Source organism: Dipodomys spectabilis, unplaced genomic scaffold (genome assembly GCF_019054845.1).
Source record: "Dipodomys spectabilis isolate Male_0828 unplaced genomic scaffold, ASM1905484v1 ptg000360l, whole genome shotgun sequence".
Lineage (NCBI taxonomy): Eukaryota > Metazoa > Chordata > Mammalia > Rodentia > Heteromyidae > Dipodomys > Dipodomys spectabilis.
Window position 1 is genome coordinate 2,543,666 of NW_024871037.1, and position 121,896 is coordinate 2,665,561.

Genomic DNA, 121,896 nt, shown 5'->3' on the forward strand with positions numbered 1-121,896 from the left:
GCGCAAAAGCCATAGTACTAATTGTTGCAAACAAACAAAAAACCAAAAAACAATCTTTTAAGCCACATTTTAATATATCAGTATAAGGCTCTAGAACGTGCAGTTGGCCAACAATGTACATAAGAATGACTTGAAAGTTAAAACAACAGCAACAACACTACACTCCCTGGACACTATCCCTAGAGACTTTTATTTAATTGGATGGGTGTGGGGAAACAGGCATCAGTAGCAGTATTAGATTCTAAATCTCCCCTAGGTGACTTGCCAGGGAGAGGAAATGCTGTAATTTGCTAGATGCAATAAAACCGACAAGGAAAACATAAGGCTCTTCTAATGGTCCTTATTTTGGAAGAACAGCTTTAAGAAGCAAAATTAGGGTTAATACTATTTATATTTTCTCTGAAGCAATAACTCACTTGATAGACTTGTGGTTAATTCTCCCAACAATTCGGGAACCAGAAAGAAGGTCTGGAACTACTCTTTTGATCCTCTTTGCTGCTCCAACAACACCCAAGACCTTCTTTGCATCTCTCAATCTTACTCTGGAGGTGGTAGAGCTCTGCCATTTGGGCTTTTTCCTCCAAGACTTTGATGGTTGCCACTTGTAGTCTTCTTCCACAACACTGACATATGACTGATATTCTGACATATATGGCCTCTTTTTTAAAAAAACTGGATATGGCTTTTCATGGGAATATCAGTCCTTTGCATATGGTTTAAGGGAAATTTCCCATGTGAGAAAGTGCTCTAATCTTTAGCTATTCTTTCCCATGAAATGGAAAGAGGAGGAGGGAAGAGGAAACACTCCAGGTCATCCTATGTTTTTCCTCACTAGCTCAGGATCCCAGTTTCCTTCCTTTAGGCCTCCTGAGTAGCTAGGCTTACAGCTGTGAGCCACTAGATCCTATGCAGGCCTATGAGTTTAAATACTAGTGACATGCCTCCACAATTTGCATATGTGTCCCTAATCTTTATATTCTGAACTCTAAACTGATAAATGAACCCAACTCCCAACTAACATCTCACCTATTTCTTTGATATAATAAGTTTGAACTAGCCAGGTATAGTAGGTCATAGAATGTGGAAGGATAGAGCCAGAGGACTAAGAGTTTGAGACCTGAGCCTGGAGGCCTGGCTGAGGTAGTAGAATGCCTGCTTTGTAAGCATGAAATCCTAAGTTGAATCCCCAATATAGCAAAAACAAAAACAGAACAACAACAACAAACAACTAGACAAGAACAAAACAAAACAAACGTATAAACAAAAACTCTTGGGGCTAGGGGCTCACATCTGTAATTCTGGCTACTTAGGAGGCTGAGAGCTGAGGATTATGGTTTGAAGCCAGCCCAGGCAGAAAAAGTCCCTGTGAGACTCTTATCTCTAACCACTCAAAACCTCCAAATGGGCTGGGTGCTGGTGGCTCATGCCTGTAATCCTAACTACTCAGGAGGCTGAAGTCTGAGGCTTGTAGTTCAAAGCCAGCCTGGCAGGAAAGGCCGAGAAACCCTTATTTCCAATAAACCTCCAGAAAAGTGGTAGAGCACTAGCCTTGAGCTGAAGACCTGAGGGATAGCACTCAGGCCCAGAGTTCAAGCCCCATGACTGAGAAAAACAAAAACACCGTCCCCCCCCAAAAAAAAAACCCACCCCAAAATGGAGCTGGGTTCAAAGTGCTAGCTTTGAGCAAAAGAGCTCAGGGACAGTGCCCAGGCCCAGAGTTCAAGCACCACAATGGACAAAAACAAAAACCTTCATGTAGCCACAGGTGTCCCACACCTGTAATCCTAGCTAATCAGGAGGCTGAGATCTGAAGATCACGGTTCAAAGCCAACCTGAGCAGTCCAGAAGACTTATCTCCAATAAACCACCAGAAAACCAGAAGTGGGGCTTGTGGCTCAAGTGGTAGAGCACTAGCCTGGAGCTGAAGAGCTGAGTGACAGTGCTCAGGCCCAGAGTTCAAGCCCCATGACTGACAAAAACAAACCAACCTTCATGTTACCCAAAATTGAGCTCTTATTTATACAAAAATTGTTCCTCCTAAACTCTTGCCTCATCCCGCTCCTGATCTTACTATTGCAATACTGGCATGAACACCATCTTCTATGGTTGAACTATTCCAGTAACATCATATCGGGCTGTCCTGCTTCTGCCTTTTCCCATATTCAATGTATTTTAGACACAGCAGCCAGAGAGAGTCTGTTAATATGAAAATCATGCCACAATATTTCTCTATTTAGAGCCCTCAAATAACTTTCTCTCTCATTCCTTACAGAAACAAGACTTTTCTCCAAGGTCTGTAAAACATCGGAGGAGAGACTGCTCTTCTTACTTCTCTTGCTGTAACTCGTTCTGGTTTTTGTATCTCTTGGTTTTTGAAGCTTGGTCTTGAAAATTCCAATCATGTACACTCACCAGGGCCTTTTTCCTTTGCTATTGTTCTACCCAGAACACTCTTTCCCTAGAAATCCCAATGGCTTAGTTCCTAGTTTTCTTTGGATCTGTATTCCAAGAGCTCAGAAAGGCTAACCCTGATAGCTCTATTTAAAGTTACAAACATTTCCAGGATTCTCTGCTTCACTTACAGCATCTACAATTACCACAAAGGTTGTAACTGTATCTTGTTTAGTTTATTCTCTATCTTCAATCACTGCCCCCACTTTCATCTCAATTAGGGCATTCATTTATTACTTTGTTTATTCCTAGATCCTCAGCACCTGACATAGTATATTTGATATAATAACTGTCATACAAAGGCAAGCGCTCTACCGCCGAGCCACCTTCCCAGCCCCTCATTTTTCTTGTTAATTGGAGATAAGAGTCTTAAGGACTTTTCTGCCTGGGCTGGTTTCAAATCATGATACTTTGATCTCAGCCTCCTGAGTATTGAGGATTTTAGGCTTGAACCACTGTCACTAGCTTTTACACAGGTCTTGAATAAAGGAATGATTTAATTGCTGACAATTTATCTAAAAAGTGGAAAGGTAAGCTGGGCGCTGATGCAGCTGGTCTGTAATCCTAGCTACTCAGGAGGCTGAGATCTGAGGATCGAGGATCAAAGCCAGCCTGGGTAGGTAGGAAAGTCTGTGAAACTTTTTTTTTTTGGTGGTGGTGGGGGCTGAACTCTGGGCCTGGGCACTGTCCCTCAGCTCTTCAGCTCAAGGCTAATGCCCTACCACTTGAGCCACAGCGCTACTTCTGGCTTTTTTTCTGCTTATATGGTGCTTAAGGAATCGAACCCAGGGCCTCATGCATGCAAGGCAAGCACTCTACCACTGAGCCAACTTCCCAGCCCCTGTGAGACTCTTAGCTCCAATTAATCACCAGAAAACTGTAAGTGACTGTGGCTCAAGAGATAGACCACTAGCCTTGAGCTGAAGAGCTCAAGGACAGCAACCAGGCCCAGAGTTCAACACACACACACACACACACACACACACACACACACACACACACACAGTGGAAAAGTTTCTTTAAAGACTATTGGGTTCCACAATTTCCTTTTCCACAACAAAGTCTGTTTTGTTTTAGAATGTTTTATGAGTGTTTCTTGAAGCTGGGGCTTGAACTCAGGGCCTAGCTGCTGTCCCTGAGCTCTTTCAATCAAGGCTAGTCCTCTACCACTTTGAGCCATAGTTCTGGTTCCAGTTTTCTAGCTGTTAATTGGAAATGTCTCACAGAGTTTCCTGCCCTAGCTGGCTTTGAACCATGATCCTTCTAGCTCAGTTTCTTGAGTAGCTAAGATTACAGGCGTGATCCAGCAGCACCCCATTAAGCCTTTTTTTTTTTTTTAATCCTATATTTAATTTAGGCTACAAAATCAGGTTACCTTCCCTGAGGGCCTACTGACTTAGAAACCAAATAGCTGAGACCAGTGAACTTTTCAACAGAGTACACAATCTACCTGGAGAACTTGGAGCTGCCTGTTAGAAAACATTATCTGGGATATTCTGATGGGAGCTGTAAACTGAAAACTTTGTTTTCCAATTTTACTGATTTGCAATTTCAGTGACTTTGAAAAAATCAATCTCAGTTTGATTCATTGCACAGAGCTAGTAGGGCTCTGGAAGTTGGGTGGATTTTCCTTTATGGTTTGACTACTGAACCTTTAACATGGATAAATGATTTTCTGGATTTGAGTTGGCATACTTAAAATCTAGAAGGAAAAGGAGACAAATCTGTTTAGTGCTTCTTTTATACCTATCTGGTCTAAGATAGGGCTGTGCTGGGCTAGGAATGTAGCTCTGTATTATATCCCTAGGAAGCTTTTAAAAAAAGGGGGGGAGGGGTATTCTGTGGGTGCACAGCTAACAACCTTAAAGGGTTTAGTCCTGAAAAGCTTTCCATTTTCTTCATACGACCTGAAAATAGCCGGCCTCAGCTAAGCAGGCCGAGCTCCTCGTAGAAAATAAACGTAGACAAAACAAAGCCATCCATAAACTGTGAGCCTGGCTCAATTCCTTGACACAAGTTGACGTAGGGAAGAAGCTAAACTACAACTCCCAGCAGGCCCCACGCGCAGCGCGTCTTCCCATTGGACATCAAGGAGCAGCGTGCTCCAGCGCCCCACCCAGAAGGCAAAGCCTGTCTCTCCCTCTCCACCTCCTCCCCTCCCCTCCCCCCGCGCGGGGCACGGCGGGAGTGGAGTAGGTGAGACCGGCCGCGGCACTTCATCTCCCGGCGGGCCGAGCGCGGTAGGCGGCGGCGCGGCGCCTTTGTGGAAGCAGCAGCCCGCGGGGAGGAAGTTCCGGTCTCCGCGGCCGGGTCGGTGGTAGTGGCTGAGGTAGGAGGAGCAGGCCGCGGAGGCTTCGCGGCTTCGGTAAGGCCCCCAAGGCAAGAGAAGAGGGCGTGCCTGACCCTGTGGGGAAAGCGCCGGCGGACTGGGCCGCTTTGGACTTGGTGGGCCCGCGCGGCCTACAAGTCGCGACCTCGAAGTCGCGGGGCGGCTTGCGGCCTCACTCCGCAGCGGCGGAAGGGTTAGGGAACGCCCGAGAACGGTCGCGGGCCTGAGGCGGGGCCCTGCTCTGTGGTAGGATTACCGGTCCCACGGCGCCAGCGGCCCCTCAGGGAGGCCGGGTCCCGGTGCGTGGCGGCGGCGGCGGCTTGGTGCTCCTAAGTCTGCGGAGCTGTAGGCGGGCTCGGTCTTCCTCTTCACTCTTTCCCTCCCCCTTCATCTCCCCCCCCCCTCGCTTCTTATCCAGTTCTGAGGTATCTCTTAGGGAGTCCTTCGCCTGCAGTCCGGGACGTCCGGCTAGGCGGAACGGAATGGCGCGAGGGCTCCGAACCTGGGCGTCGGGGCGGTAGAACCGGGAGATGGGGGGGGGGGGGGAGTGGCCTGGGGTGGAGTGGGGGGGGGAGGGAAGGCATCTTCGCCCGTTGAGGCGAATGTGGGATGCGAGAGATGTTTTTCTCCTTGGTGCTTCGTATTCTTTGTAGCGTCGTAAACTCGTATTTTTCTCCTAATAAGATGCTGCTGGTATTTCTGGGACTGCGTTTTTTTTCCTAATAAAAAGGGCACATAAGCTGTGAGGGTAATTGTATTATTATGTTTTTGTTATGATTTGCCTCTTCTGGCTGTGCTTGTGATGTATGGAGTGGTTGAATAGTTTTTCTGGTGCTCCTGTCACCCGGTTTTTCTGAATTCTGGATTGTGCTCCAGTTTTGTTAGCTTCCAACTTCCTGTTGAATAATGTCAACGGGAACAACTGATTTAAATATGTCAGAATTACCGCATTTGTGTGAGGGCCTCTTAAGAACTGGTCAGTTTGGCAATGAAGACAGTAATTAATAAATGATAACATTTTTGCTGAAGCACAAAAGTTGAATATTAACCTTGACCTGCATTTATTTAGATAGCTAATGTATAGGATTGTTAACAAGTGTTTGTGGACAACCTTTTTAGAAAATGAATCTAGGGCCTTGCAAGCCTAGGCAAGGTTTTTACCACTGAACTACATACATACAACTCCAGACTTTTTTTGGGGGGGGGGGGGGAGTCGGTCATGGGGCTTGAACTCTGGGCCTAGGCGCTGTCCCTCAGCACTTGAGCTCAAGGCAAGTGCTCAGAGACTTGAGCCACAGTGCCACTTCCGGTTTCCTGGTGTTCTATTGGAGATGAGAGTCTCCTGCCCGGATTGGCTTTGAACTGCGATCTTCAGATCTCAGCCTCCTGAGTAGCTAGGATGACAGATGTGAGCCACAGGTGCCTGGCTCTAGACTTTTTTTCTGATGGTCATAAGCCTTGAATTCAGGGCTGTCCCTGAGCTTTTGCATTCAAAACTAGCCCCCTACCACTTGAGTCACAGCGCCACTTCCGTTTTTTTTTTTTTTGCGGTTAATTGGAGATAATAATCTCATGGACTTTCCAGCCCCTGATTGGCTTCAAAGCTTGATTCTCAGATCTCAGCCTCCTGAGTAGCTAGGGTTACAGGTGTGAGCCACTGGTGCCTCTGTGTGTGTGTGTGTGTGTGTGTGTGTGTGTGTGTGTGTGTGTGTGTGTTAACATGTGTGTTAACGGATTTGGCTTTATTTACTTTAGGATCCTAGGTTCTTGTAGCTTTTGTGTGTGTGTGTGTGTGTGTTGGTTGTGGGGCTTGAACTCTGGGCTTGGGCACTGTCCCTCAGCTTTTCAGCTCAAGGCTAGTGCTCTACCACTTGAGCCACAGCGCCACTTCCGGTTTTCTAGTGGCTTATTGGAGACAAGAGTCTCATGGAGTTTCCTGCCCATGCTGGCTGGCTTTGAACCATGATCCTCAGATCTCAGCCTCCTGAGTAGCTAGGATTACAGGCGTCAGCCACTGGCACTGGCTCTTGTAGCCTTTTACTAAGGAATGATGAGTTGTAAGATGAAGTTACCCAATGGACTCTTCAGACAGAAATTTGAGTAAGATTACACTGTTCTGCCAACATGTTTAGATATGTAAATTAATAATAATGTTTTTGTTGAACTCAAGGTCTTAAAATGTCCCCTTCTCTGCTCATTGTTGGTACTCTACCAGTTCTGGCTTTTTGCTGGTTAGAGTCTCCATGTGGCTTAGTGGTAGAGTGCTTGCCTAGCATGATGAAGCCCTGGGTTCTTCTATTCCTCAGTACCACAGAAACAGGAAAAGCTGGAAGTAGCGCTGTGACTCAAGTGGTAGAGTGCTAGCCATCCGCAAAAGAAGCTCAGAGACAGTGCCCAGGCCCTGAGTTCATGCCCCAGGACTGGCAGAAAAAAAAAAAGTCTGGATTTGTCTTCCCTAGCTGGCTTCATCTACAGGCCTTCTTAGTATAGACTTAAAGGTAGGTGTGAACCACTGGTGCTTGGCTTACTGTTAATCTATTCAGAGTTTTATAGATGTTATAACTGTTGGAAAGTTGTGAAAATTTAAAAATAAGCCATTTTTTGAAGGAATCTCTAGTTTATGTGCCATGTATATAGATTTTTTTTTTAACAGTCTCACAGTTCACATACGGTTGGAACTTACACTTCCTTGAATAACTCATTGATATTGGGCAAATTGCCTAGCTTCTCAGATCTTCAGTTTCCTCATCTGGAATAAAGTTAAAGAAAGAAGTAAAGCCATCTCAGATTTTTTTTTTTTTTTTTTTGGTTGGTTGTGGGACTTGAACTCTGGGCCTTGGCGCTGTCCCTCAGCTCTTCAGTTCAAGTTCTCTACCACTTGAGCCACAGTGCCACTTCCAGTTTTCTGGTGGTTTATTGGAGATAAGAGTCTCATGGGTTTTCTTGCCCTTGCTGGCTTTGAACTGTGATCCTCAGATCTTGACTTCCTGAGTAGGTAGGATTACAAGTATGAGCCACCAGTGCTTGGCTTCTTTGTTTTTTTTTTTTTTTTTTTTGCATGAGATTTATTATGTAACACAGTGTTCACAAGACAGTCCATGGTGCACAGAAAATAACTATTATTACTTAAATAGGGTCTCATGTAACCCAGCTTGGTCTGTGTAGGCCAGGTTGGCTTCAAACTCAATATTACCATTATTGCCTGAGCTCTGAGATTACAGACCTATGCCACCAACTTTCATGTAAATCGTTTTATTTAGCAGTACAGGAGTTTGTACTTAGGGTCTCATGAATTCATGCTAGGTAGGTGCTATATCACTTAAGTCATGTGCCAGCCCTTTTTGCTTTAGTTATTTTTTTTTAGGGTCTTTGAAACTCTACCACTCCAAAAGCCAGGATGACAAGAATGACAAGTTGCTAACATGCTTAGCTTATTGGTTCAGATGAGGGGGAATCTTACTAACATTTTGCCTGTGTTGGACTCTAATCTCAATCCTACAGATCTCTACCTCCCAAGTAGCTAGGTTTACAAGTGTGCACCTAGCCTGAACCATTTCAAAGTATACAGTTCAATAGCATTAGTTATATTAACAATGTAGTGAAACTGACAAGTTCATCTGTTACTAAAGCTTTTCAAGACCCCCAACAGAAACTGTAACCATTAAGTAACTACATTTTTTCTTCTAGCCATTAGTAACCTCTAGTCTACTGTTTTCCTCTGATAATCTTTAATTTACTTTGTCTCCTCTTCCCTCCCTTCCCTTCTACTTCCTTCCTCTTTCTTTTTCACTCAAGGCTGGCACTCTAGCATTTGAGCCTTGGCTCAACTTCTGGCTTTTTGCCTGTTAATTGGAGACAAGAGTATCATGTATTTGTCTGCCCACACTAGCTTTGAACATTGATTTTTCAGATCTCTGACTCCTGAGAAGATAGGACTATAGGTGTGACCAATCAGCAACTGACTTGAGCTGGTTATTTTTTAGATAGTCTCTGCCTAAGTGCATGCCTGGACTGCATCTCTTCTATTTTAGGCTTCCCATCATAGCTGGGATGGTAGTAGTTAGGATTACAAGGATGTTCCATGGGTACCTGGCATTTTATTTTAATTTTTGTGCCACTACTTCAGAGAGCTGTCTGTTTTGCTTGCCCATTTGTTAATTGGATTATTCCTTTCTTTTTTTTAACTTTTTCAGTTCATTGTATATTCTGATATTAATCCTTTATCTGTTGAATAGCAGGTGAAAATTTCTCACATTCAATGGGTTGTGCCTTTTTTTTTTAATTGCTTCTTTTGCTGTGCATAATAAACGTTTTAGTTTTTTTTTTTTTGGTTGGTTGTGGGGCCTGAACTCGGCCTGGGTGCTGTCCCTCAACTCTTCAGCTCAAGGCCAGTGTTCTACCATTTGAGCCATAACACTACTTCCAGCTTTTTTTCTGCTTATGTGGTGCTAAGAAATTGAACCCAGGGCCTCATGCATGCAAGGCAAGCACTGTACCACTGAGCCACCTTCCTAGCCCAACTTTTTAATTTTAATTTTAATTTTTTGTGTTGGTTCTAGGGCTTGAACTCAGGTCCCTGAGCTTTGGTGCTCAAGGATAATGTTTTACCACTTAAACCACAGTTCTTCTTTTGGCTCTTTGATGGTTAATTGGAGATAAGGGTCTCATGGGCTGGCTTTGAACCAGGATCCTCAGATCTCAGCCTCCTGAGTAGTTAGGATTACAGGGATGAGCTTCTGGTACCCAACCACATAAACTTTAATTTGATATAGTGTGTCAGTTTTTATTCTTGCTTTCTGGGGAATTCGAGTTCTATACAGAAAATGATTGCCTATATCTACAACTTCCAGATTTCCCTCTTTTCCCCCCCTGTAGTTAAGTTTAAAGTTTCAGATCTTACTTTGAATGCTGAGATCCATTTAGAATTGATTTTTGTGTAAAATGAAAGATAAGGGTCATGTTTCAGTCTTCTGCAAGTATACAAAACAATTTTGCTGCCAGGTGCTGGTAGCTCACCCCTATAATCCTAGTTACTCAGGAGGCTGAGATCTGAGGATCACAGTTAGAAACCAGCTGGGGCAGAAAAGTGCCCATGAGACTCTTACTTGTAATTAACCACCAGAAAACCAGAAGTGGAGCTGTGGCTCAAAGTGGTAGAATGCTAGCTAGCCTTAAGTAAAAAAGCTTAGGAAAAGTGCCTGGGCCTTGAATTCAAGCCCCATGACTGACCTAAATAAATAAATAAATAAATAAATAAGGTATTAGATGGCCATAGTTGTGTTTTTTCTTAGTGTGATATCTGTTCATCCATCCATCTATTCATCCATCTATCCTAGTTGTGCTTCAGGGTCTTGAACTCAGGACCTGAGTGCTATCCCTGAGCTTTTGTGGTCAAAGCTAGTGCGCTACAACTTGAGCCAAAGCTCTTACTTTTGGCTTTTTTAGTGGTTAACTGGAAATAAGGGTCTCATAGACTTTTGTACTCTGTGGCTTTGAGCTGCAATCCTCATCTCCCAGCCTCCTGTGTAGCTAGGATTACAGGTGTGAGTCAGCAGTGCTCAGCCCAGTAATGTTTTGATTTTTCTCCTTTTATTTTTGTTGATGGCTGGTTCTCTTCATTCAACAATGTGTTGTTCAGTCTCCATGTGTTTTAATATTTTCTGCAGTACCCTGCTGTTAAATTCTAGTTTAATTTCATTATGGTTTGATAGAATAAGTAGAATGATTTCAATTTTCTTGAATTTGCTAAGTCTTGTGATATATTTTGGATAACGTTGCATGGGGTGGTAAGAATATGCATTATGCATTTGCTGGATGAAATACTCTGTAGATGCTTCAGGTTCATTTTGTCTGTGGTGTCATTTCTGAGTTTTCTTTGTGGATTTTTGTGTGTATTGGCATTGGGACTTGAACTCAGGGCCTCATTCTCTTGTTTTCAAAACATTTGCTGTGGTGAGAATAATAAACTATCATGACTAGTCAGGTGGATAGAGTAGGGTTAGCTACATGGGCTGAAAATTGTGCTAACTAGATACTGATCCAAAAGTAAAGGACAAGTTTTATGCTGAAAAAATTAGTAAATAGGAAGTATATAACATTCTTAGTACATTTTAACAGTTTATGATACTCAAAATACACATTTTTATTAAAATTAACTATTTCTTGTTATAAATTAATGTGTAATGGTCTAAAAGTGACCTCTAAATATATTCTTGCTACTGTAGTCCCTAATACCAGGTCACTAGTTTAACTTTTACTTCATATTCTAAAGTACTTTTTGTGCTTTATACTTCATATTCTAAAGTACTTTTTTTTGTGGTTTATTTTATACAGGTTCTGCTCTAAGTAGATTTGGGTCAAAAAAGAATCTACTTATTGAGGCCCTCTTGACAAAGAGATGTGGGGGGATTCTCGATCTGCTAACAGAACAGGACCTTTTCGGTAAGTCCTGAAATTTAAATATTGAAATTGTCAGCATTTTAATAATAAGTATTTAGTATAGCACTTTAGCCTACTATAAAGGCAAATATTTTGTAGAGAAATAATAGCTCTGATTCTTTATATTTAGAAACTGTTATAAAAGTTTGTAGTCTGAATGTGGTAGCATGCTTGTAACCCCAGCACTAGGAAGGCAGAAGCAGGAAGATTTTGAATTTAAGGCTGGCTGCATAGCAAGACCTTGTCTCAAACAACAACAACAACAACAAAGAAGTTTCCAGTCATTTCTAAAGTGATTGTGAGACTGATACCCAGCATGCCAAGTAGTATGGTTTTGTTTTGTTTTGTAGTACTAGGGATTTAACTCTGGGCTCTGAGCTTGCTAGGCAAGCTCTCTACTACTAGTGCTAAATCTTCACCCTTTTTTTTGGGGGGGGGGGGGGGGGATGGGTTCAGTTGTGAGTCTTGAACTCTAGTCCTAGGTACTGTCCCTGAGCTCTTCAGTTCAAGGCTAGTGCTTGACCATTTGAGCCATAGTGCCACTTCTGGTTTTTCTGGGGGTTAACTGAAGTCTCACAGACTTTTCTACCCAAGCTGGCTTTGAACTGTGATCCTCAGATCTCAGCCTCTTGAGTAGCTAGAATTATAAGCATGAGCCACTACCACCAACCTTTTATTTTTTTGCTTGTCGTGGGGCCTGAAATCTGGCCCTGGGTTTTATCCCTCAGCTCTTCAGCTCAAGGCTAATGCTCTACCACTTGAGCCATAGCACCACTTCTGTCTTTTTCTGCTTATGTGATGCTGAGGAATCGAACCCAGAGCCTCATGCATGCAAGGCAAGCACTCTACTATTGAGCCACCTTCCCAGACCCCTCTTCAACCTTTTGATTATACTTTTTTTTTTTTGGGGGGGGGGCAGGTACAGAAAATAAGGAGCCTCATGCCTGCTATGATTCTAGGCAACTTCTCTACTACTTGAGCTAAGCCCCTCCACTAATCTTATGTCTGAGCCATGCTTCCAGTTTTTTTGTATTGGTCCTAGGGCTTGAACTTGGCCTGTCTGTTGTCCCTGAATTAATTAATTAATTAATTTTTTTTACTGTTAGCTAGCACTATCACTTGAGCCACAGCTCCATTTATGACTTTTTTGGTGATTAATTGGAGATAAGAGTTTTATTAATTTTCCTTTCCAGGGTGTCTTCAAACTATGATTCTCAAATCTCAGTCTCCTAAATTGCTAGGATTACAGGTGTGACACTAGGTTCCTGTTCTCTTTTGTGATAGTTGTTTTTTAGATTAGGGTTTTGATTCCTGTCCAGGCAGGAAGTATCTGCCTGTTTTAGGCTTCCTATTGTAGTTGGTTTAATAGGTGTGTACCACTGTGCCCAACTATCAGTTAAGAAGGGGGTTTTGTGAACATTTTACTTTTTAAATTGTATGTATTAGTTCTGCAGATGGATTTCATTGTGATAGATCCATATGTGCATATGAAGTCAACTTTTCTTTCTTCTTTCCCCTTCTTAAAACAACTTCAGTTGGTTTCATTGTTTTCATTTTATACATGTGTATAACGAGCTTTAACCAAGATCACTGCTTATGTCCTCTCCTTTAGTCTTGTCCTTCATACTGCTATCCATCCTCAAACAAACCTGTTTTATATTTCATCCTTCTTTTGTTTTTTGGTGGTACTGGTATCTGGGTCTTGAGATAGTTCTACTTCTGAGTCACAGCTCCACTTTAAACTTTTTGCTGCTTAATTGGAAATGAGAATTTCATTGACTTTTCTACTTAGTCTGGCTTCAAACTGTGATCCTCAGATCTTAGCTTCCTCAGTCATAAGCCACTGGTGCTGGCAGAACTTTTTTCCTTTTGGACCCATTTAAACTTAACATATTCATTCAAGACTGGCATTCTACCACTTAAGCCACTTCTGGATTTTTTTGTTGGCTATTTGGCAATCAATGTCTCTCAGATTTGTCTGCCTGGGCTAGCTTCAAATCTTGATCCTCAGATCTGAGCCTCCTGAGTACCTGAGTGGGTAGGATAACAGGCATGAGCCTTTTCTTCCTTTTTTTTTTTTTTTATGGTATTAGAGGTCAAACCCAGGACCTAGTCCATACTAGATAAACAACTCTATCTTTAAGCTATACACCTAGCTCCTAATTTTTAAGCTCTTTTAACTATAGAACACTTTATTTATTTGTTTGTTTGTTTATTGCCAGTCCTGAATCTTGAACTCAGGGTGTGGGCTCTGTCCTTGAGCCTCTTTGTGCTCAAGGCAAGCGCTGTACCACTTGAGTAACAGCACCACTTCTGGCTTTTTCTGCTTAAGTCCTGTTTAGGGGGAATTCATTTAGACTAAAAATGGTGTCTTGCAAGAAAATAACTTTCTTTCCTTTAAAAAACTTTACTAGTAGGACTGTTTACTGATTAGTTCCCATAAGACACAAATATAAGAATCATAGTACAGGGCTGGGAAGGTGGCTCAGTGGTAGAGTGCTTGCCTTGCATGCCTGAGGCCCTGGGTTCGATTCCTCAGCACCACATAAGCAAAACAAAGAAAAAAGCCGGAAGTGGCGCTGTGGCTCAAGTGGTAGAGTGCTAGCCTTGAGCTGAAGAGCTGAGGGACAGCGCCCAGACCCAGAGTTCAAGCCCCATGACTGGACCCAAAAAAAAAAAAAAAAAAAGAATCATAGTACAGTATAGTATTCTAGGTCTATTTGATCTTAACCTAGAAGGATAAGATAGTAAAGGTTGTGTTGGATGTGTTCTGATCAGAAAATATGTAGATGGGCTGGGAAGGTGGCTCAGTGGTACAGCTCTTGCCTTGCATGCATGAGGTCCTGGGTTCGATTCCTTAGCACCATATAAGCAAAAAAGAAAAAAGCCAGAAGTGGAGCTGTGGCTCAAGTGGTAGAGTGCTAGCCTTGAGCTGAAGAGCTGAGGGACAGCACCTAGGCCCAGAGTTCAGGCCCCATGACTGGACCCCCCCCCCAAAAAAAAAAATATAGATTAATATGCCTCAGCTCTCACCCCATGAATATGGGAGGCTTAAGTCCTCTAGCAAGTGAATGAGTAGAACTTCAATTATTTGTAAATATGAGAGATGCTGTGGTTAATGGTAAGATCATAGTTTTAGTGTTAAATTATATACCTTATGAAGAATATTTAAATTTGTTCCTTTTATGAAGAACCATATAAACATAACTAATGTTATAGGATTTAATAGAAGTCATCATGTTCTGAAAATCCATTAAATGTACATCAGTCATTCAACTGTTTTGGTTAATGTTATTAAGATGTTATAACTTTATGAAAGGGTTTAGTACTAGAACTTTTCTCCTGAATTGAGTGCATTAGTGGGCCTATGAATTTTACTACATTGATGTAGTTTGAACTCAGAAGGGTCTTATAATGGAATTTCTATATTTTGGGAGGCAAGAATTAAGTTGGTCTTAATAAATCTCAATGCTCAGCTAAGTAGCAGATAACCCTTCAAATAATTTTGTTTTCTTTATTCATGTAGCTCCACCCAGGATACCAAGTGCCCAATTGCTTACTTAAAGTCCCTAGTCTTTAATCAAAGCCAAAATATTTTTTTAAGTGTAAACTTCTGATAGATAGATAAAGGGAAAATGTTGGATAATTAAAAAAACTAGGTGAACTCTTGTTTATCTTTTGAGTTCCATAAACAGGGTATAATTCTTTTTTTTTTTTTTTTTTTGTTGGTCGTGGGGCTTGAACTCTGGGCCTGGGCGCTGTCCCTCAGCTCTTCAGCTCAAAGCGAGCGCTCTACCACTTGAGCTACAGCGCCACTTCCTAAGTTAATTCTATATGTATTTAAAAAATATATTTTGGGGGCTGGGAAGGTGGCTTAGTGGCAGAGTGCTTGACTCGCATGCATGAGGCCCTGAGTTGGATTCCTCAGCACCACATAAGCAAAAAAGCCGGGAGTTGCGCTGTGGCTCAAGTGGTAGAGCGCTAGCCTTGACCTGAAGAGCTGAGGGACAGTGCCCAGGCCCAGAGTTCAAGCCCCATGACCGACAAAAAAAAAAAAAAATCTATATCTATATCTATATATATATTTTGTTAGTATAAAAGTTAGTATGAGCTTCTCCATTTTGGATGTGGGAATAATGCTTACAGACCTAATGCTTAGCTGGGCACTGTGGCTCATGCCTGTAATCTTAGCTACTTAGGAAACTGAGATCTGAGCATCATGTTTCAAAGCCAGCCCGGGAAGGAAAGTCTATGAGACTCTTATCTCCAATAAACCACTAGAAGACCAGAAGTGGTGCTGTAGCTCAAGTGGTAGAGTACTCACCTTGAGCTGAAGAGCGCAGGGACAGCGCCCAAGCCCAGAGTTCAAGCCCCACCACTATCACCAACAACAAAAAGACATTAATGCTGTCTGTAGGTCCCTTCAAGCTTCTTGATGCTGTTGCTTGGTTTAGATGACTTATAACACATACTTTGCAGCATTTCCTGTGATAACATTAGGTAAAGTAATAGAATCAATCTGAGAGCATTTCTAGGGGAAGCTGCTGAAAAGCTGGGATTTAGATGCAACTAGAGTAATGCTCAGCTGGCGAACACTGGTATACAGTTAGTTTTCCTTTCTTTTGGGAGTGCATCCATTTTGATTGGGTGGTAAACATGCTACAGATATAATAAATAATTTGGTATATTCCCCTGGAGCAAGACATTTCCTGAAGCTTACTGTAAAAAGTTTATAGTGCATTGATTTATTTTTTTCTTCCTGATATATAGGAATCATCATATTGACTTTGGAATTCTAAGTTCCCTGGCAATAGAAAATGGGAGTTTTTGTAGTATATTACCATTGTTAGCTTATCTGGTATTGCGGATTTTCCCTGTTGCAGGACTGGGTGAAAGCTTTTTCTGCAGCAGTCATGTTGAAAACCTTGTATTGACTTTCCTCGTGTTCTGAAATGGGAGCATAAAAGTTTACTCCGCCACTTCATCTTAAAGTAGCAAAACTATGCTGTTTTCTGCAGATCTAGGACCTTGTTACAGAACTCTGCCAAAAAAAAAAAAATTACAGAAGAATTTGCTGTGATTAGAGAAGAATATGCTGGTGTGTAGTTTTCAAACTCTCTGGACAATATAAGTAACACTGTCTTTGTTTCTACAGCGGGAGCCAAGAAGAAAGGTTTGCTCCCGGGTGGAACAGGGATTATCCTCCTCCTCCCCTTAAGAGTCATGCTCAAGAAAGACACTCTGGCAACTTTCCTGGCAGAGATTCACTTCCCTTTGATTTCCAGGGGCATTCGGGGCCTCCCTTTGCAAATGTAGAGGAGCATTCATTCAGCTATGGAGCTAGAGATGGACTTCATGGTGACTATCGAGGAGGGGAGGGACCTGGACATGACTTCAGGGGAGGAGATTTTTCATCTTCTGATTTCCAGAACAGAGATTCATCACAATTGGACTTCAGGGGTAGGGGCATACATTCTGGGGATTTTCGGGATAGAGAAGGACCACCTATGGACTATAGGGGTGGTGATGGTACTCCTATAGACTATAGAAGTAGAGACACCCCTCATATGAACTACAGAGACAGAGATGCACACACTATCGACTTCCGAGGTAGGGATGCTCCTCCACCTGACTTTAGGGGTCGGGGCACTTATGATTTAGATTTCAGAGGCAGAGATGGATCCCATGCAGATTATAGGGGAAGAGATTTACCAGATTTAGATTTCAGGACTAGAGATCAATCCCGTTCTGATTTTAGGAATAGAGATGTATCTGATTTGGACTTCAGGGATAAAGATGGAACACAGGTGGACTTTAGAGGCCGAGGATCAGGTACTACTGATCTAGACTTTAGGGACAGGGATACACCACATTCAGATTTCAGAGGTAGACATCGGTCCAGGACTGATCAGGACTTTAGGGGAAGAGAAATGGGACCTTGTATGGAATTTAAAGACAGGGAGATGCCTCCTATGGATCCAAAAATCTTGGATTACATTCAGCCCTCTACGCAAGATAGAGAACATTCTGGTATGAATGTGAACAAAAGAGAGGAATCCACACATGACCATACAGTAGAAAGACCTGCTTTTGGCAACCAAAAGGGAGAATTTGAGCATTCAGAAACAAGAGAAGGAGAAACACAAGGTGTAGCCTTTGAACATGAATCTCCAACAGACTTTCAGGACAACCAAAATACAATTCAAGAGAAAGAGAAGTCACAACTTTCTGGAGGTGAACAACAGAGTTCAGATGCTGGTCTGTTTAAAGAAGAAGGTAATCTGGACTTTCTTGGCCGACAAGACACTGATTATAGAAGCATGGAGTATCGTGATGTGGATCACAGGTTGCCAGGAAGCCAGATGTTTAGCTATGGCCAGAGCAAGTCTTTTCCAGAGGGCAAAACTGCCCGAGATGCCCAACAAGACCTTCAGGTATGTTGATAAGGTCTTTTTCATGATTTCTTTCTCTCCCTCTTCCTTCCCCTCTCCCCTTTTCTTTTCTTTTCTTTTCTTTTCTTTTCTTTTCTTTTCTTTTCTTTTCTTTTCTCTCTTGTTCTCTTTTGCTGTCTCTTTTCCTCTTCTCTGCTCTTTTCCCTTTCTTTTTGTTCACAGTCTCACTGTTTAGTGCAGCTGGCCTTTAACTCGTGCTCCACCACGCCTGTCTCCATAAGGCTTTTCTGTAAAATGAACTATAGAATCTAGGATCTTCAATCCTAAATCTTTCCCTATACAGCCATTAAAAAGCAAAATTGAGCCAGACACTGGTGGATTGAAATTCAAAGCTAGCCTGGGCAGACAAATCTGACAAACTCTTATGTTTAACCAGCAAAAAAGCCAGAAGTAGAGCTGTGGCTCAAGTAGTAGAGCATCAGCCATCTTTGAAAAAAAGCTAAACCAGAACATGAGGCCTGAGTTCAAGCTCCAGTACCTATATTTGATCTTGGTTTTCATTTTACATGCAGAAATATATGTACTCATGAAATAATTTTATATTCTGAATTCAAGGATCAAGATTATAGAACTGGCCCAAGTGACGAGAAACCTAGCAAGCTTATTCGATTAAGTGGGGTACCTGAAAATGCTACAGAAGAGGAGGTAAGGAACTTTTTTTTGGTTTGGTTGGTTGGTTTTTGTTTTCTGTTTCTGTCAATTAAAAATATTTTTAAGCCAGGCATAGTGATACAAACCTGTAATCCTACCACTCAGGAGGCTGAGGCAGGAGAATCCTGAGTTTCAGGCTAGCCTGGATTATATTACATTGTGAAACCCTATCCCCACATTTTTTTTTTTAATTACTAGATTGTAGACATCAATAGCTCACACCTGTGGTCCTAAAATGCTCAGGGGGCTGAGATCTGAGGATCTCAGTTCAAAGCCAATTCAGGCTGGAAAGTCTGTGAGATTCTTTTTTTTTTTTTTTTTTTAATTGTGAAAATACTGTACAGAGGAGTTACAATTACATGGGCAAGATAGTGAGTACATTTCTTATCAAGCATTGTAGCCTCCTCCTTTGTTTACCCTTCCCATCCCTTCCCAGCCTCCCCCCACCCCCCACCCAAAAGTCTGTGAAATTCTTATTCCAATTAACCACCAAAAAGCTAGAAGTAGAGGTTTAGTTTACATGGTAAAGTGCCAGCCTTGAGTGAAAAAGCCCAGGCCCTGAGTTCAAGCTCTAGTACTTGCACCAAAAAGTTTTTTGAAAAATTACAGGTTCATAGGAAAAGAAATGTATACAGGCTTATGTATTCTCCAGCCAGCCTCCCTAAATGTTAACATCTAACTATATTCTGTATCTAAACCAGCAAATTGACTTTGAAATAATACATTGAGCATACTCAGGTTGCTAACGTATTCACTTAGATGAGGTTTGTAGAAGATTGTAAGACATTATTTCTGTCCTTAGACCTGGTATTTATCCTTTCAGGAACACGTACACAAATATGTCATTGATTTTACAGCAGTAAAAACTGGGAGTTGCCTAATTGCAGTTTCAAAATATTGTCATTTCAAACTATGGCAGAATTTAAGGAATAATTAGTTGGAAATTGCAACAAAAACTGACAGTCCTGCCTGGCCTCGGTGGCTCATGCCTTATCAGAATTCTTTCTTTTTTTTTTTTTTTGCTTATGTGGTGCTGAGGAATCGAACCCAGGGCCTCAGGCATGCAAGGCAAGCGCTCTACCACTAAGCCACCTTCCCAGCCCCTCCTTATCAGAATTCTTAGGACCAGAATTATTTCAGATTTTGAGGTTTTAGGGGTTTGGAATACTTGCATAAACTTTCCTGGTTGATTATCCCTACTCTGAAAATCCCAAACCAAAGTATTCTAGGTTCTGAAACTTTTTGGACATTGGGATTCTGAGTTTTTGGATAATAGATATTTATATTTCTGTAGGTATTTTACAACACGGTGAGAATCATAAAGTAACTACTTCCATGGATAGTAAAAAATAGTGAAAAATAGAGAACATAATTTGAAGCATTAAGTTTTCTAAAGAAAACTAAAGATCTAGAGAACTAAACATGGAGACATGTTGTAATCAATTACTTGGGAGGTTTTGAGATAGGAGGATTGAGAGTTTTTGTCTAGTCTTGGAGATATAATAAATTCTAGGGTAGTTTAGACTACTTAGCAAGGTCCTGTCTCCAAACAAAACAAAAAATGATTTTGTGTCACTTTGATTGGGCCATTTTAAATTGGATAGTTAGGGGATGCATCATTGAAAAAGTAACATTGAGCCCAAGTCTGGATGCAGAGAATTGTTTCACTTGAAGGTAGAGACAATAAATAGACTGAGTTCAAGTGTCATGGCCCCAAACTAGACTGGAATGAGCTCAGTGTATCATTATATGTTTAACAGATGAGAAACTATATACTAAAATGTTAATATAACAAGGGAGTAAAGACTTCAAATGCAGATAGTTTAATTTTAAAGTTTTAACTCCTGCTTGCATTTTTGGGAATTCAGAATCTTTTTTTTTTTTTTACACAACAAAAAAACCCAGTTTTATTCTGTAGCCCAGACTGGCTGAGAACTCTTTAGCCTTCCAAGTAGCTAGCAACAGCTACTTGGAATCTATGAATATACCACTACTTGGAGTTTTGTTCAGCATTTTTTGAATGCCCGTTGTGTGCATAGCCTAGTTTTTCCTTTATAAAAGAATCATAGATTTGTAACCCCTCTGTACAGCATCTTTACAATAAAATAAAATTAAAAAAAATAAAAGAATCATAGCTTTAAGTTACATAGAATCAAAACCAGTAGGGAAATGCATTCATTGTTGACTATGATTTATATCAGCGTAAATATCACATTTTTGCAGATACTTAACGCATTTCGGAATCCCGATGGCATGCCTGTAAAGGAGTTGCAGTTGAAGGAGTACAATACAGGTGAGTTCTTTTACTTGTATGTGTCATTGGGTTAGCAAAAATCGTTGTCAGATTCTATATCATGTGCTACTCAAAATTTTTCCTTTTTAAGAAACCACAATTAAGTTGGTGCTTTCAAATAATAGCCAACTTTAGTCTTAGCTGTGGTTCTTTTGTGGATATTTATCCACAGATAGGTGATAAGGGTGCATGTTCCTGTTCTGAGTGCCTGTGATAAAGTGAGTGTTGTAGCATTTGTCCTTAAATATGCTTTAAATAATTATTAAGTTTAATATCTATATTTTTCGTGATGTAATGCTTACATTTGAGCCTAAGAGGATTTAATAAGCTTGCTGTATGTAATAATTTATATTTTATTGCTTTAAAATAAAATTTATAATTTTCTAGACAAATCATACAAACTATTGTTTTTTTTTTTAAATATAAATTTTGCTCCAAGAACAGAGTCCTGCAACATTACTTTGTTGAAATTCATAAGTGGATCCAAAAGAGCTTTCACTTTAGTCTCTATTCTGTGATCTGCTCTGTAGATTAAACTGTAGGATATCTTCATTTTGTCAGTTCCTTCAAAAACTTCCTATACAAAAAGTAGTCCAAAGTGAAATGCCAAGCACTCCATATTTTTAGGACTATATAATATGAAATGGTTTAAAAATAAAAGTAATCTTCACATGATCTTTTTTGTAGAATTTTAAATTGAAGAAAATGGAGCATTAACCGTTTCAGAGAACATAAAACTATAGTAACCCAGTTAAAGAAATCTTCAAGTAAAAGTATGCTGTTTTTTAATACATATAATACATAGATCACTTTTATTTTTTAATATTTCATTTTATTTTTTTACAGTGCTGAAGAGTCAACCCAGAGTCTTGGGTGGGCTAGGCAAATGCCATACTTCTGAGTTAAATCCTGGTTTCTATTGTTTATTTTTTTGTTTGCTTCTTTTTGAGATAAAGCCTTGCTATGTAGCCAAGGCTGACCTTAAATTCATAATCGTCCTGCCTAAGCCTCCTGAATGTTGGGATTACAGTTGTACACCACTACATTAACTGGATAGCTCTAAGTTCATATTAATTCTTTTTCTTTGGTTGGTCATGGACCTTGAACTCAGGGCCTGGGTGCTGACTCTGAGCTCTTTTGCTTAAGACCACTTTGAGTCACAGCTTCATTTCCAGTTTTCTGGTGGTTATTTGGGTATGAGAGTCTAATGAACTTTCCTCCTTGGGCTGGCTCTGAACCACAATCCTCAGATCTCAGCCCTTTGAGTAGCTAGGATTATAGTGGTGAGCCACTTGTGCCTGGCTCATATGAATTTTATTTATTTATTTTTTGCTGGTCGTGAGGTTTGAACTCTGGGCTCAAACACAGTCCTTGAGCTACTTTTGCTCAAGGCTAGCACTCTATGACTTGAGCCACAGCAACACTTCTGGTTTTTTCTGAGTAGCTTATTAGAGATAAGAGTCTCATGGACTTTTCCTGCCCAGGCTGGCTTTGAACTGCTATCCTCAGATCTCAGCCTTGTGAGTAGCTAGGATTATAGACATGATCCACTGGTACCCGGCTTTAATGCAAATTCTTGAGGAGAAAATTATCCACAAAAATCATATTTTGTGCTCAAAAGAATATGTCCAAATATATTTTTGTCTTCAATTTGAGAACAAACTCCAAATATTATTTCTCAGAAAGCCAATTATTTCTTTGTATTAAAATATCAACCCAGAGCACAGTGCTAGTGGCTCACACCTATTATCCCAGCTATTCAGGAAGCTGAGATCTTGGGATCATGGTTCTAAGCTAGCCAGGGCAGGAAAGTGTGTGAGACTCTTATCTTCAATTATCTTTTGAAAAAGCTGGAAGTAGAGGTGTGGAAGTAGAGGTAGAACACTAACACTGAGTAAAAAAAAAAGCTCAAGGACATTGAGTTCAAGCCCCAGGATAGGCACCTTCCCCCCCCTCCCCCCCAATCAACTATTAGTTTGTGAAACATGACAGAGTGATTAATGCTGTTCTTGAGTACCTCACTTTTTTGGGGGTACTATTTTTATACTTTTCTCATACATGCTTTTTGTGTGTGTGTCGGTAGTGGGGCTTGAACTCTGGGCCTGGGTGCTGTCCTTTAGCTCAAGGCTAGTGCTCTACCACTTGAGCTATAGTGCCACTTCTGGTTTTCTGGTAGTTTATTGGAGATAAAGAGCCTTTCCTGCCCAGGCTGATTTTAAGCCACGATCCTCAGATCTCAGCCTCCTGAGTAGCTAGGATTACAGGTGCCAGCCACCACCCCTGGCTCTCATGCTTTTTTGAGGAACTAAAGAGAATTTACAGGCTAGATATGCTTTTTAACTTTCTGAGCAGTAGCTTCCAATATTATGAACTATGCTTTTATTAATTATTAATATATTTAGGAATGGTGTTTTAATGTTTAAATGGCAATAGTTTTAAGGAAAGATGTTTTAAAGGAAAGATGACTTAATGTTTAAGTAGCTGTAGATTAAACTCTTTAGTTTCTTTAGTGGTCATTGATACTGTCCTTGAATTGTTATATGTAAAAATGACACTAAAGTATATAGCATCCAAAGAGGGAGTGGGTTTTTCTGTTGTTCCTTTTTTTTTTTCTTCAGGGGAAAGGGGGTCAATACTGGAGCTTGAACTCAGAGCCTCTTACTCTTCCTTAGCATTTTTGCTCATGGCTGGTGCTCTACCACTTGAACTATACCTCTACTTGTGGCTTCTTTTTGGTGCAAATAAATGCTAGAGCTTGAACTAAGAGTAGAGGTTGTCCTTGAGCTAGTCCTCTACCACTTGAGCCAAATCTTCAGCTGTTTTGCTGGTTAATTGAAGATAAGAGTTTCATGGACTTTCCCCGCACAGGCTGACTTTGAACCACATTCCTCAGATCTCATCCTCCTGAGTAGCTAGGATTACTAGAGTGAGCCATCAAGGCCAGCTTATTTGTGGCATTTTGCTGCTTGATTGGAAATAAAAGTCTGAGATTTATCTGTCTGGGTTGGCTTTTTTTTTTTTTTTTTTTGCCAGTCCTGGGGCTTGAACTCAGTGCCTGGGCACTGTCCTCTTGCTGAAGGCTAGCACTCTACCACTTGAGCCACAGCGCCACTTCTGGCTTTTTCTGTTTATGTGATATTGAGGAATTGAACCCAGGGCTTCATGCATGCTAGGTAGGCAAGCATTAGGCAAGCACTAAGTCACATTACCGGCCCTGGGCTGGCTTCTAACTGCAATCCTGAGATCTCAGCTTCCTTAAGTAGCTAGGATTACAGAAGAAAGTCTCCAGTGCCTGTCTCAAGAGGAAGTTTTGTCAGGCCAAAGGCATTGATGTATATATGTAATCATTTAGAGCAGTCGTTTAAATGTTTTTAACATATGTATACATATAAAATGCACAATGATCATATATATATTTAACATATATATATATTTATATCTACGTTTTCTCTTATTTATTTATTTATTTATTTTTGTCGGTCCTGGTGCATGAACTCTGTGCCTGGGTGTTGTCCCTTAGCTTTTCTCAAGGCTAGCACCCTACCACTTGAGCCACAACGCCACTTCTAGCTTTTTTCTGCTTATGTGGTGCTGAGGAATCAAACCCAGGGCATTGTGCATGCAAGGAAGCACTTTACCACTGAACCAACTTTCCAGCCCATAAGTTTTCTTATAAAAGGATTGGATTACCAATTCCATGTTATTGGTATTAATCTGTATGTAACAAGTAGCATACACTTTTTTTTTTTTTTTAATGTGTGCTGGTATTGGAGCCTGAACTCAGGACCAAGGTGCTCAAGTCTGGCTCTCATTACTTGAACTTCACCACCACTTCCAGCTTTTTTCTTGTTAACTAGAAACAAGAATCTCATAGACTTTTTTGCCAAGGCTTCAAATCATGATCCTCATGTCTTAGCCTCCTGAGTAGCTAGGATTACAGTTGTGTGCCACTAGCGCCTGGCTATAAAAGGAACTTTTTGAAAATATTAGTCAGATCATGTTACTACTCTGTCTAAAAGCCTCTAATGAAACCTATCTCCTGTGGAAGAAATTCTAACTTCCTTTTTCTGACTTAATGCCCTTTATGAACTGGCCTTCAAAGGCTGACTTCATTCTATGTGATTCTATACTTTTCCAGTAGGCTGTAGCCAAATTGAGCTTTTCTGTAGTTGTGGACTAGTACAAACTTTTTTCTGTCAGAGCCTTTGTACTGTTCTTCCTTCTGATCCTTACTGTCTTCTGGCTTTCTTTCTACCTTTGAGGCCAGCCTTGGCTACATAGGACTCTGTCTCAAAAAAGGAAAAAAAGAACAGTTTATATTATGAATATTTACATTTTCAAGGAAGGTTTTTTTTCTTTGAAATTATTTTTTTTTGGAAGGTTTTTCTTTTTAGGACAAGGTCTTGCCATGTAGTTTAGGCTGACATTGAATTCCTTGGTTCAAGTAATCCTCCTGCCTTCACCTTTCTGAATAGATAGTCTATAGATACATGCCACTGTGCCCACCTTGATTACGATGTTATTTATTTAATTATAATGTTGTATTGCATTGTATGCATTTTCAGATTTTTGTATATTCACCCATGCTTGAACCCTGTCTGTATCACTCAAATCCCATATCCTGTTTTTCCTCTCATTGAATGATCGTAGGGGGAAGGCTGAGATTCATCCATGGTCTCAGCTGACTTTTTTTTTTTGTTGGTCGTGGGGCTTGAACTCTTGGCCTGGCATGTAGTTAGCTCTTCAGCTCAAGGTGAGCACTCTACCACTTGAGCCACACCACCACCTCCAGTTTTCTGGTGGTTAATTGGAGATAAGAGTCTCGTGGACTTTCCTGACCAGGCTAGCTTTGAACCGTGATCATCAGATCTCAACCTCCTGACTAGCTAGGATTACAGGCATGAGCCATTGTTGCCTGGCTTTTTTTTTTTAAGGTGTCCTTTTTTCCTAATAAAGTGAGTTTTATTATTATTTGTTTATGTGGTACAAAGGAATCGAACCCAGGGACGCATGCATGCTAGGCAAGAACTCTACCCTAAGCCACATTCCTAGTCCTCAGCTGATTTTTTTTTTTTTTTTTTTGGTTCGGTTGTGGGGCCTGAACTCTGGACCTGGGCACTGTCCCTCAGCTCTTCAGCTCAAGGCTAGCGCTCTACCACTTGAGCCACAGCGCCACTTCCGGCTTTTTTTTTCTTTTTTCTTATGTGGTGCTGAGGAATCGAACCCAGGGCCTCATGCATGCAAGGCAAGAGCTCTACCACTGAGCCACCTTCCCAGCCTTCCTCAGCTGATTTCTGATTCCAAGTTTTTCTGAGCATGAACACTTACCATGCTGGGCTATGCTTATATTATTTAAAGCAATATATTTTTCATACTTTATGGCCTTTAAATGCAAGCCCCTATCATGTGGTGTCAACCAAAGGAAAAGTGATCTGTTGTGACGCTGGTGGAAAATGATCAATGTTGGACTTACATTGAAAGATGGTACGTTCCTCTTCACCTTGAAGTCCCCAAGTATGATTTTAATAGTGATGGCTTTCATCTCATAGGCTAATTTGGTCTCTAACCTCTGAGTTAAAAATATAATTGTATTTAATGCTAGGCTTATATATGTATTTACATAGTTACCCACAAGAATATATTCATTTTTAAACGTTTTTAAGTATACAATATCGTTTCTTTCCATGTTGTTAATAACATTTTTATAGTTGTCATTTATAAAAAGACAAGTTTTTGTCTTCTTTGGGAAGTAGATAACAAATGCTTTTCTAACTTGCTTATTTTGGTCCACTCAGAATAGTCTTTTTTTTTTTTTTTTAAAACAATCTTTTTTTTTTTTTTTTTTTGTCGGTCGTGGGACTTGAACTCTGGGCCTGGGCGCTGTCCCTCAGCTCTTCAGCTCAAGGCAAGCGCTCTACCACTTGAGCCACAGCGCCACTTCCGGCTTTTTTCTTTTTGCTTATGTGGTGCTGAGGAATCGAACCCAGGGCCTCAGGCTTGCAAGGCAAGCACTTTACCACTGAGCCACCTTCCCAGCCCCATCAGAATAGTTTTTTGTTTGTTTGTTTTTGTTAAATGTTTTGTTTTGTTTTTGGTGCTGGTCCTGGGACTTGAATTCAAGGCCTGGCTTCTTCCCCTGAGGTTTTTGCTCAAGGCTAGTGCTTTATCACTTGAGCCACACTTCCACTTCTGGCTTTTTGCTGGTTAATTGAAGATAAGAGTCTTATGGACTTTTACTGCCTGGGTTGGCTTTGAACCACAATCCTCATATCTCAGCCTCCTGATTAGGTAGGTTACAGGCAGCAAGGTGCCAAGCTAGATGGTGCAAAGCTATCTAGCAAAAATATTAAAAAATGAAAAGGCTGTACAGTGTGGTGTTAATAGTATCCCTTCGGATCTGTTCTGCTAGGATTTAAAGCTCAGTATTTACTGTTAGAATGAATGAGTAAAAGATTTATTCTTTCAGGCTGGGAAGGTGGCTCAGTGGTAGAGTGCTTGCGTTGCATGCATGAGGCCCTGGGTTTGATTCCTCAGCACCACATAAGCAGAAAAAGCCAGAAGTGGCGCTGTGGCTCGAGATTTATTCTTTTTTTTTTTTTTTTGTCAGTCATGGGGCTTGAACTCTGGACCTGGGCACTGTCCCTGAGTTCTTCAGCTCAAGGCTAGCACTCTACCACTTGGCCATAGTGCCACTTCCGTCTTTTTCTGATTATGTGGTGCTGAGGAATCGAACCCAGAGCCTCATGTATGCCAGGCAAGCACTCTACCACTAAGCCACCTTCCCAGTCCGCCCCCTCCCCCCCCCCAAAAAAAAGATTTATTCTTTCTTTGCCTACTTCTCCATGGATAAAATATGGTTAATATTTTCCTCATAAGGTAGTGAGGATTAAATCAGAATATGTGAAGTATTTTGAAATAGAGCCTTATCCCAACAAGTTCTATGTAAATACTATTTAGTATCATTGTTTTTTTTGGCTATTTCTGAAAATTTTTATGATGCAATTAAGAGTTTTGACACAAAGAATGCCTAGGGATTGAGATTTGGCACCTTTTTTCCTTTTAAATTGAAGGTATTTCTTATAGTTACAGTTACAAATTTAAATTTGTAAACATGAATTAGAAGACTATAGCAAAGCATTTAGTTTCCTCCGAAGTATAGGACACTGAATAAACCAGAATCATATCTGGCACTGGCGGTTTGCACCTGTAATCCTAGCTACTCAGAAGACTGAGATGGGGAGGACCATGGTTTGAGGCCAGTCTAAGTAGCAAAGTCTTTAAGACTCTGCCTCCAAAATAACCAGCAAAAAGTGTGGCTCAAGTGGCAGAGTGCCCACCAAAAAAGAGCAAGACCTCTAGTTCACTAGTCTTTTTTTTTTTGGTTGTTGCAGGGCTTGAACTCAGGACCTGGGAGCTATACCTGAGCCTCTTTGTGCTCAAGGCTAGCACTCTACCACTTGAGCCAGAGCACCACTTCTGAGATCTCTAGTTCAAACTCCCAACACTGCTAAAATAAAAATCAAAACTGAAATCTTTTTTTTTTTGTTAGTCACGGGGGTTGAACTCTGGGCCTGGGTCCTGTCCCTGAGCTCTTTAGCTCAAGGCTAGTGCTCTGCCACCTGAGCCACAGTGCCATTTCTAGTCTTCTGGTGGTTAGTTGGAGATAAGAGTCTCATGGACTTTCCTGGACTTTCCTGTCAGGGCTGGCTTTGAACCATGATCTTCATGTCTCAGCCTCCTGAGTAGCTAGGATTCAGCCAACTGAAACCTTTTTTTTTTTTTTTTGCCAGTCGTGGACCTGAACTCTGGGCCTAGGGGCTGTCCCTCAGCTCTTCAGCTCAAGGCGAGCGTTCTACCGCTTGAGCCACAGCACCACTTCTGGCTTTTTCTGTTTATGTGGTGCTGAGGAATCAAACCCATGGCCTCATGCATGCAAGGCAAGCACTCTACCACTGAGCCACCTTCCCAGCCCTGAAATCATTTTTTGAGTGAAGCTAATAATGGAATTTTCACAGAACCTTTATTTGACACTTTTAGGTATACCATTATCTAGACAGATAGCAGATTTTTCTGATCTACTGCTTAGATAGGCAGTAAATTGTCTTGACCTTTGTGGAATTTTTCTTATACTCTTGAGGCAAATAACTGATGCAAATTCCTTAGAATCTTCAATTCCACATCCACTATACTTCAATTTCTTAATTAATTTGCTCTTCTGTTTTTGTTTTTGTCGGTCGTGGGGCTTGAACTCTGTGTCTGGGCACTGTCCTTGTGCTTCTTTTGCTCAAGGCTAGCAGTCTTACCACTTGAGCCACAGCACCATTTCCAGTTTTTTCTGTATATGTGGTATCGAGGAATCGAACCCAGGACTTAATGCATGCTAGGCAAGCACTCTACCACTAAGCCACATTCCCAGCCCCCATCAGCATTTCTTTTCATCTTACTGTTTTGAGGCAAGTCTTCGGTTAAATGCTTATCTCAAAATTCATTCTCTTTACATGTCACTTGTTCATGCTCTGTGATTTCACTTCTTTTTTTTTAAAAGCAAGGATTTAGGGCTCTTTTTTTCTTATTATTAGCTTTCCAAGTAATAAGATGGTCATGTATCACTACCTCCAATATCACTTCCTTTGTTTTGATATGTCCTTAGCTTTATTTTCCATTGATTTTATTTTTCCTTTATATAGTTCAGAGTGACCTTTTATAATTTTACTCATTTTCATATGAATGAACTGTGGTAAACTATACTAAGATGAAAACTTGATGCTCCATTTGAGTTGTTTGGGTAGCAGCAAAAATTTCTTATAGTAAGGCAGCTTACAATCCTCAGTCTGTTTCAGAGTTAAGTCATGGAGGTCACCCATACACATTTATCTACTTTTGACCTGAAACTGAGCAATCATGGAGCCAAAAGTCACCATTGAAGAAAAAATGCAGTGTCTACTTATGAAACGTAACAGGGTCTGTTTTAGAGGATGTCTAAGCTCCTCCAGGTTTGGAAAGGTATTTCTAGAGTGTCTTCCCGTGGAAGGCCATGGTGAGGCTGCTTAAAGGACTCATCAGGAGGCCTCTTATGCTGGACAAAAAGCACAGACAAGACACCTAAGCTGGTGGAGAACTTAGAGGGTTGATATATACGATGCCTTTTGTTGCTCATAATGACTTTTGTATACTGTATATTTTCTTTCCAAGTGCCTTTAGTATCAGAGTCTGTTTTTAGTAAATTATGAGTGTTATCACAAATATTTTCTCTTTCCAAAGTATCTGTGTGCTCTTCTGGGCCACAATGATTACTTATATAAGTATAGAATGGAAACTTGGGGCTTTGCAGTTTAGTGTTACATGTTTTTTATTTTTGTATTTGGTACCGCTACTCAGAACCTTGTGTTCTCTGCTTGTTTACTCAAAGCTGACACTCTACCACTTGAGCTACCCCTCTATTTCTATATCTGGGCATTCCTCTTATATGTTCTGCAGTGGTTACCAAAGGATTCAAGAAAATATTTGCTTGCCTTATGGCTAGACCTTTCTGATTTGTGAACATGCTTTTGAGTGTTTACAGTAGATATTTTGGTGATAACAATTACCTTATGTTTCTTATGTTATTTTATAGAACTTCCAAAAAATATTCCAAGTCCTTTAGAAAATGCAGAATGTTTTACATGTCAGGGGTTCACTGAGTTAGGTCAGGAAAATTCACTTGAAGTAACAACAGTTTCCATTGTTAGTAGGATGTGTATAAGTAAATATATTTTATAATGAAGTATTCTTATTTCTCAAAGAATTACTTATCAGAAGAAAGAGATTTTTGTGGTAAGTTTAAATAGAGATTAGTTTTAATCTGTTGCCCAAGTAGTGAGCAAAAGTGGTATTGAGGTTCCTTAGCAGTTTCGTTTCTTCTTCCTGATCATTTCCTACAAAAAAAAAAAAAAAAAAAAAGCAAGGTGCATCCTATGTCATAGTGAACATTTCACATTTCATAGTGAACTTATTAGGATAGTTAACAAGACTAAAATCAAAGTTTATTATTGTCAAAATCCTCATTTTAGGCCATTCCATATAACAAGGAATTAACTCACTTAACCAAATTGACATATGTTTAAAGCTTTATTTTTCTGTTTATGGTATTGAGTTTTGACACTGATGTTGTGCTTGCTAGGCAGGTGCTCTACTACTTAAGTTGTACCTCCAGCACAGGTCATGGGGCCTGAACTCTGGGCCTGGGTGCTGTCCCTCAGCTCTTCAGTTCAAGGCTAGCACTCTACCACTTGAGCCACAGTGCCACTTCCGGCTTTTTTCTTTTTTCTGCTTATGTGGTGCTGAGGAATCGAACCCAAGGCCTCATGCATGCAAGGCAAGCGCTCTACCACTGAGCCACCTTCCCAGCCCCAGCACTATTTATTTAAAGATAGGATTTCACAACACAGCCCCAGCTGGCCTTGAATTTACTTTGTTCTCACAGTTGCCAGAAATTTGTGATCCTCCTGCCTCAACCTCCTGAGGCTTTGGATTGTAAGCATGTACCACTAGGCTAGACCACGTCTTTCTGTCCTGAAATGGAACTCAAAACATCATGTGGTACTGAGTACACTTCTATCCAAGTTATGATTTTTTTCTTTCTTTTTTTTTTTTTGGGGGGGGGGGGTTGGTCCTAGGGCTTGAACTCTGGGCCTGGTTGCTCTTCAGCTCAAGGCTAGCACCCTACCACTTGAGCCACAGCACCACTTCTGGCTTTTTCTGCTTATATGGTGCTGAGGAATCGAACCCAGGGCCTCATACATGCAAGGCAAGCACTCTACCACTGAGCCACCTTCCGAGTCCCAAGTTATGCTTTTTACTGCCTTAGTTTTGTTTTTGTTTTTAACTTTTAACCTTTGTTGCTTTGACTTGATGCTATATTGATAATACCTTATGATATAGATACTTTGTGCTTTGAATTTTCATAGGATTGTGTTGTTTCTCAAGTCTAAACAGATTACATCTTTTTTTTTCCCTGCTATTCCATTTGTATGATATGATTCCTAGAGATGAGTTTCTTTATCCTGTGAGACAGCAGAAGAAGTGTTGTAGAATAAATACACTTGTAGTAACAAGTATGTTTTTATAGTGGTGGCAGATCAAGTATTGTAGGATAGTATAAGACTTTAGCACCCTGTAAATCCCATGACTTCCAGTCTCATGGGTTATTAGAGCCTTAGGTCTGTACTGCAAGTAATACCTGCTCAGTAGTAAGGTAAAAAGGTATTTTATAACTTTAATGTACATATGCTTGAACATATATTGACTGCTAATTGCTGTCTTTTCCCTCAGCCTGCCCTGCCATGAGTTTTAATAGAAAAAGTCATTTTGACAGTTTCGGACCCAGATATTCATATTTATGCTTTTATGCCTTCTTCCTTTCATAAAGATTTAGCTGGTTTATGACTTGTTTGAAACAAGGGAAAAAAAGAGGAGACCTGAAAAGGTCTTTCCCCTGCCAACCAGAAGCCTCCTGTGGTATCCAAACAGAATAGTTGCTTCAGTCTGTCGGCACTTGTCTTTGAAGGTGGTTTCTGCTTGAGAATTGGTGACTATTAGCATAGCCTTGGGATAATTGCTTTTTCTCTCTGGGTACATTTCCTCCCCAGACACTTTCCTGTTCTTGTTGACTTTGTTTTTCTAGAAGATTCAGCCCATGGCTAAAATGTTTTAGGTCCCCACATGAACTTTCTGTGGGATTACTTAATTCTGGGGCATCCTCACCAGATCAACAGTGCAAAGAGGGCAAAGGATCTTCTTAGAAAGGCCATTTTAGAATGAATCTCAAAGTTTAGAAACATCTAGACTTTCTCTTTCAGTAGTTTTTCTGTTTGAGGTATCAACTTTGCTTAGTGCAGGGAAGGGTGGGTTAGTTGGGAGGGCTTGTGTTTAAGGGGCTCAGAAACGGGTTTTAAGTGTGTCTTTTGTGTTTGCAAGGCACTAACACCACTCCCGTCTGTATTTAAATGCTGTCCCCAGGTTACGACTATGGCTATGTCTGCGTGGAATTTTCACTCTTGGAAGATGCCATCGGATGCATGGAGGCCAACCAGGTTGCTTTATACTTCGGTCAAATGATGCTGGAAGGATATATTTTTTATATATGGGGAGGGAGGGCTTCAAATTATTTCACTTCTGAAAAGTACAAGAAATCTTTCTTCAAAGCATACCACATTCCTACCAAAAAGTGGTTGTGAGGACAGACAAGACTGGGAAGATTCTCAAGAGTTAATGGATAGAGTACATTTTAAAAGTGTACTGTTGCAGTTGAACTAGAATCTAAAGACTGTAGATGGAAAAATATGACAGATTTGCAATGTAACTGAGGTGGGCATGTTCCTTGATTGTCTGGGATTTCAAGGATCTGCCTGGCACAGAAATTCAAATCAATGGTCACATTAGAACTAAGGTGAAAACCATTGATGGCTGCTTCTTTTGGCACTAAGGTCCTGTCTGCATGTGTTACTTTCCAAAGAGGACCAAGGGGAAGGAGAGAAGAATGGCTTATGTTTGTTGCGTTCATCATTGTTCTTTGCCAGTTTGGAGTTAAGAGTTGTGTGCTCAAGTCCTTGACTGTTTATAGTCAGAGCTGGTGAATGTGAATCTGTACTTACCTTATGTTTGAACTATCTGGAGGTATTCAGCTTGCTACCTTTTATTATCATTTGTGTCTTTTACTGAACCGTTCCTGGTAAATCTGTGTCTTTAACTGAATCCTTCCTGGTAATTCTTGTCATAGTGTTTCCTTGAGGGACAGCAGTTTGTGATGTTACAGGTCTTCCATCTATAAAGTGAGAAACAGAAAGCTTAGAAAATAGTTTTTTATGCATTCACTGCCTTAATAACATGAGTTCATCGAACCTAGGATGTTGAAAGAAGGCTTTGTCAGAGAAAATGAGATCTCTTTCTCTTCTTCAGCATGGCTTATTATACTTAACTGTTCCTCCTTTTGGTGTTACTTTCCCCTGAAGGGTATGAGACAGCATGCTCTAAATGCTTTGAAAGCAAGCATTAATTATAGAAAACTTTCAATTTGTCCTTACCTCTTGTTACTAGTAGAAACACTATCAGATCATTAGAGAATGACTGGATTGGGACAGTATTCCTTTAACAGCTCTTTTTTTTAAGCCAGTCATGGGGCTTGGACTTAGGGCTTGGGCATAGTCCCTAAGCTTCTTTTGCTGAAGGCTAGCATTCTACTACTTGAGCCACAGTGCCACTTCCAAACTTTTATGAGTAGTTTATTGGCAATAAGAGTCTCATGGACCTTCCTGCCAGGCTGTCTTTAAATGGCGATCCTCAGATCTCAGCCTCCTGAGTAGCCTCTGGTACCTGGTTAACAGATGTTTTTATTTGTTTATTTGTTTTGTTTTGAGAGGCCGAGCTGGCAACTGCAGGCAGACTCATCTCATGTCCCAAAGATCTTGCGTCTAAGCTAACAGAATTCTTAATGGCAAGTCTTACTGACTTATCACTGAATCAATCATTTAACAAATACAATGTATCAGAAATTGTGCTACTGCCAATTTTGGAGAGAATAAAGCTTCCAGTCTATTCTGAGTTAATAAGCACCAACCACCACATGCAACTACTTACTAGTTGAGATGAGGTCTTTAGAAATTTTTGCCTAAGCAGTCTCAGCCTCCAAATAACTAAAATTACTGGCATAAACCATCATAAGTTATTAATATTGTCTCTTAACTGCCTCTTTATCCCAACAAAAAAAATCCTGTCTGAAGTATCTGGCCCCCTAAAGAGTACCAAATAGAATTAGGATAACTTTTTAAGGAAAGTTTTTAAGGAAACAAGGCTTATATGGGATTAGAGGTATGTCTCAAGTGGCACAGAGTCAGCCAGTGAGTAAAAGCAAGAGTTCAAATCCCAGTCTGTATCTGGGGAAAAAAAAAACAAAACAAAAAACATTCGTTTATACCAATAACATTGAAAGGAGGTGGCTTATAGACCTCTCTTTCTAACCCCCTCAGCCATTCTGTGAAACTCTCAGGCTCCCAGGTTGGGACATAAGAACAAAGCAGAAGCAACGCCAGTATTCTTCTTGATCTAAAATTCGGTGTTTTGCTGGGCTCTGGAGGCTCGTGTCTGTGATTCTTGCTTCTCAAAAGGCCGAGATCTGAGGATCGTGGAGCAAAGCCAGTCTGGGCAGGAAAGTTTGTAAGACACTTATTGACAATTAACCACCAGAAAACGAGAAGTGGTGCCGTGACTTAAGTGGTAGAGTGCTCTCTTTGAGCTGAAGAGCTCAGAGACAGCTCCCAGGCCCAGAGTTGAAGCCCCATGACAGACAAAAATAATAATAAACATAAATTAAAATACAGTGTTTTGATATAGGTAGCAGTCCTTAAGCTAAGGGAATCATGTGTTACTATGTTCTGAAGTACAACCAAGAGCTAATTCTCTAGCCTAACCTTTCATCCTAGCATTCAGGAGCCTAAAGCAGGAGGGAGGATCTTAAGTTTGAAGCCACTTTGGGCTGTGTAGTTCCAAGCCAGCCTGGGTGATGTAGGAGAGCTTGTTTCAAAACACTAAAAAAGCCGGGCGCCAGTGGCTCACGCCTGTAATCCTAGCTACTCAAGAGGCTGAGATCTGAGGATTGCGGTTCAAAGCCAGCCTGGGCAGCAAACTCTGTGAGACTCTTTTTTTTTTTGGGTCCAGTCATGGGGCCTGAACTCTGGGCCTGGGCGCTGTCCCTCAGCTCTTCAGCTCAAGGCTAGCGCTCTACCACTTGAGCCACAGCGCCACTTCTGCCTTTTTTCTTTTTGCTTATGTGGTGCTGAGGAATCGAACCCAGGGCCTCATGCATGCAAGGCAAGTGCTCTACCACTGAGCCACCTTCCCAGCCCCCTCTGTGAGATTCTTATCTCCAATTAACCACCAGAAAATTGGAAGTGGTGCTGTGGCTAAGGGAGTAGAGTGCTTGCCTTGAGCTGAAGAGTGCAGGGACAGTGCCCAAACCCAGAGTTCAAGACCCACAACTGACAAAAGAAAGAAAGAAAGGCATAAGAATGTAAGGGAAGAAATTCTGTCTTTTCACATTATTACATGAACTAGCTGTTTATGGAAGATAAAGTATTTCTGCCTTTCTTCCAAGACCAACTTGCTTCAGATTTTGTGTCATCAGAGTCCTGTTGACACCTCTACACAAGGCCTGAATATGTCTGTGTGTGCTTTTGAGGAGATTCCTTGATATGCTTTGGGTTGAGATTTTTCCTGTCTCTTTGGTGATACTGAGAATTGAACTCAAGGCCTTGTACTTGCTAGGTAGGTGCTCTACCACGTGAGCCATGCCTTCAACTTCTTTTTGCATTGAGATAGGGTATCACTTTATGTCTGGACCAGCCTGGAATGTTCCTAATGTATTACTGGGGATCACAGTGAACGACTGCAACCAACCATTGCCCTTTTACCATATCTGGAATGACAGGCTTGTATCTGTGTGCGCGGCCATTGGTTGGGAATGGAGTTTCTGAAAACCTTTATTTTTTTTGCTTGGGCTGGCCTTGAACCATGATCACCCAATCTAAACCTCCCAAGTAACTAGGATGAAAAGGTCTGAGCTACTGTGTCCAGTGAGATTTTCAAAACTCTGCCATTCTCTTGATGTGAAATGTTAAGTGATATAAAATGATAAGTAACACATTTACATTGATAATTCTAGGACTAGGGAATGGAAATAAAGGAGTCACTTGCCATCTTGCTTTGTTGAATATGATGGGTTATGTGTATATTAATAAAGTTGCTAAAGATAATAACGAGACCCATATATATAGCCCTTTCTCAGTGCCTACATGAAGACATCAAACAAGACTGGGAAGGTGGCTCAGTGGTAGAGTGCTTGCCTTGTGTGCATGAGGTCCTGGATTTGATTCCTCAGCACCACATAAGCAGGAAAAAAAAAAAAAAGTCGGAAGTGGTGCTGTGGCTCAAGTGGTAGTGCTAGCCTTGAGCTGAAGAGCCGAGGGACAGCGCCCAGGCCCAGAGTTCAGGCCCCACAACCAACCAAAAAAAAAAAAAGATAAAAGAATATTGTCTACATCCCTACTGAGTACTGTGGCTGAGGGACTTACCAGGCTATCAGTCATTTCACCAGCAGTTGTCTGTCTGTATAGGGAAGTAATTTTCAGCAGTTATAAAGTTAGAAGTCTGCCTAGTTTATGTTTTCTTTATCTCTGACTAGGTGAAAGAGGCAGACAGCCAACACTGTGAGACAGAACCCCTTATTCAATACCTATTAGGAAATGTATTTCTAGCAGTGCCATATGCCCTTAGCTTTCTTCGTTGTCTTAGCCCATGGGAACTGAGAGGAGTATCATGCCCTTTTGCCATATGTGCCATTATACTGGGATTTGGGGAGATGAGTAAAGAAGTATTGTGTTAGAGTTGTCTAGCTGTATTAACTCTCTGAAACTATTGGCATTTAGTCCTTAGGAACATTGTGTCTTTGTTTTTGTTTTATTTTGGTGGGGCTTGGGGCTTGAACTCTGGGCCTGGGCGCTGTCCCTGTGCTCTTCAGCTCAAGGCAAGTGCTCTATTGCTTGAGCCACAGCACCACTTCCAGTTATCCAGTGGTTTATTGGAGATGAGAGTCTTACGGACTTTCCTGCCTGGGTCCAGCTTGAACCATGATCCTCAGATCTCAGCCTCCTGAGTAGCTAGGATTACAGGCGTGAGCCGCGCCTGGCCTGTGTCTTTATATTTTAGTATCCTATCATCTTTACTTCTAGGGATTAAATGAGTTAGTGTATATAAGGTAATCAGGTGTGGGCCTTGGTATGCAGTGAATGTTGAGTGCATGTTTTGTTTGGTTTTGTTTTTGGGGGGCTTGAAGTCAGGGCTCCTGGTTATTTTTTTTTTTCTCTGCATATGGCTAGCTTTCTGCCATTTGTGCCATACCTCCACTTCTGGCTTTTTGCTGTTTATCTGGAGATAAGTCTTTGGATTTGTCATTCTAGGTTGACTCTCAGATCTCTGCCTCCTGTGTATCTGCGTTTATAGACTTTTAGGTGTGATCCTTTCCAGGAGGAGGCTTTTGGTTGTCTTTTTTTGCATTAATAATACTTCTCACTGAACTTGTTGATATCAGAGGACTGCTTCCAAGCCTTCCTAAAAGCTTAGCCTTGTCCTTCGAATCTTTTTTTTTTTTTTAAAGTTGTACTGGGGTTTGAACTCAGGGCCTTGCAAGCAATTTGAGCCATGCCCTTAACCCTTTTTACTTCAGTTATTTTCAAATAAGGTCTCACATGTATGCCTGGGAAGTCCTGGACCTTGATTCTTCCTATTTATGCTTTCCAAATAGGTAAGATGGTGGCACTTGGTTTAAACTTAAGAGCCTTGTGCTTGCCTGATAGGCAGGCCACTTGAGCCACATTAGTAGCCCCCCTCCAAATCTTAAATTTTCTCAAAACTAAAAACAGGAGATAGACATGGAACATAAAGTTAGACCATGCTGGAAATATCTCGGGCTTTAATTATAAGAAGTAATTCTGTTAAATTTGAAAAATAAGCATTATTATTTGGCAGTTTTAGGTGCTACATAGCTCTCTATCCTTTCTGGAGCAAGACAGGGCCACTTACTCTATACATGATGAGATGCCATCACTGTTCTCACCAAAACTGAACACATGGAACTTCTTAATCTTGAATTTTGAACCTCACAAACTGTGAACTTAGTAAATCTCTTTTTGCTTTATAAGTTAACCTGTCTTAGATACTATGTTATGATAACTAAAAATTTAAACATAGGAAATTAAAAATTTGAAAAATTATGGGTGGAGTTGGTAACCTGCCCATTTAACTGACCATATAGCTTGTACCTACTAAGATTGAGTGGGCTTTCTACTTTCAGATATCCCCATAGTTAAAAAATAGCCAGGTGCCAGTGGCTCATGTAATCCTAGCTACTCAGGAGACTAAGATCTGTAGATCATGGTTCAAAGCCAGTCCGGGCAGGAAACTCCATGAGACTCTTATCTCCAGGAAATCACTAGAAAACCGGAAGTGGTGCTGTGGCTCAAGTGGTAGAGTGCTTGCCTTGAGCTGAAGAGCTCAGGGACAGCACCTAGGCCCAGAGTTCAAGCTCCATGACTGACAAAAAAAAATGTGGCAGAGGGCTAGGAAGGTGGCTCAGTGGTAGAGTGCTTGCCTTGCATGCCTGAGGCCCTGGGTTCGATTCCTCAGCACCACATAAGCAAAAAGAAAAAAGCCGGAAGTGGTGCTGTGGCTCAAGTGGTAGAGTGCTAGCCTTGAGCTGAAGAGCTGAGGGACAGTGCCCAGACCCAGAGTTCAGGCCCACGACCGGAAAAAAGAAAGGCTGAGCATTAGTGGTTCACGATTGTAATTATAGCTACTCAGGAGGCTAAGATCTGAGGATCAAAGCCAGCCTGGGCAGAAAGACCTTGAGACTCTTATCTCCAATTAACCACCTAAAAAATGGAAGTGGAGCTATGGCTCAAATGGTAAAGTGATAGCCTTGAGCAAGAAAGCTCAAGGACAGTACCTATACCCTGAGTTCAAGCTCCAAGACTGACAAGATAAATAAATAGCTAAAAGACTTGTTTTGATCACCATTGAAAGAGAACATAGAATGTGTCTTCACTCCATAGCTAACACCAATCAGTATGACATGGTTGTTGTTGGCCAGCACTGTTTAGGGAGGGAATTTTTCCTGTCAGGCCTGTTCTCCTTGTAAAAACCCTTACCTTCTGCGAGGCCAGACAGAGGCTTTGAAATGGCTTCTGCTTCTTGAAAGCCATGAATCAGGAGATGTAAGGGAGTGAGAGAATACGTTATGGAAGCCCACATCTGCCAGGCTGGTCCTCCTTTCTCCTCAGGTTGGTCAAGGGAAGGGCGGTGAAGATCCTCTTACAATGGCTCTTGGGACACTGAAGCAGTGCTGAAAAATGTGACATACATGCTATGTAACCACGAGGGGTTCTAGGCATCAGCTGCCCATTGTCTGCAAGGCCAGGACCCATAAGCTTACAACATATGGTACCTGATATGGAGCTCTGATTCTCTTGGCTGCATCTCATCAGGCTTTAGAGCTTCAGCTTATAGGCAGTTGGTCAGGGGAAGACCTTGGAAACCTTGTGGGTACTTCTCAACCCAGCTTCCAGTGCAGGCCAGCTACATGGAGCAAACTATGATACAATGGGCAGGACAGTTCCTCTGGACAATAGGAAGCTCATAGCAGGAGACCACTGAGAAGGAACTATCCCACTGTCTAGCCTCATGAGCCAGGGGCCCAGCCTTAGAGCTCTCTGCTTTCATGACAGAGATCTCTTCCACCCTATAGCCTTCTTTGGCTGGTCTAAAAAGTCTAAAGCGGAGCTGGGAAGGTGGCTCAGTGGTAGAGCACTTGCCTTGCATGCCTGAGGCCCTGGGTTCGATTCCTCAGCACCACATAAGCAAAAAGAAAAAAATCCCTCCTCTTAGTCTGTGGGCAGGTGCCTCCACTGAGCTGCAGCCCACGCTGACCACCAAGTAGAGTAGCTAAAAACCATGGGCCGGGAAGTTGGCTCAGTGGTAGAGCACTTGCCTTGCATGCCCGAGGCCCTGGGTTCGATTCCTCAGCACCACATAAGCAAAAGGAAAAAAGCTGGAAGTGGTGCTGTGGCTCAAGTGGTAGAGCGCTAGCCTTGAGCTGAAGAGCTGAGGGACAGCGCCCAGGCCCAGAGTTCAGGCCCCACAACCAGACCCAAAAAAAAAAAAAAAGTCTAAAGCTTTACTTTACTCACTTGTTCTGCAGCTCCTAATCTTCAGGGTTGGAGTGTTTATAGCACTTTTCTTCTTCATAGCCCAAAGTTTCAGTCAGCTTTACAGGAAGGAGCTGAAAGTACAGGCAGCAGGATAGTAGAGGGCCCAAGAGGAAACCCTGTTTCTAGTGAATATAGGTAGCCACATTTACTGGGCTGGTCCATGAGGATGGTGCAAGTGTATGGAGGCAGGATCAGGACACAACATAGAAATGGAGTTTCTAGAAGCAGGAAGGACTTAAGGAGCCCATGGGAGACTTGACTGGATATATGCTCTGTTTCTGAGCCAACCTGCAGCTAGGACAGGCTAAGGGACTGGCAAGGGCTACTTTGCAGAAGACCCAGAGAACAGATAGGAAGGGATGGATTCCATAGGTTGCTGAAGGAGAGGGTCTAGCAGAGGCTGCCCAGCTGGCATCACATGGTATGATTATACTCAATGTCCCCCATTGTGCATATACCAGACCATGGCAGGCAGTTGCAGAGCAGATTATGGGCCTAACAACAGATCCTATGTACGATGGAGTATCAACTCAGATTGGCTAGCACTAAGCCCAGATACTGGATATAGTCCAAGATCATCCTGGGAAGCTAGCTGCCATTAATGTAGAGGGTGTAGGTCAAGTCATCCTTGAGAACCTCTTGATGAAGTCGTATGGGCAGGTAGTGGTATTAACTAAAGTCTGTTTTCATAGAAGTTAATCTCAGGGACCCAAAAAAATAAAATAAAATAAAGGATCATATATCAATCACTTCCCAGGACCACTGTAAACCCATGTATTCGCATATCCTTAAGACCACCAACCCTGAGATTAACTTCTTTTTTTTTGGGGGGGGGGGGGTCAGGTCATGGGGCCTGAACTCTGGGCCTGGGCATTGTCTCTCAGCTCTTCAGCTGAGGGCTAGCGCTCTCCTACTTGAGCCACAACGCCACTTCCGGCTTTTTTCTTTTTGTTTATGTGGTGCTGAGGAATCGAACCCAGGGCCTCATGCATGCAAGGCAAGCACTCTACCACTGAGCCACCTTCCCAGCCCAGATATATGATCCTTTAAACTTTCAGGTAAAAGGGAACCTAGTAGTTGGGCACTAGTGGCTTATAATTGCAATCTTGAGAGGCTAATATCTGAAGATCACAGTTTAAAGCCAACCTGGGCACGAAAGTCTGTGAAAGTTTTATCTCCAATTAATAACCAAAAAGCAGCAGGCACTGGTGGCTGATGCCTGTAATCCTAGCTACTCAGAAGGCTGAGATCTGAGGATCTCAGTTTGAAGCCAATCTGGGTAAGAAAGTCTATGAGACTTTTACCTCTAGTTAATCACCAAAAATCCCAGAAGTGAAACTATAGCTCAAGTGGTAGAGCATTAGCCTTAAGCAAAAAAGCTGAGACAGCACCCAGGTCCTGAGTTTAAGCCCCAGGACTGGCACACACAAAAAAGGAACCCATGCCATGCTTTCTGAATTCTTTCACTACTTACAGACTTACTATGTATACAACTTTTACATCAGCAGAGAAGCTGTAATTACAAAAGTATACCACTGTACCTTTTTCTAAATAAACTAACTTACGTGTTTGGTACTGGGTCTTGAACTCAGGGCTTGAATGCTGTCCCTTAACTTTACTAGCTCAAAGCTAGGCTCTACCACTTGAGCTACGGCTCTACTTGAGGTTTTTTTGGTAGTTAATTGAAGAATCTCACAGTCTTTCCAGCCTGAGCTGGCTTTGAACTGTGATCCTCAGATCTCAGCCTCCTGAGTAGCTAGGATTACAGATGTGAGCGACTAGCACCTAACCTAAATTTTTTTTAAGTTGTTACTATAATATAGGTGATATAGAGAGGGGTTATAGTTATATAAGTCAGGTAAATGAGTCCATTTCTTTTTGGACAATGTCATCTCTTTTATCACTCCCAGTTTTTCCCTCCCCCACCCACAGGTAATATAGTTCATTTTAAACATAGTGTCTATAGAATACCACTGCTGCATTTGTTCATCCTTTATTTCTCCATTTCCATGATTAGACTAGATTCAGATAATGCATATTAGGCAATAATACTACAGGAATGATGTTGTATTTTTCCAATGAATCATCAGCTGGAGTATTCCATAGCATTCAATTATAATTGTTGATGAACTGTTGGGCTTGAACTCAGGGCCTGGACAGTGTCCTCGAGCTCTTTTGCTCAAGGCTAGAACTCTACCACTTGAGCCACAGTATCACTTCCAGGTTTTGAGTGGTTAATTGGAAACAACAGTCTCACAGGGTCTTTTCTACCCAGCTGGCTTCAAGCTACCATCCTTAGATCTCAGCCTCCTGAGTAGTTAGGATTACAGGCATGAGCCACTTGTGTCTGGCTCATAACATTCAATTTGACTTTTTGGTTAAGGTGACAATTATCAGGTTTCTCTATAGTAAAGACACCTCTTTCTCTCTTTTTCTCTCTTCTCCCCCTCCCTCTCCTCTTCCTCTCTCTCTTTCTCTCTCTCCCCCTCTCTGTTTGTTTGTTGTTGTTTTGTTGGTCGTGGGGCCTGAACTCTGGGCCTGGGCACTTTCCCTCAGCTCTTCAGCTTAAGGCTAGCACTCTACCACTTGAGCCACAGCGCCACTTCCAGGTTTTTCTGCTTATGTGGTGCTGAGAAATCGAACCCAGGGCCTCATGCATGCAAGCCAAGCACTCTACCACTGAGCCACCTTCCCAGCCCATCCCTCTCTGTTTTGCCTGGCCTGGGCACTGTGTCCCTGAGCTTCTTTTGCTCAAGGCTAGCACTCTACCACTTGAGCCACAGCACCACTTCCGGCTTATTCTGTTTATGTGGTATGAAGAATGGAATTCCAGGGCTTCATGTATGCTAGGCAAACACTCTACCACTAAGCCACATTCCCAGCCTCCCTTATTTCTTTATATCAGTACATCTAATAGAATTCTATTTTAGAGGGTATATTATTATCTTTGATAAATTATCCTCAATTTGGCTGTTGGGAGCCACTGTATCCTTTTACCTCCATTTGTTTATTTTTCTCAGAGCATTTCCTTGTTCTCAAGCCCTACAAGGTGTTCAGGCTCATCTATAACTCTCTCTATTCTAGCCCTTGGAGTCAACCATTTTCCTAAAACCCCAGGTTTTGGTTTTTGTTTTTTCGGTTTTGGGGCTTGAACTCTGAGCTTGGGCACTTTCCCTGTACTCTTCAGGTCAAGGCTAGCACTCTACTGCTTGTGCCACAGCACCACTTCCAGTTTTCTAGTGGTTTATTGGAAATAAGAGTCTCACGGAGTTTCCTGCCTGGCTAGTTTTTTGTTTTTTTTTTAAATAGTTACGCGGCTTGAACTCAGAGCCTGGGTACTGTCCTTGGGCTCTTTTGCTCAAGGCTAGCGCTCTATCACCTTGAACCACAGTTTTCTAGTGGTTTATTGGATATGAGTCTCAAGGGAGGCCGGTGCCAGTGGCTCACACCTGTAATCCTAGCTACTCAGGAGGCTGAGATGTGAGGATTGTGGGAAGCAAGCCTCTGAGACTCTTCTTGTATCTAGCTAGCCCATGAGACTCTTCTTGTATCTGGCTTCCAATTAGCCACTCATAAACTGTAAACTGGAAGTGCTGTCTTTCAAGTGGTAGAACGCTGGCCTTGAGCAAAAAGAGGCTCAGGGACAATGCCCTCAAGGGAACTCTTCAGCCTGGGTTGGTCTCGAACTGCAATCCTCAGATCTCAGTACCCCCCCCCCCCCCCCCCAGTAGCTAGGATTGTAGGCATGAGCCACTGGCACCCAGGAAAATCCTAGATTTTTAAAATAGAGGAATATATATTAAAGACCTTGATTTCATGGTAACTTTTTTTTTTGGTCCTTCGTGGGGCTTGAACTCTGGGCTTGGGCCCTGTCCCTGAGCTCTTTAGCTCAAGACAAGCGCGTTCTACTGCTTGAGCCACAGTGCCACTTCCTGTTTTCTAATGGTTTATTGGAGATAAGAGTCTCACAGACTTTCCCGCCCGGGCTGGCTTTGAACTGCGATCCTCAGATCTCAGCCTCCTGAGTAGTTAGGATTACAGGCGTGAGCCACTGGCGCCTGGCTTCATGGTAACTTTAATTCCAATCAAATATCATAGGGTTCATTATGGTATTCAAGTTACTTCATCCTACTGCACTTCCGTGTGATTATCTTATTCATTGTACTGAGCCACCCTTCTATACTCAGTCTCTGTAACCTTGACTCTTCCTGGTACCTCATATGAATGGAATCATGTATTTGTCAAATTGTGTTTGGAATATTTTATTCAGCATAATGTTTTCAGGGCTCATCCATTTTGTACCATGTGTCGGATTTCCTTCCTTTTTTAAAAGTTTAATAGGATTAATATTCTAGTGTATAAATAGGCTACATTTTGTTTTCCAGTCACACATTGATGGATACTTTGGTTGTTTCCATCACCTTTTGGCTGTTGTAAATAGTATTGCTATAAGCATGGATGTAGAAATTTCATGTAAGTATATTTGCAGGAGTGGAATTGTTATATGTGATTTTTCTTTTTCTTTTTTTGGTTGGTCATGGGTCTTGAACTCTGGGCCTGGTTGCTGTCCCTGAGCTCTTCAGCTCAAGGCAAGCATTCTACCATGTGAGCCACAGTGCCACTTCCAGTTTTCTGGTGGTTTATTGGAGATAAAAGTCTCACGGACTTTTCTGCGTAGGCAGGCTTTGAACCGAGATCCTCAGATTTCAGCTTCCTCAGTAGCTAGGATTATAGGCGTGATTGTTATGTGTAATTTTTCAAGGTGCTTTGTGTTCTTTTTTATAGTTGTGGAATATTCTACCATGTGATTTGCCTTTTTTGTGCTTGATATTTTTTGGATAGGATTTCATATATACAAATACAGGACTTTGTACCTGTTCGCTCATTATCCTTTTTGCTCATTTCTAAGCTCTAATAACATAGAGTTCTTTGACTTCCGTTGGTGCCAATATAAATTGAAATCACAGTAGCTATATTCTTTTCCCTAAATTTATATTTAGTACTTTTTAAAAAAGACATCCTGTTTTCTGTGACTTCAGTGTGTTCATTTTCATTACTATATAGTTTTCCAATTTAAAACTATTTCACAGTTTCTTTATTAGTTCACTCTTTTTGGGCATGTGGTTTTTTTTCCATTTAGGACTATTTCAAAGTTGTTAGTTTTCTTAGCTGTTAGGTATGCTCAGTTTCTGTTCAGTATACATATATGAGTAACCAATAAATTTACTCATATGTAATCTTCAATATGTGAAGCTTCAATATGTCCTGGACTAGCTAAACCTTTATTGATTGCTGATTTAGTATTTGTTAGTTCCTTCTACTGTGTTGATATATTTCCTAGTGCAAGTATCCAGGCCACAGCAGTAATTAATATTATACTTATCATTTACGTATATGAAATTAATTGACAATATTAACATTTGACTATTATCTTGTCTATTCATCTGTGAATGTTTATTCCTTCAAGGCTTTTCACATTTTTTGGCCATCTTCTTATTGGTTAAAATGAACGTTCTCTATAAGCAATAGTATCTGTAGTAGGGAACAGAGTTTTGGATAAGAATTTGTGTGTAGGGGCTGGGAAGGTGGCTCAGTGGTAGAGCGCTTGCCTTGCATGCATGAGGCCCTGGGTTTGATTGCTCAGAACCACATAAGCAAAAAGAAAAAAGCCGGAAGTGACGCTGTGGCTCAAGTGGTAGAGTGCTAGCCTTGAGCTGAAGAGCTGAGGGACAGCGCCCAGGCCCAGAGTTCAGGCCCACAACTGGACCCCCCCCCCAAAAAAAAAAAAAAAAAAATTTGTGTGTAATAGTGAGACAGAATTTTCTACTGCTGCTTGTGATGATCAGAGACCACATAGTCCTTTTGACCCAGCAGCAGGTATAGACCAGTGAGTTTATAGCTCTATAGCAATCAGTGCCTGGTTAATATTGCAGTTTAGTGGCAGCCAGTATTCCAGCTCCACTACCACTGGTGCTGAGCTTTTTCAGGTTCTTATTTCAGGAATTAAATGAACAAAGTTCATGATATGGAAGATGAGTATGAAGAGCTCATTCTAGATAACTTCAAAAGAGAAGTATGTAGCTCAATGGTCACTGCTGCCACTTTTCTCTGTTCATTCTGTGGTCTCTCCTATGTTCTGTCCGTGAGTCATCCATCCTTTCTTGGCTCTCTGTGTCATCTGCTTCTCTGTCTCTGTGCTCTGGTAAATCTGAATCTTACATAATGGAATATGCTGTGGTTGGTTGCTCCTGTTATGCTTTTTTTTTTTTCTTCAGTTGTGAATTTTTAACTCTGGGCCTGAGTGCTGTCCCTGAGCTCTTGAGCTCAAGGCTAGTGCTTTACCACTTCAGCCATAGCACCACTTCCAGTTTTTTGGTGGTTTATTGGAGATAAGAGTCTTGTGGACTTTGAACAATGATCCTCAGATCTCAGCCTACTTAGTAGCTAGGATTACAGTATGAGCCAACGGTACCCTGGTTCTTGTTAGGCCTTTTTTTTTTTTTTGTCAGTCGTGGGGCTTGAACTCTGGGCTTGGGAACCGTCCCTCAGCTCTTCAGCTCAAGGCTAGCACTCTGCCACTTGAGCCACAGTGCCACTTCCAGTTTTCTAGTGGTTTATTGGAGATAAGAATCTCATAGACTTTCCTGCCCGGTCTGGCTTTGAACTGTGATCCTCAGATCTCAGCCTCCTGAGTAGCTAGGAATACAGGCGTGAGCTACCAGCACCCAGCTTGTTAGGCATTTTTGAAGGTAATGCTTTATTGGTCAGATCGCACAATGTTTTGATTGGTTGTTATTCCTAATCTGATCCCTCTTGAGTTAGGGAGAGGCAGAAGCAAATTCTGTTACAGTTGTTTCTTGTATCTGGTTTCAGCCTACTAGGCCAAGATGCTGCCCAGGAGCCCTAGCTCCTTACTCTTTCAATAGCTGGCTTCAAACTAATTCCTCAGATCTCAGCTTTCTGATTCGCTAGGATAACATGCAAGAGCCGCTGGTACCTGGCTCATCCATGATTGCTTATGGTAGTTCTGTGATCATTATGTACCCAAGTCTCTTTCAGCCTGATAGTCCTGTTTTGTTGTCCAAGATAGCCACTTTACTATCACTTGTTTTGTCTTGCTAATGGAAAATCAGTGGGATGAAAATGAGCCCTGAGGCTGGGAAGGTGGCTCAGTGGTAGAGTGCTTGCCTTGCATGCATGAGGCCCTGGGTTTGATTCCTCAGCACCACATAAGCAGAAAAAGCCAGAAATGGGGCTGTGGCTCAAGTAGTAGAGCGTTAGCCTTGAGCTGAAGAGCTGAGGGACAGCGCCCAGGCCCAGTTTATGGCCAACGACCGGACTCAAAAAAAAAAGAAAGAAAGAAAATGAACCCTTTTTAAGGTTACTTTTAGCATAAGTCCACTTCATTAAGATTTAGTCATGTCAGCTGAGCACTAGTAGCTCATGCCTATAATCCTAGCTACTCAGGAAATTAAGATCTGAGGATTTAGCTTCAAAACCAGACTAGGCAGAAAAGTCCATATGACTCTGTTGCCAATTAACCATTGGTAAGAGGAGAAAAAGGCTGAGTGGAAGTATGGCTTAGGGGATAGAATGCCAGCTGAGAATAAAAAGGCTGAGTGAGAGTACAAGGCACTGAGGTCAAGCCCTGCTACTGGCACTGCCCGCCACCCCCCCCCCCAAAAAAATTAATCTTGTCTACACTAAGCTGTAAGAAGGGAAGAAAATAACTTCTTTATTCTAGGCTAGCTATGTGCTTAGTTAAAAGTCAGGGATTAGAGCCCAGCGTTGCTGCTTACACCTATCATCCTAGCTACTCAGAAGGCTGAGATCTGAGGATCACCGTTCAAAGCCAGCCCAGGCAGGAAAGTCCAGTGAGACTCTTATCTCCAATACACCACTAGAAAACCTGAAGTGGTGCTGTGGCTCAAGTGGTAGAGCGCTTGCCTTGAGCTGAAGAGCACAGGGACAGTGCGCAAGCCCAGAGTTCAAGCCCCACAACCAACAACAACACAAAAGTCAGGGATTTTCTCCCAAGGAGAAGTAAACAAATAATTATTTCTATTTTTTTTTTTTTGTCACTGTGAAAACTACTTCAATTTCACCTTATTTTTAAATTTTTTAAAAATTGAGATTAAGTGATTACATAAATTTCACAAATTTCACAGTATTGTGGGATAGTGATACTTACAGTCACAAACACATCTTAACTTCACAAGGCAAATTGTCGTTATCATAGTCTAAAGATTATGAATTCTGTAAACTTTGACAAGATTACTATTTCTTGCAAATCAGGGATATGTACATTTCTTTCTTTTTGCTTAGTGTAAGTTGTTCCCTCTTTCTCTCTCATCAAATAATTATTTCCCTCTCATCAAATAATTACTTCTAAATTAAGAGCCATATGGCTCATCAAATACTGCTTTATAATATAGACTAAGTTTAGCATATCTTTTTTTTTTTATTTTTTTATTTTTGCTTATGTGGTGCTGAGGAATCGAACCCAAGGCCTCTGGCATGCAAGGCAAGCGCTCTACCACTGAGCCAACTTCCCAGCCCCAGTTTAGCATATCTTAAATGTAAAAGCCTACCTTCATTTTTATCAGGCTGGATATGATAATTCTGTGTGTTATTTGCATGTAAGAATGAGTTGACCAACTAGACACGGGTGGCTTGCGCCTGTAATCCTAACTACTCTGGTGGCTGAAATCTGAGGATGATGGTTCAAAGCCAACTCAGGCAGGAAAGTCCGTGAGACTCTTATCTCCAATAAACCACTTAGAAAACCAGAAGTGGTTCTGTGGCTCCAGTGGTAGAGCATTAGCCTTGAGCTGAAGAGCTGAGGGACAGTGCCCAGGCCCAGAGTTCAAGCCCCTTGACCGACCAAAAAAAAAAAATGAGTTTATCAAAAAGAGTTAAGAACCCAACCTTTTTAAGTAGTCCTTTTATGACTTGAACCTTCTGTTCTTAGGCTTACAGGGTCTGACTGATACTGTATCTATAACTTGTTTAGGAAAAAGAATGGTGGGTAGCAACCTCACTAAAATGTTGATTGAATGATACTATGTTCTGAAGTCTGGTAGCTCTACATTTTATTCCTTTTTTCAGGATATTGTTTCTGCAGAGAGTAAATCAGCAGAGCTTTCTAAGCATCTAGGCAAGAATATTGGAGCAAGAGGGGCCAAATAGAGGCATCTTTCAAGAAAGCCAAGGTTCTTCAGTGGGAGGTAGTAAAGAACCAACAGAAATAATGTCTCAGTCACAACTCAGTGGTGGGGTGTTTGCCTAATGTACATGAGGCCTTGGGTTCCATTCCCAGAACAGCAGAAAAAGAAAATACGAAGAGAAAATATGCTAAGCTTCAGTGGTGAAATTATAATAATAGCTAAGAATAGCTGCTGGTTTTTAGGGATTCCTAAAAAGTACTATGTAGCCTTTGTGGTAAATATAGCCTAGTCTGTTCAGTGTCACAGGACTTGTGGGCCTCACAATGCTACATTGGCTCCAATGTTCCTCAGCACCTCCCATAGTTAGCTCTAGAATAAAAGGAAATATTTTAATTAATTATTTAATAAATAAAGTTAAAAATCTTTGCATTTTCACATTGTTTCATAAACTTCCTTCCCCCCCCCTTCATCTACCTTGACCTGGTTTATTAGAGACCTAGATGATAAAGCATACCTACATGTTGGATTTAAAAATCTACCTTTTCTTTTCTTTTTGTGGAAGAGGGGGTATTGTCAGTCGTGGGGTTTGAACTTAGGACCTGAGTGTAGTCCCTGAGCTTTTCTGTGCAAAGCGAGTGCTCTACCACTTTGAGCAACAGCTCCACTTCCAGTTTTCTGGTGGTTGATTTGAGATGAGTCTCCTGGACTTTTCCTGCCTAGCCTGGCTTTAAACTGCAGATCGTAGCCTTCTGAGTAGCTAAGATTAAAGGCGTGAACCACCAGCACCTGGCTAAAATCTTACCTTTTCTAGAAGAAAAAAGTCAGCTAAACAAGTTACCTCAGAATTTTAAGAGATAATACATTTTTAAGAATTTTATAGAGATGATACATACGAAGTGCTCTTTGTGTGTGTGTGTGTGGGTGGGTGGGTGGGAGGAGTTTTGTCCTGCCATAGGAGAAAGCCTCTTTTTTTATCTGGAACTAAAAACCCTGCAGTCCTCAGAATTATTTTAACTGAGACAGTTGTTAGGAAAGAACAAGTTGGACCGGGTGCTGGTGGCTCACACCTGTAACCCTAGTTACTGAGATCTGAGGATCATGGTTCAAAGCCAGCCCAGGCAGGAAAAGCTGTGAAACTCTTATCTCAAATTAACCACCAGTAAACTGGAAGTGGAGCTGTGGCTCTAGTAGTAGAGCCCTCGCCTTGATCTGAAAAGCGCCCAGGCCCAGAGTTCAAGCCCCATGACCAACAACAACAACAAAAAAAACAGTTGGGGCTGGGAAGGTGGCTCAGTGGTAGAGCACTTGCCTTGCATGCATGAGGCCCTGGGTTCCATTCCTTAGCACCACATAAGCAAAAAGAAAAAAGCCGGAAGTGGCGCTGTGGCTCAAGTGGTAGAGTGGTAACCCTGAGCTGAAGAGCTGAGGGACAGCGCCCAGGCCTAGAGTTCAGGCCCCACGACTGGACCCAAAAAACAAAAACAAAAAAAAAAGTTGGAGCATCTTTGGGGATACTCTGCTCACACAGGGCATCCTAGGAAGTTGTTTTCCCCAGGATTAATTTTATCATGCCCAAACACTCATGGAAGTGGGCCCAGTTACTATTTAAGCGGGCAGTAGACCTTGTTGTCATCCATGTACTGGTTTTGCTAGCATTCAGAAGCAAGAATTGAGGATCCTGAAGACTTCTACTCATATTTCAAAGGAAGGCCTAGAAGGCCAGGCAGTTTGTGGCAGGGAGAGCATCTCTGCACAGTCCCCGTAAGGTGATTATGAACTATGAGGGTAAAGCTGAAGCTGCTGTAGAGATTCCAGAATGTTAGAAATGTGAAAAGTGTACAAATGTCTGACAGGAAATGCTGTAGGCAATGAATGGAATTATCCTAATGGACAGGCTATGTGATCATCTGTTTACTCTGAGACATTGTAAATTGGTAGTACGATAACTTGTTTTTTATTTTATTGGCGCTCACAGATAAAAGCTCTCTTGAGTCTCAGATTTTGAACCTAGGCTTTTGAACAGTGTTGGAATGGTTTAGCATTATGGGTTATATTGCAAGTAGACTAAATGCATTTTTCATGATAAGATGGACAGGAACCTTTTGGGGACTAGGGATGGAATCTAAAGAGGTATGTTTGGTGTCAGGTTGATAAGGGATGAGTTTGTGATGATTAATCTTAATTTTCAACTTTATTTGATTAAGAAAATGCTTAGAAATTAGTAAAACACATTGCTGGTGTGTTGTCTTTCAGGGGATCATGAGGGCCAGGACCTAGTGAATAGACTGATCCCTTGATGGATTCATGGTTTGATGTCATTATTAGGAGATGGAAAACAAGTAGAAAGTGATGTTAGCATGCCCTCCATCTCAGGTCCTCAGCCCCTCCCATAAAACCAGTTGATCTGACCAGGTCTAACTGCAGCTGGCCTTCAGCCCTGGCTTTTCCTCCCACTTCACTTCCTGGATCCATGTTTTACCCCGGAGACCCCAACTGCATCAGGGCAGTGCTGCCTAACTGTAACTGTTACAATCAGAAAACTGCCTCAGCTATGTGCCATCTTTAGCTTTTAGGTGAGCATACATACAGATGACTCCCCATACTTCTGGACCCTAGTCCCCCTGACTATAAATTTGACCTTGAACAAAGGACAGATGCCATTTATCCGTCTTCCGTGGGGGAGATGCTATTGTCAGCCTCCGATGGCAAATGGATTCCTTTTCCTGTAGGTGACTGTCCATGTGGTTTTCTGGAATAGGTGCTTTCAGGTGAAGCCTACTTTAAAGAAGAGGAAGCTGAGCACTGGTGGCTCAAACCTGTAATCCTAGCTACTCAGGAGGCTGAGATCATGGTTCAAAGCCAGCCTGGTCAGGAAAGTCCATAAGACTCTTATCTCCAATTAACCACCAGAAAATTGGGAGTGGCACTGTGGCTCAAGTAGTAGAGCGCTAGCCTTGAGCTGAAGAGCTGAGGGACAGCACCCAGGCACATAGTTCAAGCCCCACGACCAACCAGGGGGAAATAAAAAAGGAGGAAGATGATGAGTGCCATTGTCTCATGCTTGTAATTCTAGCTGCTTAGGAGGCTAAGATCAAGGATCATGGTTTGAAGCCAGCCAAGCAGGAAAGTTGGTGAGTCTCTTATCTCCAGCTAACCACCAAAAAACCAGGAGGGGAGTTGTGGTTCAAGTGGTAGAGTGCTAGCCTTGAGTGGCAAAGCTAAGGGACGGTACCCAAGCCCTGAGTTTAAGCCACCAATACCAGCATACACACTTACACATGCTGCATATTATTTTTGTTCATTAGCACAACGCCTAAAGTAATTGTAGAGACTTTAAGAGCAGAAAGACTACCTTTAGCAGGTTAGTTTGATGGATTAGCAATGGTATCAAGAAGCAAGCCTCTGCTAGCAGTCTAAAAACTCGCTGTGGGTACATTGCCTGTGTGTGTGTGTGTGTGTGTGTGTGTGTGTGTGTGTGTGTGTGTGTGTGTGTGTGTGTGTGTGTGTGTGTGTGTGTGTGTGTGTGTGTGTGTGTGTGTGTGTGTGTGTGTGTGTACATGGCATGTATGCATGCATGTTTGCCTGGGTGCATGTGTACAAGCACCAGTCCTGGGACTTGAACTCAGAGACTGGTTGTTATCCCTGAGCTGCTTGCTTGCTTGCTTGCTTTTTTTTTTGTTGTTGTTGGGTATGGAGCTTGAACTCTCCGCCTGGGCATTGTCCCTCAGCTCTTCAGCTCAAGGCGAGGGCTCTACCACTTGAGCCACAGTGCCACTTCTGGTTTTCTGGTGGTTTATTGGAGGTAAGTATCTCATGGACTTCCTGCCTGGGCTGGCTTTGAATTGAGATTCTCAGATCTTAGCCTCCTGAGTAGCTAGGATGACAGGTGTGAGCCACCAGCACCTGGCTTTTCCCTGAGATTTTTTTGTTCAAGACTAGTGTTCTACCACTTGAGCCACAGCTCCACTTCTATCCTTTTTTGGTAGTTAATTGAAAGTAATAGTCTCACTGATTTTCCTGCCTGGGCTGGCTTTGAACTGCAGTCTTCAGATTTCAGCTTCCTGAGCAGCCAAGATTTCAGCTATGAGCCATCAGTGCCTGGTTCTATGAATTTCTTTAGTTTTTCTCTTGTTCCTTTGAACTTTTTGTTTTTGTTTTTGTTTTGGTCATCGTGGGTCTTGAACTTTAGGCCTGGGCACTGTCCCTGAGCTCTTCAGCTCAAGGCTAGTGCTCTACCACTTGAGCCACAGCGCCACTTCCAGCTTTCCCTGTTTATGTGGTGCTGAGGATCGAACTCATTCGTGTGAGGCAAGCACTCTACCGCTGAGCTACCCTTCCAGCCCTTTGAACATCTTTTCATCAGAATATATTTCTTTGGTTTTACAAAGATAATGAATTGGCTGATATCTAGAAGTTTTAAAAAAGGCAGTTTTATGAAAAGAAATCTGACTTTTATCCAGTATATATTGCTAACCCTGTAATCTTGGGCCAGACATTCCATGTATCCAGACATACTTTTCTGTTTGTAAATAGGTTTTATATGTGCCCTACTTGTGAGGATCAGTACTAGTTTTCAGCCACCAATAATCTGATTCTCCCATCCTGTTTGGAAGAACATTAACCAAGAGTGACTGCCAATTTTTCAGTGTGTTATAGTCACAAAGCTTGTATACTTCTTTCCCTGTCCGTTGAGCCTGTCTTTTGTGCTTTAAATGAGAAAGTCTATTAGGTCACATAACACTCATATCCTTAATACATAGTGAGCTTGTGTTGACAATCTTCAGCAAAAATGCAAAGAAGAGTTCTTTCCTTTCGATTTGTTCTTGTACCTCCTGGTACCTTGCTTCAAGTGGAACATATGGTAGAGTCTTAACTCTACCATATATACCTTCAGGAGTATATACCTTCAGACTCAGTTTGCTCTGCTGTGGTGTTCCTGGGTCAGAGAATAAAGACTTGCTTTGCCATTCTGAAGTACAAATTATAGCTTTTTGCAGCTTTACATTAAGACACTTCGAGATGTATGTAGGAGTGTCTTATATGGGCTTTGGGCTAGAGAGGACTTTAGCATGTTTTAGTCTAATTTAAACTTAATATGACAGTGCTGGAAAGGTTTTTACTTTCGAATATATGATGCCTCTTTTAGTCAGACTTACAGCTTTCATGGTACCTTTGCTTTAGTAGCTTAATAATCTGATATTTCAAGTGATGATAGATTTTTTTTCTTTTTTCCTTTTTGTACTGAGGTTTGAACTTAGGGTCTTGTACTTGTGCTTTATTTATTGAGTCATGCCTCCAGCTCTGATGAATAAACATCTAGTAGATGAAGATGGTGGATAATAGACAATTAAGCACGGGCAGCCGCTCAAAGTGATTGCATCATTCTATCTGTTTGTTAATTCTTTTCCCCACAGGTTACTTCCCTAGGGGACACTGGCATATCTCTGTTGAGTGAAATCTGGAGAAAAGACATAGCAGGGATGGGGAGGGATTGAGTATATGTATGTCATGCCTATGTTTGGTATGTCTTGGCTGAGCTGGGCGCCAGTGGCTCGTGCCTATAGTCCTTGCTCCTCAGTAAGCTGAGATATAAGTATTGAAGTTTGAAGCCAGTTCATGCAGGAAGTGGAGCTGTGGCTAAAGTGGAAGAGTGCCAGCCTTGAGTGAAAAAACTCAGCACCCAGCCCTGAGTTCAAGACCTAGTACCTGCCTATCTAGGCTATCTGTGTTTTATGACAGCTGGGAATCAAATCATAGATAAACCTGATTATTCATATTTTTCCTGTGACTGTTTATTCTTACTAGAACACTTGACTGTTAAGACTATTTTATATTCTTTAGCTGTAATCACTGGCTGCCTAATGTGTAATGATGCGCAGATTGAAAAGAAAAACTACATGAATTGTAGGAGACTATAAGAATAAAAAATCATTGCCTTTTTGGGCTGGGAAAGTAGCTCGATGGTAGAGTGCTTGCCTTGCATGCATGAGGCCCTGGGTCTTATTCCTCAGCACCACATAAGCAGAAGAAGCTGGAAGTGGCACTGTGGTTCAAGTGATAGAGTGCTAGCCTTGGGCTGAAGAGCTGAGGGACAGCGCCCAGGTCTAGAGTTTGGGCCCCATGACTGACCCCCTCCCCCCCCAAAAAAATCATTGCCTTTTTGTAATACATGAGATGGAGATAATCTTAAAGTTGACATGCCCATGGAGACTTCTGGCAGGGAGAGTTCCCTACACTTGACAAAAGGTCATCCATCTTCTAGAACAGCCTATTTGTTTTCTGAGAGTATAATGGAATTTCTGAACCTACTGATGCCTCCAAGTGATGAAATTAGCATTTGCAACTGAAATAAGTAGTAGTGCCTTGTCCTGGTGACTACTGTTCAAAGGAGCTCCTTCCAGAGCCACTGTGTGCTAAGCATTCTGGTCCTCTGGGATGGTTAGTTTTATTTAGTTTTTGTTGTTGTTGTTGTTGTTCAGGCAACAAGAGTATATTAAGCTCCTTTTCTGTAATGTTGATAATAAAAGGCCAGCAAAACATAACCTGGACTTTTAAGAACTGGACCATCAATTTGATAACTGACATAAAGCACTGTCATTAAGATAAAATTGCTGGGCTGGGCAGGTGGCTTAGTGGTCGAGCGCTTGCCTTGCATGCATGAGGCTCTGGGTTCGATTCCTCAGCACCACATAAGCAAAAAGAAAAAAGCCGGAAGTGGCGCTGTGGCTCAAGTGGTAGAGCGCTAGCCTTGAGCTGAAGAGCTGAGGGACAGCGCCCAGGACCAGAGTTCAGGCCCCACGACCGGACCCCCCCACCCTCCCCCCCCAAAAAAAAGATAAAATTGCTAGTCATGTAATGGTGGCTCACATCTGTAATCCTAGCTGCTCAGGAGGCTGAGATGTGAGGATTGTGGTTTAAAGCCAGCCTGGGCAAGAAAGTCTGTGAGACTTATCTCCAATTAACCACTGGAAGTAGCACTGTGGCTCAAAGTGGTAGAACACTATTCTAAACAAAAGAGCTCAGGGACAGTGTCCAGGCCCTGAGTTCAAGCCCTATAACCCAACAACAACAACAAAGATCAAAGTTTTTGATGTGTGCTGACCATTACCTCTGAAAGCTTAGTCTTTAGAAGATTAAAGTGTGCTAAGAAATGTTCCCATTTGGCCAGTAAGGTGAAGTGATCCCTGCTGATGCTAGTCCTTTCATTATTTAGGACTTGAAATAGCATGTATTAAGCTCTCATATTCCCATGTTAAACAGAATGTCATGATATTTTTTTTTGTTGTTTTTATTTTCATTTTTGACAGTACCTAGGTTTTAACTTTTATTTTCATTTTTGACAATACCTAGGTTTTAACTCTGGTCCTCACACTGAGGCACCTTGAATACACCCCCAGTTCTTTGTTTTGCTTTTTTGTTATTTTTGCCTAGGAACAGATATGTGTCACCATGCTAAGCTTTTTACATGGTTTAATTTATGTAAATCTTTACAAGTTCCTTAAGAGGTAGGTGCTTTTAATCCCACTTTATGTATGAGAATACTTTATAAGGCAAAGAGGTTAAAAAACCTTTGCTAGGGAACCTAGCCCAGAGTCCATGTTTTGTTTTAGACAGAGTTTCACAGGGTAGCCTAAACTGCCCTCAAACTCATAATCCTCCTGCCTCTACCTCCAGAGTGCTGAGAGAGTCCACACTCTTAAATGTTGTGATGTGATGTGTCTGGATTCAGAAGGGAGCAGACCGTCTTGACTAACTTCCTGAATGAGTAGAATTTAACAGAGTAATGCTCCCTTGATGCTCCCTACTTGTAATGCTTCTCTCATTCCCGATGGTCTCCTGAGCATCGCCCATCTAATACTGAAAGGACTTAATGAGACCAAGGTCCCTTCTCTCTAGCCACAGGTGGATCCAACTCTGACCTTCACCAGCTGGGTGAGCTAGCCTGTCAGAACATGCTTTGATCATCTGGAAATCAGAAATGTTGTTTCATGGATTTAATTAGGGGGATTCACTATGATAATGTACTTAGCAGTTCTGGCTCTGAGTAAGTGCCTAGTAAATGTTAGCAATTTTATTGTTACTGTCCTGTAGCCTTGAGAGCAAGCCAGGAAATAATTTCTCAGAGACCAGATTCTAACCTAGGTAGGTGGGCAGTTTTTCTTTGTTTTTTAACAAGACAATAATCTTATTCTATGTATTTTTCTTGACTCTTTTGGTGTTAAAAGCAGAGAGGTAAAGCATTATTTGACAGATGTATGGATTCAAGCAAGAAACTGAGGTCCAATTGCAAGGAAATGGCTTGTATAACTCAGTGCCCTGTCTGAGGAGACACAGAGGACCCTAGAGGGCGGAGAATGAACACAGCGCAGGGGCTAGTTCCAGAGTCGCATCTCGGTTAGTTCACTTACAAGTGTGGGTGAGGGTCCCTTGTCAGTAGGCAGATTTTTTTCCCTCTCTACTCCAATACATACCTGCTGGCTTATATTCACTAAAACTTTTTTTTCTTGATGTGAAGTAGAATCTGTGACTTATCCAAAAATAGGCAAAGGAGCTCTGTAACTGCAGACTTATTGAGCCCCTTTCCCCACCTATTCCTATGTCACACTTTCCTAAAGGTTTATTTGCCAGTGGGTTGCTCCTTAGATTTCAGGGATGCTTCATTGTGTAAGCTTAGAGCCAGAGTGGTGATATTGCTGTGACCACCAGTGCTGCCACCAGCCATTCACATTTTTCTGCCATAAGAAAAAAAAAAAAAAATCTGTGAAGCTTTCACCTTCCTTTCTTCCTGTCTTGAGTGTCACACTTTTCTCCTGGTACTTTTGCCATGCAGCCAATGTTTGAAAGAAAATTTTTAGACACTAAGGTTATAGACCTTTCTACTTTTCCAAGGAGACGTGAGTTAGCAATGGAAAAGAAGAAAATGGAGAGGGCTTCTGTGCCTCTGTGCTGCAGAAGAAAGAATTTGCTTCTTGATAGTGTTGGGGAGCCAATTGAGGGACTTGCCAGAACCTAGGAGAATGTACTACACAACTTCTGGAAGAGTGACTGGGCAAGGACACTCTCCAGCCTGCTGGAACCAAGGCTGAAGACTGATTTCACCTTCTCCAACTTCCCTGCCCTAAACTTAAGCTTGCTTTTCCATACTGCCCCAAGTCTGCGGCTTACAACAGTCATTTCCTTTTATTGGTGAATAAGCTCACTCTATAAAATGTTTCATCTTGGGGACTGGAAAGGCTCTCTATGCCTTCCTGTCTCTCCTTATTTTTCTGAGGATTGAGGTTGATGGCTTCTGTCTTCTTCTTTACAGGGAATTCTAATGATCCATGACAAAGAGGTCACCCTCGAGTATGTACCAAGCCCAGATTTTTGGTACTGCAAACGAGTAAGTACCAATTCTTTAAACATCTGAAAAAGAAAAATAAGTAAGTAAATTCATCCATTCATTCATTTTAAAAAGTGATTGGGTGAGGGGGAATAAGCATGACACATTGACAGGTCTTCCATATTTCCAGGAATGCTCCTCATTAGAATACATTATCAAAGGCCAAACTCTCCTTCCTGGTTTACTTAAGTTGAAGTAGAGTTCAGGACAAGGTCATCTTGTTTTTCAGGTGCTGCTAAAGCTATTCAGGGTTCTAAGCCTGAATTTTTCTAGGGGCACATGCCATATTTTTATTGATTATTAAAAGAATAACCATTCCTTGACTTATAACCTCTTCTCAGTTGCTCTTTTTGAGGATGATCATAAAGCAACTGCTATTTGGAAAGATATTTGGAGAGTGGCTGGTTCTATGAGAGTTGTCCTTTTATTTTTGGATGTTCTAAGGTTTCTGAGACTATAGAACTTGGCACCATTGCATTTTACGTCTGTCAAGCTCCATGTTTTAGAATGGTATATATAAAATTTGGGGACTGTACTCTTACTAGAAGTCTAGATTGTGATTATAATGAGTATGAAAACATAATTTCAGTTTTCATTGTTGCAACTTCAGTTAAAAAGACTTCTTATGGGAGAAAGCAAGGGAAGGGGTGACGTTGTCCAAAAAGAAATGCACTTATTACCTGACTTATGTAACTGTAACTCCTCTGTATATCACCTTTATAGTAACAATTTTTAAACAAGAATTATTAAAAATATATAAAGTTTCTGAACCATTATTAAAAATATTAAGAAACCTGAAAAATTCAGTAAAATCTTTAGCTTGAAAGCCAAGTGCTGGTGGCTCACACTTATATTTCTAGCTACTCAGGAAACTGAGAGTTGAGAATGAGATTCAAAGCCAGCCAGAGCAGGCAACTCTGCAAGATCTCTATCTCCAATGAACCAGCAAGAAGCTGAAATTGTAGGCTCAAGTGATAGAGCACAAGCTGTGAGCAGAAAAGGTGAAAGCAAGAGTGCAAGGCTCAGAATTCAAGCCCCAGTATTAGTAGAGGCACCAGAAAAAAAGAACATACAAAAAGAACCTTAGCTTGATATATTTGTTAGTCTCAATAAAATACAACTTGGATTTTCTGATTGTTATTGGCCCAGAGCACTTGTATTTCATAAATATTCCCTTAAAGTTTAGGTTTTTGTTTTTGTGCCAGTCCTGGAGCTTGAAATGAAGGGCTGAGTGCTATCCATTTTGTGCTCAAGGCTAGCACTCTGCCACTTGAGCCACAGTTCCACTTCCAGCCTTTTGGGAGTGACTAATTGGATATAAGCGTCTTAGGAACTTTATTGCCCAAGTTGGCTTCAGATTCTCAGATCTCAGCCTCCTGAATAGCTAAGATTTTCAGGCATGACAACCAGCACTTGGCAACACCTGACACATTTCTGTGTCACTTAGCTTCTTATCCCAGGACTGAGGCCAAAAGGAATAATCTCAAAAAGGAGCTCACAGTGGGGTGGTGGCTCACACTTGTAATTTTAACAGCTCAGGAATATGAGATATGAGGATTGCCCTTCAAAGCCAGCCTGGACAGGGAAGTCTGTAAGACTTTTTTTTTTTTTTTGCCAGTCTTGGCTTGAACTCAGGGCCTGGACACTGTCCAGGGCTAGCACTCTACCAAAGCCCCACTTCTGGCTTTTTCTGTTTATATGGTACTGAGGAATTGAACCCAGGGCTTCATGTATGCTAGACAAGCAGTCTACCACTAAGCTACATTCTCAGCTCCATAAGACTCTTTTTTTTTTTTTTTTTTTTTGTCGGTCGTGGGGCTTGAACTCTGGGCCTGGGCGCTGTCCCTCAGCTCTTCAGCTCAAGGCGAGCGCTCTACCACTTGAGCTACAGCGCCACTTCCGGTTTTCTGGTGGTTTATTGGAGATAGGAGTCTCACGGTCTCTCCTGCCCAGGCTGGCTTTGAACCGCGATCCTCAGATCTCAGCCTCCTGAGTAGCTAGGATTACAGGCGTGAGCCACCAGCGCCCGGCTTCCATAAGACTCTTATCTCCAATTAATCACCAGAAAATTGGAAGTGGCTCTGTAGCTTAAAGAGCGTTAGCCTTGAACAAAAGAACTCTGGGACAGTGCCCAGGCTTTGAGTTCAAGCCCCATGACTGACAAGGGAAAAAAAAGATTGAGACCTCTTGGCCTAAAGGAAAGATCAAGAAGCTCTTTCATACAAGAAGTTTTGTGTTGTTGTTGTTGTTGTTGTTGTTGTTTTAATTGTATTGTCAAGGTGATGTACACAGGGGTTACAATTATATAAATAAGGTAGTTAGTACTTTTCTAACTTGTTACCCTCTCCCTCTTTTTTCTCCCTTTTCGCCTTTCTCCCCTTCAGCCCCTCCCCACAAGCAGTGGTCTTAAAGCTTCTACTAAACCTAGTATTGAGTACTATTTACACAAATTCTGTTGACCAAAGCAAGACATATGGCCATAGCTTACTTACAGTGGTGAGGTACCTACACCTATGAAGAGGCTCACTGTCACTTCACAATGGAAAGTACTATGTGTATTATCCACGTATAGAAAAGATAACAGTGAAATAACTGACTAGTGACCATGCTCAAGTTGCATAGCCTCTTTAGACCTCAGTTTCCTCATTTATGAAATGGAAAGATAATAGTGCTTATTTCACTTTTATTAAAATCAACAAGTAATAATATATAAAGTAGATATGAGCTTTGTAAGTATCATATAGCACATGTTATATGCAGTTTAAGCATTAGCCACTGCTCTAGCTATTCTAGCTAGCAAACTATGTGGTCCAAAGTGTCCATTGTTCTGAGTTAGTGAATATCCCCTTCCTTTAGTGTCCTTCACATAGCTATCACATACGTTTTCCTTATTCCTCATTATTAATATTTAAGAAAGGGGTTCATAATTTAGTTCTTCTCAATTCCAGTTAAATAGCAATGGGGAGTTTCATAATCATGGTTTAGGACCATGTTTTAGGTACAGACTAAAACATGACAGTGGTTTTTGAAGCAACGCTATTCTTTAAGACATTTAACAGTCCCATTTCCTGAGTTAAATTTCTTTCTTTATAGACACCTGTTCAAGGCAAAGGCATGATGGGCTGTTCCACAATCCAGATGTTTATCATAAGATAGCTGTTAGTGCTTATTGGATCCTGTCTGCGTTGTTGTTTAAAAAAAGCAGGTTGGGGAAGGGAAAGGATGGTAGGGGAAAAAACAAAGGAGGAGGTAACAATGCTCAGTAGGAAATGTACTCATTACCTTACTCATGTAACTGTAACCCCTCTGTACAGTATCTTTACAATAAAAATATATACTTTTTTTTTTTTTAAAGGAAGGGTATCAGATTCTTTAGATTTTTCAGGGTATCCTAAGCTATAGCTTGTTTCAGTTTTTGGCAAGTGCTACTGTTCTATAGTCACAAAGTTTTTAAAAATGTTCACAGTCAAATTGAACTCTTTCCTTTTTTTCAGTGTAAGGCCAGTACTGGTGGACATCAGTCTTCATGTTCATTCTGCAAGGGTCCAAGAGAAGGTAAGCAGTAGAAGGCATGGGGCTTATCTTACTCATTGAACACGTTTTATTTTTCTGAGTAGCTAGGATTATAGGCATGAGCCCCCAGTGCCCAGCTTCTTCCTTTGTTTTTTGTTAATCAGAGGGCTTGAACTCTGGGCCTGGGCGCTGTCCCTCAGCTCTTTGGCTCAAGACAAGTGCTCTACTACTTGAGCCACAGCACCACGTTCAGTTTTCTTGTGGTTAATTGGAGATAAGAGTCTCACTGGATTTTTCCTGCCTGGGCTGGCTTTTTGAACCGTGATCCTCAGATCTCAGCCTCCTGAGTAGCTAGAATTATAGGCGTGAGCCACTGGCACCCAGCTTTCTTTGGTTTTTGACACAGGATCTTGGTATGTAGCCTAATTGGTCTGGAACTCACTAGGTAGCTCAGGGTAACCTCAGATTTCATATTGCTCTGCTTTAGTCTCCTGAGGGCTGGGACCTCATTTTGTCTTACAGTTAGGTCTAGCAGTATATTCTGATGGATTTGTTATATTTGGATATTTTATAAGTGATAGAAAGTTCATAAGATTTTCTTAAATGCTTGGATAGTTAACTTTTTTGAACTGTTTTATGTGCTGCCTCATTAGCTTAGTAGAGTAAGTCTTTTCTCAACAACTGTCAGACTTTTTGTAGATATTTCTGAAGCATATTAAAGGTATTCCAGTATAAGTAGGGAAAGAGGATTGAAGTAGTAGTGGTTTTTTTTTTTTTTTTTTTTTTTTTTTTTTTATTGTAAAGCTACTATACAGAGGGTCACAGTTACATGAGTGAGGTTATGAGTACACTTCCTCTTGAACATTGTTACCCCCTCCATTGTTTTCCCCCTACCATCCCCTCCCTCCCTCCCTTCCCCGAGGTTCTTTTTTTTTTTTTTTTTTTTTTTTTTTGATTGTGATTAAATGATTACATAATTTCAAAGTCACAAGTTCATTCTAACTTCCCTGGAGCATATTGTCTACCACAGTCTGTAATATATAACAGTGTTCACATGTTATATACCATATTTGTGATCAGCAGCATGAGGATATTTAGTAGTGGTTCAACCAGATGAGCGGGAGTTCTTTGTTTCTTAAGTCCTGTTAGTTTTGTCGTATCACTAACCTTTTGGATTTAGCATCCACTTATGAGGGAGACCATGTACCGTTTGTCTCTTCGTTCTTGGCTTACCTCGCTCAACATGATTCCTTCTAGCTCCATCCATTTCCCTGCAAATGCCATTATTTTGTCATTTCTAATGGCTGCATAATATTCCATTGTGTATAGATACCACAATTTTTGGATCCATTCATCTGTGGTGGGGCACCTAGGTTGTTTCCATATCCTAGCTATTGCGAACAGTGCTGCAATAAACATGGAGGTGCACGTGTCCTTGTATATTGGTTCCTGTTGTTCAGGGTAGATGCCTAGAAGTGGTATGACTGGGTCGTAAGGGAGGTCAATCTTTAGCTTTCTAAGGACCCTCCAGACTGCTTTCCAAAGTGGTTGTATAAGTGTACATTCCCACCAGCAGTGTAATAGGGTTCCTCTTTCTCCACATCCCCTCCAGCATTTGTCGTTGGCTGATTTGTGGATGTGGGACATTCTGACTGGGGTAAGGTGGTATCTCAGGGTTGTCTTTATTTGCATTTCCTTCACCACCAGGGATGATGAACATTTCCTCATGTGTTTCTTTGCCATTTTTATTTCTTCATTTGAGAAGTCCCTCTTTAGTTCCCTTGCCCATTTAGTAATTGGTTTGTTAGGTTTGGGAGGGATTAGTTTCTTGAGTTCCCTGTATATACAGGATGTTAACCCCTTGTCTGATATGTTGCTGGTAAATATTTTTTCCCAATTAGTTGGTTGTCTTTCTAGCTTAGTTGCGATAGATTTAGCTGTGCAGAAGCTTTTTATTTTAAGGTAGTCCCATTTGTCGAGTCTCTCTCCAACTTGTTGTGACCCTGGGACTCTGTTCAGGAAGTTCCTTCCTGTGCCTATTAGTTCAAGTGTCTCTCCTACTCTGTCCTGCAGTAGTTTCAGAGATTCAGGTTTAATGTTAAGGTCTTTAATCCATTTTGAGTTGATGTTGGTGCATGGTGATAGGCTGGGGTCCACTTTTAGTTTTCTGCATGTGGCTGCCCAGTTTTCCCAGCACCAGCGGTTGAAGAGGCTGTGTTTCTTCCATTGTATGTCTTTGGCTCCTTTGTCGAATATCAGCTGGCTGTAGCCCTGTGGATTTATATCTGGATCTTCTATTCTGTTCCATTGGTCTTCGGGTCTGTTTTTGTGCCAGTACCATGCTGTCTTTGTGATTATAGCTCTGTAGTAGAGTTTGAAGTTCGGCATGGATAGCCCTCCCATATTGTCTTTATCCCCTAGAATTGTTTTGGCTATTCTAGGTCTTTTGTTGTTCCATATAAATTTTTGGACTGTTTTCTGTATTTCAGTGATGTACGTCATTGGGATTTTAATAGGAATTGCATTGAATTTGTATATTAATTTTGGAAGTATCACCATCTTTACTATATTAAGTCGGCCTATCCAGGAGCATGGGAGGTCTTTCCATTTCCTAGTGTCTTCTGCAATTTCTTTCTTTAACTTTTTATAGTTCTCATTAAATAGTTCTTTTACATCTTTGGTTAGGTTAATTCCTAAATATTTTATTTTTTGGGAGGTTATTGTGAATGGGGTTGCTCCCTTTATTTCCCTCTCTTCCTGTGCGTTATCAGTGTATAGGAAGGCAACTGATTTTTGTGGGTTTATTTTGTATCCTGCTATTTTGCCGAAGTGACTTATGATTTCTAAAAGTTTGGGGATGGAGTTTTTGGGATCGTGGAGGTATAGTATCATGTCGTCTGCAAAAAGGGATAGTTTCACTTCTTCTTTCCCTATGCGGATCCCTTTAATGTCTTTTTCTTGCCTTATTGCCCTGGCTAAGGGTTCTAGGACTATGTTGAAGAGGAGTGGAGACAGTGGACATCCTTGCCTTGTTCCTGTTTTTAGGAGGATTGGTTGTAGCTTTTCCCCATTAAGTATAATATTGGCTATTGGTCTGTCATAAATGGCTTTTATTGTTTTTAGAAATGTTCCTTCTATTCCTATTTTCTCCAGAGCTTTTAGCATGAATGAATGTTGAATTTTATCAAAGGCCTTTTCTGCATCTGTGGCGATAATCATGTGATTCTTGACCTTGGCTCTGTTGATATGCTGGATTACATTTATTGACTTACGTATGTTAAACCATCCCTGTGTCTCTGGGATGAAGCCTACCTGATCATAGTGTATTATTTTTTTTATGTGTTTCTGGATTCTGTTAGCTAGAATCTTGTTAAGGATCTTTGCATCTGTGTTCATCAAGGAGATTGGCCTGTAATTCTCCTTTTTGGTTGGGTCTTTGCCTGGTTTGGGGATGAGTGTGATATTGGCTTCGTAGAATGAGTTTGGGATAGCTCCCTCCTTCTCTGTTTCTCTGAAGAGCTTGAGGAGTATGGGTATTAGTTCTTCTTTAAAGGTCTTATAGAATTCTGCTGTGAATCCATCTGGTCCTGGGCTTTTTTTTGTTGGAAGACTTTTGATAGCTTCCTGTATCTCATTATAGGATATTGGCTTATTTAATTGGTTAACTTCTTCTTTGCTCAGTTTGGGTAACTTGTATTTCTCTAAAAATGCATCCATTTCCGCCAGATTTTCTTCCTTTAGAGAGTATAGCTTTTGAAAGTAGTCTGTTAGAATTGTTTGGATATCTTGGGTACGTGTTGTGATGTTTCCCGTGGCATCCCTAATCCTATTAATATGGGTTTCCTCTCTTCTTTTTTTAATTAATCTTGCCAACGGGCCATCAATTTTGTTTATTTTTTCAAAGAACCAGCTTTTTGTTTGGTTTATTTTGGTTATGGTTTTCTGATTTTCTAATTGGTTAATCTCTGCTCTCAATTTGGTTATCTGGCTTCGTCTAGTAGCTTTAGGTCCCATTTTTTCTTGTTTTTCTAGCTGTTTTAGTTGCAACATGAGATTATTTACTTGGTCTGTCTCCATTCTCTTGATGTGGGCACTGAGGGCAATAAATTTGCCCCTCAGGACTGCTTTTGCTGTGTCCCACAAGTTTCTTTGTGAGGTGTTTTCATTTTCATTGAGTTCTAGGAAATGCTTTATTTCTTCTCTGATCTCTTCTGTTACCCAGGCCTTGTTAAGGAGTGTGCTGTTCAATTTCCATGTATTAGAGAAATTTCTGCGGTATGCTTTGTTATTGAGAGCTAGCTTGATTCCACTGTGGTCAGATAGGATACAGGGGATTATGTCGATCCCTTTGTATTTGCTTAAGTTCCTTGAATGAACTATGATATGGTCTATTTTGGAGAAAGTTCCATGAGCTGCTGAGAAGAATGTGTACTGTGTTGTTTTAGGGTGAAATACTCGGTAGATGTCAGTTAATTCCGCTTGAAGTATGGCCTCACTTAATTCGGTAGCTTCTTTGCCAATCCTCTGGTTGGTAGACCTGTCCTTTGGTGAGAGTGGCGTGTTAAAGTCTCCTAGTATTATCGTATTGGGATCTATTTTATTCTGTAAGTTTGAGAGCATTTGTTTAACATATCTGGGTGCACCGATATTTGGGGCATATAAGTTGATGATGGTTATATCCTCCTCTTGGATTGTTCCCTTTATTAATATGTAATGTCCGTCCTTGTCTTTCTGTACTGATTTTAATGAAAAGTTTATTTTGTCAGATATCAGGATAGCTACACCTGCTTTCTTATCGGGGGAATTTGATTGGTAGATCCTTTTCCACCCCTTCACTCTGAGTTTGTTTGTATGTTTGGCTGAGAGGTGGGTCTCCTGAAGGCAACAGATGGATGGGTCTTGTTTTCTGATCCAGTCCTCAGTTCGTTTTCTTTTAATTGGCGAATTCAGCCCATTTATATTAAGAGAAAGTATAGAGAGATGCATTGTTGTCCCTGCCATTCCGTTTTCCTAAGTTTTTCTTCTTTCCTTTCCTCCTGTGCTTGCTCAGTTAGACTTTGAGTAATGCCTGTTTGGGGCAGGTCCCAGTTCCTGGTTGCTTTCTTCAGGTTGTGTCCCCCCTCTTAGAATTCTTTGTAATGCTGGCTTAATGTTTATGTATTCATTTAGTTTTTCTTTGCTATTAAAAGTTTTCAGTTCTCCATCGAATGTGAATGCTAGCTTTGCCGGGTATATCAGTCTGGGTTGGCAGTTATTGGCTCTCAGGGCTCGTATGGTGCTTTCCCAGGCTTTTCTTGCATTCATTGTTTGTGTGGAGAGATCTGCAGTGATTCTAATTTTTTTCCCGTTGTAGTATAGCTCCTTCTTCATTTTTGCTGCATGCAGGATTGTTTCCTTATTATTCAGATCCATCATTGTTACTATTATGTGCCTAGAAGTGTTTCTCCTGGGATCTTGCTTGTTGGGTGTTCGATAAGCTTTTGTGATGTAGTTAAGATGGTCGTTTTTGAGGTGGGGAAAATTTTCATTGACTATCTTGTTAAATAGGTGTTGCATTCCCTTGCTCTGGAATTCCTCACCTTCGTCCACTCCGATTATGCGAAGGTTAAATTTTTTAGCATTATCTGCTTGCTCTTGAATTTCCCTTTGGTTTAATTTGAGTGATTTTTCCATATCTGTCACTTTTTGGTCCAGTTGGTGTATTCTGTCTTCTGTATCTGACACTCTACCTTCCATTTCATTCACTCTGTTGACCGTGGCTTCTATTGTGGTTTGCATGATGGAAATGGATCCCTTTATGGATTCAATGTTGGTTCTCAGAGTACTGATCTCACCTCTCAATGAGGTGATATCAGTATGCATTACCTCTAATTTGACGTTTATCTCACTTCTTACTGAGGTTTGTGCAGCTTCTATTTTTGCATCCAATTTTTGTTTGATATCCTGTATATCTTTTGATAGTTCATCCTTGTGCTCTTTCAATTTCTGATCCATTTCTCGCTTTATTTCTTGAGTCATTGCCTCCAGCAACCCTTGGATGTAGTTTTTGTCTTCCATTCCTGCTTTGCTCCCACTGGGGCTCTCCCCTGCGTAGCTGCTGGCTTTTGAGGTGAGCTTGCTGTCCTGGGTAGTGGTAAACCTTGTGATTTTTCTCTGTGATTTTCGCATGGGGGTTCAGGAGACTGCTCTTCAATCTTGTTTTGGTGTGTCTGTCTTTGCTTGGTTGCTGATTCTCTATTGGTAGAGAGAGTCTGTGTCTGATCTGGATTCTGTTGGGAGCCTATTTCCAGCTGCTATTCACTTAGGATTCTCAGCTCTCTGCTGTAGCAATTCCCGCCTTTGGAAGGGTTGAGCAGCCTAGACTGCTTGTGTTTGCTCCTGCGGGTGCTCTTGGGAAGATCAGATGCTCTGGATGCACTCTCCCAAATACTGGAGTCTGCTATGGGCTCCTGATGTGTTTTTGTTTGTTTTGGGCTGGTTGTGGGCTTGAACTCTAGGTTTGGGTGCTGTCCCTCAGCTCTTCAGCTCAGGGCTGGCACCCTACCATTTGAGCCACAGCCCCACTTCTGACCCTTTTTGCTTTGTTCAGGCGCCGGTCCCCTGGCCTGGTTCCGGCCCCAGCCTGGAGCGCGCTCGTTAGGCCTGTGCTAATGTGTATACCACCTTGGTTATGCAGCCTGGAGGACACAGTTCAAATTTCTTCTACTGTTGGTAGTCTTGACCCAGGGGCACTGTTCCTGGCTTGAGCATTTAAGCTCCCTTCCCGGGGCGCTCTTGCTCTGGCCTGGCCAGCAGAGTGTGCTCCACCGGCTGGTGGGGCTCTCGAACAGTTCCCAGTTTTAGTGGGTCCTGTGGTCCGGGTGTTGGGGTAGGGAGTCTAGGTCAGGGTCTGGGGATTCCCTCCAGCTCTGGTCTCCCTTGATGGATTCCCTGTCCCCTGATGGGTACTCACCCTGTAGGTCGTCAGTTGTTGTTGCAGTCCGTCAGTTGTTGTTGCAGTCCGAGTTCAGTTGGGGTGGTTGCGGGCTGGGTTGGGCGGCCCCCCGCCGGGTCGTTGCGATCGCGACAGGTCCCTTTGTGGCGCTGCTGGTGCCGGGCGGCTTTGGCGGGATGGAGCCTCTCCGCTCCGGTGGAGAGTGATGGGTGGGGTGGGATCCTCCTGGAGACTCCCGGCTGGTAGGTTTCTCTGTTCCTGGCGATCCGCTGTTCTGCAATCCGGTACCTGGTGATCTGCAAGCAGCCCCCTGTGTCTCTGTGGCTCCGGCAGCCCCCGCCGGGCCGGCTGGCCGGCGGCTTGGCGCACTGCCGCGCGGCCAGTAAAGGTTGGGGGAGGGGTCTTCGCTCTTCTCTGTTCTGAAATTCTTCTTTTCCTCTCTTTCTTTTTTTGTTATTTTCCACCTCTGGTTTTTCTCTGAGTGTTCGTCTTTTTGTTGTTGTCGGTCTCTTGGGGAGATTAAAGGTTGGAACTCGAACTCTCTTTTTGGTTGGAGAGAGCTGTGGCGTTTCCCTACTGCCCCGTCGCCATCTTGAGAACTCTCGGTTTTTTTTTTTTTAAATAAAAACCTTATATGGATTCTCTTTCTGTTTATATTCTACTGACAGATGTCAAACAAGAATTAGTAGCCTACCCTCAACCTCAGAAAACATCCATAACAGTTCCATCAGAAAAGCAGCCTCCACGGCCTGCTGATAAGGAACTTGAATCTAGGAAGCGGGAAGATGGACAAGAACCACGCTTGGGATATCAGAAGAGAGAAGCAGAAAGATACTTGTCTCATTCTCGGAGGGAAGGGCTTACTTTCCGAAGAGACCGAGACAAGGAACAGTGGTCTGGAGATTCACGCCAGGATGGAGAGAGCAAAAGTAAGTGGTTTATCTGTACATGTTACCAGACTATGAGAATATAGATGACTGATAATGTGGCTAGTAGCCAGCTGCTTGTCCAGACCCCTAATGGTTATAGAAGTAATTGTTTCTTGTCAGCCTTACTGTGCTAATTGAAAGAATCTACATCCTCTAAATAGCAAGTTGCTATAAATTCAGTGTGGAATTATCTTAGTATTGGTAAAGAAAGGTAGGAAGTACTTACCTAGAGTAAAAAGTGACCATTAGGCTCTTGAAACTTCAAATGTTTCTTTTTCTTTCCTCCTTTCCTATTTGTTTTTGGTTCATACAGCCATCATGCTAAAACGCATCTATCGTTCCACTCCACCTGAGGTGATAGTGGAAGTGCTGGAGCCCTATGTCCACCTTACTACTGCCAACGTCCGTATCATCAAGAACAGAACTGGCCCCATGGGCCACACTTACGGCTTTATAGACCTCGACTCCCATGCAGTGAGTTCTCCCCCATTTTGAAATAGTCTAAAGGCAGCTGGCTAAAGAACCCTCAGAAGCTGGAGGGGGTGGTACACACTTGTAATCCCAACATCTAGGAGGCTGAGGCAGGTGGATGGTGAATTTGAGGCCAGCCTGGACTGTGTAGAAATTTGCAGACCAGCCTGCATACATAACAAGACCCTGTTCCAAAAAATTAAAATATAAAAATACTTTCTTTTGGGTCTAATGTTCATTCAAGTGAGGTGATTATTTTCAAAAGTTAGAACTCAGATGAGCTAACTACTGAACAGGCTAGTATCTGAGGATTGAGGTTTGGAGGCAGCTCAGGCAAATTTGAGAGACTCATTTCCTAATAACCAACAAAAAGCTAATGGTGGAGATATGGCTCATGTGATAGAACATGAGTAAAAAGGCGTGAGGCCCTGAGTTCAAGCTTCCAGTACCAGAGCAAAAAAAAAAACAAAAGAAAAAGAACAAAAGATTGTGCTTCTTAAATTTCTGAGAAGGCAAATTGTGTGCAGTTATCTTTCTCAGGGTGTGACTTTTTCTGTCTTTGGGTTCAAGTGTGACTTTGGTTCTCTAGGAAGCTCTTCGGGTAGTGAAGATCTTGCAGAACCTTGATCCACCATTTAGCATTGATGGGAAAATGGTAGCTGTAAACCTGGCCACTGGCAAACGAAGGTAAGTTGGAGGGATGAAGATCCTTTTGTGGTACCCTCTGTCCAGTCTTTAAGGAGAAATTCTTTCTGGCTGGACAGACAATAAGGTATAGAGTGTTGTCAATTGCTACATTTTTATTTCCTGTAGCCTGTCTTGAGCTGACACTAGAATTGTTTTCTTTCTTAAGTAACATTATTAGGTACTTTAAGCTTTTGTGTGGTATCTTTGTGTCTCAAATGATGTCTTGAATATGCGGGGAAAAAAAAGTGATACATCCATGCTCTGTAGAATCCAAAGTAAATGCTGTCTTGATTTTCCCTACAATGCTAAGAAATCTAATCCTCCTTTACTCTTTTACTTGTCTTCTCCAAGGAATGGAAACTGGTAAATGTATCAAAGAGACAGATTTACAGAGATAAGGCAATTTTTGCTTTTGCCCTCTTCACTCAATTGCTTTTTTGCTCTAACAGATGGCTTTCAGGGGAATCCAGCTGCTGCTTCCCTCAGGATTATCTAGATTACTGCTATCTGTGTTGGTTTCTTTCCCTGAAAAATGGGGAAGATAATTTCTCAGTGAATCTATAGTATAAGGCATTCCTCAAATACTTTTTGGTAGCAGGCTTTTGACATGTTATGTTATTTGTTGCAGAAATGATTCTGGGGACCATTCTGACCACATGCATTACTATCAGGTAGGCTTTTAACAGGTAGGGAGTCTTCTGTTAAAATCATCAGGTGAAAAAAATCAGGAGTCTGAAAAGTGATTTTGAGTTTTCTGCAGTGAGTGATAAAGAGTTTGTGGCTATTGGATAATTTTAACTTGCTTTTCTCTAATAGGGTAAAAAATATTTTCGAGATAGGAGAGGAGGTGGCAGAAATTCAGACTGGTCCTCAGATACAAATCGACAAGGACAACAGTGTAAGTAACTTTTGTTTTATTTCTCTTGTTCTTGTTTGCTTATTACTCATTATTTGAAGTGTGTGTCTCAAAAGTTAGTAAAGAATAGGTTGTTGAGTGGGAATCCTCATTCAAATAGAGCACTGTGTTTACTCTTCATCGGTTTGGGTTGGCTACCCAAGTTATTAGGCCATTCTTGGTGAGGTCCCAGTAAGAGCTTCATTGGACAGTGACTAATGTTAGCTCTGATTTTTATTTTATATAGCATCATCTGACTGCTACATATATGATTCTGCTACTGGCTACTATTATGACCCCTTGGCAGGAACTTATTATGACCCCAACACCCAGGTGAGTTTTGGCTTTGTTTTCTTTGTCCATAATCCTTTTGAGAAAAACACCCATAATTTGTCACTTGAAAATATTATTCCCTGGCCAGGTGCCAGTGGCTCACACCTGTAATCCTAGCCACTCAGGAGGCTGAGATCTAAGGATTGCAATTCAAAACCACCTGGGCAGGAAAGTTCATGAGGCTCTTACCTCCAAATTAACCATCAAAAAGCCAGAAGTGGAGCTGTGGGCTCAAGTGGTAGAGCATTGATCCAGATATCTGCTAAGGGCAGCACCCAGACCCAGGAATGGCACCAAAACAAAAAACAAAAGAAAAAACCAACAATTCCTGAGGACTGGGAAAGTGGCTCAGTGGTTAGAGTGCTTACCTCACATGCATGAGGAACGCATGAGAATCTGGGTTCGATTCCTCAGAACCACATAAGCAGAAAAAGCTGGAAGTGTTGCTGTGGCTCAAGTGGTAGAGCATTAGCCTTGAGCTGAAGAGCTAAGGGACAGCGTCCAGGTCCAGAGTTCAAGCCCCACAATCAACCAAAAAAAATAATTATTCCTGGATTCTTGGAATGCTAATTGCATGAACAGTGGAAAAGTTTAAATTTATGGAATTTGAATGATGCCTATATGAAAAATTAATGCCTTGTGGCATTACAGGTAAGAATAGTGCTACTCTTGGAACAATGTACATTGGGTGATCTGGATATGTCCTGGCCCTTGGAATGAATTGATATGGATTCTTGGGCTTGTGAGTAAGAGAACTCTTTTCCTTAGAAGGATACTATGCTCCTTAGACTTGGAATTGTGGAAAAGTGAAACATTTAATAGACTTAATTCTTTTCAACTGTATCACAGCAAGAAGTCTATGTGCCTCAGGACCCTGGCTCACCTGAGGAAGAAGAAATCAAGGAAAAGAAACCTACTAATCAAGGAAAATCAAGTAGTAAGAAGGAAGTATCTAAAAGAGATAGCAAGGAGAAAAAAGACAGAGGAATGACAAGGGTAAGGCAACTTGTAAGTCTGCTATCTTTTTTGGGGGGGAGGTGGGAGAGGGTCCAGTTGTGGGTCCTGAACTCTGGGCCTGGGCGCTGTCCCTCAGGTCTTCAGCTCAAGGCTAGCGCTCTACCACTTGAGCCACAGCGCCACTTCCGGCTTTTTTCTTTTTGCTTATGTGGTGCTGAGAAATCGAACCCAGGGCCTCATGTATGCAAGGCAAGCGCTCTACCACTGAGCCACCTTCCCAACCCCTCTTTTCTAATCTTATACTGTCATATGTAGCACTTAGCATTTTATTTCATTTTTACTGGGGGGGGGGGGGGGGGGGAGGGGATGTTGTGGAGAGGGGATAGTACTTAGGTTTTAGCTAAGGATTTTAGGCTTTTCAGATAGGAATTCTACTACTTGATTCACTCTCCCAGCTCATTTTGCTATCCTTTTTTTTTGGTCAGTCACTGGGCTTGAACTCTAAGCCTTGGTGCTATCCCTGAGCTCTTCAGCTCAAGGTGAATGCTCTGCCACTTGAGCCACAGTGCCACTTCCAATATTTTCCAGATAGGTTCACACTTTTTCGCTTCACCAGCCTGAACTGCAATCCTCCTACTTAAATGTCTTTTTGGCTGAGATGACAGAAATGTACCACTGTAATCAGCTGGCCTTAAGGCACAGAATTTTGGTCTCAGTCTACTGAATAACCAGGATATGTCTTCTCTCTCTCTCTCTCTCTCTCTCTCTCTCTCTCTAGTACTGGGGTTTGAACTCAAGTCCTTGCAATTCCTATTTGTTGCTAGTTTCATTACCACTTAAGCCATGTCTTCCACCCAGCTTTTTGTTGTTGTTGTTGTCGTCATTGGTTGTGGTGCTTTGAACATGGGGCTGGGCAGAGGGCCTAGGCACCGTCGTTGAGCTCTTTTGCTCAAGGCTAGCACTCTATCACTTCCACAGCTCTACTTCTTACCCTTTCAGGAGTTTAGTGGTGATAAGAATCTTACAGACTTTATTGATGGGGCTGACTTAGAACCGAAATCCTCAGAGCTCAGCCTCTCCTGAGTAGTAGGATTATAAGCTTCAGACACCAGGGCCCAGCCAGCCCAGCTTTTTGCTGATTATTTTGGATATGGAATCAATGGACTTTTCTTCTGAACCTCTATCCCTGGATCTCAGTCAGTATCTTAAGTTAGTAGGATTACAGGAATGAGGCACAGGTATGCAGCTAATATTTTTTCCTTAGAATAAACTGCTTCCTAACCAGGTACCAGTGACTCATGAGTGAAATTCTAGCACCTCAGGAGGCTGAGATCTGAGGATTGCAGTTCAAAGCCAGACCAGGCAGGAAAGTGTGTGAACCCTTTTTTTTGGGGGGGGGGGTTCCAGTTGTGGGGCCTGAACTCTGGGCCTGGGCGCTGTCCCTCAGCTCTTCAGCTCAAGGCTAGTGCTCTACCACTTGAGCCACAGCACCACTTCCGGCTTTTTTCTTTTTGCTTATGTGGTGCTGAGGAATCGAACCTAGGGCCTCGAGCATGCAAGGCAAGCGCTCTACCACTGAGCCACCTTCCCAGCTCCAGTGTGTGAACTCTTTTTTTTTGGTCCAGTCGTGGGGCCTGGGTGCTGTCCTTCAGCTCAAGGCTAGCGTTCTACCACTTGAGTCACAGTGCCACTCCCAGCTTTTTTCTTTTTGCTTATGTGGTGCTGAGGAATCAAACCCAGGGCCTCAGGCATGCAAGGTAAGCACTCTACCACTGAGCCACCTTCCCAGCCCCCAGTGTGTGAACTCTTATCTCTACTAAACTACAAAAAAAAAAAAAAGCTGGAAGTGGAGCTGTGGCTGAAGTGGTAGAGTGCTAGCCTTGAGCACAAAAGCTCAGGGACAATGCCCAAGCTATATGTAAATGTCTCATCTGGTGCCTACTGTAATAATAATCACATAATCTATACTAAATGTTATATGGGATTTTGTTTGGTTGGCTGGTTGATTTTTGGTTCTGGCGATGGAACCCAGGGACTTTCACAGATTAGGCAGATGGTCTACTGCTGAGCTATATCCCAAGCTCTAAAATAATTAAGTTAGTAAAGACTTTAGCCAGTGGCTCACACCTGTAATCCTACTCAGGAGGCTGAGATCTGAAGACCATGGTTCAAAGCCAGCCTGGGTAGGAAAGTCTGAGACTCTTATTTCCAATTAACCAGCAGAAAACCAGAAGTGGCACTATGGCTTAAGTGGTAGAGTGCCAGCCTTGAGCTGAACAGCTTAGGGACAGTGCCCAGGCCCAGAGTTTAAACCCCACACCAGACCTTCCTCCCTCTTCCCCTCTCCCCCCAAAAAAAAGGTCTCTATATTTTAGAAGTACTTATAACAACATTATACATACTTGGAGGTTCAGAAAACCAGACAAATCAATGGGGCTCTTTTTTTTTTTTTTGTCTGTTGTGGGGCTTGAGCTCAGGGCCGGGGCACTGTCACTGAGCTTTTGTGCTCAAGGCTAGTGCTGTACCACTTTGAGCCACAGTGCCACTTCTGGTTTTCTGGTGGCTAATTGGAGATAAGAGTCTTATGGACTTTTTTCTGCTAGGTCTGGCTTTGAACTGTGATCCTCAGATCCTCTTCTCAGTAACTAGAATTATGAAGAGCCATTAGTAGTACCCAGCTAGGGTTAACTCTTAACCTAGTTGTTATGAATGAATATCATATAAGATTACCTCTGGTTTGGCTTAGTTTCAAGAAAATGTCAGTGAGGGGAAGCCTCCCCCAGAAGATGTCTTTAAGAAGCCTCTGCCTCCCACTGTGAAGAAAGAAGAGAGTCCCCCTCCAGTAAGTCCCTCTTTAAGGTTCTTTGAGCTTCTTCGAAAGGTTGGTACTTTCAATCTCTTGTGTCTCACAAATACGGACTCTGTATATGTGAATATGTACCTATGAGATACCTAAAAGAGTAAGATACTTTTTGCCAGTTCCACCTTATTAATTCATCTCATTGTAGCATCTACCCACATCATTTACCCATATCTTTTCTCAGGAGCCAGTTCTTTCTGAATGCTTTTTAAGGTGGCTTTTAGTATACCTCTGAAATCACTTAGTTATTATATACCACTTATTATGTATCATTATATATAGCTTTGATGAACTTTTTGTTTCTTTGCAGGGATGGGGAACCTTTTATCTGCCAGGGGCCATTTGGATTTTTTTTTTTGGGTCCGGTCGTGGGGCCTGAACTCTGGGCCTGGGTGCTGTCCCTCAGTTCTTCAGCTCAAGGCTAGCGCTCTACCACTTGAGCCACAGCGCCACTTCTGGCTTTTTTCTTTTTGCTTATGTGGTGCTGAGGAATCCAACCCAGGGCCTCAGGCATGCAAGGCAAGCACTCTACCACTGAGCCACCTTCCCAGCCCTATTGTTACAAGTTTATAGCAGGGTTACAGTTACATAAGTCAGGTAAAGAGTACATTTCTTTTTGGACAATGTCACCTCTTCCCTCCCAGTTCATTTGGATATTTATAATATTCATGAACAACAAAAATTAATACAAGTAGACAGCCATAGGCAGCTGACAGGAAGCATTTGGGAATCATGTTGTGTCTGTCCCATCATGAATCAAATGATTTTGCAGGTTTTATATGGCCCTTAGGTCAGATTCCCCACCCCCAGACAGTGATTTAGAGATGTTCCTCACTTCTTTATAAAAATTTGTTAATTCTTTTGCTATTTTCTATGCATATTCCCTTTTCTCTATCTTCTCTTCATTCTCTTGCTAAAATCATTTACATGGGAACTTCTCTGGTTTACCGTAAGCCAGGGACATAATCAAACTCTAGTCATAATGCTTTCATCTAGGAAATGGACAACAAGGTTATTGGTCCAGTTTTGAACCCAGGTTGTTACTGCAACCGAAGGAGAACAAAGGAGATACATCAGAATATCTAAAAAATGGGCCCCCAAATGTAGGTTGAGTTTGATGTTGATCCTTGGCCTTCTTCCAGCCTAAGGTAGTAAACCCATTGATTGGCCTCCTGGGTGAATATGGAGGAGACAGCGACTATGAAGAAGAAGAGGAAGAAGAACAGACCCCTCCCCTGCAGCCTCGCACAGCACAGCCCCAACAGCGGGAAGAGCTGACCAAGAAGGAGAATGAAGAAGACAAACTCACTGACTGGAATAAACTGGCTTGTCTGCTCTGCAGAAGGCAGTTTCCCAATAAAGAAGTTCTAATCAAACACCAGCAGCTGTCAGATCTGCACAAGGTATTATTTATACTTAATTGATCTTAACCAAAAGGCTGAGAAGTGATGTGAGTCCATGATGTTTTAGACTTTGACTCTTAGCATTGATGAACATTATGGGAATAAAGGAGCTTATGCTATTTTTTCCTTGACCTATATTGTCTCCAGTTCCTATCAGTTGGACTTGAATCAAATTCAAAAATGAATTTTGTTCCATTTTTTATTCATGAGGTACTTTGAATTAAGACTGCCCCCCACTTTAAAGAAGTTCAGAGTATAGACCGAAGACAAGCAATATGACTATGACACCAGATACAAATGATTAGTAGAAAGAAAGAAAGTTGACTTCACTGAGTTTATAATTTTAGTTTTGCCACTAATTTAATAATTAGACCTCAGACCTTTTCTTCTTTGGTACTTGGCAGCTTCACCTGGTTTTTCTCCAGCTGTAACAATATGCAGTTCTCCCTATAAGTGATTCAACACTGCTATCTCTTCATGTAGTGATTATTGTTATGAACTGCAGTCTTCCTATTTATAACCAAGGAGCCAAATTATGAACAAAGCTTCTAGATGGACTCATGTCCTTTCATACTCCCAGAAGATGTTGTAAGATAAGAACTGTATTTAAATTTTCTCTCAATACAGAAACCACTTTTACTAGGCTTACAGAATTCCTTCTTTTCTCAGCAAAACTTAGAAATCCACCGGAAGATCAAACAGTCGGAGCAGGAATTAGCTTACCTGGAGAGGAGAGAACGGGAGGTAAATTTTGATTGTTACTCCTTAACCTCTAACTGCTTTTGTTCTATGATGTATACTTTAAAAATCACTTTATAGGCTATACTTCACAAGAAGACAAAGAACAAGACAGAGTCCCAAAACATGATATATATACATAACTTACTTTTTCTACATTGAAATGGATACATTTTATTGTTTATACCTTGGTGGAATTGATATTTTCCTAAATGGTGGTATTAAGTTCTCCAGATAGATAAAATAGCATTCTTCTTTCTTCCTCAGCTTTTAAATCAGTTGTAAAAAGGAAGGAGTTAGGCAGGGCAGCTAAATACCATCTTTCACTATTAAATTTTAGACTAAGTTGAAAAAGGCTTAGTGTGAGAGCTAAATGGACTTACTAAACAGCATGAGTATATAGACTCACTGGGCCCAATCATGAGATCCAGTTGGCTTGGGTAGGTTTTTCATGTTAGTTAAGAATCTATGATTGGCTGGGCACCAGTGGCTCACGCTTGTAATCCTAGCTACTCAGGAGGCTGAGATCTGAGGATCACAGTTCAAAGCCAGCCCAGACAGGAAAGTCTGTAAGACTCTTATCTCCAATAAACCACTAGAAACCTGAAGTGGCGCTGTGGCTCAAGCGGTAGAGCGCTTGCCTTGAGCTGAAGAGCAGAGAGATAGCACCCAAGCCCAGGGTTTAAGCCCCATGACTGACCAAAAAAAAAAAAAGAGAATCTCTGATTAGTCATGGTGGTTCACATCTGTAATCCCAGCAACTCAGAAGTCTAAATAGCAAGAAGGACCACAAGTTTGAGGCCAGACTGAATTACATACCAAGGTTATGTCTCAAAAAAAAAAAAAGATAAATAAAATGAGACTAGAGGCACGGGTTAAATGGTACAGTGTTTGTGTCATAAATGCAAGTCCCTGAATTCAAATTCCAGCGTTATAATTAATTAAATCCACCTATAGAGGTCTATGGAGGAATCTTCTGCTTCTGCTTTACATAAAGGGAAAAGGTAGCTGAGCTCAGGTACACCAGCTTTATTCTTTACAAATTTGCCAGTCAGAAAACTCACTGCTTTCTTTAGAAGAATGTGGAGGAATGAAAGTTCAGGAGGGACCAATTGAATTATCCTTCATATTTGAAAAAAAAAAAAAAATCAAAGATTCAGATGAGCCCACTCTGGGTACATAGCAAAACCCTATTATTTCCACCTCAAAATTAGCAGTTGAATAGAGCTTCCCAATTCATCAACCCCTTCTGGTGAAAAATCTCAGGTCTGTTCTGCTCACCAACAGGGGAGATTTAAAGAAAAAGGAAATGATCGCAGGGAAAAGCTCCAATCTTTTGACTCTCCAGAAAGGAAACGGATCAAATACTCCAGAGAAACTGACAGGTATGACAGAAATTCTTCATTCACCCATAGCTTCAAGACCTCGTAATAAAATCATCTTCTCCAAGTATTATTTTTTGATGATATGTACAGTGAATAGAGGAAGTTTAGGCAATGATATATCTTATAAAATAGAGAAATCCAATGAGAAATCGAATAACAGGAGGGCATTTCAGTTGGAGGAAACTACATACAAGTACGAAAAAGCTTATGATGGGGGCCAGGATGGTGGCTCAGTGGTAGAGTGCTTGCCTTGGGTGCATGATGCCCTGGGTTAGATTCCTAAGCACCACATAAGCAGAAAAGCTGGAAGTGGCAGTGTGGCTCAAGTGGTAGAGTGCTAGCCTTGAGCTGAAGAGCGGAGAGACAGTGCCCAGGCCCATAGTTCAGGTCCCACGACTGACCAAAATAAAAGCTTATGATGTATTGAGGAGTTACAAGTTATTTGATGAGCAATACATTCTGCTCAATTGCAGAAAATAAGCCTAGTCCAAAGATGGAGGCCACTTCATGAGGTTTGTACACCTTGAACACCATGCTAAGATTTTTTTCATTAGGGGAACCTGGAATGACTTTTAAGCAGCATATTAATCTAGCTTTGCTTTTTAGAGGTTGCTAAGTATGTGGAAGATGAGTTTGTAGAGAATTGTGCAGCTTGTGTTGTGAGTCAAGTGAAAGATCATGATGTTCTGAGAACAGTCTGTGAATGTGTTAAATCTACCAGGCTTATTAAAAACAGTGGCTCAAGCCTATAATCCTAGCTACTTGAGAAGCAGAGATTTGGAGGACCACAGAGGCCAACCTAGGGGAAAAATGTTTGCAAAGCTGGCACCACTGGCTCCTATAATCCTAGCTACTCAGGAGCCTGAGACCTGAAGGATCAAAACCAACCTGAGCAGAACCATTTGTGAGATTCCATCTCCAATTCTCCAACAAAATGTAGACTAGACCAGGTATCAGTAGCTCATACCTGTAATCATAGCTACTCAGATTTGAGGACCATGGTTTGAAGCTAACTTGGGCAGGAAAGCCCTTATAAGACTCTTATCTTCAGTTAACCACCAAAAGAAAGAAGCTAGAAATGGAGCTTTGGATCAAGTGCTAGAGCACTAGCCTTGAGCACAAAAGCTCAGGGACAGTGCCTGGTTCCTAAGTTCAAGCCAGTCTAGCCTCATGTAAATTTAACCTTTGTGAATTTCTACCAATTTTCTCCTGAACAAATGGTTTGTCTTCCTTTCTTCTTATACTTCTAGGTCATAAACTCTTCCATTTCAGATACACATTCCTGTTGAAACTCATTTTAGATGATGAACCCATTAGAGTTTGTATTCCCAAATTGTATTGCTGTAGTAGATATTCACTGCACCTGATCTTTGCTTCTTTCTTGTGTCCTTTCCCATAAACAGGACCAAATCTCACTCATTGCTGTATTCCCAGAACAAGCTTAGCATACAGGTAGTAGATACTGAGTAGTATTACTTTATATACTTTATAGGAGGCAGATCTGAATCAAGAAGACAGAGGTATTTGTTAAGCTCACAGCAGGTCACCTTGGAAGTAATGTTATATCTGCTTCTTATAGTGATCATAACCCTGTTGATAAAGAAGACTTAGACACTAGCAGCAAAGGAGGCTGTGCCCACCAGACTACTGGCTGGAGGAAAGGAGCTGGACTGGGATATAGTCATCCTGGATTGGGTTCGTCTGAAGAGGTGAAATGGTTTCTGTTTTGTCTGGGGCTATGTGATCCTGGAATATAGTTCACTCTCACTCTCTGGCCTAGAGTGAGTGTTATCCTTGCCTTTCAGCTGGGATTTTTTTTTCTACCATAGATGTAGAGTGTGAGAATTGAGGAACCCTTCTCCCTTCCCCCTGCCCCTCCGCCCCTTCCCATTTGAACTAGAGATTGAACTCTTGTGCCTTGTACTTTCTGGGTAAGCACTCTTACCATTTGAGCCAGGAACCTCTCAGTCTTGATCTTTATGTTATAGCATGGCGTGCTGGGCCCTTGGATGTTTGATTGGTGATAGGAAGAAGAGGGAGAAGTTGAAATGGGGTTCATCATACTTTTACATAAAGGGTAAGCATTGAGGCAGTATGAGACTCCATCAGTTTGAGAATAAAGGCTCATTTAGTAAAAAGAACCAATGAGCCAGGTGCCGGTGGCTCCTTACTACTCAGGAGACTTGTAATCCTCACTATGAGGATCATGGTTCAAAGCCCATCTGTGCAGGAAAGTCTATGAGACTCTTATCTCTAATAAACTATCAAGCCAGAAGTAGAGCTGTGGCTCAAGTGGTAGAACACCACCTTGAGTAAGCAGCTCAGAGACAAGCCTCCAGGCCCTGAGTTCAAGCCCAAGGACTAGCATCCCCCCCGCCCTCCCCAAAAAAAGAGCAATAGAAGGTACAAAAGTCAGAGACATCTGCTATGAAAAGAATTGTAAGCAGACATCTTTATTGCCTAAAATGTTAAGAGAATGTAGTTAGTGCTGGCTTTGAGGAAGGAAATACTCATATTTCAGGAAGAGCCTTAAGAAAAACTGATCAATCTGGGCACTAGAATCATGCTTTAATTCTAGCTATTCAGAAGACTGAGATCTGAGGATTGAAGTTTTAAGTCATCCCACACAGGTAGAGAATTACCTTCAGCTAACCAGGTAAAAGCTGAAAGTGGCTCAAGTGGTAGAGTGCCAGCCTTGAGTGAAAAAGCTAAACAAAAGCATGAGGCTTTAAGTTCAAACCCCAATACTAGCACAACAAAAGAAAAAGAAAAGGTGATCAGAGGAAAATTTGTCCCTTTGGGGAAAATGCCTGCACAGGAGATTAATTTCTTTCCTTTAGAGTTTCTTATACCTCCTGTATGAGATATGTCATGGTGCACCGTCCCTCTTTATTCATCTTGGATATTTAATATAAACATCTTAAAAATTATCCTGTATCTTGCTCTATATTGCCCTAGAAATGCTTGTGATCAAAGATGAATTAACTCTGAAGCTAATTGATTCAGAGGTCCCATTCATTCTTTGTCTTTTTTTGCAGACTGAAGGCCGAATGAGGGGACCTGGTGTTGGGACACCAGGAAGAATCAGCAAGAGACAGTCTAATGAAACTTACCGAGATGCTGTTCGAAGAGTCATGTTTGCTCGGTATAAAGAACTAGATTAAGAATGGAGACAAGTCCTACAGGACAAAACCTCCTTCTTGTTTTGTTTGTCTGTCTCTCCTTTTGTTTTGTTACTGTTCTTGCTGCTAGAACTTTTTTAAATAAACTTTTTTTCAATGTGATTATATTTTGTAAACATTTCCCTCAAAGATAAGAAGAGGGTAGAGTTAATGGTAGGAGGTAGAGAATGCCTAAGTGTGGGCTTATCTGAAATGGTAGCTACTTCCAAAATGAGCCTGGTAACACTACCTTCTGGCCACATGAGAGAGTAGAGGAACATAGTGATGTGAATGCTAAGTTCATTCATCCAGTCAATGAAAATAGCATCTCATTATTTATGTCTATTTTTTAGTTAACTGCTAAAGTGGATCATATTTTCTTTTTTTTTTTTTTCTTTTTTTTTGGGGGGGGGGGGGAGGGTTCTGGTTGTGGGGCCAGAACTCTGGGCCTGGGCGCTGTCCCTCAGCTCTTCAGCTCAAGGCTAGCACTCTACCACTTGAGCCACAGCGCCACTTCCGGCTTTTTTCTTATGTGGTGCTGAGGAAGAACCCAGGGCCTCGAGCATGCAAGGCAAGTGCTCTACCACTGAGCCACCTTCCCAGCCCATGGATCACATTTTCATATGCTGTTTTACTACTCATTATAGCTTTGAAAGCTCTCTTTTGACCTTCCTGTTGGAGAGGGGACAGTGCAATCGCTATTTCTCTGAGTATCTTCTGGATGCTTAATGTTTCATATTTTGTATAATCACTACAAGTTACCCTAAGATAATCACTCCTTTCCAACCACCAGTCCAGAGCTAAAACTCACAGAGATTTGCCCTCTTTTAAATCTTTCTCAGCCTACTATCATAACATATACCATTTCACGAAGATTGCTTCAAAAGACAGCTTTGGAGCGGGGCGCCAGTGGCTCACGCCTATAATCCTCAGGAGGCTGAGATGTGAGGATTGTGGTTCAAAGCCAGCCCTGGCAGGAAAGTCCCTGTGAGACTCTTACCTCCAATTAACTACCAGAAAACCTAAAGTGGTGCTGTGGCTCAAGTGGTAGAGCGTTAGAGCGCTTGCCTGGAGCTGAAGAGCTCCAGAGTTCAAGGCCCATGACAGACAAAAAAAGGAAGAAAAAAAAAAGACAGCTTTAAGGGGAAAAAAGTGTTTGAAGTTTAAAGGGATACTTTATGAACCCATAACAACTTTTTTATTTTTGGGGGGGGTGTCTGGTCGTGGGACCTGAACTCTGGGGCCTAGGCGCTGTCTCTCAGCTCTTCAGCTCAAGGCTAACGCTCTACCACTTGAGCCACAGTGCCACTTCCAGCTTTTTTCTTTTTGCTTATGTGGTGCTGAGGAATCGAACCCAGGGCATGCAAGGCCAAGCGCTCTACCACTGAGCCACCTTCCCAACCCCACAACTTTTTTTTTTTAATGGTACTAAGATTTGAAAATATATGGCCAGAGTCTGAAGTAGGAGGATAAAGAGTTCCAAGACCAACCCTTTTCTTGGGAAAGAAGTAGGGCACCATTAGCACATGTATAATAATCCTAGCTACTCAGGAGGCTGAGTTCTGAGAATCTCTGATTTATAGTTAGCCTAGACATAAAATTCTGAGAATTTTTTTTTTTTTTTTTTTTTTTGGGTCCGGTCTTGGGGCCTGAACTCTGGGCCTGGGCACTGTCCCTCAGCTCTTCAGCTCAAGGCTAGCGCTCTACCACTTGAGCCACAGCGCCACTTCCAGCTTTTTTCTTTTTGCTTATGTGGTGCTGAGGAATCCAACCCAGGGCCTCTGGCATGCAAGGCATGCACTCTACCACTGAGCTACCTTCCCAGCCCCTCTGAGAAGTCTTAACTTTAAAAAAAAAAAAAAGGCAAAAAAAAAAGAGAGGTAGAGGTGTAGCTCAAGTGGAAAAAGCATCAGGATCTTGATGCCCAGTACTAGCAAAAGAAAAAGAGAGAAATACATGTTTGGCATGTGTGCATAAAGAGGGAGATGGGAGAAGATCAAAGTTAACTATAATTTCCAAATCCAAAGATTTCTTCCATTTGTTGTCATGGTTCTGATTATCTAGATTTTCCAGTGTCTTAACACCTAATATACAGAGTAAATCAAAATTAAAACAAAGTTACTTTTCCAGAAAATAGATATTCCAAGGTATTTTAATTCTTGATTTGGAAACTTATTAATGTTCTTCGTTTACTCTTTTTTGTTGTTTTGTGGTACTAGGGATGAGATCCAAGGCCTCCTACATGCTAGGGTAAGTGGTCTACCACTGAGTGGCACCCATAGTCATCCACATATTCTTAACTATTTCTTCTTACTCAGAGAAAGGAGTAATAGAGTAGCACTTTTCTGTTACTGATACATACCTTCCTCTACCTTAGTCTAGTTTTTCAATCTGTGTATATGACCTGAACATATACCTATAAATAATGCCAGAAGGTAAGCTATCTCAACAGTATGTATAGAAACACCATCTTACTAACGAAAGCCCAAAATATATCCTGAATTTCTGAAGGAACCTTGCTTCTTTCTGTCATAAATTTTACACTTTGAAGCCAGGCACTGATGGCTCATACCTATACTCCTAGTTACTCAGGAGGCTGAGATCTGAGGATCACGGTTCAAAGCCAGCCCAGGCAGGAAAGTCCATGAGACTCATATCTCCAATAAACCACCAGAAAACCAGAAGTGGCACTGTGGCTCAAGTGGTAGAGCACTAGCCTTGAGCTGAAGAGCTGAGGGACAGTGCTCAGGCCCAGAGTTCAAGCCCCACGACCGACAAAAAAAATTTTTTTTTACACTTTGACCTTTGGTAATCAATTGATTTGTTCCTTCAACAAATTCTCAATATGAACTATGTGCTAGGAACCAGTAGCTAGACAATGGAGGATAAGGAGTAAGCTAACCAAGTCTCTGCCTTTCTGGAGTTTGCATTGTATCAGTTAAGGAGATAGGCTCTGAAACAAAACTAGTTCAACTTCCAGTTCCTACACTATTATCTCTATATGGCCTCTTACATCTGTAAAACAAGGACAGTGATTTCTTTGACTAGGACTGCAGATATTTAGAAGTGGCCAAATTCTATCTATATGCTTTGAAGGCAGAGTCAAGGGATTTGTTGACAGATTGGATATGAAAAAAATTATAACTACTTCCAAGATTTTTGTCCTGAATAATGGGAAACAGAATTGCCATTTCCAAGCTAAGGAAGGTGACTAGAATGTTCTTTTGGGGCTTTTTTTTTTTTTTGTGCCAGTACTGGAGCTTGAGCTCAGGATGCTAGTGCTGTCCTGTAGCATTTTTATTCAAGGGCCAGCACTCTAACCACTTGGCCCACAGCTCCACTTTCCAGCTTTTTGGTGGTTTGTTGAAGATAAGAACCTTACAGCCTGGCTGATGGCTCATGCCTGTAATCCTAGCTACTGAGGAGGCTAAGATCCCAGGATCTCGGTTCAAAGCCAGCCCATGCAGGAAAGTTCATGAGATTCTTATCTGCAATAAACCACTCAGAAAACGGGAAGTGGCACTGTGGCTCAAGTGGTAAAGCGCTTGCCTGGAGCTCAAGACCTCAGAGACAGCACCCAGGCCCAGAGTTCAAGCCCCACAACCAACCAAAACAACAACAAAAAAAACAGACTTTATTAAAAAAACAGACTTTATTGCTAAAGCTGGCTTTTCAAGTATTAACTGTTAAATTCTGTTTAATGATGCTGTGTGTGTGTGTGTGTGTGTGTGTGTGTGTGTGTGTGTGTGTGTGTGTGTGTGTGTGTGTGTGTGTGTGTGTGTGTGTGTGTGTGTGTGTGTGTGTGTGTGTGTGTGTGTGTGTGTGTGTGTGTGTGTTACGGTATCCTAAAAACCTACCTACAGAAGTTTCAATTTACATAAACATCCAATTTCTTATCAGAAAAAAAGGGGATTAATACCATTTCAAATTGTGAAGATTAAAGCATATAACACAAAATCAAACCCAAATCCAGTGAAGTGATTAATAACACTCTTTTAGAAACCGTATTAAACATATTTTACATGGTTTCAGGCGCTTTACAGCAAGAGCAGCTAATTTCTATGCCTAACAGAAACTCTAAAAGCTCTTATGTGGGCCCTCACAAGTAGGCCAGCAACTCTGTTGAGGGTTAGAAAAAAGCGAAATACGAAAGAGATTAAACACGGAGTAGTGACAGGCTGCCCTGGTGACTACGTTTCCCGGCGGCCCTTGCGCAGCTAGCCGACTTCGCTGATTGGACGCCTGTGCAGAACGGGTGTCTGGGCAGAAGGAGGGGCGGGGGGGGGATAGGCGCGAGGTAGTGTGGGTAGGAGAAGGCGGTCGGCGGAGTCGCCATTTTGTGGAGCGGCCGAACCCTTGCAGGAGGTTCTGGGACGCAGAACCGCTACGGCTGCTGCTTCTCTTTCTCTTAGGGGGTGAGTGTGGATCCGTCCGTAACAACCATGGGTATTTGCCGTTGGTAGCGTTCCCGGAGGTTTCCCGACACCTGACAGGCCCTAGCGGGATCCCTGTGGGGACGGAACTACCTCCAAACGTTGAAAGGCCGCGCCCCTCCCGCCAGTTCTGTCAGCTTCCAGAGGTCGCCCCCAGCGGAGCCCAGCCCTGGCTGGAACGGAGCGGCGGAACTTGTCTGGGGTCCCGCGGGCACCACTCGGCGGTGCCCGGGGCAGACTTTGTAAGCCTCCATCGCCCCGCAACTGCGGCGGAGTCGCGCTGCGCCCGAGGCCGCTCGGCGGCGGCGGCGGCGGGGCGGCCGGCCAGCGGGGAGGGGGCGGCGGCCGGGGCGGGGGCAAAGCCCGACGCCAGGCCCGTGGTGACAGACCCGGGCTCGCTGTCTCCGCCGCCGCCCGCACCCGAGGCGGGTGCGGGCACCCCGACGGGTAATGCGAGGGGCGGCCTCGCGACGCCTTCGCCTCCCCCGGCGGCGCTCTCACTTATTCATTCAACACATGTTCACCGGGGCCCGGTTTTTAGATGAGGCGCTCGAGACGGCAGTAACTGGTTTCCTCGGACCTTGGAAGCGTCGAACGCGGTCCAGCTTTATGATGTTTGATTACATCCTGGGGGAGGGGAAGGGGCGCTTTTCGGGGGCCGCCGGGGGAGGGTGGAAGGCGAGGAGGCGGTTTGCTATACTCCGTGGTCGCGGGCTCCGGGCTCAGAGGCGTGGTGGTGATTACAGAAGAATTAAGTCAAGTCTAGGTTTGCCCTAATTCTTTCCTGAAATAAAGATTTGGATCCGGCTTGGCGTTTGTAAATTGACGATTTCAAATCAGATCGTTGCAGTGTTTAAGGTTGTTGGGTTTGTTTTTTTGTTGTTGGTTGTTTTTTTTTTCTTTCATTTTTTCATCGGAAAATTTTGACTTTACTGTTTCATTGTTTCGGTGTTGAATTTTATGAAAATCAAGACACTTTGGTTAATAATGGTTTAACGGTCAACTACCCCTATTGATTTGATTCAGAATGCAATGAGCTAAATTACAGCTCTGCCCTTTTTGCTTTGTAATCCTCAATTAGGAGAAATGACTCTTCTGCATGCTTGCTTTCTGGGAGTCTTTAATACATTAATGCGTATTCTTAACAAATTGTTCGCATAATTTTAATGTTGACAGATTGTTACCTTATCCCCTCCCCCCTACCTTAGATAATACCTTAACAATTTGATGAAGATTTGATGAAATCCCGGCCTCAGTAGTATCTCAGCTTATAGAACAATTGACCTAAGTTATATCCAAAATTTGCAATCATCTCTTTTGTTTCCTAGAAAAAAATAAAAAAATTAAGCCTTTTGGATCCTCGTGTTAGATCTTCAGTAGGACAATGGGTTCAGACAAACGGTAAGTTACTACTACTTTACAGGCCATTGATCTCAACATTTCAGTAAGAACTAGCTATACAAAATTGAATATCACAGAAATATTTGAGCATCTGTTTTGTTTCAGGCATTGTTAATGAGCACCTCATGATCCTGCCCTCACGAACTAGTGAGGCATTAAAAGTACTATGTGAACCATGCTATGATGTTTTAAGCGCTGTTAGAACATAGAGAGGAAGCATGTTTTTTTCTTGCACACAGCAAAGAAAGCTTCCTGGAGAAAATACTGAAGGTTGAATAGGAATCAGGCAAAGGAGAGCAGGGTGAGGTAGGTCACTGAGAGTTCCAAGTATGGACAACAGCCTATTCAGAAGCCAAGAGATCATACAATCTTGGTATTTAATAGCACAGTGCCTGGCTGGGACAAGCAGCCTGTAAATGTTAGTTCTTATTATTGTCCCCTAACTAGCAAGATGCTCCAGGTTTGTAGAGCTGAGACACTTAGAACTTTGTTGTTACATGAAGTAAAAAAGTCAAAGAATTAGTAGAGAATTAAGTTGAGGAGATATGCCTTCTGTGTCACCTATAGTTTGTCCTTCTCAAGACCATTTGACTTAAAAACACAGTCTTACTGGGCTATCCATCTTTTTTTTTTTTTTTCCTCGGTTGTGGGGCTTGAACTCTTGGCCTGAGGGCTGTCCCTCAGCTCTTTAGCTCAAGGGAGTGCTCTACCACTTGAGCCAAAGCGCCACGTCCAGTTTTCTGAGTGGTTTATTAGAGATAAGAGTCTTATGGACTTTCCTGCCCAGGCTAGCTTTGAACTGCAATCCTCAGATCTCAGCTTCCTGAGTAGTTTAGGATTACAGACTTGAGCCACTGGTGCCCAGCTTCCATCTTCTTAATTAATATTGAAGGTAGTCCCTGTGGTAGATCAAAGTGACAGCCCGGAGTAACATGTTTATGTCACATGGTGTCAGCATTTTAATGCTATGGCACCGTTTGTGGTTCCAAGTAACTTACTCGGTTAACATCTACTCTTTAGACTTTCAGTCTCAAACATGAAGTATTCTGTTTCCATTTTTTTATTAAATATGCTTATTTTAAATAAGTCTCTTCCCAAGCCTTTCTTTTCTCTTTATAGTTTTATAAACGTGTTCTGTGATTTGTTGGGTTACACCTATTTTCCTACAAAGCCAGCATTGCAAGTAGCCAAAAATAAAGTAGATATTATAGGAGATAAATGTTCTCTGAGTTTGCTACTTTTGAGTATACAGTTACATCTGCAAAGAAACTATTGGATTAACAGCCTGAGAAAAAAGACTAATTTAGGTCATCTATGTTGTTCCTCCATATCCTAGTACGTGTGGTACCCTTGTGAATAGATGAGCTATTATTTAAACTGGGTGAAAGTCTTTGGTCACTAAGATCACCATTGGTAATGTGTGTGTCATAGGATTGAGAAAACAGAAGACGAATAAACTTTGAGAATATGACCCTTTCTCAAAAAATTTTTTTAACTCAGCTATATTGTCTGACTTACTATAAATTCTTAAACATTATCTTTACACTTAAGGATGTAGATATTTTCTCAGTGGTCATCTTTGTTAATCAGGGTTTGGTAATCAATTTTAAGAAATATATTAACCTAGTCTTGGGGGAAGGTTCTGAAGGTACAAAAAGATATAGTTTGGATTAAATGATTTTTTTTCCCCTGGCAGAGTGAGTAGAACAGAACGTAGTGGAAGATATGGTTCTATCATAGACAGGGATGACCGTGATGAGCGTGAATCCAGAAGCAGGCGGAGGGACTCAGATTACAAAAGATCAAGTGATGATCGGAGGGGTGATAGATATGATGACTACCGAGACTATGACAGTCCAGAGGTGAGTGACAAGCAACTGTTTATGGAGTTTCTTATAAATTATATATACAAGATTCCTTAAAAAAAAAAAAAAGTACACAGTATAGAAACTTACTTTGACTATTGCAATCAAACTTTCTATTACTTTGATTTCAATTACTCTGATATATTTGAGTTGACTATAACACACAAAGGTGTGTGTTACAGCCTGTGCCTGTAATCACAGGAGGCTGAGATCTGAGGATCGAGGTTCAAAGCCAGCCCAGGCAGACAAATCCAAGAATTCTTTATCTTCAATTAGCCAGCCAAAAAAGATAATCTAAGCCTAGCTGGTTTATGCCTATAATTCTGTGTCCTTAGGAGGTTGAGATCTTAGGATCTCAGTTCAAAGCCAGCCCATGTAGACAAATTTGATAGACATCACCAGTTAACCAGCAAAAGTCTAGAACTGAAGATGTGGCTCAAATGATAGAACAGTAGCCAAGAGCTTTTCACCTGAATGAGAGCAGAAGGCTCTGAGTTCAAGTCCTAGTACTGACACAAATAATAGTAATATCCTGAAATAGAAATATAGTAATAGTAAACAAAATACATCATGTATTCTTTTGAGCACTAGACTTCATGAATCCAGTTAGGTCTCACTACCAACACTGTAAGGTAGATGTTATTTACCTTCTTACACTGTTTTATAGTATATTACACCTGTTTACACTATCAGGTAGATTTATTTTAAAGATGAGATAGTGGGGGCTGGAAAGGTGGCTCAGTGGTAGAGTGCTTGCTTTGCATGCATGAGGCCCTGGGTTCGATTCCTCAGCACCACATAAGCAGAAAAGGCCAGACATGGCATTACAGCTCAAACGGTTGAGTGCTAGCCTTGAGCTGAAGATCTGAGGGACAGCGCCCAGGCCCAAAGTTCAGGCCCACAACCAAAAAAAAAAAAGATGAGATAGTGAAGGTGAGGTTAGCTCAGTGGTAGAACATTTTCCTGGAAAACACAAGATCCCAAGTTCAATGACTAGCACCACAAAAATGGAGGGCAGAGATAAGATTATAACAAGAGTACAGGCCCCATGTGTCTTAGACTGGTAACCTGGGGTTTTTATGTGCCAGTACTGGGGCTTGAATTCGGGGCCTCGCTGTTGTCCCTTAGCTTTTTTGCTCAAGGCTAGTACTTTACCACTTGGGGTTAATTGGAAATAAGAGTCTCAGATTCTTTCCATATGTATACATTCCATCCTTTCCATAAGTATACGTAGCTTTGTTTAGAAGTAATTATGCTGTCCCTATATGTTTGTACCTCTTTCTCTTTTTTACCTTTTCTGTGCACATAATCTTCGTATTATAACAGTTTCATTGTTTTATTGTGAGTTTGTCAACTGAATAGTGGGTTATTAAATAATTTTTCCGAAAATGATTGTCAACAGTTCTTAGCACTGAAGTGAACATCAGTGTGGAGTACTAATAATTTTGTTTTACTTTGAATCAGAGAGAGCGTGAAAGAAGGAACAGTGATCGATCTGAAGATGGCTACCATTCAGATGGTGACTATGGAGAGCATGACTATAGGCATGACATCAGTGATGAAAGAGAAAGCAAGACCATTATGCTTCGAGGCCTTCCCATCACCATTACGGAGAGCGATGTAAGAGGAAACTGATTCTAACAAGCAGTCCAGTAAATACAACAGACTTTGTGCTTCTCTTATTACTGTTTTATGTTTTTGTTTTTGTTTATATTTATGTTTTTGTTTTGTCCTTGAGCTTGAACTCAGGGCCTGGGCACTGTTCCTGAGCTTCTTTTGCTCAAGGCTAGCATTCTACTCTTTGACCACAGCACCACGTCCAGCCTTTTCTGTTTATGTAGTATACTGAGGAATGGAACCCAGGGTTTCATGCCTGCTAGGCAAGCACTCTGCCACTAAACCACCTTCTCAGCCTGTCTTATGTTTTGTGTTAATAAGCTAATAGCTCATCTAGTGATGCCGTTCTGTCTTTTTTTTTTTTTTTTTTAATTTTATTTTATTGTAAAGCTACTATACAGAGGGTTACAGTTACATGAGTGAGGTAATGAGTACACTTCCTCTTGAACATTGTTACCCCCTCCATTGTTTTCCCCCTACCATCCCTCCCCCGTTCTGTCTTTAGAATACAGATTTATAGAAGTAAATGCCATTTATATATATTAGCCTTTAAAGTTCAAAGGTGAGTTTTCAGAAGTTCCTGAGAAAAAGTCTTTATTTGTTCATTAGCTCTTTGAAGATAATTGGTGCTTTTTTGTTGATTATAATCTGGTTGCCATTTGATTTGAAGAAAGTTGTACTATCTATCTGAAATCTGAGAGAATCCTGTTGAAAAAGAAAGCACATTTCCTGGCTTATTCCTTAGACCATTGAGGGGAGGGCACTGATGTACTTGAAACTGCTTAGTTTCCAGCAGTTAGGAGGCCTTACCCCTTCTAACTTATCCACCACCCACTTCATCACTGGACTGTTTTAGATGTGTACAACATTCTGTTGGTATGCCTTTTTCTGCTTGGAAATACCTTTATGTCAAGCCTTTCCTGATCTTCAGGCAGAATTTCTTCTCTTCCTAAGGCACTCTGGTAGATTTCTAAAAATAAACCTCTGTCAAAACCAATTACTTTTTGTTTTTAACTTTTTTTTTTTGGTCAGTTGTGGCTCTTGAACTCAGAGCCTGGGCACTGTCGCCTAAACTTTTGTGCTCAAGGCTAGCACTCTATCCTATCACTGGAGCTCCACTTCCCTTTTTTTGAGTAGTTAACTGGAGATAAGAGACTCATGGACTTTACTGTCTGGGCTGGCTTTGAACTTACGATCCTTAGAGCTTAGCCTCCTGAGTAGATAGAATTATAAGTGTGAGCTACTAGCACCTAGTTTCTGTTTCTAATCTTTAAATGAAGCATGCCATCCAGCCAATATTGCCGAAGTGCATTAAAGGTTTTAAACATGTTTTGTTTTGTTTTGGACAGTCCTGAGCTTAAATTCAGGTCCTGGGCACTGTCCCTGAGCTTTTTATTCAGAGGTAGCACTCTACCATTAAACCACAGAACCACTTCTGGATTTTTCTGTTTATATGGTACTGAGGAATTGAACCCAGGGCTTCATGCATGCTAGAGAAGCACACTACCACTAAGCCACATTCCTTGCCTTAAACATGTTTTTTGTTTGTTTTTTGGTCAGTCGGGAGGCTTGAACTCTGGCGTGGATGTTTTTCATGAGCTCTGCAGCTCAAGGCTAGTAGTACTCTACCACTTTGAGCCATAATGCCACTTCTTGGGGGTTAATTAGAGATGAGTCTCATGGACTTTACTTCCCCGGGGTTGACTTTGAACTGTGATCCTCAGATCTCAGCCTCCTGAGAAGCTAAGATTACAGGTGTGAGCCACCAGCGCCCAGCCTTTAAACATGTTTTTTGTTTCTATTTTGTTTTATTTATTTATTTTTGTTAGTCTTGGGGCCTGAACTCTGGGCCTAGGTGCTGTCCCTCAGCTCTTCAGTTCAAGGCTAGTACTCTACCACTTGAGTCATAGCACCACTTCTGGCTTTTTCTGCTTATATGGTGCTAAAGAATCGAACTCAGGGCCTCAAGCACTCTACCAGTGAGCCACCTTCCCAGCCCTACACGTTTTTTTTGTTTGGTCTTTTTTTTGGGGGGGGGGGGCGGTCAGTCATGGGGCTTGAACTCTTGTCTTGGGCACAGTCCCTACGCTCTTCAGCTCAAGGCAAGTGCGCTACTGCTTGAGTGGTTTATTAGAGATAAGAGTCTCAGATCTCAGCCTCCTGAGTAGCTAGGATTACAGGCGTGAGCTGCCGATGCCCGGCATAAACATGCTTTTAAAAAGCATTTTTCTAGTACCTAGTACCCTAGAGTAGTATGCTGACTTATGTTTAAATTTTAGCCAAAGATAGTATTAGATTCAAATAATTTAAGGTTCAAAACACTGGAAGTAGCGATTATGCTATATGTGAAACTGGATGTTATCTTTAACGGTGGGTAGTTAATTCCATTTTACATAATCACTGAACACTTACTGCACTGTATGCTATGTGACAGTGATACAGAGCTATGAATCCTGCCTGGAAAAAGTACATATGTATGCAGTGTCAATAAGAAGTTGATGCTGCCAGGTGTGATAACATGTCTCCACTACTCAGGAGGCTGAAGCAAGTGGGTACTTTGAATACAAATCCAAGGCTAGCCTGGACAACATAGCAAGTCCTTGTCTTTTGTTTTTCTTTTTAAAGGCAGAAGGGGTTGGTTTTAGAAGACATTGAATGTGGTCCTGCTGAAGGACTGTGAAAGCTTTATTAAGGGAGGTCAGGACTTGCAAAGGATAAGGCAGAGCTCCATGGAGATATTAGTTGAGCTGAGACTTGAGGGATAGAGTGATTTGGTGTGATAGAGAACTGCGGAATGTGTTTGGAATGGGTCTTTCTAAGCAGGGATATCATATGAGCAGACCTGGAAATAGAAAAGGAACTGAATAGATAAGGCTTTGGACTGGCTCAGCTTGGTGGGAGTCAAAGGTTCTTGCCAGGGAAAAGGCAGGTGGGAAGGTGCTGTTGTCCAGAATCTTTGAAAGTCCAACTAAGCATGAAAGTTACTAGTTTGCCTGTTAGCAGAGGCTGCACAGGTTTCAGTGATAGAGGAGATGATGCTGAGCTTAGGTAGTTGCACAGGGAGTCAGAAATTCTTTAGAAGTTGATTGAGGAAAGCTTGTGATTAATCAGGTTATGTGGCCTTGAGAGTCCACAGAGGAAGTAGATAGTATGGAGGGGAAGTTGGCTGTAGCTGAGTTTTGGAGGCTATACTACTGGTAATGAAACAATTATGGCACTGTATTTTAGGCTTCTTCAGGTAAACACTAGTAGTTACTATTTAATTTCTGAAGTTCTAAATACTATGTAATATCATAGAAATTTACTTATTGGAGTCTTAGCATTTGTAAAATGTTTATAGAACATTCAAAGAATAGGAATCCCAACAGCTCTATCATTTATCAGTTTGGTATTTTTTGTTGTTGAGGTTTTGTTACTTTAGTTTGGTTGCAGCCTTGAGCATTGAACACAAGGCCTCCTGTGTGCTACTTGAGCTATACTTCAAGTCTTCTTTTTTTTTTGGTGCCAATCCTACTGGTATTTGAACTGAGGGCCTGGATGCTGTCCCTAGGCTTTTTTGCTCAAGAATAGGGTCTACTACTTGAGCCTCAGCTCCACTTCCAGCTTTTTTTCCCCCCTGCATTTAATTAGAGATGAGTCTCACAGACTTTCCTGCCCAGGCTGGCTTTGAACTACAGTTCTCAGATCTCAACCTCTTGAGTAGTAAGGATTATAGGCATGACCCATCGATGCTGATGATGTTGTTTGTTTTGTTTTGTGGGATTGGAGGGTTTTTTTGTTGCTGTTGGTTGTGGGGCTTGAACTCTTGGCCTGGGCATTGTCCCTCAACTCTTCAGCTCAAGGATAGCACTCTACCATTTGAGCCACAGCACCACTTCCAGTTTTCTGGTGGTTTATTGGGGATAAGTGTTTCATGGACTTTTCCTGCTGAGTAGCTAACATTACAGGCCTGAGCCACCAGCACCAAGCTTGTTTTATCTTTTTGTGGTAGTAGTGGTATTTTTGTTTGTTTTGTTTGGAGTTTTTGTTTATTTTGATGCTTGTCCTGGAACTTGAACTGGGAGCCTAGTGTTCTCACTGGCTTTGTTGCTCATGACTAGTATTGTGCCACTTGAGCCACATCTCTGATCCAACATTTTGCTGGTTAATTGGAGAGAGTTTTCTCAGGTTGGTTTAAAACCACATAGCCTCTTGAGTAGCTAGGATTATAGGTGTAAGCCCCCATCACATTGCTGTATTTTTTTCTTGGGGGTAGGGGAGGCGGGCAGTTCTAGGGCTTGAACTCAGCGCCTGGGCATTGTCCCTGAGCTTTTGCTTAAGGCTAGCACTCTACCACTTGAGCCATAACGCTGCTTCTGGCATGGTACTGAGGAACAGAATCCAGGGCTTCATGCATGCTAGGCAAGCACTCTACCACTGAGCCATATTCCCAGCCCCACCTGGCTGTATTGTTGAGATAGAATATTACTAATGTTGCCCAGGCTGGCCTCAAACTCATAGTTCTCCTACCTCCTGAGTAGCTGGGGTTACAGGTACTTGGTTTATTATTTATTTATTTTTTGTTTTTGAGATTAGATCCATTTTGTAACTCAAGCTGGTCTTGAATTTATAGTCCTCTTACTTTAGCCTCCTGAGGGCTACCACATGATAGTTTTATTTTTTCATTAATTTATTGAGACTTGAGATTACAGGTGTGATCACCACAACCTCCCTGCCCCACATACCTCCCCAACCCCTTTATCCCCCCACTCCCTACCAATCAATGATCTACCTCAGCTTCCTTTGTTTAGCAAGAGCAGATTTTGTGTTTTTTCGTTGGTACCTACCTCAATCCCTAAGGAGCATCCTAATATCCCCTAGTCTTCATGGACAGATATTCAAAATGAAAGAATTGCATGGCTAAGAAACTTAACTCTGAAAACTCTAGAACAGAGTTGGGAACATCATGAGGAAAGATTTGAACACAATGGGAATTTTGGATTATAGTGTTCCTACTTTAATTTGGGTTTAGGGGGGTTGTGTTTTGCTTTTGGCTATGTTAGGAATTGAATTTAAGGCGTAACACTTGCTAGTTGGCAGGTACTACTTCTGAACAAACCTTTTTCCATTTCATTTATTTTTGTTTATATTTTTTATTATCTTAATGATTAAACAGTTTTATGATTTAGTCAGGGTTAGAGATCACCTGGCCATCTGACCATATAAAGCCTATATGTCATTTGATAAATGACAGTACAAGACTTAAATGCTTCTAGTAGTCTGCCTATAGTTATTTGCCTGTATTAATTTTGTATGGCCTACCAATTCTGTTTTAAATACCCAGATGTCCCTTGTTAGAAAACAGGCTAGGAAGTTGGCTCAGTGGTAGAGTGCTTGCCTTGCATGCATGAGGCCCTGGGTTCGATTCCTCAGCACCACCACATAAGCAGAAAAAAGCAGGAAGTAGTTTTGTGGCTCAAGTGGTAGGGCATTTGTCTTAAGCTGAAAAGGTGAGGGACAGTACCCAAGCCCAGAATTCAGCCCCTATAACTGACTAAATAAATAAATAAAGAAATGCAAAGGTAAGAGCCACTTAGGAAGATAGCTTGGCAAATAAAAAAAAAAAAAAAAGAAAACATGTTCCCACCCCTAATTGAGTTAGAATTTGTTGCCAGTATTGGTTCCAGCTCTTCAGGCTGTTCAAATCTGCTTTGTGACACTAATTCTACAGATACTTGAGAATAAAAGTAGGATGTAATGACATGGTTAGGTCCTTAAAATAAAGTATTAATGAAAAATAAATGCTCCTTGGTATTATCCTCCCCTCAAAAAAAAAAATCAGTAATAGTAAATAGTAAATGTAAAATGTTATACTAATATTCTAAACTTTAGTATATCAGCTGTTAGTCTTGTTTCTCTTTTTAGCTTAGCATCCTTTCCTTTGCAACATGCAAACTCTTTAGAGAAAGTATCTCTAGTTACTATGTTGCTATGTTACTTTATCATTACTGTTATAGTAACTATATTTACTCTAGTGATTAACTTTTTACCTACTATAGTATGGTCAGTATCCTAGAGACTTACTATACCACTTGTATGTGATAAAATAGATACAGTCCATTTTCCTTATAGATAATTATGCTTCACAGTTAACCATGAGTGCTGAGCCATTACTTCTAAGGAAAATAGAGCCTACAGCTTTCTGGAGTTAAATTTTTAGGTGATCAGTGAAAAAACTTAGGTGTTCCTGTTTAAAATTGCATTTGAAGCCAGGCACCAGTGGCTCATACCTCTCAGAGCCTAACTCATAAAGTTAATATCTGAGGATCCTGATTTGATGCCAGCTTGGGCAGGAAAGTCTGTGAGACTTCTCTCCAGTAAACCACCAAAAAGCTCAAAGTAGACTGTGGCTCAAGTGGTACAACACTAGCTTTCAACCAAAAAAAAGCTCAGGATAGTGCCCAGGACCTAAGTTCAAGCCCTAGGAAACACACACACACACATGTTTAATTGATAACATTGCTGGTTACTTAACAATGAACTCACAGTCAACAGGACTATAACTCATATTTGAATGAAGCCAATGTAACATGTATTTTCTCCATGAGATAAACAACAGCCTTTTGTGCATGGAACACTAGCTTTAGCACTGTGCTTCAGGAGATTCACCCACAAGAAAAGGAGGAGGGAAACATGACAGTAGACATTTATTTACAGTAAGAAAATTGCTTATGTGGTGCTGAGGAATCGAACCCAGGGCCTCAGGCATGCAAGGCAAGTGCTCTACCACTGAGCCACCTTCCCAGCCCCATGAAAGTACTTTTAAGTATTGATTTGGTCATTACAACTTTAGTGAATAGGAAAATAGTGTTCTGTGAATCATGAGGAATTGCTCAGATGGCCCTCTAATTTGCATTTCTGTGGTCATGGCCTCTGGTATTACAGGTATGTGTCACTATACCTGTATGTGTATATATATATTTTTTTCTTTGCTTGTTTTTGGTTTCCAGTATTGAGGTCTGTGTTCTCACTCAGCTTTTTTGCTAGTGGTTGGATTTCTACCACTTGAACCATGTCTCCAGTCTGCATTTTGCTAGTTAATTGAAGATAAGTCTCATTGAAGTCTCTGTCTGCCTTCATAAGTTTTGAACTTCAGCCCTCAGATCTCAGCGTACTGAGTAGCTAGAATTGCAGGTATGAAACAATACCTGACCTTTTTTTTTTTTTTTTTTTGTCAGTCATGAGACTTGAATTCAGGTCTTGGGCTCTGTCCCTGAGTTCTTCCGCGCAAGGATAGCACTCTACCACTTTGAGCCACAGCACCATTTCTGGTTTTCTGGTGGTTAATTGGAGATGAGTCTCAGAAATTCCTGCTGGGCTGGCTTTGAACTTCGATCCTCAGATCTCAGCCTCCTAAGTAGCTAGGATTTACAGATGTGAGCCACCAGTGCCCAGCTTTTTTTTTTTTTTTTCAAATTTTTTTATTGTGATTAAGTGGTCACATAATTTCCCTAATTTCACAGTATTGTGGGATAGTGATGCTCAGTTAAGTCACATACACATTGTAACTTTCCTGGAGCAAATTGTCTATCACGGTCTACAACATTTATGAGTTCTATGAGCTTAGCGATACAGTTATTTCTTCCACATTGGGTGATATGTACATTTCTTTTGTTTTGCATAGTATCAACTGTTCCCTCTTTCCCACTTGTTCCCTCCCTCCCATCGCTGCCATTGAGTTGCTTGAGCCTTATATTCTTTAATGTACCCCTGAGCCATGCCTCCACTTTTGGCTTTTTGTGGGTACATTGGAGTCTTTTGGGTTTGTTGCTGGGGCTGGCTCCAAATTATGATTCTAAGGTCTGAGCTTCCTGAGTAGCTAGGATTATGTATTGCCTAGTGCCTCCTTTATATCTCATTTTTCATTTATATCTCATTTGTCCTTTAGGACAAAGAGTAATGAGATTAGATTATAGGAGTGACGCTTGAGGACCATCATGCCATGAGCAGGACTCTGTAAATATAAATAATACCATGAGCAAGACTCTGTAAATGTAAATAATGGTACTTGAGGGAAATTTATAGAAAGCGTACAATGAATCCTTCAAGGCTTTTATAATACATTAATTTCTGTGAAAAAAGTTTCTTTATGCCTTTTAGGATAAATGCATTTTGAAATAAATTTAAAAGGGTAGAGATTACTCCCTAATCCTAGAGCTTTGTAAAATAGTGTGGCTTTAACTGTAAATGTGTAAAACCTTGTACAGATTCGAGAAATGATGGAGTCCTTTGAAGGCCCTCAGCCTGCGGATGTGAGGCTGATGAAGAGGAAGACAGGTGAGAACTTCCTTAGTTCCTGTTATTCTGGCTCTCTTCCCCATTCCCACTTCAGTCCCTAAAGAACATCTTGATTATCCCCCAGTCTTCAAGCACATGAATTCAGAATGAAAGGTTTGCCATGGCTAAGGAATGTGACTCTTTGAAAACGATGTTAGCATCTGAGGAACTATTTAAAACTTTGTTTTTAGGGGCTTTCTTTTCCTTCGGTAAGTATAAACTCCTTGTTTGACTGTTCATAGTCGGTTGCATGGTTACTTTAAGCGTGGAATCAAAAATCAAGTGGCATTTAGTTCAGGCGGCTTTTTCCTTGCCATGGCAAAGTATCAAGAAGATCCCAAACTCAAGTCACATTTGTAAAGCTGCTTCCCAATTGGCTTTGTCACGAAGTGTTGAAGCAGTGGGAGAGAGATTCACCTGTTTAAAGGAACTGACTAACACGAGTATCCCGTCTATATCTGAATGCTGTCTCTAGGTGTAAGCCGTGGTTTCGCCTTCGTGGAGTTTTATCACTTGCAAGATGCTACCAGCTGGATGGAAGCCAATCAGGTTGCTTCACTCACCAAGTCTAGATATTCATGAAAATGGAACAAGTCTGTACAATTAAAAAAAACGGTTAAAGGAGTGGTTTGTTCCAAAGGAGTGATTTTTAAAAAGCAAAAAGAATGCTTTGTATATATTAAAATTGACTAAATATAGTACCACAGACTTCCTTGCAGAATTTATTCTGCTTTTTAATATGGCTACCTTGCAGATCTTTAACTACTAAATACCTGTCTGGTAGTTAGCAAAATATCTTAATGTTCCTTTTCCTTACCTGATGCCCATTGAGGGTAAGCTTAGAATATCACACTCTTCCATTTGACAGTGAAGGAACATAGTGGAAGTCTGTGGCAGTAATTTTTATAATTCTGGCCGGAGACATCAAGCAAGCCTCTTGGAGACAAAACTGCTTGGATGGATCTTCAGGAACTATTTAAGGACATAATAGAATATATGAAAAATAAGTCTGATGAGATTAGTCTAGAAAAGATGCCCTGCCACTATCTATAATCTAGTTAAAAATAACAATATTACAGTCTCCTCACAATGCCTTTTATAATCTGTTCAAAGCAAATCATTGGTGGTTCTTTGATGTGACTTTAAAGTTTTCCTTGATTTATCAAAATAATGTTCATTGCTTGGAACTTAAAAGTTTTTGCAAGAACTCCAAAGCATAATATTGAACGACTTTAAGCAAGTATATTTTGCTCATTGTATTACTTTTCTATAGCACGTTATGATTTGAGTCACCCATGACTAAGAGTGACATTTCTTTGATAACATAACTTTATAACAAGACATACCAATAAGGCTGTTGCTTTGATTGACTGACTTAAGGTTTTTTTAAGCCTCTCAATTTCTTTCTGGGAATGTTGGCTAATGCCTGTATTCTCAGCAGTCTTGAGGCTGAGGCAAGAGGATGATGAATTTGAGGCCACCCTGGGCAGCAAAGTAAGACCTTGCATCAAAAACAAATAAATGAGTGACTTTATAGCCTAGAAATCACAACCAGGTCTTCATTCATTTATATCATGGCTGCCATTCCAGTAAATCCAAAGTATACACAATAAAAGTCTCCACAATTTTAATGTATACAAAGCTTTATTAATGTATAGTACAGTTCATATTCACTCCAGAAATTAAAGGCCAGTAGGATTAGGGATTCAGTGGTAGTTTGGAGTCTTCTCCCAGCACACATCCCTCCTAGTGGGATGATCTGTTGACATATCTCCCAGCTTATATTTGCTTTAGTACATTACAATGAGTAGATGGCCCTTCAGCAACTTCCCTATTGGCCAGACATAATGTACTTTTGCCTTTAGATACCAAAGAAACAATTGACAGTATGTCTTAAATCCTTAAGGATTTGTAAGAATCAAATTGCTCAACACTGTTTAAAGGGGTTAGATTCCTTTTAACAATCTAGGTGTCTAACCTAATTAAATCTGTTCTGCTAGTGTCAGAACACCATCTCATCTAAAAAGGAAAGATACTTATGTAAATGAAGGATCTTTTGGGGGCAGGTCTTAGGTATACTTTTGTCTAGACAGCTTCAGCTTAGAGTTTTAAAGTTAAGTCCCTTTTAGTCACAGGTTGACTTGAAGGATGAGGTGGTATATATTTTTATCAACTTCCCTATCCCCCCTGAAGAAACTTCATTGGCCTCCTGATGACTTATCCTAAAGAGAGTACCATCCATTTCAATGAAAAGTACATCTATCACCTAGGACATGACATAATCACATTTGGCAGAAAGAAATCTCATTTAGCTGTTTTAGAGTTGGTGGCATTCATAATAATTCCTGAGAAAGAATTGTAATAAAGTTCCCTTTAAAATGTGTTCCCCTCCTTTTGTCCCCCACAAAGGATACATCTTGAAGCAAGAGTTGGGGGAAGGGGGAAATACAAAGTCTTGTACTTTTCATAAGGATGGGGACTGGGAAAAAGTGAAGCAAAGCTCAAGGATATTAAGGTCTAATGTAGGAGACAGTCTCAGAACTGGGAGAGGTCTGTCTTCTGCTTTTGAAATAGACTGTTACTCTCAGGCAGCCTGTCAATGCTGAATGTAAGACTTCTGTCTCTGCTGGAGACACAGCCTGGTGCATGTCAGTGTTTAGTGTTTGGCAGCTTTTTCAACATTCCCTGACTCCGTTTACCTTTACTCCACATCCCATTCTCTTACTGCCTATCTGAAGGATTGGATGGGCAGAGTATAGGTGGCGGTGGTTGGTCCTCCCCGTATGTTGTCCATTTAATTCCAGAGCACTGATTTTTCCGAAGTGTGCTCTGCCCTGGGAAAATGGACACATGTTCCTCACAATGGAAATAACTAATTACTTTTTTTTCTTGCAGAAAAAGTTGGTGATTCAAGGAAAGCACATTGCAATGCATTATAGCAATCCCAGACCTAAGTTTGAAGATTGGCTTTGTAACAAGGTAAACATGTGTTCTTCCCAAATAAAACTAATTCAGTATTTTACTATTTTTCTGTTTATCTGTTTGATGTCTAACCAAGGAAAATAAATGCTTAATCACCAGCTCTTATTATAAGGTAATTTTTATCCTTTTGTACTTTACCTGTGTCCTGTGCTGGTATTGAAGAGAGAATCCCAAGAATTGTACAGATTTTATTATATAGAAATTCAGATTTCCAAGCTATTTCAATTAAGATTTTAAATGTTTTTCACTTTAGGGCTGGGAAGTTGGCTCAGTGGTAGAGCGCTTGCCTTGCACACATGAGGCTCTGGGTTCGATTCCTCAGCACCACATAAACAGAAAAAAAAAAGCCGGAAGTGGCGCGGTGGCTCAAGTGGTAGAGCACTAGCCTTGAGCTGAAGAGCTGAAGGACAGCGCCCAGGCCCAGAGTTCAGGCCCCACGACTGGACCCAAAAAAAAAAAAATGTTTTTCACTTTATTGCTTATTGAATTTTTGAGGTCTCAACTTTGGCATGGCCTCTCAACTGCATTGGCAGATATCCTTGAGAAACTTGATACAAAAATGTGGTCCTGTCACTGGTACATCATTTTGAACTTTGATGTCAACCTTGCTATTTTTTTTTTTTGAGGGGGTTGGGAGGAAGGCCCGGTTGTGGGGCCTGAACTCTGGGGCTGGGCGCTGTCCCTCAGCTCAAGGCTAGTGCTCTACCACTTGAACCACAGTGCCACTTCGGGCTTTTTTTCTTTTTGCTTATGTGGTGCTGAGGAATCGAACCCAGGGTCTCATGCGTGCAAGGCAAGCGCTCTACCACTGAGCCACCTTCCCAGCCCGTCAACATAGCTATTTTGAGAGTGCTCAAATTTATTCCTGTATATGACTATCTAGTAAGGAACAAGATGCAATTCAGATTACATTATGTCTGCATATAATAGAATGATCTATATTGCACTCTTAATATCAGGCATAAACTTTGTCAGTGTGTTTGCGCTGAGAGTTTTGGGTGAACTGAAGCCTTTCTTCAAGTTGATAAAAATAGAATTCTGCTTCAAAGTGTAACAAAATTTGTTTTTCTTGGAAGAGTTCGTGTGATCTAACATTTAAAATTTTTGGGGTTATACCCTTTTATCTGGAATGTATATCATTTCCTGCTTTTTTTTAATATTAGTTGTTGGACTTACCTGTGGCCTCACTGCTCTAACCCACATTGTTACTAGAAAATATGGCCTAATGTAAGAAATAACCACAAATAAAACTTTTTTTTTTTTCCAGTGCTGCCTTAACAATTTCAGGAAAAGACTAAAATGCTTCCGATGTGGAGCAGACAAGTTTGGTAAGTGTGGATTCAGCTATTTGGAAAATGCAATGAAACCTGATGGGTTGAGTTACTGTCTGTGAACCTGAAGAAAAGTATAGATTTTAGGAAGTTTAACAAGCAACTTGAATATTTTCCTTAAGCTTTTTTTTCCTTAGGTTATATACGTGCTGCTGCTCATTGTGAGAGCACAGAAAATTATTTTTGTTTTCCCAAATTAAGTCTGCTCACCTGGTTTGCTTTCCACAATTGCTTTTTTTTGGGGGGGTGGGGGTTGGGGGGGGTCCAGTCGTGGGGCCTGAACTCTGTCCCTCAGCTCTTCAGCTCAAGGCTAGCGCTCTACCACTTGAGCCACAGCACCACTTCTGGCTTTTTTCTTTTTGCTTATGTGGTGCTAAGGAATCAAACCCAGGGCCTCATGCATGCAAGGCAAGCGCTCAACCACTGAGCCACCTTCCCAGCCCCGACAATTGCTTTACTTTAGTGCAGGGGTAATGTCATCCTGTCCTGGCCCAATATTTGTATTACACATTAGCCAAGTCAAAATAAGGAGGTTTTACTGTAGCTACAAATGTTTTTAAAAGGAAGAGGGGGGGAAAAGTCTGCTGTATGTACTTAAAAAGATTGGGGGTATTATTTCCTTACCAAAAATACTTTGTTAGTCTTCAGTTGAGTCTTCTTTTCTCCAACTTGTAGACTCTGAACAGGAAGTGCCCCCTGGAACCACAGAGTCAGTTCAGTCTGTGGATTACTACTGTGATAGTAAGTTCAAACTTGGCTTTTGTGTGAAAAGTTCACATCAGTTGGAAATTCAGTCCTCTTTCTAATTCTATTTTTTTTTAGTGTGTGTGTGTGTGTGTGTGTGTGTGTGTGTGTGTGTGTGTGTGTGTGTGTGTGTGTGTGTGTGTGTGTGTGTGTGTGTGTGTGTGTGTGTGTGTGTGTGTGCTGGTGGTGATACTTGAACTCAGAGTTTCATGCTCTTACTAGCTTTTACCATGCAAACCTGGTGCTCTACCACTTAAGCCATACCGCCTCTTCCCACTTTTTAGTGGTTAGTTGGAAATAAGCATTTCAAGATTTGTCTGTCCAGACTGACGTTGAATCAGGCTCCTCAGATCTTAGCTCCTAAGTAGCTAGGATTACAGATGTGAACCACTACCACCTGGCTTCCGTTCCCTTTGATTCTTTCCCCCCCCCCCCTTTTCTTTTTTTTTTTTTGGTTGGTTGGAGAACTTGAACTCTGGGCCTGGGCACTGTCCCTGAGCTCTTCAGCTCAAGGCCAGTGCTCTACACACGAGCCACAGCACCACTTCCATTTTTCTGGTGGTTCATTGGAAATAAGAGTCTCACAGACTTTCCTGCCTGGGCTGACTTTTTGAACCATGATCTTCAAATCTCAGCCTCCTGAGTAGCTAGCATTACAGGCTTGATGAACCGTAGTGCCCAGTTTCCCTCGCCCCTTTTTTTGTTGATTGTGGGCTTGAACTCAGGCCTTGAGTGCTGTCCTTGAGCTCTTTTGTTCAAGGCTAGTGCTCTACCACTTTGAGCCACAGTGCCACTTCCAATTTTCTGGTGGTTAATTGAAGATAAGTCTCATGGTCTTTCCTGCCGGGGTTGGCTTTGAACTATGATCTTCACATAGAGCTCAGCCTCCTGAGTAGCTAGGATTACGGGCATGAGCCACTGCTGCTGTCCCTCTTAGCCCCTTTTAGGTGAGCAAGGGCAGCTTAATTTTTTCCAATAAAAGATTTTAGGGGCTGAGAAGTTGGCTCAGTGGTAGAGTGCTTGCCTTCCATGCATGAGGCCCTGGGTTCAATTCTTCATAAGCAGAAAAAGCCAAAAGTAGTGCTGTGGCTCGAGTGGTAGAACGCTAGCCTTGAGCTGAAGAGCTGAGGGACAGCGCTTAAGCCCAGAGTTTAGGCGCTACAGGCAACCCAAAAAAAAAAAAAAGATTTTAGTTTTATTTTTCTCCTTGTCAGAGTGAAAAATATACTAGGAACTTACCAAAATAGATTTTTTTTGTATTTTAAACCTGTGTGAAAAACATTGGTGATGGGAAAGCATGGTTATGTCATTTGTCTCATTTTCCCTCCAGCGATCATTCTTCGGAACATAGCTCCACACACTGTGGTGGATTCCATTATGACAGCACTATCTCCCTATGCATCTTTAGCTGTCAATAACATTCGTCTCATCAAAGACAAACAGACCCAGCAGAACAGAGGCTTTGCATTTGTACAGCTGTCTTCTGCAATGGTGAGGTTCTTCTAAGCTCATCTTTCCTTTGAAAAAACAAAAATAACTCTATTTGGAAGATGTAGCCCAGTGGCAGTGCACATATGTAGCATGTTCCAAGATTCTGGGTTTAATCTCTAGCCCCCAAGAATTAAAAAAAAAAAAAAAAAAAAAAAAACTCTTAAGAGGTAAATGTGACTTAACTAATTTTGAGGTTTCTGGAACATAAAGTTCAAGGCTGTATAATAATAGTTTAGCCGTACTAAATTATGAGACTTTTTTTAGGACCTGGGTGCTGACCCCAAGCTTTTTTGTTCAAGTCTAGTGCTCTATCGCTCTACCCCTTGAGCCACATCTCCACTTCTGTCATTTTTGGTAGCTAATTGGAGATGAGTCTCATGGGTCTTTCCTGCTGGGCTTAGCTTTGAACTGTGATCCTCAGATCTCATCCCCCTGAGTAGCTAAGATTATAGAGGTGTGAGCCACCAACACACAGCTGGAATTGATTTCTTTGATATACAGTAAAAATGTCTATACCTGTAAAGAACTGACAACTGAAATTTGAGTTACAGTTTAGTCTTTGTGCTCCGGTTTATTTAGCCTTTGCTCCTTTAATAATACTGACTACCTTCATAAACTGGAGGTATTTTTTTTTCTCAGTTTCATATTTCTAAACAGATTATATCTTGAATACAATTGATGGTAGAGAGATTTTATTTTTTGGAGTGGTACATTTTTATTGGTTTATCATGAGAGATTTTTAATTCTTAAACTGATAAAATTGTTTTTCTTCACATTTTCCTTCAGGATGCTTCTCAGCTGCTTCAGATATTACAGAGTCTCCATCCTCCTTTGAAAATTGATGGGAAAACTATTGGTGTTGATTTTGCAAAAAGTGCCAGAAAGTGAGTGGCTTTATTGTCTTTATTTCAAATTACTGCATATGCATACTTTTTCAAAGATACTTTGCCAACCGTACCCCAGTTCTATGTTCTCAACACTGATATATTCTCCTCTCTGATTGTATACCAGGAGGGAGATGACTGTATTTCCTAATAGCCAGTTCTCGTCTATCCTGTGTAGTTACTTTATGGTTACCAGAAATTCCTTCAGAGCAAGACAAAGGCAAGATGACAGATGGGTTGAGAATATGTTTTAGAGCAGAGATCTAGTGTCACAATCTAGCAATATTTCTAGCTTTCCAAAGAATATTCTAAAAGCTTTATGTATATAGTACTTTGATCTAACACTGTAAATTTCCCCTTTTGTTAGTACCATTGTTCATTCAACAGATGCCTTATTAAATGGCAGTTATGAACTAGAGCAGTAGTAATACAGGGACACTTGTCCACTAAGGAGTTTGCATAGAAAGATTCTTCCCCCTGTGAAACGTGGCCATTTGAGACCTAACTGCCCTCTTGGCAGTACAAAGGCACTAACTGGGGGCATGCAGAGATAGGATCACATGATTGGATTTTTGTGGTTTCAGGGACTTGGTCCTTCCAGATGGCAACCGCGTCAGCGCCTTTTCTGTAGCTAGTACAGCCATAGCTGCTGCTCAGTGGTCATCTACCCAGGTAAGAAGAGTCTTTTTGTGCAGATTGATTGGTATAGTCCTGAAATGTGATCTCTCCCAAGATACTTAAAGATGTTTTTAAGGGAATTGTTTGAAGTTTTTCATTTATTTGGGAGAGTACTTCCTACCTTCTTTGTTTGAAATTCACTTTGTTTTTGGTTTTTTGTTTTTTTTTCCCCCATTTTCATAGTCTCAAAGTGGCGAAGGAGGCAGTGTTGACTATAGTTACCTGCAGCCAGGCCAGGATGGTTATGCCCAGTATGCTCAGGTAAGTTGAGTTAACTAGCTTTCAGTTTCTAGTCTTTAACTTTTTATATTCTTCAAGTAGCAAATTTAATAGTGAACTTTTCCTTAGTATTCACAGGATTATCAGCAGTTTTATCAGCAACAAACTGGAGGATTAGAATCTGATTCATCATCTACATCAGGTAGTAAAGTTCATCTCTTTTGTACCTTTTGCTTAAATATGCTTGAGGAAATATGGCAAGGTATCTTAACTAGACCCAAAGCAGCAAGTCCATATCTCTGCAAGAATGTGAGGGGCATCGTCAGAACTGTTACCATGTATCCACAGTGAAGGGGGGGAGGAGGGAGAGTTGGTTGGGAGTTAGATCACATTTGTAAAGGAAGGAGGATTCTGAGTTCAAAGTTAGCCTGAACTACATAGGGAGACTGTCTCAAGAAAAGAAAAAAAGAAAAGCTAACACACTAACTAAGAAAATAGATGAGGCATTACAGGTCGGTAGTTGGCCTGCAGTTCAGTGCATTGACTCCCTCTAATCCCTTTGTTCATCATCAGGCACAGCAGTGACCACCACCTCAGCAGCTGTAGTGTCCCAGAGTCCCCAACTGTATAATCAGACCTCCAATCCACCTGGCTCTCCGGTAATCCTATTCTCTTACATATAGAATTGATAGTTCTTGGGGAAACTTTATATTGATGTGCAAATACTATCATTTCCTGCTGCAAAAATCAGGATTGAATAATAACACATTCCATCCTAGTTCTATCTTACAGTATTAAGTAATAAAATAATTTTGTTATATATATTTTAAGTATAAAATACCAAACATGCGTATTTTTATACTTTATTAATGCTTCAGCTTGACCTTTAGAAAGTTGTCAGCATGTGTTTTGCTGAAGGATTTCCTTAGGTCCTTGGCTGCAGTGTATTTTCAGGGGAGCCCTTCTTCCTGGATGATTGCAGTGTTTTAGTTCTCTTAAAAGACTTTACAGTTGAAATTATATTGAAGCTGCTGTTCTTTCCAGACTGAGGAAGCACAGCCTAGCACTAGCACAAGTACACAGGCCCCAGCCGCTTCCCCTACTGGTGTAGTTCCTGGTACCAAATATGGTAAGCCAAACCTCATGGGGCTGTTGACAGTTGGAAGGTCCTAGTTGTCTTTGTATAATAAAAGTTTTTCTCCCTTTGAAATGGGTGTCAGAGGGACACTTGGGAATGTGAGGAAAAGAAGAGCATTAAGGCCTGCTGCATCCCACTGCCTTAGAATTGAAATAAAGCCAGTTTTTTACCTGTAATAATTGTATGCTGGATTTTGTTTTTGTAGCTGTACCTGACACATCTACATACCAGTATGATGAATCTTCAGGATATTATTATGATCCTACAACAGGGCTGTACTATGACCCCAACTCACAAGTAAGTATGCTTTCTTCTTCACTCTTGCTGGAAGAATCTGAGCTTTCCTTAGAACATTGATGAGGCACAAGAGGAATAGTCAAAATGAACTTTCCATGCAAAAGGAGTAAGATTTATCTTTATTATTTATTTGATACTCATACTAGGCTTGAACTCAGGGCCTGGTGCTGCTGTCCCTTAGAGTTATCATTCAAGGCTGGTGCTCTGCCACTTAAACCACAGATCTACTTCTAATTAACCATTTTTGGTGGTTAACTGGAGTTAAGAGTCTCAGAGACGAGCTGGGAAGGTGGCTCAATGGTAGAGCGCTTGCCTTGCATGCCAGAGGCCCTGGGTTCGATTCCTCAGCACCACCTAAGCAAAAAGAAAAAAGCCGGAAATGGTGGTATGGCTCAAGTGGTAGAGCGGTAGTCTTGAGCTGAAGAGCTGAGGGACAGCGCCCAAGCCCAGAGTTCAGGCCCCACAACCGGACCCAGAAAGAGTCTCAGAGACTTTTCCTGCCCTAGGCTGGCTTCAAACTGTGATCCTTGGCTTTCTAAGTAACTAGGATTACAGGCATGAACCCACCAGTACTATTTTGAAGCTGTAAATCAGTGGGTCATACCTATAATCCTAACTACACAAGGGGCTGAGATCTAAGGCCCAAAGTTTGAAGCCCCAATACACCCACACCCACACACAAAACATTTTGAGGTATGTTACATATTACATGTACAATACAAAAGTGCACAGGACCAGGGCTGGGAAGGTGGCTCAGTGGTAGAGTGCTTGCCTTGCATGCATGAGGCCCTGGGTTCAATTCCTCAGCACCACATAAGCAAAAAGAAAAAAGCCGGAAGTGGTGCTGTGGCTCAAGTGGTAGAGCGCTAGCCTTGAGCTGAGGGACAGCGCCCAGACCCAGAGTTCAGGCCCACGACCGGAAAAACAAAACAAAACAAAAGTGCACAGGACCAAAGTGTGCAGTTCTTTTAAATATTTACATGGATACATTCCAAGCACATCTGCAAGATCCCTTGCAGGCATTGGTGGCTCATGCCTGTAATCCTAGCTACTCAGGAGGCTGAGATCTGAGGATTGTGGTTCAAAGCTAGCCCAGGCATGAAAGTGTATAAGACTCCTATCTCCAATAAACCACCAGAAAACCAGAGGTGGTGCTGTGGCTCAAGTGGTAGAGCACTAGCCTTGAGCTGAAGAGCTAAGGGACAGCGCCCAGGCCCAGAATTCAGGCCCCACAACTGACCAAAAAAAAAAAAAAGAGTATATAGATCATTACTTTTTACTATATTCACAGTGTTGTGTTAACTCACTTCTAAGCTCAGAACATTTTCATCAGCTCAAGTAGAAGCCCTGCACATATTACACAGTCACTTTCCATTCTATTCCCCTTCCTCAGTAACCACTAATCTACTTTCTCTTTCTTTGGATTTACACATAGACATAATAGATGAATTCTAGACACATATAAATAGATTCAGACAATATGTGACCAGTATGTGATTGAACTCAGGGCCATGCTCTTGCTTGTCTTTTTCCCTCATCACTGGAGTCCTGTCCCTTGAGCCATGTCTCCAGTTCCAGCTTTTTGCTAGAAGTCTGATTTGCCCATCCACACAAGATCTTCAGCCTTATAAGTAGTAAAGGCATGATTAGAGGCATGAATCCAGTGGTGCCTGGCAGCCTAATATATTCTGGGTAGAGCAAGACACATCACAGTCTCTCTCTCCTGGGTGTCTGTTGATTGAGTAGACTGAGTGGCAGGAATAAAGAGGAGAAGAGAATTGTTACATGTCTTGTTTTTGTTGGTGGTGGCAGTGGTTGTGGAGCTTGAACTCAGGGCTTGAGTGCTGTCCCTAAGCTTTTTCACTGAAGGCTAATGCTCTACCACTTTGAGCCACAGTGCCACTTTCAGTTTTCTGGTGCTTAATTGGCAATAAGAGCCTCGTAGTGTTTTCTGCCTTGGCTGACTTCAATCCTCAGATCTCAACCCTCTGAGTAGCTAGGATTACAGCATGAACCACCAGCATCTGACTTGTTTTTGTTTTTGACAAATAATTACTTTTTATCTTTTTAACAAAATATTACTTTAGGTTTGACAGAGATCTTGGGGTACATCACAGGATAGCTGTGATGACTAGCATGTATAAGGTCCTGGATTCCATCCCCAGTTCTCCCCCAAAAAATGTTTGACCTAACAGAAAGTGTGTTATTTGTATGCTTTTTCTTCTAGTACTACTATAATTCCTTAACACAGCAGTACCTTTATTGGGATGGAGAGAAAGAGACCTATGTGCCAGCTGCAGAGTCTAGCTCCCATCAGCAGGCAGGCCTGCCTCCCACAAAAGAGGGAAAAGAGAAAAAAGAAAAACCCAAGAGCAAAACAGCCCAACAGGTAATGAGTATGGCTCATCCATAGCACCCATAAATGTTTTCTTGGAATATTGGATGGCTTAATTCTTCATTTATGGGTTGTAGTACTTCTCTTAGCTTTATTTGGATGCTTAAAAACTAGGCTGGGCTGGGAATGTAGCTCAGTGGTAGAGTGCTTACCTGGGTTTGATCTTATGGAGAGAAAAAAAAGTGTCCTAGACGTCTTTATAGTCTTTTAAGAAGTATTTATTAGCCAGGCAACGGTGGCTCATGTCTCTAATCCTAGCTACTCAGGAGGCTAAGATCTGAGGATCATGGTTCAGAGCCAGCCTGGGCAGTAAAATCCATGAGATTTTTTTTTTTTTTTGTCAGTCGTGGGCTTGAACTCTGGGCCTGGGCGCTGTCCCTCAGCTCTTCAGCTCAAGGCGAGCGCGCTCTACCACTTGAGCTACAGCGCCACTTCCGGTTTTCGAATAGTTTATTGGAGATAAAAGTCTCACAGTCTTTCCTGCCCGGGCTGGCTTTGAAGAAGGGCTTGCTTTGAACTGCAATTCTCAGATCTCAGCCTCCTGAGTAGCTAGGATTACAGGCGTGAGGCGTGAGTAACCGGCACCCAGCTCCATGAGACTCTTATCTCCAATAAACCACTCAGAAAACCAGAAATGGCGCTGTGGCTTAAGTGGTAGAGTGATTGCCTTGAGCTAAAGAGCTGAGGGACAGTGCCCAAGCCCAGAGTTCAAGCCCCATGAACTGTTTATAAAAAACTGGTAATAAGTGGACGCCAGTGGCTCACGCCTGTAATCTTAGCTACTCAGGAAGCTGAGATCTGAGGATCATTGTTCAAAGCCAGCCCAGGCAGGAAAATCCATAAGACTCTTCTCTCCAATAAACCACTAGGAAACCGGAAGTGGTGCTGTGGCTTAAGGGATAGAACGCAGAGCTCAGGGACAGCGCCTAAGCCCAGAGTTCAAGCCCCACGACTGACAAAATTAATAATAATAATAATAATGAAAGTTTGCCAGGCACCAGCGGCTCACACCTGTAATCCTAGTTACTCAGGAGGCTGAGATCTGAGGGTCGCAGTTCAAAGCCAGCCCGGGCAGGAAAGTCTGTGAAACTCTTATCTCCAATAAACCACCAGAAAATCAGAAGTGGCGCTGTAGCTCAAGTGGTAGAGCGCTAAGCTTGAGCTGAATTACTGAGGGACAGCACTCAGGCCCCGAGTTCAAGACCCAGGACTAGCCAAAAAAAAAAATAAGGGAAGTTGTCATAGGCCATTTGATTAATTCCTTAATGGCTTATTGTAATAGTACACAGGATTAAATGTGGGTTTTTTTGGTGGTATTTTTTTGTTTGACATTAGATCGCCAAAGACATGGAACGCTGGGCCAAGAGTTTAAACAAACAAAAAGAAAATTTTAAAAACAGCTTTCAACCTGTTAATTCCTTGAGAGAAGAAGAAAGGAGAGAATCTGCTGCAGCAGATGCTGGTTTTGCTCTCTTTGAAAAGAAGGTAATAGCAGAAATGGCCACACTGCGTAAAGAGAGCCTATGTAAAACTTGAGACTTACGGTTTATTTATTCTCCTTTCCAGGGAGCCTTAGCTGAAAGGCAGCAGCTCATCCCAGAATTGGTGCGAAATGGAGATGAGGAAAATCCCCTGAAAGTAAGGAAGTACCTGTGTTTTAAAGACTATGTCTGCAGTTTGAATCCCAACTACATCTTGGCTAATGTGATTTCTACTTAAAATGGGGTATAGTCTCTGTCAGTGGGTATTTGGAGCAGGTTCAGCACATAGAAGCCATATTCAGGGCTTTATTTTCTGTGCCTGAGAGCAAGTGTGATGGAGCAATGAATGAAGCCTGATACCCTAAGCTCACTAAATTGAATTTACATTGCATCTGTAAACAGAAGTTTTAATGATCTGGAAAGAGAAAATTAAGACAAGACAAACACAGTCTACTTGATAGATACTGATGCAGCCATTACTCTAACCTCTATTGTATTTGGGATTTTTGTACATGATCAGTGGTTTGAAAACAGTCATCTAAGAACCCATTTCTTGAGCTCTAAGACAATTGGTGCTAAGAGTATGATACCTGACTGCTACTCCATAGTTAATGAAATATGACTCGCTACTTTTTTTGGGCGGGGGGGAGTCCGGTCGTGGGGCCTGAACTCTGGGCCTGGGCGCTGTCCCTCACCTCTTCAGCTCAAGGCTAGCACTCTACCACTTGAGCCACAGCACCACTTCTGGCTTTTTTTCTTTTTGCTTATATGGGGCTGAGGAATGGAACCTAGGGCCTCATGCATGCAAGGCAAGCGCTCTACCACTGAGCCACTTTCCCAGCCCCAATGACTCGCTACTATTAAAGGTTGACACAGAGTAATGAGCATCACTTTTTCTTTTTCTTTTTTTTCTTTTTTTTTTTTTTTTTTTTTTTTTTTTGTAGGGCCTGAACTCAGGCCTGGTCCCTGTCCCTGAGCCTCTTTGTGCTCAAGGCTAGCACTCTACCACTTGAACCACAGTGCCACTTCCGGTTTTGGAGTGGTTAATTGGATATGAGTCTCACAGGGATTTTTCTGCCTGGGCTGGCTTCAAACTTCAATCCTCAAACTCAGCCTCCTTAGTAACTAGGATTATAGGCGTGAGCCACCAGTGCCCAGGAAGGGCATCATTTTTTGTATTACAATTTAACATTATCTAGGTCCATAGTTCTTGCCATCTTCCTATTGTACATTTCCAGTGACTCATCTTTCTTTTGTCTCTAGAGGGGTCTGGTTGCTGCTTACAGTGGGGACAGTGACAATGAGGAGGAACTGGTGGAAAGACTTGAGAGTGAGGAAGAAAAGCTGGCTGACTGGAAGAAGATGGCCTGCCTACTTTGCCGTCGTCAGTTCCCAAACAGAGATGCTCTTGTCAGGCATCAACAGCTCTCAGACTTACACAAGGTGTGCTTGCTTCTCTGAGCCAATTGAAGGTAGAGAAGGGAGACAATGAGATAATGGAAGTGCCCTGACCATGTTGAATATTCAGAACATATCTGCTGTTGAATGGTTGCCTTTTAGGAAATTGTTCCAATTGTTTTCAGATCATAGTGTATTGAGCTTCAACCCTTAAAAAACAAAAGATAGTGCTAATGTTGGGAGGGTTCATATTGGCATAGTCTATTCTAAATCTGTCTGTAAACTCTTTTATAGCAAAACATGGACATCTATCGAAGATCCAGGCTGAGTGAACAGGAGCTGGAAGCCTTGGAGCTAAGGGAGAGAGAGGTGAATGGGAAACTTGTCACTAGGGAGAGTTGTGTTAAGCTATGTGTCTTTAGTAGTTTGGGCTTTTTTTTTTTTTTTTCCTTTTTCTTTTTTTGGCATTACTCGTGGGCCTTGAACTCAAGAATTTAGGGCCTGAGCTTTTCTGCTCAAGACTAGCAGTCTGCCACTTGAGCCACAATTCCACATGTGGCTTTTTTGGTAACTAGCTGGAGATAAGATTCCTGCCCAGCCTGGCTTTGAACCATGATCCTCAGATCTCAATCTCCTGAGTAGCTAGGATTACAGGCTTGAGCCACAAGCGCCTGTCTTGTTTTAGTTTTTATTTGAAGCGTTTAGTTCCACATTCCTGGGACAGGGTAGGGGGATCTGTCACATACTTATCACCCAATCCTTGTAGCTCATATAGATTAGATCAGACCGTATGAATTTTTTTTTTTTTTGGGTCCGGTCGTGGGGCCTGAACTCGGCCTGGGCACTGTCCCTCAGCTCTTCAGCTCAAGGCTAGCACTCTACCACTTGAGCCACAGCACTACTTCCGGCTTTTTTCTTATGTGGTGCTGAGGAATTGAACCCAGGGCCTCGAGCATGCAAGGCAAGTGCTCTACCACCGAGCTACCTTCCCAGCCCCGACCGTATGAATTTTTTTTTTTGTCCCACGCTATCCTTCATGAGGTTTATAGAATAGAAAGACACACCTCAAGACTTAAGTTGCTCAAGGTCCCAAATGCTTACTAGTGATACACACTGGGTTTTATTAAGGGGAGAATGTTCCATTTTGCCTGGTTAGAGAAGTCGTCTTAGGCAATGAGAGAAGCCACAAATTAGACCCAGGAAACAAAGGATATGAAGTGATTATAAGAAAGAAGGAGCAGGCAGGGCTAAGAACAAAAGTCTGTAATACCAACAGTTGACAAGCAGTTGATGATGGTAGTTGAAAAGGCTAGTGGGAATCCTGAAATTGTACAAATAGGACCTATAGATTGGAAATAAATAAGTGGATTAGAAACTTCCCATGATGAGATAATTCTGAAGTGTTTATCTATACTTTGGCACATCCAAGGAGTATTGAATAGGTCTCTGGAAACAAGACATTTGGTATTTTTAAAGTTACACGAAATGCCAAGTTCTAGAGTAAAAGATACTTAGGGTAAAAGTCTTAGATTATTACAGATTGAAGTCTGCATGTATCTAACAGTGTTCTTTCTCCTGCGTAGATGAAATACCGAGATCGAGCTGCAGAAAGACGAGAGAAGTACGGCATTCCAGAACCTCCAGAACCCAAACGCAAGAAGCAGTTTGATGCTGGCACTGTGTATGTGATGTGCACCATTTTCCAGTTCATTAGCTGGGGCTCTAGCTGTTTTAAGTAACTGTGTGTTTGCCACTGGCAGGAATTACGAGCAACCCACCAAAGATGGCATTGACCACAGTAACATTGGCAACAAGATGCTGCAGGCCATGGGCTGGCGGGAAGGCTCAGGCTTGGGAAGAAAGTGTCAAGGCATCACAGCTCCCATTGAGGTAAGCCTAGGGTCAGAATCAGTGTTTGGGTGCTAAGTGTATAGGCTTGTTAAAGAGATAAGCCAAGATAAAGTATCCAGAAGGTCTGAGCCCAATTGCAGCAATCTTACCTTAACACAGTTGCAGATCATGTCATTACCAACAGTAGAATTCTTTCTCCAGTCACTCTCCTTATGCATTTAAACAATTAAAATGTAAGACCAAGCCCAAGTAGCTCATACTTCAAACCTCAGCTACTTGGTAGGTAGAAATATGAGGATAATGGTTTAAAGCCAGGCCATACAAAAATAAAGACTCTTAAAGAATAAATCAGGTGTAGCTGGCTCATGCCTGTAATCACAGCTACTCCTATGGCATATGTATGTAGGAGAACCAGTCTTGAGTCTGGCCTGGGTTAAAAAAAAAAAAAACCCACAAGACCTGCAGGTTGCCAGTGGCTCACACCTATAGACCTAGCTACTCAGGGGCTATGCTGAGGATCATGGTTCAAAGCAGCCCTGGCAGGAAAGTCCAAACTACAAAAAAAGCCAGCAGTTGCTCAAGTGGTAGAATACATGCTAGACAAGTATGAAACCCTTCATTCAAACCTCAGTACAGGCCCCCCTTTTCCCCTCCCTAAGAAAAGTATGTGGGTTTTTTTTGTTTTTTTTTGGTCAGTTGTGGGGCTTAAACTCAAGGCCTGGGCACTGTCTCTGAATTTTTTTTGGTCAAGGCTTACTACCACTTTGAGCCACAGCTCCACTTCCAGTTTTCTGGTGGTTCATTGGATATAAAGAGTCTCATGGCCTTTCCTGCCTAGGCTGACTTCAAACCGAGATCCTCAGATCTCAGCCTCCTGAGTAGAATTATAGACTTGAACTGCTAGCGCTCAGCAAGATTTTTCTTTTTACTTTAGTAGCATTTTCATCCATGAAAGACATCCCTAAATTGGTCATGACCCATATTAAGACCTAATCCTAGAACCAGAGGTCTCCACCCACTGGCTTAGGCAAGTGTTTCACCAGTGATTGCACCTCCTTGTCTTGGCAGTACAGCTTAAGTCAGTCTCTAATAGCCCATGTTTATCCATGTGAGTTGTCCACATGAGTTCTGCTGACATCAGCTGTTCTGCTCCAATTTATGTCTACAAGATACCAGGTCTTCCCCCAAGTTTCAGTGAAATACTGTGGGACCCTTACTGAGCATAGATGCTTACTGAGCAGTCATTGAGGAATAGGGGTCATGAATTCACCTACTTCCTTAGCGCGCGCGCGCGCGCGCTTGTGTGTGTGTGTGTGTGTGTGTGTGTGTGTGTGTGTGTGTGTATGCACACGCACGTGTATGCCAGGCTTAGGCACTGACTGAACTTTTGTGCTCAAAGCTAGCACCCTACCACCTAAAGCCAAAGCTCTATTTCTAGCTTTTTGGTGTTTAATTGGCAATAAGAATCTCACAAGACTTTGCAGCCTGGACTGGTGTTGAGCCATAATCCTCAGATCTCAGCCTTCTGAGTAGCTAGGGTTACAGGTGTGAGCCACTGGTGCCCAGCCCTTAGCCCATTTTGTTGTTCTAGTTCTTAACCCTCACCAGTATAGAAATCTTTGTTTCATACAGTCTCCTGGTGGGTGGCCCTGCATAGTAAGAAGTAGTCTGGATGAAATGAGGGATCAAACCCACATCTTACCTGCCAGATGCTAACCATCTTTTATGTTTCCCCAGGCTCAAGTCCGGCTAAAAGGAGCTGGCCTCGGAGCCAAAGGCAGTGCATATGGGTTGTCAGGTGCTGATTCCTACAAAGATGCTGTCCGGAAAGCCATGTTTGCCCGGTTCACTGAGATGGAATGAGACTGAGAGGATGACAAGGAGCTACAAGGAGCGAGCCATCTTCTGAATTTCTTCTTACCACCTGTCTTTCTAAGGGCATGCCTTGTGCTGTTAATAGTTTTAGGGTGAACCTCTTCATTCTGCAGGGTTCTCCCTTTCACCTTAAAGGAGCCTCCCTTATATGGGTTATCTGGTGAATGACCTTCCTTTCCCACCTGAGGGCCTTTGAACAGACCAGAGGGGACAACGGGCTTTTTATACTTCTGTGTACATAGTGTAATGTAGTGTGTTTTACATGTGTAGCCTATGTGTGGTCCCTCCTCCTTGGGGGTTTGAGATGCCCTAGGTGGTAAGTTGACACCAAAGCCACCTCTGTCATTTGTTGTCGTGATGTTTTTTCTTGGCAAAAGCCTTGTGTATATTTGTATATTATACATTTGTACAGAATTTTGGAAAATTTTCAGTCTAGTTGCCAAATCTGGCTACTTTACAAAAGAAATACCTTAAAAAATGGCTGTCTTAAGTCTCTTTATTCTTGGGTGGGCAAAATATATTTGAGCCAGTCAGGCCTAGGAGCAGGAGTTGGAGTTTTTCTTAATTTGTTTTTGAATCCTAAAAAAATCTCACAATGTTTATTACAAAGGTAATCTCTGATTTTTTTTGTTTGTTTTAGTAGAAAAGCAACAAGTTAATTGAAAGTGAAAATAGAGTACAGACTTTCTGCAGAGGGAACCCAGAGTCCGTCATGCTAGGCGCTTTTTTTTTTTTTTTTTTTGGGACCAGGCCTGGGGCTTGAAGTCAGGGTCCAGGCTCTGTCTCCTGAGCTTCTTTTGCTCAAGGCTAGCACTCTACCACTTGAGCCACAGCACCACTTCCGGCTTTAGCTACCAGCAGGGCCTTGTCCTACTAGAGGAAAGGGGTCTTTGATCTTAGAAGCTTCATACACATAATTTCTCAGACCACCAGATCTTTGGAGATGGACTGACAAGATAATGTAATTCTAGGCCACATAACTACCCTTCACCCACAGATCTAGATGTCTGCACCAGCACACTGCTCTTTGCACAAAAGCACTGTGAGCTATATGATCCTATATAACCCTAGCTATTCAAAAGACTGAATTTTGAGGATCACAGTTTAAAGCTAGTCTGGACAGGAAAGTCTGTGAGATTCTTACCTCCAATAAGCCACCAAAAAGCCAAAAGTGGAGCTGTGTCTCAAGTGCTAGGGCACACACATAACACACACACACACACACACACAGAAATGGGCTTCTGTAACTTGTACTCCAGTGTGTGCTACTTGATCATTTCTGACCAATGTCTGTTCACCTTGGAGAAGCTGTCTAGAGATGGTTTCTGTGTTTTCAATGTGAGTAGTCTTGTAACCAAAGACTTGCACAGACTGCATCTGGTCTTTAGGCAGCATGGCTGTGAACATACCCAGGAGCTCCAGCACCACCCCAACTGGAGAAAGCTTTTTAATTTTTGAAATTTTAGTTTGCTTTTTGCTTTTTTTTGTGTGCCAGTACTGGGACTTAAAATAAGTACCTGGTACTTTTGTTGCTTGGCTTATTTTATACTCAGTTAAACCGCACCTCTACTTTGTGGTTCTGGATTTTTGAAACGAGGTCTCATTTTTATAGCAGATTGTTTTCAAGTTTTATATCCACCTGGGCTGATGGAGTGAGAACCTATCAAAAGCAAGAAAAAATGGGTTGGAGTATATATAGCTCATTGGCTAGCAGGTTTGATACCCAGTACCATTTAGAAAAAAGAAAAAAAAAGTTTTAAAACATTCTAGGGGCTAGCAGAGCCTAGTATGAGACCCTGAGTTAAAACCCTAGTTAAAAAAAAAAACAAAAAAAACCCTACTATGTCCTCCCTCCATCCCCCAAAGGAAACAACTCATGGAAACAACTATAATGGAATGAGCTTTTCCACTTTGAGTTTGTGAAGACCAAAGTGTGTGTGAGCACATACATCTCCATTTTCACAGATTAGACATACCAGAATGCTCCCTTTTTTTTTTTTTTTTTTTTTTTTTTTTTTGTCAGTCATGGGGCTTGAACTCTGGGCCTGGTTGCTGTCCCTCAGCTCTCCAGCTCAAGGCTAGTGCTCTACCACTTGAGCCACAGCACCACTTTTGGTTTTCTGGTGGTTCATTGGAGATAAGTCTCCACAGCTTTCCTGCCCAGGCTGGCTTTGAACCTTGATCCTCAGATCACAGCCTCCTGAGTAGCTAGGATTACAGGCATGAACCACCGGAAGTTGTGTTGTAGCTCAAGGGGTAGAGCACTAGTCTTGAGATG

At 41.7% G+C, this 121,896-nt stretch overlaps 2 protein-coding genes across 7 annotated transcripts; both read left to right on the forward strand.

Moving 5' to 3' along the window:
• Positions 1-4,711: 4,711 nt before the first annotated feature.
• Positions 4,712-83,345, forward strand: Rbm6 (RNA binding motif protein 6). Of its 6 annotated transcripts, XR_006145182.1 has the most exons (22): positions 4,712-4,816; positions 11,114-11,221; positions 16,374-17,652; positions 18,226-18,315; positions 20,545-20,614; positions 32,612-32,685; positions 58,882-58,956; positions 62,451-62,511; positions 70,072-70,332; positions 70,646-70,806; positions 71,393-71,490; positions 72,119-72,161; positions 72,307-72,388; positions 72,633-72,718; positions 73,568-73,714; positions 76,422-76,517; positions 77,678-77,938; positions 78,608-78,682; positions 79,964-80,061; positions 81,641-81,770; positions 82,050-82,138; positions 83,100-83,188. XR_006145182.1 is itself a non-coding variant. In XM_042665938.1 (21 exons), exons 2-21 carry the CDS (start codon positions 11,178-11,180, stop codon positions 83,223-83,225), a joined length of 3,357 nt encoding a protein of 1,118 aa, XP_042521872.1. In that variant the 5' UTR covers positions 4,712-4,816; positions 11,114-11,177; the 3' UTR covers positions 83,226-83,345. The 6 variants fall into 6 exon arrangements, 5 of the variants coding, with proteins under 5 accessions (XP_042521872.1, XP_042521873.1, XP_042521876.1 ...); XM_042665938.1 differs by lacking the exon at positions 82,050-82,138 and having other exon boundaries at positions 83,100-83,345; XM_042665939.1 differs by lacking the exon at positions 82,050-82,138 and having other exon boundaries at positions 4,718-4,780; positions 83,100-83,345.
• A 4,189-nt stretch (positions 83,346-87,534) lies between these two features.
• Positions 87,535-120,098, forward strand: Rbm5 (RNA binding motif protein 5). Its single transcript, XM_042665894.1, has 25 exons — positions 87,535-87,637; positions 88,984-89,056; positions 90,753-90,918; positions 92,386-92,541; positions 100,785-100,854; positions 101,330-101,403; positions 103,750-103,833; positions 105,104-105,164; positions 105,843-105,908; positions 107,242-107,402; positions 108,189-108,286; positions 108,871-108,958; positions 109,148-109,225; positions 109,313-109,385; positions 109,757-109,842; positions 110,228-110,312; positions 110,527-110,618; positions 112,846-113,007; positions 114,349-114,498; positions 114,580-114,651; positions 115,758-115,937; positions 116,187-116,261; positions 117,476-117,573; positions 117,653-117,782; positions 119,481-120,098. The coding sequence occupies exons 2-25, from the start codon at positions 89,040-89,042 to the stop codon at positions 119,604-119,606; spliced, it is 2,448 nt and encodes an 815-aa protein (XP_042521828.1). The 5' UTR covers positions 87,535-87,637; positions 88,984-89,039; the 3' UTR covers positions 119,607-120,098.
• The last annotated feature ends 1,798 nt before the right edge of the window (positions 120,099-121,896 follow it).

Excerpts from the sequence above, each read along its gene's own strand:
- Rbm5 (XM_042665894.1), top strand. Across the intron at positions 105,909-107,241 it reads TGTGGATTACTACTGTGATA|CGATCATTCTTCGGAACATA; the intron begins GTAAGTTCAAAC and ends TTTTCCCTCCAG. Across the intron at positions 109,226-109,312 it reads GTTATGCCCAGTATGCTCAG|TATTCACAGGATTATCAGCA; the intron begins GTAAGTTGAGTT and ends ACTTTTCCTTAG.
- Rbm6 (XM_042665938.1), top strand. The coding sequence starts at position 11,178 with ATGTGGGGGGATTCTCGATCTGCTAACAGAACAGGACCTTTTCG. Across the intron at positions 70,333-70,645 it reads CCAGGATGGAGAGAGCAAAA|CCATCATGCTAAAACGCATC; the intron begins GTAAGTGGTTTA and ends TGGTTCATACAG. Across the intron at positions 77,939-78,607 it reads AGCTGTCAGATCTGCACAAG|CAAAACTTAGAAATCCACCG; the intron begins GTATTATTTATA and ends TTCTTTTCTCAG.